The 144,179-nt window shown below is 41.6% G+C and overlaps 1 long non-coding RNA gene across 3 annotated transcripts; it reads right to left on the bottom strand.

Moving 5' to 3' along the window:
• Positions 1 to 26,755: 26,755 nt before the first annotated feature.
• On the bottom strand, positions 26,756 to 125,979 carry LOC118662196. 3 transcript variants are annotated; one of them, XR_004969618.1, is made up of 4 exons: positions 125,293 to 125,979; positions 121,478 to 121,752; positions 35,136 to 35,216; positions 26,756 to 26,937 (listed from the first exon to the last, which is right to left on the bottom strand). It is a non-coding gene; the product is annotated as an uncharacterized LOC118662196 (long non-coding RNA). The 3 variants fall into 3 exon arrangements; XR_004969619.1 differs by lacking the exons at positions 26,756 to 26,937; positions 35,136 to 35,216 and adding exons at positions 106,568 to 106,811; positions 107,924 to 108,041; XR_004969617.1 differs by lacking the exons at positions 26,756 to 26,937; positions 35,136 to 35,216 and adding an exon at positions 106,568 to 106,811.
• Between the last annotated feature and the right edge of the window lie 18,200 nt (positions 125,980 to 144,179).

Genomic DNA, 144,179 nt, shown 5'->3' with positions numbered 1-144,179 from the left:
TTGCCCCAATTAACTGCTTTATTTGTTTATAAATTCTTCCCTTTTCTGTTTTATGATGCAGTTGTGGTGTGTTTAATGGAACAACAAGATTAAGACTGGCAAGATGACTGCATGTTATGTTTCCAAAGCTAATAAGTGGTTTGAATCTAGAATGTTTGTGGCTCTTTCCAAAAATATTTGGTTTCTCTAAAAAGCAACAGCTGTTGCTTTTTATTCCTTTGGAGAATTTGCCTGCCTGATAATAGATGAAACAACAGGGACTTAGTAAAATATAAAAACTCATGAATGTTAAAACCCAGCAAGTTGGGTTTTAAATCTAAAAGTCATACTGGAATACCAAGAATCTCTTTTTAAAAATATTCCGGTTAAGTGGAATTTTTTGGCTTCTGTGAGCATAGGTATCAATACTAAAAATTCACTTTCCATTAATATTTCCATTGCATTTTGCAATTGGCAAAGCACAGATATGTTTAAAATTTGGATTTCACTATAATTCTGCTAAGCAGCTTAGAGACAATGATTTTTCCTTGTTACAAATGATACAAGTAAGACCCAGAAGAGATGAGGACTTGCCTGGAGTCAGGCGGCTCACCAGTGGGAAGAGCCAGGATTAGTATAGAATTTTGCAATGTCTAGCTCAGGGCTCTTTGTCATACCAAATTGTCTAATTATCAAATGGTACCATTATCAAGTAGATGATAGTTAGGCAATGTGATCTGGCCAAGATATCACTGCTCCTGCAGGATGCTGTTGCCATAGCTACAAACCCCAGTGGTGAAAGCATCAGATGGCCTAATTGTGGTCACATGCTAAAGACCCGGCTGTCAGGGGAGGAGTGTGTGGGACCAGAGGAGCCCTCTATGTCTGAGCTGCCCACAGAATGCAGGGCACTGTGCCCCACCAACACTACACCTAGGAAACGGTTCACTTCACACAGGAAATAATGTTGGATGCTGGACAGAGCAAAATGTGGTGATAACGCACCTGCTGGACAAGGCAAGTACAGGCCAAATTGAACCTGGCAAACCAAAGTGACAATAGAGATTTTACTTTACTTCATCCTGCCCTCCCTTTTCTTTCCTTTCTTTTTTTCTCTCTCCTCAAAATATCAACTAAAGCAGTGGTTCTCAACCTGTGGGTCGCGACCCCTTTGGCGGTCGAACAAACCTTTCACAGGGGTCGCCTAAGACCATCCTGCATATCAGATATTTACATTACGATTCATAACAGTAGCAACATTACAGTTATGAAGTAGCAATGAAAATAATTTTATGGTTGGGTCACACCATGAGGAACTGTATTTAAAGGGCCAGAAGGTTGAGAACCACTGAAAGGGTAAGGAAAGGAATCCACAGGAAGTAGTTTTTCATATTTAGTGAACCTAAGAGCCACTGGAACTTAATGAGCATTCAGACCCCAAGGTTCTGGCCCTGAGATTCTGATTTCTTAAATGTAAAAAGCAGGGGTGATCCCTTAAACTAAAACAGTTTGGATAGTTTCAAAATATCATTTAATAGTATTTTATTTTAAATAAAGGGATAGTAAAGTAACTATCTCACCAAAGTCTCTTTATATTACAGAATGTCTATTCGATTGTTTTTTAAAAATAAACACAGCAATATCAAGCTGGTGAATTAAAGGTTACCACCCATGATTCTCACGAGCTGCTAACATTGGGATGGGGCTCAGCAGCCTGAGTTTTTAACAGGCCTTCAGGTGACTGTGATGCAGGTGGTCCGCAGACTTCACCTTGAGAACCCCGCCTAACGAGTCAGAAGGTTCACAGGAAGCAAGTCTGCTTAGTTGACAGCCGGATGACTCACAATCCAGCTCTGCTTTGGCCCCTGCCTCTGTGCTCCAGTAAATGGGCTGAGCCTCCCCCCTCAGGTGCAGGTTTTGCCTCCGCTTGTTGCTTCTGAGTCTCGGTAGGGTGGCCACTCCAGGCGTCTGTAGCGTCAGCTGGGTGGGCCTCTGCCTTGGCTCCCAGTGGAGTCAGTGGTCACCTGTGTGCAGGGAGAGGGAGAGACTCAATGTGCTCCAGTGGGGAAAGAACTGGACTCAAAGTGAGGACGTTTAGTGCTTTGAGTTTTATGTGTGAACTCGGCCACTCCTTCACCACGGGAGGGGTTGAAGGATTGGTGATAAAAAGGAGGAAAAACAGAAAACCTGTGCTCCCAGCCTCCACTCCTGACTCACTTGATTCATGCTCTGCCTCCCAACATAATGCCTCTAAACCAGCGGTTCTCAACCTGTGGGTCGAGACCCCTTTGGCGGTCGAACGACCCTTTCACAGGGGTCGCCTAAGACCATCCTGCATATCAGATATTTACATTATGATTCATAACAGTAGCAACATTACAGTTATGAAGTAGCAACGAAAATAATTTTATGGTTGGGTCACAACACGAGGAACTGTATTTAAAGGGCCAGAAGGTTGAGAACCACTGCTCTAAATCCTTTTCTAGTTGTTCTGGCACGAGTTAGGAAGCAGTGGGCCAGGGTCCCTGTGCCCATCTCATGAGCTTCACTGCCATCTTGCAGTGTGACCTTGAAGGACTTACTTAACCTCTCTGGGTTGTTTCCTCATCCAGAAAAAGTAGTTGAAATAATAATCTCTACACTCCTCTCTAACACTCTAGATTACTTTAATATATTCAGGGCACTTTCTAAAGAACTTGCTAACTTTTCCATGAGAAACAAAATAAAAGGTCACTATTTAGAGCAAGTGCAATTTGTACTAGACATAAGAAGAATCTCCTAACAGTAAATAGACTAATGGGTTTGGTCTTTGTATTAGATTGCAAGGGCTGCCTTAACAAAGTACCACAGACCAGGTAGTTTAAAAAACAGAAAAATTTTTTTTCTTGTAATTCACATCTAGAAGTCTGAGATCAAAGTATTAGCAGTGTTGGTTTCTTCTGATGCCTTTCTCCCTGGCTTGTAGATGGCCGTCTTCTACTATATCTTCACAGGGTCTTCCCTCTCTGTGTGTCTGGGTCCTAATCTCCTTTTCCTATAAGAACACTACTCATATAAGATTAGGTCCCACTCCACTAACCTCATTTTAACTTAATTGCCTTTCTGAAGACTCTGTCTCCAAATACAGCCATCTTGTAGATACTGGGGTTAGGACTTCAGCCTATCAATTTTTGGGACACTATTCAGCTCATAACAGTCACAAGGCAGGAACCTTTAGGAGTATGGAGATCATCTGGTACCTCAGCTGGCGTGGGCAAAGAGGAGGATTAGATAGATTCTTGAAGACCTTGTCAATTCTAGGGATTTGTGAATTTGTGTAAAGATCCTCAAACACAACACCCCACCACCAGGAATGTGAATAAAGGAGGAGTGCAAAAAACAAGGCAGGAAAATCAAATAAAACAACAAATGATTGGTACTTCAGAGAGAGCAAAGATGGAAAAGATCTTCGAAGCATTTACATTTGGGGCAGTTTCATTGCATCATCAGGACAGACGTACTTTATCACACAGCCATTATTGTTTGATCTGTGCCTGTGGGTTAACTTTTAGAGAGAATAGGAGACTATTTCACATAAATTCCACTTTTGGCAAATGCAAAAACAGGATTCTGCTGAGGACAGGAAAAATTCATGATGCAATTCCACATATCCTCATGGGTGCCTTTTCATGGCTAAGAAGTGGGGGGAGAAAAATTCTTTTGCAACATCGCTATGAAAGAATACTTTACAGATTACTCTTTCTGATTGTTTGGACAGTAAAAGCAAGTAATGAGTCTCTCACCACATATCTCTGGTTTTTATTACCGCAATAACCTATCTGTCTCCTTAGGTACATTCTCAGCAGCATAGAGTGCTGGCAGGAGAATGAGTGCTTGGGTTCTGTGCTCAGGGCTTTATCCAGGCCATTCCTACCTATGGCTTGCCGGTTCACTGATGACCACCACCTTTGTTTTTCCATTGGAAGGAATTGTACATCCCCCTACTGGGGATCAAACCCAAAACCTGGGCATGTGCCCTGACTGGAGATCAAACCGTGATGTCCTGGTTCATGGGTTGATGCGCAACCACCGAGTCACACCAGCCGGGCACCAGTGCAAAGCTTGATGTCACTGTAGTTAGTCGTGACCTCTGATGTCAAACCTGTACACTGATATGTATTTATTTAAGCAAAACCTTGCCTGAGCCTCTGGGTCCCCTAAGACTTGTTCAGGGGTCTCTTGGTTCTTGTATCATCCAGTCAGTAATCTTCCATCAGAGTGATCATTGTATTTGCCTGTTTTCTCATCAATGGATACCCAACAACTGGTGGGCAAGGACTCTAACTTGTTTCTGTTGCATTCCCAGTGCCTAGTGAAAGGCCAGGAATGAGAGGGCACATTTGTTGAATTAATGAAAACTCTGTATAAAAGTTCCTATGCCAAGTTTTTCAAGCCCAACCTCTGAAATAAGTGGGTGGCCTGGTAGACATACTAGAGATAGAGTAGGAATCTGAAGACAATTTATTTTCCCAGAGTTTTAATATTGAATTAATTAAATTAGGGAAATCCAGAGAGTTGATTTTCTTTGTTTATTTGTTGTTTTTTTTTGTAAAACAATCAGGCAGACAAATTATATATAGTTGATAATTAAATTTCCAACACAATATTAAAACTTACCAATGGTGAACCAGCAATGCAATGTAATATCGCGAAAGCACTCTGATCTAGGAATTAGCATAATTGAGTTCTGATTAAGTAAAGAGCTATGTTATTTGGGGCAAATTATTTGCTATCTCTGAGATCCTGTCCTTATCTCTAAATGATTCTATTTGGCACTTAACATGGGGAATGGCCAAGGTCTTTTCAATGCTGAAATCCTGTTTCTGTGGCCTCCTGATTCTATGTGATATGACTCAATCTTTCCCAAAGTGTGTGCTGTGGAATGTGGGTCACTGGTGGGATGCAACATGACTTTAAGTGTACCTGAATGAACATTTTTAATTTTAATAATTTATTGAACTCACTGAATGGGCAGGACACCATAAGGTACAATCAGGAAATAGTACTGTTTTAATTCCCTATTGCCTTCCTACTTTGTCAGACCTCCATCCTGCTGCTGGGTGATATTCTAGACCAGTTTCATGCTCATGTATTAAAAATTCCAGTCAAATGATAATTCAAATTTCAATCTTTCATCCAATTCAGAGTTTTCACCCTCCACCATCTGGTCCTTGATCCAGAAGGAAAGCAGTAGAAAAGGGAACAATATTTTACTTTGCTCTCCTTGATGCATGGATTCCAATTCACAGTATTGCTTTTGGCTCTCCCAGAATCAAGGCCAGGGGGAAGAGGTGGATTAGAAGAAAACAGAAAGACTGGCTGTCTTGGAGCTGTTGTAAGCTTGTGGTCAGTGCCTTCCTATGACAGAGGCCCAAGCTGGCTCTCTCTGGGGGTGTTTTATAGCAGATGTTTCCACCACCCCACAAAAGACCACTGTGCAATGAGCTGATGGACTCTCTTTCTAACTTTTTATGACACCACCATTATTCCTATCTTTTGGCAGTTTATCCCCTTCTTCTGCTGGGGTGCAGCATCCTTTCAAGATGGTCTAACCCCACTACTTTCTGGGGCATCACCCCTGTGCTCACAGGAGCTCCCATACCTTGCTATGTTTGTCATATACAGCAGTGTAGTTGCTCCACGTGGCCCTCTCTCCATGTGCCGCTGTCCAGGGCAGCACCTGCCAACCTCTTGCCCTCTGACTTCTTCATTTCTCCAAACTCCAGGGAACACAATTTGGGGTCTCCTAAGAAGTCACTAATACTACTAATACTGTGGAGCTATCAAAGGCTTCCATCTGCCGAGGGAGTAAGAGGCCAGCCTCCGTGTCTCTATGTATCATTAATCTCTCTGAGTGGGTTTCTTGAGGCCTCCTTGCTTTATTTCAAGGTTGAGGTGGAAGAGCTCATAGGAAAGGCAGGAAGACACCATAGTACTCTCTACTTTAATGAGGTATCCTCCTCCTGAAGGGGTTTTAACTATTTATTTATTTATTATTGAATTTATTGAGGTGTAATTGATTAATAAAATTATATAGGTTTCAGATGTACAATTCTCTAATACATCATCTGTATATTGTAGTGCATGCTCACCACCCCAACTTCTCTTGCTCGTCTCAAAGGACCACCTATTGGCACCCTGCTTTAGATTACTGGGGTATGTCTCATCACCTTTATTAAAACTTTGAAACTTTAGCCAATATTCTGAAGTGGCCAAAAAAGTCCCCTTTCACATCATGTTATGTATGTATTTTATTGTATTTCAGAAATGATATAACTTACCAAGTGTATGATTTCATACATATTATTGTTTAGGATTAGAATGGATACAAAAAGTAGTAGGAACTTTAAAGAAAAAGAAAATGAATAATAAGATAAGTGACTCATGGATACAGCAAAAACCCTCATGGTGATATTCTTAGAATGTCATGTTAAGTGGGAGAATGTAAAGATGAAACAGCACATTCTTCTTCTTTCTGGCCCAACTGTGACCAAAACAATGCTTGTTCCGGACTAAACACCAAACTTTCACTCCATTGTAGCCAACCCAGTACAGGACATTTCCTTCATCAGCCTCAGTCAATCCCTCCAAGGTTCTCATTAAAAGTGAGACAATGCTCATTTCTAAGTTATATGAGACTAATGTGTTTCCTCTATCAGGGTGAGGAATTATTGTAAAATATAAAGGAAGTGCTAAGTAAGGCGGTCATACACAGAATTATAAAGACCTCCATAAATAACTGACCCGTAGTTAGCTAAAAATAAGAGATAGATAAAAGTACCTTTTAAGGTACTTAGTATAGGGAAAGCAACACATTGAAAACACCAAGAGAAGATTTAAAAACACGGATTTCCATGAAAAAGAGACTTTGTTAGTAAAAGAGCACTAAATAAGAATAAAAAATTCCAACTCTGCAACTTGCAGATAGTATGATCTTGGGTAAGTCCCTGAGCTCAGCTTTGTAGAAATAACCCTCAGAACTATACTGGAAATGCACAAGGATCCAGTGAGATAGTGCATGTGAAACAGAACATTCCACAGAGCCCAGCCCAGAGCTTCATCAGCTCAATAGATGCTAGTTATTCATTAAAAAAACCTTCATCGATGTGTAATATACATACATAAAATATAACAATTTTAAGGTATAAATTGATGTGTTTTGACAAACATATATAATCATATAACTGGCACCACAGTGGTGTTACAGAATACTTCCATCACCCCAAAGTGTTCCATTATGCTCCATTGCCATCAATTCCCTCCCATACCCCTGTCTTCATTGTTTGTAGAATTTTATATAAGTGGAATCATGCAGTCTGTAATCTTTTGTGTCTGGCTTCTTCCACTTGGCATAATACATTTAATACTTTTCCATGATATCGCATGTATCAGTTCTTTTTTATTGCTGACTAATATTTTATTATGTGGATACACAGGATTTTGTTTATTCATTGACCAGGTGGTGGACATTTGGCTTGTTTCAAATTTCTGGCTATTACAGAACAAAGTTACTATAATCATTTGAATATAAGTCTTTGCATGAATATGTTTCCATTTTTGTTGGATTAATACCTAGAAGTGGGTTAACTGGGTTGCATAGCAAGTCTGTGTTCAATTTGAAAGAAACTGCTTTCCAAAGTGGCTGTACCATTTTGCGTTCCCACTAGTTATGTATGAAGTTTTCAGTTGTTCCACATCCTCTGCAGCATTCATCCTCAGATGAATGATGTTCAATAGGCTTTCAAATGATTATTTGTCATTTGTACATTGTCTTCGGTAAAGAATCTTCTCAAATCTTTTGTCACTTTTTAAAAATGTCTTTTGCCTTATTACTGAGGCGTGTGAGTTATTTTATGTGTCTAGTAAATGCTTTTTATGGATATGTGTTTACAAATATTTCCTCCTGGTCTGTGGCTTGCCAAAGTGACTTTGAAGTACAAACTTTTTTTGTGCTTATCCCAAACAGGATGGGTTCCTTTCTGTATTGAGACTATTAATGCCATCAAGAAGGTATGAAAAGGTTATTTACTCAATAATGAGACTTTCTGGGCAAGCAGGTCCAGAATGGCCTGGGAGAGCAGGGAGAAGAGACTGGTTTTGTTTTTATTGTTAGGGGATGGGCTGTTGTAGGGTTCCTGTGCCTGAGAGCCGGGGCTTGCATGTGTTGAACTTCCTGTTGGCAACAAAGGTGGGAGCACCTGGGCTTTCTTATCAGCTACCCCAGATGTGGGGCAGAAGGAGGAGGGGGAGTGGTGGGGCTTGAAAGCTGTCGGCAGTCAAAATCAACATCAAAACAGAGACAGACGATTACAGTTTACATTTTTAGAAAGAGCAATTTATTATAGTTTTTCTTTTGTGGCTCATTTATTTTTGTGTGTTCTATTTAAGAAATATTTCCTTAACTCCAATATATACATTTTCCCTGTTTTCTCATAGAAGTTTTATAGTTTTAGATATTACATTTAAGTGTTTGATCGATTTTGAATACATTTTTGTAAGTGCTGTGAGGACCCAGGTCTCCCCCACCCCCCATATGATCATTTCTTCCAGAACCATTTACTAAAAAAGGCTATTTCTTCTAATGAATGACCTTGGCACCTTTGTTGAAAATCAATTGCCCATAGATCTGAGGGTATCCTGCTGGAGTCTGTATCCTTTTCTATTGATCTATATATATATATCTATATTTACTCTAATACCAAACCATGTTTAGTACTATAGTTTTACAGTTAGTCTTAAATCGGGCATCATAATTACTCCATATTTGTCCTTCTTTTCAGAATAATTTAACTTTCCAGATCTTCATTTGCCTTTTTATATACATTTAAAAATCAGTTTGTCAATTTTTACAAAAAAGCCTATTGGGATTTGATTGAAATTGCATTGAGTCAATAGATCAATTTGGGGAGAATTGACATCTTATTAATATTGAGTCTTCTGACAAATGAACACAGTTAATATCTCTACTTCTTTAGGTCCCTTTTTAATTTATCTCAGAGGTGTTTTGTAATTTTCAGTATACAGGCTACATTGTACTAATTTTCCCCCTAAGATTTTTATATTATCGATGCTATTGTAAATATTTCAGTTTCCAATTATGGAATTTTGTTTCCAGCCAAGATGGAGTAACGGGGACTGGATCTATCCTCTCTACTGAGGATATATAAATAAAAAGCTGAACAAAATACATACATAAAACAATGGTTTTCCAGTCATGGGATATCAGGCAATGGAAGACAGTGATATATGAGTGACTGGGAAAACAGGGTGAGCCCCGTGATTGCTCAGCTCATCACCTGGAGAGTGTTTCCCTGGCCACAGCAAAGAGGGCAGCGGCTCTGGTGGAGCCCAGCAGCTTCCCTGATGAAGGAGTTCGGAGTTCATGGAGGCCACAGTGGCTAAGTTTGCAGGTCAGAGTACTGGAGAGACTAGAACTGCAGAGAGAGGCTTCTAGAAACCTGCAGAGTCTTCAGCTGAGTATTGACTAGTGCGTGCTGGAGAGGAAACTACCAGAGGTCAGGGAAAGAATCACTCAGAAAAGTCTAGAGTGAATAATACCTAGAGCTCATGCAGTGCCAAGAATGGTTTTTGTTCCTACCAGTCAAAGTAGAAAATCCTCATGAAGTTCATGAGCTCGAGGCTGAACGCTGCTTCGGACCTACCTAACAAAGCTCAACAGCAAAACAAGTTGTTTCCATGTTTTCAAGTAATGTAAATGCATCTCAGGACTAAACTCAAGACTATATGGGAGTACAAAAATATTCGGGACTCAAAAACATCAAATTCACACTGTCTGGCATCCAATAAAAATGACCAGATATACAAAGAAACAGGAAAATGTGACCTGTAATTAGGAGAAAATTCATTCCATTGAAACTGACCCAGATGATAGGATTAGTGAACAAAGACATTAAAAGAATTCCTATAACTATTCCTATGTTCAAGAAACAAGAAAGATGAAAATGTGAAGTGTGACATAAATAATATTTTAAAAAGACCTAAACTGAACTTCTAATGATGAAAACTATGACGTCTGGGTAAAGAAATTTACTAGATGGACTTAATGGCAGATTGAACACTGAAAAACAACAACAACAAAATAAAAAATAGTAAACCTGAAGCAATAGAAACTACCCAAAATGAAACTCAGAGATTTAAAAAAATACTGAAAACATAGCATTGTTGAGCTAATAAGTCATAATCAGTCCTAATGTAGTAATATAGGTACTAAGTTCCTTGAAGGAGAGGAGGGGGAGGGGAGCATAAAAAGTACTTGAAGAAATAGTGGCTGAACAGATTTTCAAGTTTGAGGAAGATTATAAACCTACAGATTCAAGAAGCTGAAGACCTCTACCCCCCAAGCAACAACATGGATGAGCCCCAAAATAATTCTGAATGAAAGAAGCCAGGCCAAACAAGAACATAGTTTATGATTTCACATATGTAAAAATCTAGAAAAAGCAAACTAATTTATCGTGACAGAAAACAGATGGGGGTGGAGAAGGGGCATGGAGGGGTGAGAAGGAGGGATTAAAAGGGACAAAGACAACTTTTGAGGGTGATGAGTACGCTCATTTTCTTGACTGTGGAAATGGTTTCTTTAATGCATGTATGTGCATATACACTTTAAATACATGCAGTTTATTATATGTCAATTGTACCTCAACAAAACCAGATTTTTATTGCTAGTATTAGATAGACATACAATTGATTTTTATATATCAATCCTGTATCCTGCAACTTTGCTAAACTCCCTGGTTCTAATGATTTTTTTTTTATTGTTACTATTATAGTTTCTGGTGTGATTCAAATCAACAAGATTATCAAAGGTGATATTTAACGCCCGTGTCTGAGCTCTGCACACCGTCGAAGCACTCTGTGCGTTATTTTATTATCTGTAATAGAAATACCAGCCTTTTCATCCTCCTGGCTGCCTACGCAGAGGGGGTTTCTGTGTAGAAGAGTGAGACCTGCACAAACAGACGGGAGCAATCACGTGAGAACAGCAGTGCACACAGGACTCGAAACACCCCAGGGCTGGGTCGCCATCCTCTCTAACAATTGCAGGAAGCGACTCAGATCCCTTTTCCTTAGACTCGTGTGCCAGTTCCCGTGGTGGGGAAGCCCCTGCATCCTGTCTGCTCGGTATTTGATGCTTGGTGATAACAGCGCTGTGCTCTCCAAGAGCTGGGAACTGCGCAGAACAGAAGTATTTATGGATTCCCTGGAAATGCCTGCTGAAAGCACCCTGGAGCCTTGATGGAGAGCTTCCCCCACACAGGCATGCTCGCTGCTGCTCAGCTAGTGGGCTCTTGTCAATGCCAGCAGCACGGGGGCGGAGGTGGGGGTGTGGAGGGGGGTGGACACAGGAAGGGTTTTCTACAGAGCCCAGCTCACTTTCCTGGCTTGCTGTCCACAGCTTTCCATGACAGCCCCTATCCATCCCCTGGCCCTGCCACTGCAGTTCTCGGGTTCTACGGAACAGGAGTTAATGTTAGAATAACAGATTCTATTTATCCTGTCTGAGGAAATCATTAGCCAGTGTTGGTAAATTTACAGAGGATTCTGCCATCAACAGAGGATTATCCTAGAGAGCAAATAGGATGTGCTGAACTCCACACATTTATATTCCACTGTGTTTTTTTTTAGTGCTGGGAGCAAATATGACTGCATATGGACGTCACGTTTCTCTTTCATCCTCTCAGGCATTTGATGTACGCTCCAGTGTCTGCTCGCTCTAAGGATGGCAGTGGGACAAGTTAGGCTTCCACTATTCCTCAGGGGCCTTGGCCACATTCACACCCCTCCCGTTTCTACAGCTCTCATTCCCCCTCTCACGGAGCTCATCTTTGCTCCAAATGTCTTCTTTAGCAGCACAGGACTTCAGCAGTGGGTGAACTCATTTTCTCCACGTTCAGAAATTATTCAGACTTCAAGGATTTTGGAATTTAAAGGGGATTCTTGGTTTCTGCATCAGGTCACCCATAACACAGTGCAACTTCTGTTTTTAAGTGGGATGAAACCCTTAAGAAACTTACTGAAAGGGCTCAGAAGGTTTTGTGGACATCAAATAGTTTTTAAAGAACAATATTTTGATGGTTTAATTATAAGAAAATAGGAAACATGCAGATTAAATTGACCCTAAAACACACATGGTTTTAAAAATAAAGGGCAGGGAATTCTGGCAGAATACATTTTTTCCCCCTGAATCTAAAACACATGAACAAAACCTAAAGGCCTGGTGAATTCAGAGAAGAGCCCTGGACTCATGTGATCTGCCCTGTAGAATCCCCAGGAGACGACAGGCCCCTTCCCTGTGCTCTCACCAACCCCTGTACCTGGGAATCAGTTTGGCCCCTCAGTTTTCGCCTCTGAAAAGGATAAAAGCACTAATTCCCTCCTCTTGTCAAGGTTTTCTTTTTCCTCCAATTCTAAATAAAATTGTGTGCTTTTTGAATTCCTAACACACGCAAAGTTTTGTTTCCAAATAGATTATTTTCTTACCTGAAGGACTTTGATGACTTTTACTCTGTTTGGCTTCTTAATTGTCAGGGAGTTGAGAGCCACTCTGAACCGTGTAATTAATTGAGAAAGCCCAGTGTTTACATTCCTCTGACACTGTGGTTTTCAATCTGTTCTGGCCACAGACACTTTTCATCAAATATTCAGTGGCTTAAAGGGCACCTGTTCCGGAGGAGCCGGCAGGTGTCCCCTCTTCTCCTGAGGACCCTTCTTTTCACATGGCAGACTGTCGGGAGTTCCAGCTGATAAAAAACTTGCTCATGGTGTCTTGCTTTGGTGTGTTTGGGAACTTCCTTGTGTGTGTACTTGTTATTGCCTTTGAAAAATTGTTTGCAGGGGTCTTTGAGGCTTGTCATGAAGGCACATTCCTCTGGAGGGCTTTTGCTTCTGCCTGGCTGTGGGCATTACCAGTTCTCCACCACCCTCCATCAAGTGCAGAGTTTGAGGTTCTCTGGAACATCCAGGCAAAACAAATCCAAGTGCAAATCCACATGAGCATTGGCCTGGGGTGGTCATATCTCAGGGTTAGCTTTCTTTCTTTATCCCTCTGCACCCCCCTACCCCCCACTTTCCTTCCCTTCTCCACCTGTGGGTGTGGTGGAAGCTAGTTTACTTCTGGTTGACACCTACTCTGGGGGCCCATTTAATGTGGGAAGGTTTTCTTCTTAGACTCCCCCTTGGTATTGACCTTGAGCCTTGACATTCCCTTCTACTTGAGACCCACAAAAGTTAGCAAATGCCTTCTGGATGCTCAGGTCTAGTTTCCCTTAGATTTTGACTTGGTAGTTCCTTGCAGCCTTGTTAGGTTGTTGATACATTCACGAGGGTTTTATTTTTTTGCTAATATTTTATAGAATATTTTTAGTTGTTTTCTATAGGAAATGTGGTCTGAAAATACTTATTCCACCATTTCTGTAAATAGAATTTCTCTAGATGTAAAACTGAGGTGAGAGTTTCCAAGCATCTGATTGTCAACTAAATCATATCTCAAGGCAGCACTGCATTAAGTCAGAGCTTCAAAGGTCGAACAAGGAGACCAGTTTCCGCTTCCCCTATACAGGTTGGCAGTGTATGTTCCACCAATGTGCATTATTAAAATACTGTAGCAGAGATTTCATGAGTATCCTACTTATCTGAGCTCTATACCAGGTAATACTTATGATGGTATTATATATTATTTATATTCATACAATTATAAGGAATTTGGGATGTGGTCTATTTAAAAGGCTAAATATAATTGGCCTATCTTTTAGCTTGAGGAAAAAAGCAATAACTCTGAGTTGAGAAAAATAGTATCAAGTCTCCCAATACAGAATTTCCCCTTTTGCCTGCGTTGGTGTTAAACTGGTTTCCATGCTCTACCTCTGTCATCTGAACAAAGAGGGTCCAACCCAATGTCCAGTGATATGGGCTCAAGCTCAAAGCCAACCACTAAAGCTTCAGAGTCAAAGGGTATCCTTAATGCAGAAAGCAGGGAGCAGAATGTGGGCTTGTACGGGGCCTTCCTGGAAGCAAAGACCGTGCTTGCAGAGTGATGACTAATGGCCTCAAAGTCAGGAAAATTTGAGCAGAAAACGAATGCTCTTCTACACTGATATTCCGTTTCCGACAATGGGCTTCTCTATGACCCCTGTCTATGCCTGGGGCTTACAGACCAGTCACAGGGCCTGGCAAGCAAAGAAGTGCTTTGTAATAGGTGCGCAGTGGGATATGTATGAATGAGGAAGTAATGGGTGAATGAACAAACAACCAGAATGTCCTTCCAGGTTGGCGGTGTTCCTCCTGCTCTTTCGAGTGTGTTTGTCACCCTTTTGCTTTGTGAAGTGCTTCTTGACTTACTAGAAATAAATGATGCTTTATTCACAATTCATGTCCTATGGCACAGCCCACAGACTACCAACATTCAGGCTTCTCAAAGTGCGGCTCACAGACCACCTACATCCAGATTACCTGGGGTGTTAGACAAAACCGCTGATCCCAGGGCCCCATTTCTCAACTACTGAATCAGAATTTCTGGGAATGGGCTCAGGAAGCTGCACTTTTAACACAACCCCAGGTAATTCTATGGTATAAAGGGGTCGAGGAGCATTGTATTATGTGAACATTATCATCACATCAATAAACATTTGTTAAGCAACTCCCATGTTCCTTGCATATTTTAGTTTCTTCTCTGAAGATAATCTGTAGGAAGTCTGTAACCTATTTTCATCTATTGTATCAGGTTGTTTGATGCATTCTAGTGTTGAATGCATCTATTTGCCTTATCATCACAATCTTTATTAAAAATATCCATGCACATATTGTGCCATGATGACGTGTCTATAGAATGAGAAACACAGGCAGAAAGATTTCCTCTTAGATTCTAGACGGTTAAAACCTGAAATAGGGTAGCACCACTGAGGACACACAGTGCAGAACTTGAAGAGCTGGAGAGGAAGGGAGTTGTTTCTTTTAGTTTTCTATAGTTTGGAAATTCCTCCTATCTTGAAATAGTAATTTATTTAAGCAAGTTTGTCTTATCTCTGTCCAATATGGCTTCATGTAATAAAATGGAATTTCCTAATTAGCATTCCTTTCATAAATCGACATGGGATGAGTCCATAAGATTTGGCTTGACTAATTCTCTTTGTTCAGGAAAATCCCATGGCTGTAAAAGAAATTGGTTTCATTTTTGTTCTTAAGGAAAAAAGAATTTCTCGAAATAGGTCCATGTTCCTAAAAAGTAAGCTTGCATACAATTTTTTTTCCTGCCAAGTTCAGGAGCTTTCTAATGCAGGATAAACAGGGTCAGGTGGCACACTGAAGAGAGATTTAAATAGTTAACTGCGTTGCATGTGAGCAGAAAGCCTCCCCATTTCTACATAACATCCTGTGTAAAAGAAATGTGGACTGAAAGCACAATGACTTCGTGCAGTACATCCTTTGTTGCAGACAATAGGTAGGCAATTGATCAGTTGCTTTTTATAAGATGAGGCAAGTCTCAGCTGAATTTCAAACCTCATGTTAACAGCAATAAAAATATAAAGCAGTACTCATATGCAGACCCTGTCAGAGAACCGCATAGCAGCGGATTCACCGTTTCCTTCATAGAGGCCTTACCATAGACTGGAAATCAGCTGAACTTGTAGGTTTGAGTCCTCATTCATCATGTATGGTACTGGCCTGCCAAAGTGAACTGTGTTGCTGCACAAACACGAGGTCTCCAGGAAAACAGGGTTCTGACACGGGCACACCCAGGCTGAGCTGGGGAAGCACTTCAAGAGTGATTTGTCAAGGAAAAGATGCTGATTCAAAGAAAGGCTGCCAGGACCCTTGTGAAGAGGAGGATATAGAGACAGGAACCGTCCTGGGCACTTGAGGTTCTAGCACCCTTAGATGAGAAGCACTGCAGCTGCCCCACATAAAATATAATGTCCTTCAGTTTATCAAGGTGCATTGGTGAACCATTGCCTGGTGTCACCCAGAATCTAATACCCAGCTCTGAGGAATATGCTCAATTGTCCACAAAGAAGAAATATCTTTTTAAAAAATTTGGTTGATTCAGTGACCATTTAATAATTGCTCATTGCAATAATGACCAGATGTTCGATTTAGCTTCAGCTTTCCCAGAGGCAAATAGAAGAAAGGTTTATAATCATATCAAATGAAATCTCCAGACCAGTTTATGTGTACTGTACATTTTAAACAATGAAAGGGAAAATCCAAAGCATTTCTTTCAAGATTCAACTGTATGACTTTTATGCATGCATATGAGCAAAACCAATGGACACAGTCAGTAGGGGGGTGAGGGCTTGTGCTTGGGGGAGGGGGTAGCGAGGGAAAGGTAAATGGGGGGAAAAGGAGACTCATGTAATAATTTAAACAACAAAACATTTTAAAAAAGATTCAACTGTGAGATGGCAAAAGGGGTTAGGAATTGTATATTGCCCGGATGAGCACAGAATGTACACTCAAACCAACCAGGAGTCCATAGGAGATGTGTTCCATGGATTAGGACTATTCTCTCACTGGAAAACATCTGGTGGTTGGAAAGTTTAAACATAAAAAAGTCCACCCACCAGCTGGATTCAGCTGCCTGAGTAATCCTGCCAATTCATCTGCAAAACACACAATCTATCTCACTTTCAAAAAAGGGGGAAGAGGAGAATCCCTCAATGAAGTAAAACAAATCTCACCATAGATTCAAAAAGGCCAAATAGATCTTGACTTTTTCTCTCTCTTATCTTTTTCTGCTGGCCTGTCTTATGTAACCAGGCTGCCCCTGGTTTATGTCTTTGGTATTCTCTTTCATCTAGTGGAATTTGTGTTGTGTCTTAAGAGCTCTTCCGAACTGTAAGTAGCATATTAATTAATTATTGGGTTAGTGAAACAAATTGCACATCAGTGTATTTTATAATTATCCTCCAATTAGATTTGGTTTATTGAGTTAGAGAAGAAGGAGAATGGGATTTCTGGTTAGACTAGAGGGAGCAGCATGCAGGGTTATGTTTCAAATTGGGGAATGTTTTGAGCTTTCTTATTAAATGAAATTAAGCAGTATAAGTATGTGCAGCAGCTGGAAGACTATACAAGGAAGGTGTTGCCAAGAATCAGATGCCATGTTCTTTCTTTGCATGATTTCTCCAACTTTTGGAAAATCTGTAGCTCGTGCACAAGGGTAAAATCCTGTCTGGAGAAGATATGCTACAAGAGGAAAGAAAAGGAGTTGACATGTTATTGGCATGGGGTCAATAATGCAAGGGGTCAGGAATTTAGAGTATTTCAGATGGCAGAACACTTCTGGGCCTGGGGTATAAAGGAAGGGAAACAGAAATCACAATGGACATGATATTCAAGATGTCATATGCCACAGAGTTCCCATTCAAGAAAAGAAACATTCCTTGAACATTTGGAAGTATCTCAATCTCCAATTTCTCTTCTCTGTACTTACCATACGATCTTCTCTCCTCTCCCACTTCTCCTGATATATGTTTATATGTATACTCCTGAAATACTTACTTACTTTGGACCCTTTTTATTTATAAGTATTTCTTCCCTACACCAGGGACCCTTTCTCATACAAGGACCCTACAACCCCAGATAATACCCTATACAGGGCTTGCCAATGCCTTATACCATCTGGCCATTGGCTCCTGTCACATGCCACCCTCCCTGTGTTGCCTCCAGGAGCCTCTTCCTCTTTTCTTTGAATCACTTGTAATGCAGCTGAGGCATTTGCTCAGAGCATAGCTCTCTCCCTGCTGGATCCTCCTTCTCCCCTCCACCTTTCCAGATTTCACCTGTCTTCAAGGTTCAGACAAATGCAACCTCTTTCAGGAAGCCATTCCTGCTTTCTCTACCTCCACAGACCCTGGTGCTTCTTTCTGAACCATTAGCTTGGCAATTTACTGACTGCCATCATATACACCATTGTCTTATATTGTTACTAACAATTCAAGGCTCTACACTTAGTCTTTCCTACTTGACTGCTAGTCCCTTGAGCGGAAGGGGTTGGGTGCTGTAGGATAGTACCCACTCCGTAATTTGAGCTCAATAAATGATGAATTTGTAAACAACAACAAAAAAAGTTCTGAGAAATATTTTTTCTTTTTTTCTATTAATATTAGCTCTATTAAATTTACTTTGTGAGATGCTTAACTACAACACTAATAAGTTATTAGCATTTAATTGCCATTAAGGAGGATTTAAAACATATGGACTATTTCATTTGTTGGTGTAATACTTATATTTTCTCATAAAATGAATGGAATAATATTATCTTAAAGAAATTACATACTTTACCATTCTTAAATCCACCTTTCCCTGTTACCTTCTTGCTATCAGAGAATAACTGATAAAGTTGCCACGTGACATAATTAGGAAAGGGAGAGACAAGGATATCACATTGGCTTTATGGTGCCTTCCCCACAAAAAATGTCCCAGGTTTGACCCCTTTCCTTCAACTGATACTCATCCATTGTCTCTGCTCCCCGTTTACAGGTTAGGGCTGGGCAAGAGCCCAGTGTGCTGTTTCATTAAGTCACAGAGCGATTGGAACATGCAGAGCATATCTAGAGGAAGCTAAGTGGACCCAGCCAAACTGAAATGCATCTTGTTCACCAACCCATCCTCTCTTTTTCCCCCTTTCTCTGGATCAATCCCAGCTCTAATTAAAATGTAATATCCTCCTTATGCGATTCCTCGGAAAAGTTTGTGGAATGACCACATAATATAGAGCAGGTTTTCCAGATGTTCCCTGTCTTGGCGGCTATTCACATACACAGCATTCTCCTCCCTCCCGCACCCCCCAATTTCTCTTCTCTATACTTACCATATGACCTCCTCTTCCCTCCCACTCCTCTGCTATCCTCGATACACTGTGCATAACTTCCCGAGTCTTATTGTTATGCTTTCAGTGTATAAGAACCATTACTGAAGTGCAGCCGGCCAAGAAAAAAGTAATACTTGCCTCTGCAGAGCACTTTAATGCTATTTACAATGGAAAAAACAACTTTGAACTGCTTCCAAAATAACAGGCATTAAAATCACTTCTGTTTGCAGTTGAGATGGATTTTGCAATAACCTTTCCAAACCTGCTTCCACCGAATGTTTTTCAGTTTGTAGAGTGGCTTTTTCAATGAGAATTGAAAATGGTGCCCACATAAACACTTGACATATGCCTCAAAAGGTAATTTTCCAACACTCAGATAGTCATTGGTGAAATGAGGGTCTGCAGTCACAAGATCTCAGTGAAGATTGTACAAGCATGAAAATATGGTAAAATAATGTTCCAAACTATCTATATATATAAAGAGCCAGAGGCCATCACATTTGAAACAACCGAATGGACGACCAAACAGGCTGAGTGGGGCGACAAGGCCAGCAGGGGGGTTAATGAGGGACAACCAAATGACTGAACAGCTGCATGGGGCAACCAGACCAGTAGAGGAGGGCAGTGAGGGGCAACCAGGCTGGCAGGCGCCATAGTTGGTGGCAACCAGGCTGGCAGAGGGAGGGCAGTGAGGGGTGACCAGGCCAGCGAGGGGGCAGTTGGTGGCAACCAGGCTGGCAAAGGGGGCCGTGAGGGGCAACCAAGCCGGTGGGGGGGGGGGGCAGTTGGGAGCGACCAGGCCAGCAGGGGGGGCAGTTTGGGGTGACCAGGCCGGCAGAGGGGGGCTGTTGGGGGTGACCAGGCCAGCATGGGGGGCAGTAAGGGGCAACCATGCTGGCGGTGAGGGGCAGTTAGGGGCGACCAGGCCAGCAGGGGGGGCAGTTTGGGGTGACCAGGCCAGCAGAGGGGGGCTGTTGGGGGTGGTCAGGCTGGCATGGGGGACAGTAAGGGGCAACCATGCTAGTGGTGGGGAGCAGCTAGGGGCGACCAGGCTGGCAGGGGGGCAGTTAGGGGTGATCAGGTTGGCAGGTAGAGGCTATTAGGGGTGATCAGGCTGGCAGGGGGGCTAGTTAGGGGCAATCAGGCAGGCCGGTAGGTGAGCAGTTAGGAGCCAGTGGTCCTGAATTGTGAGAGGGAAGTCCGACTGCCCGTAGTTGGACATCACCTGAGGGGTCCCAGATTGGAGATGGTCCAGGCTGGGCTGAGGGGACCCCGCTCCCGTGCACGAATTTTGTGCACCAGGCCTCTAGTACATTAATAAAAGCAGCCTCTATGACATAGCCATCAGGTTTGGGCTATGTTTGATAACGTGAGCACTTAGCACAGTTCCCATGAGTTCAATTTTCCATGCCTCTCCACAAACACATTTTCCATAAACCTTATGCCCCTTCAGTCTTTTGATCTGGGTTCATTAAAATGGTATGAGGATTTCTCAGTGAAAGGTTGCAAAATGGCATTCTGTAAGCAAAACCCATGTTATTTAAAAAAAAATGTGGATAGTTTTACAAAATTCATGAATTAGTAGCTAATGTTTTACAGTTACAAGATTTCACTTGCAAATTTGAATCCCTGGCTTCTCTTGAGAGATTCTGTTGGTGTAGCATTGTCCTACTGGCGCCAGGTTAATGCCCTCCACAGGGTGCAGGAGCTGTCTGCTCGCTGGAACTTCTAGTTCCAGGCATTATTTTCCTCCAGCTACCTGGTGTTTGAGTTTAACATTCTGAGTCATAACTTTCATTTCAGGTATTTTACAGACAGAAAGTCAACCAAGAAAGACTATTTTTAAGCCATATCTTTTAGTTCATAATAATAAAAACCTCCCACTAAATTCTTCCTCTGGAGTATGTTTCTCATTTGTCCATATTCTTGACACTGGTTTCCCAAATAAACTGAGATCCATCATGCAGCATAACCTAGTGGTTAAGAGCAAGGACTTTGTAGTCATGTAGACTCAACTACTTTCTAGCTGTATGGTGTTAGATAAATTGCTCTAAGCTCTTTGTATCTCAGTTGCCTTACCTCTAAAATGGGAATATTCCATAATCCAGTTATTCTCAACTGTAGTGTGCATCAGAATCACCTGGAGGGCTTGATAAAACCTGGGTGGCTGGTCCTGTCTCCAGTGTTTTGGATTTAATAGGCTTGTGATTGGGCCTGATAACATGTAACTTTTTTAACAAGTTCCCAGGTAATTCTGCTATTCCAGGAACCACACCTTGAGAACAACTGCTTAACCCATTAGACGAAGATTAAATGTAGTAATTGTGTAAAGCACAGGGTTTAGTCAGCTAGTCATTTGATTGAAATAAAGTTATGTTTAATTTGTTAGCGGTTCAACATTTAGCTCTTTACAATACCTCATGAACAACTGAATTTTAATAAGTAGTATAGATTAATGGGGAGTCCAGATATAATTATACTATTTCCTTTTTGAAACCTACATATTTTCATACTGCAAAAGAGAAAATCCACACTTTAACCTTGGTTTGGTCTTAACCTGGATCAGTCTCTTGTTTTACTACTGTAAGGAAAGAAATCATAGATTTGACCAATGTATTAGGAGGAAAAGTGAGCAAAAAAGGATCAACTTAGATTGTCACGAATAAGTCACATTTTGTTTTCCTACTTCCCCCTCCAGGCTTGGTACATTCCCAGAATCTAAACCCATCAAGGGAGGAATAACCTTTGACCTTTATGGAACACAAAGCAATTGGTCCACTGGCCGAGTATCTGCTCCTTCCCCTTTCCCTGCAGTGCCTCAGTGATGATCAAAGAGAAGTGTGGCAGCCTGACATCAGACTCAGGAAGTGTGGGAGTGAGTTCTATGCGGACCTTAATCATTGGACAAGTATTTTCCTTCCTTCCGCCCTCACTCTCTCCCTCTTGCTCTCCCCTTTCTCTCTTTCTTTCCTATATTTGAACATTAAGTTTCATAGCAATATAGCATATGTTTTACAATACTGACAACTGACACCTATTTAAAAGGGACTCTGGAACTCAATCCAGCTTACCTGATTCTGAAAACACTGCCTCCTAGCCCTCCAGAAGTTTCTAATGCATGTGTCCTCTCCATGGCAAGCTGAGCGCCATGCAGTCTTTTATGAACAGTTCCAATAAACTCTTGCTCCAGAGACCATTGAGTCAAATATGGCTATGACTTAGAGTGACCTTTGAGGTAGAAGCTCTGATATTTAAATTTAATTCTGCACCACCATTCCGGGGGCTAAATCAGTGTGCAAAAAGGGATCTGTACCCAGTAAAACTACAAGTAAGGCTGAGAAAGACCACATGACTTCCTTTTCCACCTAAATCCTCCAAAATTGTCTCCAGATCTGTTTGACACTGTATCATTTGACATGACTTAGTCCATAAAACTTTACACATTTCTAATGGGCAACAGTAAGACCGGGAAGTGATTGTGGCATAAAATGGGAGAAAAAAACTCACCAGACCATCAAATATGGACATTGTTTTCTAGCCAAATGCTCTATTAATGATAAATCAGCAGCCCCACATTAACACCGATGTAATAAAATATCTACTCCATTGATAAGTTTCCATTATAGGCGGAATCTGAATGGCTCAATTACTCCACAAACCACTTCCAAATTCTGAATAATGTTTCATTTGTGATACATAAATAGAAGGCATTTTAGGAACATTTCAATAAATTTCATCTGGAGATTTTTCTTAAGTAGACCCAATTGGGTTGGAAGACTTTATAAAAACAGATTGATTTTTCCTGGTGCTGTTTACAGAGAGGCCAGGAAGGAAGCCGCAAGAAGCACTTTGCTGTTGACATTTTGAAGCTCTTATATCCTATAACTTATCTTACATGATCAGATGATGGAGAGTATTAAGAGAAGAATGTTGAGGAAATAAAACTAGAGAAACAGGATGTATTTGCCTAAAGAACCTGGGAGGGAGAGAAAGAATTCTTCTTTACATTGCACCATTCATCGCCCGCCCCCTTTTCTTCCTGCATAGGAGCCAAGTCAATGAACAGCTCTTTACAACACGTGGAAGCTTAGAATTACATTGCTTTAAAGTGTGAGAGATTCAGTAACCTGGCCTAACAGCCAGCCAGTATCTTTTTCAACTGGAGAAAAAGCAACCTGGTAGATCTCTTAAGTTCTCAACTAACTAACCGAAAAAGATCTTCCCTTGGCTATTCAGGCCTCTCCACAGAAAGAAAGAAATGCAGTCCAACAGTGACAGTGGAGGTAGTGGAAAAACACATCCAAATGGCTATTATAACCTAATTCGAGGAGATTTTTCCTGTATCCTGTAATGATATTTAAAGATGTGTTTTGGCTTATGGTGGAATCCAATACATGTAATGAATCACAGAAGAATAGAATTTATTATTCTTGGAATTGGGTTGAAGCATCTGTCCTATCCTCTACCCCCTTCATTTTGAGACATGCCCAGATCCTCTCTACACTCCCCACCCCAATATTACCTTAAAGCATCCTTCCACAGCAGCCATGTGTGATGAGTATTTGGTACACCTCCCACAGCATGGCATCTGAGTTTTGGGGTAACTTTCTAGACACAGTTCTGGACCTTCCTCATGAAGCAATAGCAACCTTGCAAGAGTTTTCCCAGAGAAAAAGAAATATGAATTGGACCTCACAATCAACCAGACATAAGCGTGAACAGACCTGTTGTCAAACCAAATCAACATTTCTACTTCTGTTCTGACAACTATAAATTCAGAAGTCATCACCACATAAAGTGCCTCATGTACAAATACTTGAACTCTGACTTCCTTTCAACAGCCTTTATGGTACTGCTTACCATATCAGTTTAATGTACCCCGGTGTTATAATGTCATAAGTGACAATCTCCACTACAATCGTAGCCATAGTTGCCAAGCCTATCTCCACAACACCTCTGTCACATAACAAACATGTGACCCTGATGGGTGCACCAGGAACCTCCCCTCAAAGCCCTCAGCTCCCTTAGGCCTTCCTCCTCTATTAGAATAAGGGAGCCTGCAACCCACCCCTGGAAAGTATAAACACGAAAATAATTAACCATCTCTTCTGTTCAGCTGTAAATTATATTTCCTATGAGGGCAAATGGAGGGGGGAAATAATAAAAACAAGGCCCAGAGACCCAAGTTCATTTGGAATGCTAGGAGTTCTTGGTGAAGATCATTAAAATGTGGTTTGAAATATTTTTGTTTTCTCATCAAGTCACTAGCCCTGTAATTGAGGTCATAAAAAATATCTCTGTTCAGTTGCAGTGGGTTTCTTGGGTTCCATCAAGTTATCAATTATTTACATCCCAATGAAATGAAAGGGAGCTGCAAAGCAAGGTCCTAAAATGCCACCAAGGAGTCTAGGGTGGCCTTGTCAACCTTGTGCCCACGAAAAGGGCCCGGTGCTCTGTTTGGAAAAGTTCATTTCCTCTTCTCTATGTGGGTTTGTTGCTCCTCCTCATAGTCTCATTGGGCTTTTTGTTTGTTCGTATCCTCCACAATTTGAACTCCTAAGGATGAGAGGAAAAACACCAATGCCTCCAGCTAACACAGGCTCTTCCTCTCTGGGTCTCTGGGCCTTTAACTGTTTCCTCCCTTATTCCCGTAGCAACCAGGGCATTTGTTCACTTACCAAAGTTCACACAGTCCAGATATGACAGAACATCTTGCTTGTGAATGGCAGGATTTCATTGGTAAGAGGAATCACCTTTTCCTTCTATTATTTCCTCCTGCTTTAAATTTCCCTGCCCAGACCTTCTTCCCCCTTCACGTAGCAGAGTAACTCTAGCAGGAGCAGGCTTCATACTATTATTACTTGTTTTCGGGGAAAACAGCAGAAAATACTTGGTGGTCAGTTTTAAGACCTGAACTTGGCCAGTGTTCCTTTAGTGATATATCGAGACGACTTGGTTAACATACAACCTTCACATATCTGGTAAAGAACTCTATGGGTATTGCTGGTAAAATCTGATATGCATCTCTTGCCAACTCGTTATTTTCAGGCTACTTTGGGTTGTACTTTTATAGGCCATATTGTAACAACTGGAGACAGTTGATGGAATCAGAGTTAATTCTAAACTCTAGAGTGCAATAAGCTTTAGCATTTCCATCATTCAGAGTGCGGATTCGCTTGTACACAAATCTGTTCCTAATCAGCCCATTTCTCTGATCCACAGAGCACACATGAGTTTGTTATAAATGAGGTGACAGGTGAATGCCTGGACCTTTTGGAGAGCTGCAGCAGACTGAGGAGGGCATACATATTATCGTTCCCCATCCAGTCAAAAGGAAGGTTTTGAGGACACAGGGGGACATGCTTGTTAGACAGGATTGCGGCCACAATTCTTTCCTAATGCTGGACTTGCATGTTCTATATTTACTGTTCCCTAGATATTTAAACATTTAAGTTGGCATGGGGGTGTGGGGAAATTCTGCCAAATCCGGATCCTGAAAACCTCAGCAGCTTGATTAACTTTGGAGCTTTGCAGTCACGTTTGCCAACAAGCATTATGCCATCCAGAATTTCACAACACACTGTAGTAATATAGATAACTAATATTCCTCTCTTCACTTCTTGAAAGAAAAAAAAAAAGAATATTGTTCAGAGCATAAGGGAATGTGCTCATTTAATGCAGCTATAAGGAAGGAAAGAGGGACATTTTTGTGAAGTGGTTAAAAGCAGCTTATACAATTAGTTGCCTGGGAGGAAGGGCCCAGCGGTCGTTGGGACTTCCGCTCAGTGGTCCAGTTTCCCGTGGGAAGGAGGGGCGGCCTGGCTGAGAGCTCTGCGTTTCCTGCCCAGAGGAAGCAGAAGGGATCCAGAAAAATAGGGAGAGAGGGACGGAGTAGGTAGAGGAAAGAAGCCCTCTCCAGCTTCCCCTTGATCCCAAACCAGGGGCCATACTTGACCGTTCTTTTAATAGAATGTGGTCCTGTCAAGGACAAATCAAGTGCAGCTTAAAAAAGCCTCTGCGCATGATCTCAAAGCTGAAAAAGAATAGGGGTTGCTCATTGGGAGAAACCACTCCAAATGTTCTGAACTGTGGGAAGAGAGGACATGCATTTATAAGGAAGAAAATGGGTGCAGGTAGACCAAGTTAACTTGTTTTATTCTTAGCTCTACGGGATCTTTATTTTCTATTACAGGTCATGATGAATGCTCGCATTTATGTCAAGCTTAATGTTTTTCAAAGAGTGTTCACACACATTGTGTCTGTTGTTCCTCAGGTTGGTGACCTGGCTGGTGTCCTGCTTCCCAGTTTAAGGCTCGGAGGGATAACTGAGTTCCTGGTGTCACGCAGTGCCAACTCAGAAAGAGCGCCCGGTCCCTTGGCTCCTGGTTATGGCTGCTCCAGAGCACAGCCTCGGTCTTCACAGCCTCCGCCATCCTCCCCGGCCCAGCAGGACTCAGTGCTGGTCCCTGTTCTCAGTGGCAACTTGGTAAACACTGATTGATGAATTAATTGGAACAGAGATAATGACTGCTCTCAAGTACCTACAACTGAAGTTGTTGTTTTCCTCGGGGATCTGCCCGGCCCAGATGTACCTGGGGTTGGCATTAGAAAAATAATGAACAATATCAGTGGATATTAGTGATTGAGGAAGCAGGCTCTGCTCTTGCTCTAGACACCACACTGAGATTCACACAATTAGAAGTTTATAGTCAACGGTGGGATGGTACAATCCATTAATCTTTCTCACAGTTACACGGTTCCATTTGGACCAGGCTCAGCTCTTATAAAATGCAGGCTCATTACACTGACTCAGACGGGAGCTGGCCGAACACATTCAAGGACAGTGCTACCGCGCAAGCATATTTGAAAAACTATTTTGGTTTCTTACCATGAAATGGAAGTTAGGCAAATTCGCCAGAGAGTCAGTCCTTGTCCTTTGCTTGCCTGGTGCTTTGCTCCTCTGTCCTGCTTGCCTTGACCACTCAGGCTGAGGGTTCAGATACAAAGAGCAGGAGAGCATCTGTAATCATCTGCTCAGAAAATGTGGCCGAGGGATTTCACCAACGTGGATTTGAGATGGGAAGGTCCTGTTTAGGATGTGGTGGATAGGCAGTCAGTGGAAATGTGGTTACTCTGAGGATTAATTGGGTAATTTAGCCCCTCAAGTACTCTTTGGAGTTTGAAATATCCAGATGGACATATTAAAGAAAAGAGAATACGGTCTTTAAATCTTTAGACTTAGAATAATGAGGAGAATGCTGTTCCACCTACATCTATTCTATTACCAAGAAGTACTTCTTGGTATTAAGGTCCTTTGAATATAATTTCATTCCTTACACCCAATTTTTTCAATGGAGAAGGTAATTCTGAGAAAGGTAAAATAACTGCCCCCAAAGTCACACAGCTGTGAAGTGAGCAGGTGAGAATAATAATGGAACCCAGGGACTTATTCTTACTAAAGGCCATACTTTGACATTGACCTTGGACTGCTAGGAGATGTCATGCTATAAGCTATTATTAATCATTTCTACCTGGAGATTCAGGGAGAGAAGGGGAATGAAGAGAGCAAAATGGGGAAGTTAGGAGATGGAAAGGACACACTTCACCTACTTTGCTGTTGGCCTAGTAATATTTGCTACTGGCCAGACTCTATGATACTATCCTGTAGTGGTTTCAACAGCTGTGGAGTTCTGATGCTGTGGTACTGGACTGTTCATTTAAAACCACTTTTAGGATCTTTTATATTCTCTTCTTGTGTTTCCATAAACCATAACCACTGTGATCAATATTTCCTATCAATATATCCTGATCATTGAGCACTGAGCCTGGTCTGGAAAGATTGTCCCTGGAATCCCTAACAGTGATGAACTCAGTTCTTCATAATCTGCATGCAGATTGTCCGAGGCCAGTTTTTATGGCCAGGCTGGTTTCTCCCCACCACACAAACCCTTCTGAGCCAGCAACTCTAATACTCTGTCACTGGGTGCCAAGGGAGGGCACATTAATTTTAATATTGGCTTTAGTCAAACCTCATTAGGAAGGTCAATATACCCCATTAAATAATATGTTTAAAACACTAAGTAAATAACCCTTAGATAATCCATAGTTTTGGATCATCAAGGCAGCTTTTTTTCTTCCAGCATCACAGCTAATTTAAGACTGCAGGGAAGGAGTTTTAAACACATTACTTTTGGCTTCAGCCCAACCTTGTTGCAATGTGATATTTAGAGCTCATGAATCAAGAGACAAGCATGTATGGCCAGGTGTGGTTTGACATAAAATTGTCTGCGAGACAATTGGTCTCTCTGTATGATAAATGGTCAAAAAACTCATTCACTTCTAACGTCTGTGCTTTAAAAGGTAAGGTAAATATACAGAAGGCTTCCTTTTCTTGGCATTTATCTTCTCAAGTGTGGAGGTCTGTTTGATTAATGTCTAGTCATTTAAGGAAAAAGATGTCTTCTTTAAAAAATGATTAGATCATGCTTCTGGGGAGTTTTTATGTCCAATTACTTAAACTTAAAAAAAAAAACTTAAAAAAATTTTTGTGTGTGTTATGTCTACTCCGAGAGACCCTCTTACTCCTGAGGAACTTAATGGATGGATGGCGCTGTTTCCTGATGTGGATTCTTCTTTAGCTGGAGTCTCCCTCCATCTGCTGGCAGTGATGGCTTTGAACTCTGACAGTGCCCGAGTACTGAGTACTTGTGGGTAAGGGTCTCATCTGTTGGGCACCCACATACCAATGTATTGTTCCTTCATATTTTCACTTTGAAAATTTGAAAGAAAAATGTTTGCTCTGATTTAGAAATCACATTCTACGTTGTTAGCTATCTATAACATCAAGTCTGTTGCTTTCCATTGTATTATTATCTAGTCTGGGTTTTGATTTTTGGTGTGTGTGTTGTTGTTATTTTCCCCTAGTGAACTAACAGTTTCAAACAGTATATAAATAGCCCAGTTCCATTTGCTTGTTCCCATCGTTCTTTAAAATCAAGATACCAGATAAAATAGCGTTTGATGGCTAGAGTCTATTATCAGCTTATGACACAAGCCTGGTCTTTGAAAAGGCATAAATCAGATAACACGGTTCCAGTGATGCTGCACTCTTTTGATTTTTTAAAGCCTCCTGTCAAGGCTGCCTTTACCTGCATCTTTTGATAATAAGAGAATTAGATCATTGGCGTCATCACAAGATGCATCTGGCAGCCGCTTTTCTTCATCATTATCATTACCAGGGGGTTGTGGTGTTGGATTTCTCTCAGTTCCATTTATTTTATGTCGTCTGCATGTTTCTGGATTCTCACAGCCTGTCGGTGTGCGTGCGTGTGGGTGCACGTGCGGGGTGTAAGGAGACAGAGAGATGGCCTGAGAGACAGAGAGAACTTGAAAAAAGTTGGCAAAGAGAACGGGCAGCAATGTGCTGAGGCTTCCTTCCTGCTCTAGTCCTATCTGGATTATGTGTCTAGTAAGCAGTCGACCAGGCCCAAGCAGCCGCTTCTGCCCTGACAGTTGTTAGCAGAGCACACTGTGCGTCTGTTGGCACTCTTCCTGGTTTTTCTATCCTCTCTCTGCCCATATAACCACCCTCTTTAAGAATCAGAGGTTCTGTGCAACATAGAAATATCTCACATTTCTCTCTCTCTCTCTCTCTCTCTCTCTCTCTCTCTCTCTCTCTCTCTCTCTCTCTCTCTTTAAAATCCTCACCTGAATATATTTTTTCAATTGATTTTTAGAGGGAGTGAAAGGGAGGGAGGAGGGGAAGAGAGAGAGAGAAAGAGAAAAATTGATGTACAGATGGACTGGTTGCCTCCTGCACACACTCTGGGGCCAGGGCTTGAAACAGCAACCAATGTACATGCCCTTGATCAGGAATCAAACCCACAACCCTGGGTCTGCAGGCTGATGCTCTACCTCTGAGAAAAACCAGCCAGGGCTCTCTATCTTTCAAGCATCACATTTTAGACTTAGCTGCACAAGAAGAAACACATTCTCTTTGTTTCCATCCAAAGCGATCAGTCCCTCTTCATCATGTCAAAGGTTCTGCTTTTGTTCAGAAAAGATGAGCAGCAGATCCTGCCCTCACAGAGTCAACAGTTTAGTGATTTTCTTGGTTTAAATGGAAGTCAGCCTAAGAGGGAAGTGACTAGTCAAAGAACACTGGGTGGTCAATGAGAAGGATGTGGACCGGACTCAGGAAAGGACTGTTGCAAGGGTCCAGGTGGTAGGGTGCAGAGAATAGGAACTACTTGATGTTCTCGTAGGAGTGAGTATATGGGTGCCAACCATTTGTCCCATTCATGCATCACTCCCCTCAGGATGCAGCGTGAGCATCTTTATGGCTTTTCTGGGTCATTTGTCACCTTGGCCAGGAGATTGCAGGACTCCTTGACTCATGCCCCACCAGAATGTGCACAGTGCAGGAGGGCTGTGTATGTAATGTCCTTTAGAAATGGCAGGGGGCTGCCATCAAAAGAAAGAGGCTGCCTAAACGATCTCCTTGTCATTTCCTACTGTGCTTGGGCCTAAATTTAATAGGACTAGTTGGTTATTTTTTTCACACAGGTGATAGATAAATGCCGAAGAAGATGCCAGGAGGAAATAGAATCTTGAAGGAAAGCAAAGGCACAGAGTCTCTCAATTCTTGGTGACTTCTTGATGTGACATGTCACATTAATTTAACTCCATTAAGTGTTGTTCACCTACTTTATAACTTTAGGCTTGATCCCTGTATAGGAAATATTATTTCAATTTTTAGAAATTTGCCTGCTGCCTTTGCTAGACCTAAAATCGATAGCTGTAGTGTGTTCTCAGGGGGAGTGCAGCGGTGGGGGAATTGGGTGCTGCTGCAAAATAGGTGGGTAGCGTGGGGCAACTCAATTTTTCTGAGACTCAGTTTTTCTCGTTTGTAAAATTAGCATAACAATGTCTATTTCTGGACTGATGTGAAGCTGAGAGGATTATAAATGAGAATATAAGTGAAGTCCCTTACATGTAGTAGATGCTCAGCAAATTGTAGATATGATTGTTGTGTTGTTATAGAAACCTCCTTGCTTTTCTTCCAGCATATCTCAATTATTATGCCCTTAAGCTCTTGTCAACTCCTGAACCTCCTCCATTCAGACAAAAGCAGCCTAAACAATGAGATAATTCATCATCTCAATAATAACTTGAAATAAATAAAAGAAGCTGGGAGTAGGACGACTGCAAATTAATAAATTCAGCAATTGATTGATGTCATCAAGGCCCCAGGCTCTTTCATTCTGCCGTTCTCAGCATGTTGGCTTTGTTCCGAGGTGTGTCCTTTCCTAGTTACAGCATTGCTGTTCCAGCACCAGCTATCACGTCCTCACACAGCAGTGTGTTTCTTTTTGTCAAAAAATAAGATTTTTCCAGAATCCCTGGGCCTGAGGAGACTTTTTCCTCCAGTTCCATTTGGGAGCTGCCCAAAAACTCTGAGATCTCCCCTTAGGATCGCAAAGTGATGTGGCTGTCCAAGACCTTACATCTTCCCTCTCTTCTGGGAAAATTGGGAGTGTGTCTGGTGGTAGTGCCTGCTTCTGGATGCACTGTCTCTTTCTCTCTCTTAACCTTAACAAGATCATATGCCTAGACCCGCACCAGTCTATGCACAGAGAATACAAGTTAATTGGTGTCTACTTCTGAAATTAGGGTTAGACAAACCACATGTCTAAGAATGAAGAAATCTCCTTTCTTGCAATAGGACACTATTTGGTGGGAGATGGGGAGGTTAGTGATTATGCCGAGGAGGCAGCAAACAAATGTCTACTCCACCCCTCCCCCCATAGCAATCCCTGAATGTAGAGAGCTTAGTAATTAAAGCTCAGTGTACTGCTCTCACCAACTGCCATAGTACATTTAAATGAAATCAACTACATGTATTCTGTGCCAACTTATGCCATGCCATGCGCTTGTTGTGGGGGAGCAATGAAAAAGAAAGGCAAACCCTGTCCTTAAAGCTCAGGCTAATATTATCTCATATAACTAAATGGTCTCTTGGTATTTTTCTTTCCACATGTTGTCCCCTGACCTATACTGTATGCATCATGAAGGCAAGAGCCTTGTCTGATTCAGGACATATTTGCCCAGATCCTTCCCTCTACCCCCACAGCACCTGGACCACACGCAGGGTTCACCCGGAAGATGGGTGGACTGTTTGATTAGTGGCATTGAATGACTCCCAACACAGAACACTGCCTGTCCTCTAGTTCTCCTTCCTTTTTTGGTTGGTTTTTGTATTGTGGTAGAGATTGCTAGTGGTCACCAATCTTTAGTTCCTCTTTCCTTCCTGAGCTCATAACTGAACTATTCTTCCTGTCACCCTGGTGCCCAAGTGAAACCACGAGAATGAGTTCTGGTGGGTGGAATGTGGGCAGAAGCTACACTGGCTGCCACCACGGCTAGCCATAAAGCCTTCTGTGAACCCTTCCAAGTTCTCCCCTTGCTGGACATGAGATCCTTTGACATCCTAGAAGATAGAAGATCCTCCTGGTGGAAGGGCCCCAGATACTCACTGCTTAGAAGAAGTGACCACAGAAAAGCTGCCTGGTCAGGGATACTCACACAACTCTGTGTGAATAAGCACCTGAGATTTGTTACACTATGAGCTTCATACACTGACATTTCTTTTTAAGAGAGCAAGTCTGGTTCTAGTAGTTTTCAAAAGCATCTTTTGATTTATAAGAAAAACTCTAAAAAAACTATGTGAGAAAAGAAAAACTCTAAGAAGTTGCTGTCTTTGAAAAGAAAATACACATGAGCAATGAGCAAAGCACTGATAACATCTTCAGGTATACCATCCAACATTCTGCAGGATGATCAAAGAGAATATACTCTTCCAGTAATGATTAGGACATTTGCATTACCCTCAATTTGGGGGAGAAATCATTATAAATGGTTCTGTTTGCACATTAGTGAAATCCCTTGATCCCACTGTGTGCTTGTCATCTAACTGCTCATTTGCAGGTATTCAACATTTCCAATAAGAGTATTCCATACCAGATTTTAAGTCATTACTGTTTTTATAATGGATTCGTAATTTCTTAATTGTCCTAATGTTCTTTCTTACCTATTCTTGTTAAAATCTGATTAAAATATGAATAATTTCAGCATCCCAAGCATTCTGGAAACAAAATAAAATCCAGGCTTAGGTTCAAATGAAAGCCAGAAGAGGAAGACAGAATGGACAGTTCTAGATTAACCTCAACTGAATCTGACTGGGCCTTGATGCATCCCCATGCCACTCCGAATGTGGTCATGTTAGAGCCAGTAGTGATCACTTAGTTATCAGCCCTCAGTTATTGATGAGGCACAGGGTTGCACAGTTCGATAGTGATGAAGGCAGGATTAGTTTGGGCCTAACAGTTTCCATTAAATGAGCTCTGAGAAATTAAACCTGTGTATGACAGTGAGCTGTCACTCTCTCCAGGACTGTCCCCCCTCTCAGGTTCCCTCCTCTGCCACTAACCTAGAGTCCTAGCACAAGGCACCCAAACACCGTGGCTTACTGTGAGGCTGATGCTCAGTGTACTATGGCATTTAGTGAGAGCAATACACTGAGCTCAGTAATTCTGCCCAACCAATGAGTCCAAACAAACCTTTTGACAATATACTTGTGAAAGTCTCTTTTTATCAGCATCCCCTCCATTTTCTGTTCCTCGGTTCATGAGCTGTTCTTCCTAAAAGTGTCTCTGGACAAAACAAGATGGAAAGAATTCTTCCATTCCCTGCCATCATTGAGATACTTCCCTCTTCCATGGGGCAACATTCTTCTATCAATTAGGAGAGCCACTCCCATCTAGTATACTTTTTTTTTTTTTTAAGACTTATGAACATCCCTTCCCCTCAGTTCAAGAATATCTAACTCCTGTCTCAGATGATCCGCTAACCAGCTATGTAACATTGAACTAAACTTCTCACCCTTAGGTTCCCATTTGTAAAATTAGGGGTTAATTTAGAATGCCATTATCACTTCTGGTGTGATTAATCACTCATTTCAACAATGTTTGAAAGCTACTGTGGAAATCCCTGGAAATAAAAAATAAATAAATAAGAAAGAAATATTTCCTGCCTCTGAGAAGCTCCCAATCTGGCTTAAAGTCCATGCTTCCTAGATGGGGTGAAGAAAATGGATGGGTAACCAGTTCCACTAGGAAACATTGGATCCAGGAACATCTATTGAATCTGTCTGTATTTTTAAGCTTCCTTTGGCACTTTTGTTCTTATAATTATTCTAGATCATGTTCTTGAGACTTGAATTACCTTTTCTTTAAACCCTCATTCAAGGATAGTTTATTGATGAGAGAGAGAGTGCGTGCACGAGAGAGAGAGAGAGAGAGAGAGAGAGAGAGAGAGAGAGAGAGAGAGAAAGAGAGAGAGAAACATTAATGTGAGAGGGAAACATCAATTGGTTGCTTTCCATCCACACCCTGATTGGGGATTGAACCCACAAACCTAGGCATATGCCCTAACTAGGAATCAAACCCACAACCTTTATGGTGTATGGGATGATGCTCCAACCAACTGAGCCACCCACTCAGGGCAAACATTTTTTTCTTTATCTTTCATCTATTTCTCATTCTCCTTTCCAGTTTTCTTCTCTGTAAACCATCAATATTTAAGAATTAAGTTTTAGATTCTCTACACAGGTTACCCTTTGATGCCCTTATCCTGGCCTCCAATCTTACCTACACAGAAATTGTTCTTAATTGCACAAGTGTATGTGTATTTACTATACTAAAGTTCCTCTTATATTTTTACTTTACCCAGTAGTTTTATTAATGTTGTCTTAAAATTGTACCCAATTGCCCTAGCCAATTTTGCTCAGTGGGTAGAACATTGGCCCTCAGACTGAAGAGTCCCAGATTTGATTCTGGTCAAGGGTGAGTACCTGGTTTGTAGTCTGGATCCCTGGGCTCCGTGGAGGTACATGAGGGAGGCAACCAATCAATGTGTCTCTCTCACATTGATGTTTCTCTTTCTGTCTCTCCTGCTCCCTTCCACTTTCTCTAAAATATCCTAAGGTGAGGATTAATAAAAAACAACAAAAATTTTTGCCCAATTGATCAAAGGAAAGTAGTTCCTTCTCTCTGCTTCTATTCCACTTTAAAATTCTAGATACTTGTCAATCATGTCATACAGAGGTCAGAGGAAGCTTGATGGAATGGTAGAGGCAACCCAGGGAAGCCTACCTATCCAAAGCTTCCTGAAAGCCCGTGCTTGGTCTGCTGATGTGGAACCTCTACAGTCCGTCTTGCTCACTCACCTCAGGCTGCTCTGATGCTCTGCAAATCCAAAGCATGTCCACCAGCTGGTCTCTATTGCTGTCTTTTCTTTTCTTCATTTGCTGTTGGCAGTGGATAAATCAGAGATTACCTGAGTCAATTTGGACTTCAGTTTCTTAATTATGTCATATCATCTTAGCCTGGAGATGGTTTTTCCCCAATATGACTGTTGTAATCTTTCATAGTAGCCTCTACCTCTGGCTGATTCTGGGTTTTGCACATGGACTCAGCAAGCAAAGAGTCCGGGTTCATCTGGGACACAGATGGGAGTTCGTCTAGGTCATCTACCAGAACAGACCCAGACTTTATATTCACTGGCCCAAGATGGTTCATATTCATTATTTTGGAGTGTATTAGTCAGGACTGTCTTGGTTATAAGAAACAGAAAACCTACCTCTAGGCTGACTTAAAGTTTTTAAAAAAAGAAATAGATGACATAACAATAAAAAAATCTGGGTGCATTTTAGATGTGGCTGGATCCTAGAGTTCAAATTTATTCGGACTCAGTCTCACTCTTACTTACTCTCCCATCTGTTGGCTTCACTCTTGGATGGATCTTATTCTTATGATGGCCCCCAGCAACTTCAGACATATCCTCTGGGTTCACATTCAACCCAGCAAAGAGCTTTTCGCTTGGTTATGATTGGTCCAAATGGAGTAATGTACCTATCCTCAAGCCAATCACTGAGGACAAGGGGAGGGGTGGTAAAAATTGGATTACATGTCTACTTTAGAAGTGGCAGTGTCCCCAGTGTCATTGTAGCCTGAGGTAAGGGGAGGGTGGTTTCCTCATAGGAAATTAAAGGTATGGCTACCAAAAAAAGGGAAAGGAGATTCCAGCAGGACAGAACACCAGAGGCCCACTGTATGGGGTCATTCCCTGATAACCTGTGTGCTTGACTCATCTCTTTTTATTTTTAAAAATTATAGTTTGAGGTCATAGTCTAATAAATTTCCTCTTGCTGTCATTTCCCATTGTGTCATTATCTCTGGTTCTAACTCTAAGACTTGATGCAATATAGGGTTCTTCATCTTTCTACTATTTCTGCCTATATTTTAAAAAATCAGAGATGGCATGTTACTTTCATTCTGTGAATCAATGGGGGAAAACCAGCACTGTGCAAGGTTTCATCTGTTTCTCCCATTGAGCATGTTTATAGCAATGACTTCAGAGTGTTTATTGGTTATGAACACAATATTGCATTGTAAATGAGGCAAAAGGTGTATTTGATGCCTTATTTTCATAAATTGTTTTCTTTTAAAAAAATCTTATTTCTTAATTTTAGAGAGAGAGGAGAGAAACATGGTTTGTTGCCCCACTTATTTACCAGCGAACATTCATCGGTTGATTCTTGAGTGTGCCCTGACCAGAGATCAAACTTGCAACCTTGGCTTATTGGGACGATGCTCTAAGGAACTGAGCTATCCGGCCAGGGCTCATAAATTGGTTTCTAACTTATCAATTAATTTATTTGGGTTCATCAAGAGACTTTTAACATTTAAGCCCTGCAGCGGGGAGCTGGGGAGGAACTAGCATCTCACATCATAAAATTAGCAAGTTTGATAAAATATGGAAAGCAAAAAATTCATCCCTGCTTGCAATTGTCTAAATAATCCCCAGATGTGCATGAGCTATTGCCAACTAAATTTGTTTATTTACTTGATTTATAAGATGGGCTCAATGCATAAGAAATCATAGCATACATACAATAAAGTATGTGCCTGCATTAATCTGTTGGCTCACAGTATCGTGTCTGCTTCTATACTTCAAAATTCCCTTAGCATATCTTGGATACTCAATGTATATTCATCAATAGTGACCCTTTCCTGTGATTTCACATAAGCAAACAAGCAAAAAGAGTAACAGAGATGGGGGAAACCCTATAGAAATATCTTCATAATTGTATTATTTTGGATTCTTCTCAAAAAGCCAAATAGAAGTGAATAGAGCTGCCACTGATTTCCTCTTAAGAGACATGATGTGCTCCTAAGACCTTATAATTTGGGAGGATTCTAGATACGGTTTCTAAGTATTACTCACTGGCCTTACTGTTTATTTAATCAAGGATTAGCTTTCCAGTTTCAGAGGTGGAACTTGTCACAGGTATTTCTTCCTCTTAATGAGTGAGCCTTTCCCTGGAGTCACCGACTCACAGGCACAATAAAGCACAAGCATGTTTGAACATCACCCGCTTCTCTCCCATGACACAGTGGAGGAAATGGAGAATGCATGTTCAAAGAGATATGTGAGGAGTTTTTCACCATCCAGGCAGGGCATCTTGATGAGTTACTCCAACTGCTTGGGTGTCCCCAAGGGAAGTAGGCCTTTCCTTTTACGGTCTAGGATGGAAGAGCACAGAGGCACGAGAGTAGCAACATAGGCAGTGAGTGCCCTGCTGCCTCCTGCCACCCCAGAGACAGCCACCAGTTCCTCTTTTACGGGGCTAGTCTTTAGGGGGCTAGGTTCCCTAGGCACAAAAATCTATCAAATCCTCTTATAAAAACAGGGCTAAAACCTGATCACTTGCATCCATTTCAAACAAAGCATGGTGCATTGCCATATTAAATTTAGGTTACATCAGTCAGTTTTATATTTAAGATATATGGGATTGGATGAATTTAGAAGATTATGTAACTAAAAGAAAATTTTCAGTATGAATGGCTTTTGCTTGGCAGTTTTGGGTTCTATAAAGGGAAATTTTTTGTTTATTTGTTTGTTTGTTTTGTTTTTTTCTTTAACCAAGGCAGTCTCTTAGAAGGGAGGAAACACTGTTATGAATGTTGTCCTCAACCCTGAGTTTTTCATTCGATTTGCTCAGCTGTAGCATTGAGATGGCCATACTTTCTTCTAGGTGTATTTAACCTCACAGGAATGCTCTGACAACCCATGAAACAACTTCCCAGGTCCCCTGATTTCATTGGCATGTCCCTAAAAAGCATCCAGAAATGAAACAATGTCTGCAAAGATATAGATTATACATATCCTCTCTTTGATTAAATGGGCAAGGGTAAAAATTTCCAAAATACAGGGGAGCAGACAAAAACAGCATCTTCTAACCTTTGGGGGATGTTTCTAGGCAACCAGCATCACATTATATAGAGATTATTAAATCTGTCCCATTATTATGCCTGGTGTACTCAAGGGGTTCAGAGTTCTCAAAACATTCCAAACATTTTACTAACAAGCTTCTCTTAGCCTTTTTAATAGGAATTGTAGACATTTTGGAAGCAGGGACATTGCTGGTGTAACTTCACTGAATATGGAAATCTTACACACTTTGGGCTTAACTAATAAGTTGGCATTGTGATAGAAATGCTGTTCTTCTGTTTCTCACATTCCTGGTCTCCAAATGTGTGTGTAATGCAATCTGGCGTTAGAATTCTCTTAGCTTATGGTTATACGCTAGGAACATCCCTTCCATGTGGATATTATTTCCTGCCAAGTAGCACAGGTTGTCACCACTACCACACTGACCAGGGGATTCCCCCAAGTGTTCTCTGCATCCCTACATTTAAGTGGCTGACATTTGTGCATTTTGGCTTTAAAATGATAAGAATTCCTACTGCAGGGTCTAGACCCCTTTTTGCTAAAATTTTGATTTCGCAAGATTTCTGTTGGGATGTCAGTCTTCTTCATCAGAGGAGGTCTGATGAGTCCAGAAATTCTTTGTATTTCATTGTTTTGGACTCGGATTAACTGCTCCCGGTGGGCCAGCTGTCCAGTGTCTGTAATAAGGAAATGCACATTCTCTGGAATACAGTCCATCATAATTGTCTGGACATTTTAAATCAGAGATTAACTGTCCCCACCCAGGGAGAATTTAAGCTGTGGAACAGAATGGCCTCTTGAGGTCTGTTCCAACTCTGTGTCTCCATGATCCTGATTTCTTCTCTGAAAAGCAGATCTTTATATTTTACCAGGTTCCATGCTTCTTTGGTTTTTCAGCTTTTGTATTTCAAGCATCTATTGATCATGCTGTACTTGCGATTCCTTTGTTCTTTACATCTTTATTGATGCAGAGCAGTGCCAGAAACTGCTTTTTAACAGTTATTCAATCCCTGATGCTCTTCATGTATCAGATTTGGGATTTAATTTCTTAGAGCTACTGGGCTGGCTACACAATTAATTGCTACTTATTAATAAGCCATTAGGCTCACTTGACCAACCATCAACAGCTGAAGAAAAGCACGCCTCCCCCGCCTTGGCCCCATCTCGTTCTCTTTTGATGTTGAAGCTGTTCTCCTGTGTAATGGGAGACTTGCTGGAGTGTTTGGGGGTCTCTGGCTCATTTAAAGTGACAGGAAATGTTATCTCCTGATAATAAACAGGTTTCTGTGCCCATCACTATGACCTTTACCCCTTCACCCATCAGAGGGATTCCAGGAGGCCACTGACACTTAACTCTGGGTAATCGCATAGCTATTAAGAAAGGAGGTGGTATGTTGTATTTGTGTGTAAGTGTAAATATCCGGACACTGGCAGCAGGAATCTGTGTTTAAGAGGAGGCACAGCATATGGGGAAGCTGGTGACTCTAGGAACAGAGAGATGTCAGTTTGAAATCCAGCTCCCCCACTTACTAGGTTTGCAAGACCTTGGATAAGTTATTTCTCCTCTCTACGCCTGTTTCTCCTTCTAAAAAAATGGGGACATAGTATACCAACCCATGGGGTCATAGGAAACCAACCCAGCTTGATTGCTTCGAGACTTAAACATTCCATAAGAATCAGCTATAATTGCTCTCTGTAGCCCACAGCTAGTTGACTTGTGTTCAGCAAGCGATCTGCATGGCTTAATGGGCAATAAATGGGCTTTAGAGTCACACAGACCTGGTACGATCCCCAACTGTGCCATTTCCTCTATGGTCTGACTCTCTGATCCTTATTTTCCCTTCTGAGTGCTGGTGTGAGGAATCAAATGAGGTAATGAGTTGTGCATGGAATGCAGCAAGCCCTCATATCCACGGGTTTCCTGATTAAAGACCATCAGGGCCCTTTAGACCTCCCTCTCACAAGAACAGGGAGCGAGGTTCAGCCCAGGCTGACTTACAGCCCCTGACAGTAACTGCAGGCCACATATGTGCTTCTCAAAGGTGAACGTCTTGCTCAGGCTATGATCTCTGCATCTGTTCTGTGTTAATGGTCCTAAAGCTGTCAGGAGTACAGTCCTCCTGGCCCCTCTCACTATAGGTCCACAATACTCTATCCAGATTCTTGGGGCCAGATGTGTTTCAGAATTCGGAAATTTCCATATTTCAAAAAGATAACTCAGTGCAGTCTGCATTATAGAGCCTGTCATCCCAGTGGGGTCTGGGCAGCACTCCGTAACCAAACACATTAATATTTCTGCAATGAAAGGTATGACTATGCACCTTGAAGTGAGATCATTGTGAATATTTTCATATCTTTTCAGATCAGGTTTTCCAACCAAATGGGTTCAGGTCGAGTCAGAATTAACTGCCAAATAAGCTAGGGAAAAACATTACATTTTCAGAACTTTTTCAATTGGGGGTTGTAGACCAGGGATTGTAGGCTTATTGATACCCTAGAGCTAGAACTGACCCCTGAGTCTTTGTTTCTGTCCCTCTGGTGTCTCAGCCTTTTCCAAGTACCCATTCTCCTTGGCTATAAATATCCTTTCTAGTCTGTGCCAAACTACAGAATTCTCACTTTTAAAACCTGTTTCTTGAGAACCTTCCTCTTGGTAGATACATTCCTTTCACTCAGTTAACTGGACCTGTCCTTTACTGGTGCTTCCCCCAAGTCTGAACTTGAATCTGTATTATGAATAAATTTATATTGCTTGCCTTGAATGAAAGAATGCTAGATGATTTTTTCCTTAATGTACACAATGCTTTTTCTTTTCCTCCCATGTTGGATGGTCTCCAGAACAGAGATCCTGTTATCTGATTCCTTATTCATTTGCTGCCCACAACTGGACATTTCTGTGGGTTGTATATATGCTGACAGAATGAGAACAAAAAGGGCCAGACATCAATCCCAACTGTTTTTATCACTCCCATGGCCATGGGCTGCACTCCTAACCTACATTCAACCTTCTTACAAAAGGATTGAGGGACAAAGTATGAACAAATCAGTGTCCACATCTATCTTCATTGCCATAAAAATGATTCAAACTCTTGTGTCATCAAAGATGAACATGATCCCTAAAAAAACAGTGAAAAGCCTACAACAGTGCCCCAAGTAAAGTTACTCTTGATGGTGATAGTGATCTTTATATAAAGACTATACTGTGAGGAGTTTTGACTACTACTAATAAATAATAATGACTGGTGAGGAGTACTTGGTGGCTCCATTTCTCACATGCTGGGCATTCCACAACTCTAATTTGGCTTCTCTCCTCATTGGCAGAGTTCTCCCCAGCATCACTGGTGACCTCCAAAAGGCTAAATTCAAGGGATATTTTTCTGCTTTAATTTAACTTAGACTCTCAGAAATATTTTATGCCATAAGCCATTCCTTCCTACTTGAAATATTTTCTTCCCATGGTTTCCATGATACTACACTCTCTTAGTTTTCTCCTTTGTCTTTTACCTTTTATATTTAGTCTCCTTTGTAGGCTCATCCTTCACTACTTGATCAAGAAATATTGGCATACACAAAACCCTCTTGCTTTTCCCCTCAGTAATCTTTCCCTAGGCAATCCTTCTTTTCTATACTCAGATGACTGACTAATTGATAGTTCCAGTCTAGATCCTGCTCCAATTCAAATCTGGTCTCTCTCTCTCTCTCTCTCTCTCTCTCTCTCTCTCTCTCTCTCTCACACACACACACACACACACACACACACTGGCATCATTATTTGTTATATTTTGCAAGTCAGACACCTAGGGATAGTTCCAGACTTCTCTTCCGCCCTCATCCCCCAATTATATGGCTTGCCTTGAGTGAAAGAATGCTTCCTTGATTTGTCTCTCTTTCTCTCTGACCACCAACTCCTGCTGGTTTCACCTCCTACACAGCTCTCCTATCCACCACATTTTTTCCTCTTCACTACCACAATGCTAATCCAAGCCTCCATCATCTATCTCTAAGAATTGAGGTTGAAGTCCAATTGCTATGGGGGGAGGAAAGAATGGAAATTGGAAGGAAACCAACAGCCTCCTTTGCAGTAACTGAAGGTCCATATCTGTTAGGATAAGTATAATAGTCAATAAAACAATACATTTCTCAAATTGCTTTTTACTGTTTAATACTAGACCATTTAGAAGAACAAGGAAGGGTCTCAACCTCTTCAAGACTTTTGGCAAGTGGTGGTGGCACCATGTTCGTGGGGGAGAGAAAGGGGTGGGGACTAAGCCACAATAGCAGCCCCTTATTCCTAGGGATCCTGGGAAAAATGCATACACTAGCTACCTTTCCCTGATTTCTTGAGTCATCTATTGGCTGAGATCAGAGGATTTTCTCAGCTCATTTGTGACCTTGCCCTTCAGTGTGTGTGTGTGTGTGGGGGGGGGGGGGGGTGAAGTTTGGATCAGTTCAGAAGCTCTCCTTTCCTGATACTCCCCTGACACCTGCCAGCAATGGATACTGCCCCTGGAAGATTTTCAGCAGGAGCCAACCTAAGTGTGCACTAACCTACACCCAAAAAATCAGACTGGATCTGAACTGGTCTCTGTGGGTTTCTCATTTATCCTCGTCATCTGCTGAATTTGATGCTCCTGATCCTTCCAAAGTCTCACCTCAGAGAATATTGTCAGGGTCAGTCTGAAGATCAGCCTCATAGACAGAAACAAGTGCAATAGCAATTCCAAACAGTAGCTCTCACCTCCCAATCCTGCTGCTTTGCTATTTTGCCAGTGTTTTCCCATTTCTGTAAGTGCCACATCTGAGTTATTCATGCCCAAGACCAGAGAGTCATCCTCAACACCATCTTCTCTCTAACCGCCTCCCTCCTCATTTATTAATTTACCAAGTCTTTTTGTTTGCAAAAGACTGGAGTCTTTTTACTTCTTCCTACTTTCACAGGCACCGCCTTTGTGAAGCTATCATATTCCTGTCCTCTGACCAGTCATAGCTTCATCGCTAGTCTTTCTGCATCATCCCTCCCCTCTCAATTTATTCTCTACAAAGAAACTCCAGTGATATTTTAAAAACATGAACTATATTGTGGTCCTTCTCCCTTTGCTTGCCATGTGTTCAATTTTTTACTTTCAGTTCTTTTAACATCAGCACCCTCTTGCCTGTCTTAGGGCCTTTACATACACATTTCTTCCATTCAGAACTCCTTGTCATCAGCTGGCTAATTTTTTGCTCATTTTAAAGCTTCAGATTAAGTGTCATTTCCTTGAGTTCCCAAGTTAAATTAAATTCCTCTCGTACTCTTTCAAGTTACCCTTTAACTTTTTTATTTCACTTGTTATAACTGATAACTATACACTTGCTTTTATGATTAATTATTTAATTTCTATCACCCCAGTACGACCTTAAGCTCCAAGAGGTAAAGTACCACATGTGAGCTGAACACCACTGTAGACTAGCACTCAGTAATATTTTTGACACAGAGTAGGAGCTCATATTAGTTAGTTCAGACTTCCATAACAAATTACCATACATTGGGTGGTTTAAACAACAGAAATTCACCTATCATAGTTCTGGAAGGTGGATGTTCCAGATCAAGGTCTGGCTCATCTGTTTTTGGTGAGGATCTCTTCCTGGCTTATAGAAGACGACCTTCTCACTGTGTCCTCACATGGCTTTTCCATGATGTATGGGTGGAGAGAAAGAGAGAGACAGACAGAGAGACAAATAGAACAAGAAAGAGGGAGAAAGGGAGCCCTTATAAGGCCACCAATTCTATCATATTAGGATCCTGTTATGAACTCATTTAATCTGAATTACCTCCTAAAAGCCCTGTCTCCAAACAGTCACATCCGGGATTAGGACCTCAATGAATTTTAGGGGGACACAATTCAGCCCATAGCAGAGTCCAACAATATTTGTTGACAATAATGAATATAAAATCCAATTGTTAATGAAAAATTACTTCTGATAGGTTGTCAATTGATTACTTAGTGTAGTTAGGATTTATAAATAGGAAAGAATTTATTTTTCTGAAGCTTTGCATTCAAATGCAATTACTTTAATAAGCATTTTGTATTTACTTGTTTGTTTTTCCTTTTTTATGTTTCCCAGGTTATAATGTGGAATTACTACCTGGATATGTATGTGGCAAAGTAAAAGAGAAAACATTTTCCAAAAATCTGTCAAAATTTAAGGGGGATTTTGAAATTAAGTTTTTTGGTCACTTGATTCTGGTTGAGTCATTGGCTTCCTAGGCAAATCATTGGCAGTGAAATAACCCTAATTCATTAGAAGTGCAACAGGAATAAGAAGTCTGACGGATGATCCCATGCACATGCTTACTGTCTGTCCTCAAAGTAGATAATAAGAAACTCCACAAAATCTTTGACTGTGCTCTGATACTCATTTTTATTTTCTAGAGTAAGCGGTTCCTCTTGTTTTATTTCCTGGGACTGCTTATCTTGGTTTTATTTTGTTTTTAGGGGGAGCTATCCACTAACAGTGGCTTCTTTCCAACTAAGAAAACTGGCCTCCTCACATCCATTAATGGCAAATTGCAATTCTATTGCTAGACTAGCAAGCTATCCATTAGACTCAGTCCTGCCAACAGGAATATTAAGGAGCACATGCATGTTTTTGTCTTTTCCCCTGAGCCAGTGCCCAAGAGACATTTTATGGAACTTCAATTATTTTGAATACAATTACACAAGTGGCTTGAACTTATTTGGAGAAAGTTTCGTTAGTGTGTGTATGTGTTATGGTCATGAAAAACCTCCTGGAAAAGATGTGTTTTCATATTAGACTATTCGGATGTCAATTTCTTATAAATTATAATGAAAGGCTGGTGTACGGTCTCATAGAGCTAGAGGACCTTAACTAGGCATTAGGTGGGAATATGAACGTAAGTTGATCCAAAGAGAGTCTCAAGGACTTGCTTCAGGTCTTGTTTGGAGCTGTTAACCACAAAAGGCATGACTACATAAAGAACAGAATAAACGAACAAACAAAACAGAAACACACTCATAGAACAAACTGATGGTTGCCATCTAATGGGTGAAAAAGGTAAAGGGATTAAGAAGTTCAGTTGGTAGTTAGGGAACAGTCACCGGGATGTAAAGCACAGCATAGGGAATACAGTCAATAATGCTGTAATAACTAGGTAAGGTGCCAGGTGGGTCCTTGAATTATCCGGGAAGGGGGAATCACTTGGTAAGTTATATAATTATCTAACCCCTGTGCTGTACACCTGAAACTAACATAATATTGAATATCAACTATAATTGAAAAAAGTATAAAAATATATATGCATTTCAAAAGGCATGACTGTCAAGGGCAGGAAACTCTCTCCGTGTGTCTGTGTTCCATCCTCTGCTGCAGCACTTCGCAAAATGTAGCAAGTGGAGAAATCCCACTGTGTAAACTTTTTCTCAGTCTCAGGGGTTAGTATCCTGACTTTGGTAGAGACATTTCAGAAGTCACATGATGGCAAAAGGTCAAATGAGAGACTGGGTGCTGATTTGGTGGCTGCCTTGCTGAGTGGCTGAGAGGCAGACTGCTATTTACAAGCTCTGTGACCTTGGGCAAGCTACTTGACCTTTCTCTGCCTCAGTTTCCTTATCTACCATGGGAATAATAACAGTCTCTGCTTCTTAGCATTTTTTTTCTGATTAAATGAGCTAATACCCAGAAAGTGCTGAGAATAATACCTAACACACGGTTAGCATTCCATGTTAATTGCTTACCTCTTATTTTCCTAATTTTTTTCCATTTATTAAATGATTACCCACTACCTTGCCTTCAGTGAATCTGGTTAAGAATAAACCACTAGCACTGCTCTGATAAATGTCTAAAGAGGAGGACAGAATAATTATTTCACTCATTTGTTTATAACATAAATGAGTCAGGAAATATTCTGAAGTATGAAAAGTTTGGAGTCGTGTGATTCAACTGCTCCCTCTGTTTTTTTAAAAAAATTCTCGTCTGGATGCTCATTAGGGGTTTCTTCCCCTCGTTTGGGCTCTCTCCAACCTCCCTTCCATCCCACATGCTTGGTTCTCTTAAACTTTTTTTTCCCTTAGGAAAGTGAAAGAATAACAGCTCCAGCTAGAGACGCTCGCTTGAAATAGCACTGGCACACAGCAGCTTCCTTTGCGGGGCTCTGCCCACACATCCTGGGAATGCCGCTGGGTCTCTGGGACACGCCCCTGACCCTGAGGCCTGGTGGCGGGCCAGGGGTTTTCTGAAAAAAGGATGATGCCCCTCCGGAGACCAGGCAGGCACCACCCCTCTTGCTATCGTTGGGGTCTGTGCCAAGTACAACACCAAGAAAATCTATTTGTCATTGTTTGGTTTCCCATGGGATTTTTAAAAGTTCCCATTTCTTATAGCCACGTCCAGAATTCAGTTGAACTTCACCTGAAAAGAAAAACCCCAAAACCAACGTATTCAAATTCCTGAGACTCTTCCGACTGGCTTTGTTTGTGGCCTCGTGGATGATGTTCCCGACGTGCTGCCATAACCCCTTCCTCAAGTCCCCTTCACACACACGCTGACCCTCCCTCTGCTCTGACATATAAATTATTCATCGCATTTCTTCAGCACCAGGCAGACATGGTTGAGCAATGCTTCCCTCTCTAGCATGAAGTAACTGATGTTTCTCTGCTTTACTGCTACATGGTTAGGGAATTATTAAATGGACTTGTGTTTAATAGTTAATTTTTGTTGGTTATTATGATTCCACAGTTAGCCATATACTCCCCATTTCCTAAGGTGGTTGTGATGGCTTGTGAGAACAGAAACTCTCCAAGAACTATCTCTTCATACTTCTCTATTCCCTCTCCACGTCATCCCTTTGAACGCAGAGGGCGAATGGCAGTAATGTGGGAATTTTATGTTTTTAAAAAATCTCACAACCCCCCAAATCCCCTAAGAGATTACTTTCAATTTCCCCTCCCCCTTCTTACTACCCGCGCCACCACCAACAGTGACACCTAGTGGGCAAATATAAATTAGTGCCTTCATTCTAGCATCCTTTTACAGAAAATAAAATGTTCTTTAGAAGCAGATAAAGACTGAGCTTTCTGTCTTTCTGTAAGTGCATAGAGGAATAGATTGTTCATAATTAAGAGCTAAAATATTTATTCTTGGATGAACAGATACATATTTAAAAAAACATATTGAAGCTTTTATTCTGTTTTCTTTATAGTTTTGTATACTGGTGCTTGATTTTCTTGCCTTAGGAATGGCCACTTTGATTGTATTATAAAAGTTGACAGCTACTCAGCAGGATTTTAAATGTCAGCACCCATAATGTATATCTGAAGGTAAAATATTTTTAAATAAGTGATATTATAAATCAATCATTTGCATAAATCTGTTTCAAACTCTTGAAAGTACATTTAATTGCAAAATAAGTTTTCTATTTTAATGATAATAATTTCCAGAAAGAGGTGAAAGACTTTCTCTTAAGAATTCTTTTCAATAAATGAGGAAATATAAAAACATCTACATTTTAAATGAATTTTTGTAGATTTCAAAAATATTGGAAAACCACAAATCATTTAAAAAAACTTATTTTAAAAAATTATAGATTTACAGGAAGTTATAAAAATAGTTCAGAGGGGTCCTGTGTACCTTCATCTAGCTTCTAACGGTAACATCTTACACAACTATAATACAATGTCAAAACCAGGAAATTAGCATTGGTACAATCCATGGAAATGATTTAGATTTCATCTGTGTTACTTGCACTCAGTTGTATATGTGTATAGTTCTATGAAGTTTTATCACATGTGTAGCTGCATGAACCACCACCACAATCAAGATGCAGAATTGTTTCATCACCACAAAAAATATCTTTTGCTCCCCCTTATAATATAAAATAAATGACTGAATCCAGATACCTTGTCTATATCAAGAAGAAGGCATATGTATATCATCATCATCATCATCATCATCATCATCACATGCATTTATTGAACTCTTTGCCTTTGTTGTGCTAATTGCTTTATATGAACTATTTCATTTAATTTTTGCAATAATCTTATGGGGTAAATATTATTTACATTTTTTAACAACTGCATTTATTTAAAAGTACAGCAAGGGTAAAATTAAAATAAAGAAAAATGATGATTCATCTATCTTTTTCTCTTAATTGCAGTTGACATTCAATATTATATTAGCTTCAGGTGTACAGCATAGTGGTTAGACATTTATATAACATATGAAGTGATCCCCTCAATAAGCCTAGTACTCATCTGGCACCATACATATTTACATAGTTATTACAATACTAGAGGCCCGTTGCATGAAGAGATTCGTGCAATAGGCCTTCCCTTCTCCTGGCTGCTGGCACCAGTTTTCCTCTGGCACCCGGGACCCAGGCCTTCGCTGCTCTGGCCAGAGCCTTCGGTCTTTGCTCTGCCACTTTGCGCCTACATATGCGAATTAACCGCCATCTTTGTTGGGTTAATTTGCATACTCTCCTGATTGGCTCCTGGTGAGCGTAGTGGAGGGATGGTCAATTTACATGTTTGTCTATTATTAGGTAAGATTATTGACTATATTTTCTATGCTGTACTTTACATCCCCATGACTATTTTGTAACTGCCAAATTTGTACTTCATAATCACTTCACATTTTTTACCCAGCCCCTCAAGCTCCTTCTCATCTGGTAATCATCAATTTGTTCTCTATATCTATGAGTCTGTTTCTGTTTTGTTTGTTTATTTAATTCTTTATATTCCACATATAAGTGAAATCATATGGTATTTGTCTTTCTCTGTCTGACTTATTTCACTTAATGTAATACCATCTAGGTTGATACATGTTGTGACAAATGGTAAGATTTTATTCTTTTTTTATGGTTGAGTAATATTCCATTTTATATATGTACCACCTCTTCTTTATCTAATTGTGTATTGATGGACACTTAGGTTGCTTCCATATTTGGGCTATTGGAAATAATGCTTCAATGAACATAGGGATACATATATCTTTTTGAATTAGTGTTTTAGATAAATACTCAGAAGTGGAATTGCTTGGTTATAAGGTAGTTCTACTTTAATTTTTTGAGGAACCTTCATACTGTTTTCTATAGTGGCTGCACCAATTTGCAATCCCACCAACAGTGCATGAGGGTTCTCTTTTCTCCACATTCTTGCTAACACTGTTTGTTGACTTATTGGTGATAGCCATTCTGACAGGTGTGAGGTAAAAATGCATATTAAAGTTCATTGTGGCTTTAATTTGCATTTATCTTTTTAAAAAATATATTTTTATTGATTTCAGAGAGGAAGGGAGAGGGAAAGAGAGATAGAAACATCAATGAGAGAGGATCATTGATTGGCTGCCTCCTGCACACCCCCTACTGGGGACAGAGCCTGCAACCTGGGCATGTGCCCTTGACCAGAATCAAACCCAGGACCCTTCAGTCTACAGGCTGATGCTCTATCCACTGAGCAAAACTGGCTAGGGCTAATTTGCATTTATATGATGATTAGTGACGTTGACCATCTTTTCATATGTCTATTTGCCAACTGTATGTCTTCTTTAGGAGAAATGTTTGTTTAGGTCCTCTGCCCATTTTTTTAAAGGAATTTTTTTTTTGGTTTCAAGTTGTAGGAGTTCTTTATATATTTTGGATATTAACCCTTTATCAGATGTATCATTGACAAATACTTCTCCCATTCGGTAGGTTGTTCACCTGATGTCTTGTCTTCTAAGACATCAGGTAAAGTTTGCTCAAAGTCCAGTTTTAAATTTGACACAGATTCAATTTAATAAATATTGGGTGTTGATCTAGTCTAGATAATGAAAGAATATAGGTGCTGAAAAAGTGCATTGCTTAGCACCAGCTGTCAGTTTCCCAAGTTGGGTCTTCTCTTGAGACTCTCCAATTGACAAGGCTCTCTAGAGCCTCAAAGACAGCTGGTTCCTCATCAAATCTGCTGGCACTTTGATCTTGGACATCCCAGTCTCCAATACTGTGAGAAATAAATGTTTGTTGTTTAAGCCACTTAGTCAGTGGTATTTTGTTATAGCAGCTGAAATGAACTAAGACAATGGCCAAGGTCCTTTTCAGTTCTTTCTGTATAAAGTAAACTAGAGGCCCGGTGCACAAAAATTCATGCACTTGGGGGGGGGGGGGCGGGTGGAAGGTCCCTCAGCCCGGCCTGCACCCTCTCGCAGTCCAGGACCGCTTGGGGGATGTCCACCTCTGCGGGGGATCGGGCCTAAGCCAGCAGTCAGACATTCCTCTGGCAACCCAGGAGCCCTCAGGGGATGTCCGACTGACAGCTTAGGCCCGCTCCCTGGGGATAGCTGCAGTTGGACATCCTTAGTGCTGCCAAAGAGGTGAGAGAGGCTCCCGCCACCGCTGCTGAGCTTGCAGCTGTCAGCCCGGCTTGTGGCTGAGCAGAGCTTCCCCTCTGGGAGCACACTGACCACCAGGGGGCAGCTCCTGCATTGAGTGTATGCCCCCTGGTGGTCAGTGCTTGTCATAGCGACCAGTCATTCCTGGTCATTCTGCCGTTAGGGTCAATTTGCAAATTACCCTTTTATTATATAGGATATTAAAGGGGTTTCTTGATAGTACAGGTGTCTAATTATTGGGTAGGTAATAAAAGTTAATTGGAAATGCTTCATATGACTTAAAATAGATTTCCACCTCCAAATGGATGCTTTAGAAGCTATGGATTCTTATAAATATGCTAGTTAGGGTCTTTACTCAGACTTGCCTCAGGAAATCACTTTCAATCTTGAAAATTTAATGATATTTATTTGTTAATAAACAATGTGAAAATGTATGGTACATTCTAATACAACATTGATGGTGAGAAGAAATATCATTTGTGAGGAAATGGTGATGTTGAATTCCTGATTTAAACTTGTCTTTTTCAGCTACGTGATCCTCGGCAAGTCCCTTGACCTGCATGAGTCACATTCCTTTTCAGCAGTTAGCTGTCTAAACACTGCAAATTTCTTAGTTATCTTTCAGGAAATTCACTAGATAAAGTTGAAAATAGAGGGAATGCTTTGTAGTCTAGGATAAGTAAGATACTAACTCAAATGCTGTATAAGTTAGAAAAACATGACACAGATATAATTTATTATTCATGCAAAAGAAAAATAACATTTAATGACCTTGAAATGAATATTTCTATCCACCAAAACTTAGCATTTACTTTTAAGTATGAGTACTGGTAGTACCCTACTTTTGGACATAATACATTTCTAAAACCACGCATGAAATTTAAGTGTGTAAAGAAAGCACAGACTCCACATTTTAAGGGAAAGGATTGTCACTTCCAGAGGGTTAACAGTCTTAGTTGATTTAGTCATTTAGTCAATCAACCTATTTTTATTGAGCATATACTATGTGCCAGACACTGTTCTAGGTACTAGGGAAATAACAGGGAACAAAACATGTAAAACAACTCTGCCTTCATGGTCTTACATTATGCAGGGATGAATGAGGAAGACAGAAATATGTAAAGTATTAAAGCAGGGTGTTTAATGCATTGGAAGGTAATTCCTGGGAGAAATCAGCATTGGAGGAGAAAGTGTGTGCGTGTGTTTGTGGAAGGTACAAACTAACATAGAGTAGCCCAGGAAGGCCTCTGTGAAAAGAACTTGTGCGTGAGTCTTACAAGCAAAGGTGGCTGATGGATTCCAGTCACCTAATATGCAACTTCATTTCCATATCAAGAAAGTTTCAGGCCCTGGCTGAGTAGCTCAGTTGGCTAGAGTATTGCCCTGATATGCCAAGGTTGTGGGTGTGATTCCCATTCAGGGAACATATAAGAATCAACCAATGAATGCATAAATAAGTGGGACATCAAAGTGGTGTCTCTCTCTCTCTCTCTTTCTCTCTCTCTCTCAAAAACTCAATAAATCAAAATATAAAAGAAAGTTTCATACTAAGAAAGTCCCTAGAACTGGACTCAGAAAGGAGATGATACTAAACTTAAGTATTCTGTCTCATATCATGCAGAAGCTAGAGCCAAGGGAGGCTGCTGAAATGCGTTTCTCTTGTGGGCAGGCAGCGCTGGTGGACACTTCAGACTAAGTGATCCAAAAGGACTTATATTAGTTAGCAAATTTTTTTGCAGCTTTGGGGGGGGATTTAATATTTCCTAACTCATCAATTACTTATTCTTAGCCAGCCAGTTAGCTTGCTTGCTTGTTTGCTCAGACACTCACCATCCTCAATCAATCGCCCCCTAGCTTTCTACCTGGCCAGGCAGAGGGCCTGGGTGCTCCTGTTGCTCCCATCAGCCATTTCTTCTCAAGTTCCGTAGGTGTTGGCTTCCCAAGTCTGAATGACAATGACCCATTGATGTAAAGAGGGCAAAATATTAGAGCTCTTGGTCACTTTCTTGTCTTCTTCCCATATTGCAGAGTCAAATAATAATGTCTTTGTCTTTGCAATGCAAGACATAAAATTATTTTAAAAAGGTGTTGAAAGTTCAGCTGGTAGGAACCATAACCACAGTACTGAACGGTTAGCTCCAGGTGTAACTTTTTAGAAATATGAGACCTACGTGTCTGCCCTCACCATCTGGGAACCTAGCCGGCGGCACAGAATTATTTGGCCCCTAAATTTTCTCCCCTATTTATTGTCAGAGCCAGGACGAGCATTCTGCAAAGGCAATCTGTTCTTTAGCATGCAGGAAATACATCTTCCTAACCTCCTTCCTGAGGCCACTCCTTCCATTCCCTAATGACATAATATTAAAAAAAAAAATGTCCCTGGAGAGAAAAAAAAATAGCTTAAAATTATACGTAGGTATAAATGACTGCTCTAAAATAAGAGCAGGTTGTGCTGGGAAGAAAGGTTAGATGATGGCTAGGAAGGAAGAAGCTCAGAAGAGGGTGGCTGGGGGTGGGGTGGGGCATAAGAAGCAGTGGTGATTGGAGAAGAGAATCACCTCCTTCAGTGTTTGCCCCAGGCTAGCTCTGTTTATGCAAGACCAGAAGGGACTGGAATTAGAGGGAGAGACACATTTTGGAAGGAAATGTTCAGGAGTGGGGAGCAACTTTAGCTCTGCTTCTTTCCCCGAAAGCCTCCTGGAGGCTGCAAACCCTTCAGGGCACCTCAGCACCCCACAGAGGGTGGAGGCCAGGCTGGATGTGTCTCCATCGGAAGCCCTGAAGTGAGCTGGGCAGGGACCAAGCCCCGCTTTTCAGCTCGGCCACTGAATAATCAGCTCAAGTTTGCCTGCTGAAGGGACCAGGGTGGGCTGAGCAGGGCCTTACCCAGGCACCCGAGGCCCTGAGGTCCTGTGCAAGGAGGGATCAGAGAGATGGTAAGGAGCTAGGAAGAGTGTGCCCAGGAGGATAATCTAGGAGAACCCAGTCAGGGTGAGATGGAGTCAATGTTGTTGTTGGGACAACTGAGAGAATGTCAAGGTCAAAGTGTGAGGCTGAAAACAGAGTGCAGTGAGGCGAGGAAGAGTCTGTGGTAAGACTTCACAACTAAAGGACAAGAATCTCTCCTGGGTCCACAGGCGGGCATGGCACAGTTCACATCCCCTCCAACATCTGGGCATCTGTAGAAATGTAGCTCGGAGAACATCAACGACCTGCTATATTGACTGGAACGCTATTGTGACTATGTTATAGGAACACTACCCATCCACTGGGGAGAGTATATTTCTTCCAGCTGGAGAGGAATGCCCTTTTCTCCCAACTTCCCTACCTGCATTTTTTAATCTGGAGGTTTTTTGTTTTTTTTTCTATGATGCTACCTCAAGGCACAATGTCAGTTAGCTGCACTTTATTACCAGCCAGTGCTGGCTAACAGACCATGAACCACTGATAGCTAATATCCTTAGTTACACCTCACCCCGACTGCATAAAGGAGCCGAATTGCTAAATTTGTTTTTCTAAAGGACATTGATTAAAAGAGTTGACAAAGCCACTTGAATGTGAAATTTCCAACTGTCTAACATGAAAAGCTTTCTCGATCTTCATGTCTGAGGCTGGGGAGAAGGTTTATTTTCCTACTGTGTGTAAATAATGGATTTCGCCTTTTCTGGGAATCCATCATCAAAGAGTATGTTGAATACTCGAGCAATGGCAGTCTAAATTGTCCCGCAGTGACACTAACAAGCTGGAACTAATTCAGAAATGTGCACGGAGCATGATGAGGATAACTTGGTGTGTGAGGAGGAGCAGCACGCCTCACCTGCCTCCCTCATAGCTCATCTCAGGACAGATAGGGGTAGGCCCAGGCTGCCCAGAAATAGAGAAGCTGCCTATAAATTACATGCAGCTTTGTGTTTTCTTTTCCTTTCTTTTTTTTTTTTAAAAGGCTCTTTGTCAGATAGAGACTGTCAAAGCTCAAATACTTTTTACTCATTTTCTTGCTAAGAGCTGCAGCATAACCAGTAGCAACCGCCAGTAATTAATCATAGGGCTGGAGATGGGAGCACACATTCAAAGACATTTTCAACCCACTGAAACACGTCATGGGTTTAGAATTCCGCCATCAAGCAGGATCTCTGGTATGAGGTTTTACTTTCTTTCTGATTTTGATGTACCTACTGAGTGTGGCCGAAGGCAGCCCTTGGAAACTCATCAGGGTTGAAGGGATTCCTCTGGAGGGATTCTGGGCAGGCAAGCATCTCTGGAGCACACTGGAGACTCACAGCAAGAAGGGCAGAGGCAAGCATGTGACACTGGGCAAAATATTAGGTGAGTATTTTGTAGTGCTCTTTTGTTGCAATGAGCAGAGACTCTCAAATTACAGGAGTGATTTATTGTAAGGATGCTTGTGGAACACCATTGGAACTAGAAAATGCTCAGGGCCAGAGATAGTTCTAGAAACCACCTCTGCCCTCTGTTGCTCCCAGCAGCCACTGGGATGCCCTCTATTTGTTTATCTGCTTACTCTTGTCATCTGCTCCATTCTACCTTCTCTGCAGACTGGCTTCTATTGCTTACTCATAATTTTCCCTTCCTTATAACTTTAGCTTGTACATGTTCCCTCTTGTTCCACCCTCTCCTTAATCCAACCTTTTAAAACTTCAGCTCTTATTACTAACTGACTCATTCTCTTGGCATTTTCATAGTTCATAGCCCCAGGAGAGCAAATTTAACTGATTCAGATGTTAGTGCCGGGCGTGGCCCCATCCTTGGTTGCTGGCCATCCCTATGCATGCCCTGCCGTAGGGTTAGGTGTTCACCTGGGCTCTAATCAGCTGGGACCAGGTGAAGTAGCATTACATCGCTTAACACAAGCTCCTCCAGATCTGTCCCTTCAGCTGGGGCTGTGACTGGGCAGGCACAGTGATTGACATCTGAGCTCGCATTCCTATTCCATAATTAATACGATCTCTCAGAGCAGCCCATGCTCTTTCACACGCCAGCCCACATAGCGACCGAAAGTCAGTTCTACTTCTAAACAGTCTCTAATCTGTTCAGGTTTTCCCACCCTCACTGCCACTACCCTTGTCCAGATCATAATTCCCCCACCCCGTTTCTTCCTGACCGGTCTCTGTGAACATTGCAGGGCTCCCATCTTGCATGCATATTTCTACCATTCAGATCCGATTACACTCTCCCCTGCTTATCGCATTCAATGGCTCCTACTGTTAAAATGGTAAAGACTAAGTCCTTGATGTGCTTTAGAAGATTTAAAGGTTTCTATGACTTGATTTCTGCCTTCCTCCTCCCACCATATTGTCTCTCACCATATCCCTCCTTTGCTCTCTATGTTCTAGCTTATTCAACTCCCGCTTCTCACCCATTCTGCCATGTTTGCAATTATATCCCAGCCCCTGGCCACACAGCAGGTGCTCTGTAAACATTTCTTGTTGACGTGTTTTGAATCCCAGAACTCCAAGAATTTGTCATTTCTGTGTGGGAATTAACATGGAAGGTAAATAAAAGAGAGTTGGAAAAAAGAAGGGAGGAAGAGAGTGAAGTGAAATGGAGAAGAACATGGTAAAATGGTTTCGAAAAACTCATGGAGTATAGATGATTCCCGAAGGAAGAAAAAAGATCTATGGATTTTGATTACTGAGAGAATGAGCAGCCCCCAGAGGGCGAGGCGAGATCAAAGGATGTTGCTGAGGAATCCACCTCAAGGATATCCAGCCATTAACAACAAGCAGGATTTAGGCGCTGGATTAATTTCTTTAGCAGAGAGAAGTTCAACTCCTTTCTAAAGCCCTTGGAATAGCTGTGGTACTTTGGATGGGATATGAACCTGGACACCTGTTTCCCAGGGTTCCTGGGACAGTCTGCATTCCAAGGCACAGCCTACAACTCCCTCTGTGTTCCCAGCATCCGGAGCTCTCATGTGCTTCCTGAGAAAGGTTCACAGAGGCTGTGGAATAGTTTACTTGCCCTTTAAAAAACCTGGACTAAGATCCCCTCCTTGTGTCCATGGGAGCTCGGAGGAAAGAGGAGAGCTGGACAACCTCACTCCTGTGAAGGGTCACACTGGCCCCTCCCCAACATTAGTCTCCTCTAAAAGGGTCCTAAAGGCAAGCTGCCACAATTATTTATCCTCTGGGCAGATATTACATTTTCATAGTAGCTGCCGGAAGCATGGAAGTGAAACCACTCCCCAAATGCTTTAGTGTGAGAGCCTAAATTCTTGAGGTGGCAACATAGACTGGAAGCTAAAAGGAGATTGTCCATCTCATGGGATTTAGCCAGTGGACTATGGGGCAGGGAAGGGAGATGGCAAACAGCTAGTCAGTAACGTGGCATCAGAAACTAGTTCTCTTTAGGCACACAGATTGGCCACAACCTCTCATGGAATCTTTTTCCTGCTAAGAGCTGCTGGTAACCAGAGAAGAAGCCAGTCTTCTTCTTCAGGAAGGAGAGGGGGCCACCGTCAGCAGGCACTGTAAGAACCTGAGGACTCATCTGGTCTGATTGGGGTTAAGGGGAGGGGGGTGTCACAGCAGGAAGACATTGTGCTCCTGGAAGATCACAGGGGAGTCATGGTCTGAATTAGAAAGGCTTGTAGATCACACCCCTACAACCATGTCCCTCCTAACATCCCTCCAAATGTCCTGTTACCCATGGGACTTGGACCAAGCAATGTGGGTGGGAAGTGGCCCTTGTCCTCACATGCAGAGGGGTGGGTGTCCCTGTCAGCAAAGCAGGATCTTAGCTATATCTTTGCTAGATAGTTCAGTCTGAAGAAATGTGGGCTTCTCACCTCCTGGCCCTGCACCCTGAGACTGATATAAGTAAATATTCACTGCATCATTTATGTATTTCCCTCCATCTTTCTCCCTCACCGAAAAGCAAGCAAACAAATAAAACCAAGACAAACACTTAAAAAGCCTCAAAAACAAAACAAACAAACAGAAAACCCACCCAACAAACAAAAGCTAGATTATCTTGGTCCAGGCACTTAAGTTCTCTGAGCCTGATTTTTCAGCTGCAAAATTAGGGGATTGGACTTGTTGAAAAGCTCCCTCTACTCCTAAAGTCTATGACATTTCACACAAAATAGAAGCCACAAGAAAGAGGGGAAACACATTATTTTCCCTGATGGGCCACCAAGTAAGAAGAATAATAAGTATTTGGGTAGAGGGTTCGCAACAAGCCTGCCTTACAGACTTAAGATGCTGAATTCAATGGTGGCCTCCCCAAGGTCACAGCCTCCTTCCTGTTGGTATCCTCTCACTCAGTGCCTGGTACCTCATAATGCTATGCTTAGCGTGGCTCCCTGACAGAGGCTGACTTGATTTTTAACAGACTTTGTCTTTCTCCAAGGTGGATGCTAGACCTGTCCTAAGGCCCAAGTGGGCAGAGCACAGGCTGCTGTGGAGAATTGCATGTGCTCTTTTCTCATCATCACTGTTTGGACCAACGTGTGAGGGGAGGTAGATTTATGAAGAGCTGCTCTCGCTTCAGCTGCCTGGCTTCCTCGCTCAAGCCAGGCCGCCCTGGGATGTTGATTTTTGTGCTTTTGCCCATTGTTTCCCTGCTCCCGATTTCTAATTTCTTTTTCTTTTTTTTTTCAGAGGCTGACGCAGTTATTTCCACCCTGAGTGCTTGGCCCCACTCTCCAGCTCTGAGCTCCGTAACCCATGGCAACAAGAGAAGGGAAGCAGGTGATCACTCACCACACACACATATTCTCCGCCCCCCCTCCCTGGCTCTGGCAGTTCGGGGCACACAAAGAGAGGAGTCCCAACTGGCTGCAATGCCAATTAGAGACACAGGCCTCATGGCTGGTGCTGAACCTCATGGCTTCCGGGTCACCATGCAGCAGCTGCTGGGCGCAGCGCGGCCTCTCCTACTTGCTCCAGCTCCTCGTATTTCTCCAGGGCAGCAAAGTAAAATCTGATCTTGCACACACAGTTAAAAATGCCTTCACAATAGTCCATTCCCTGCTAGCCCAGCCTTGAACACTATTTCATATCACCAGGAAACTGGCAGAATTGTGCCTATTAGTAATCAGTAAGCTTACATGCATTTAAAGGAAGAAAAAATTTCTTCCCACATAATTTTCTACATGGAAATCATAATTAAGTCACTTAACACCTCCTAAGTTCTCATTCCGTGTCCCCTTCTTGCATTTATGACTTCTAGGAAGCTTCAACCCCATTCAACAGTATTTTGTTTCTTGCCAAATTTCCTAGTGGATTTGACCCACAAATTGAAAGAGTCAAGTGATTGACCTGTGCTCAAGTGGTAATAATCCTCTTTCTGTTCTGGGGCTAGAAATACATATTGGATTCTTATCTGACATGGTCAGGACTAGTAGTTGTAGGTTAATAAAAAGTTGTTTAAAGTGAGGCATCATGAAAAGAGATACATACAAGCCCATATAACATGTTATTTTCACTTAAAAATAAGTGTGTATTTATCTCCCACTCTTTGATGTAGGGCCAAGGTCGGATGCTTGGAGTTCTTGTATAATCTGTATCCATAATGCATCATCTACAACTGTTGTTTTAGTTTCTTAGTGTTGTAAGAATTTAAAGACACTAGCAATGCAATCTGAGCCCAGAATCTGTCTAGATTTTTATGGTTCCCCCAGCAGTTTATAACAGTCTCATTCCAAAGAAGGCAAAATCATTTGCCTATTCTTTCCAAATAATTTAACTTAGTTTTCAAGGGAAAACTTTATTTCCTTTTGTATTCATATTGTCTTAATTTACATATTATTCAATAAAGTTATGAATTACAAAAACAAAAGCAACGGGCAAAAACAGGTTTTGGAATACACCCAAGTGCTCTTGAAAGGTTGGACATCCAACTGATGGAGCAGAGGTGTGTAGGCACTCAGGAGAGTGGTACCCAGCATCACAGGGCAACTGTGAGCTCAGAGCCATGCCAGCACGTGACAGTTGAATGTGATTACTGATAGTAGAAACATGGAACTAGGCAAACCCTCTCCCTGAGCTCCTCTGTACACATGCTCCAGAACCTGTGCATTCATCCCTAAAATCAACATTGAACTTTAGATCTCCACTTGCCCCATTTGCTCCTCAAATTCAGCATGTCCCAAACCAACCCTTCCTCTTCTTTTAAGACAGAAGAACTCACTTTTTTCTAGTAGAAGAACTCACTTTTGCTAGTAGAAGAACTCACTTTTCAAAAGAAAATTTAAACCAGGTGGAAGCCAGGAGGGATCCCAGGAGCCCAAACTTCTTTAACCTCCTGCCTCTACCCCAGAAGATCCCAAGGCGCTTCTGAGAATCTTTAGAGTTCTTCAGAGCAATTAGCCAACCTCCGGAATAGGGTATGGGAGTTAGAGCTGAGTTCAAATCCTCCTGTTCCACATGCCATCTGTGGGCAGGTTGGTTATTATCTGAGTCTCAGTTTCCTCAGAAGTAAAGTGAGAAGTAAAATGGTAAACAGAAGATAAAGTTGTACAAGAAAAGCACTTGATAAGCTGAACTTCTCAGCAGTCTCCAAATTAGTTCCTTGCCGGGAGCCGGTCCATCCTTGCTGTTTCAAAGGACCTGGCATATATGGCATACTGTTCTTAATATGTTTGCTCACCTTCTTGGCACTATGTGTTTTAACCAAGGTCTCTGAGAAAGGTTATTTCCCCAGGTAGGGATTTTCCCCTGAAGTTAGGGAGGGAATAAAACCTCTTAACTAGTGCCAGGTGGGTAATTAATCACTTTAACTACGAACAATCATGCTTAAGCTACATAATCTTTACTCCCTGGAATGGAGATAAGAAACGCCCTAACCTTTGTAATAGAGATTGATAGGATTGAATCAACTGGTATAAATACAGTTGTAACAAGACAGAGAGACAGAACTTAGGACACAGAACTTAGAATACGGAACCAAGAGAGACAGAACCTAGGCACAGAACCTACACAGAACGTTCTCTAGAGACAGAAGAACTTCGCTGGAGAGAACATGGCAAAAGATCCTGGACAGAAACTGGCCTCAGAACCTAGAGACAGAACCTAGCGAGAGAACATGGCAAAAGATCCTGGACTGAACCTGACTACAGAGTTTGGCAAGAGAACCTGACTAGAACCTGGTGACTGAACTTGGCTGGAGAACCTGGACAGAACCTGGCTGGAGAACCTAGCAAGAGAACATGGACACAGAACCTGGCTGGAGATCCTAAGCAGAACTTCTTCGCCGACTCCATCCACACCTTTGGGGACCCCTGGACCCGCTGGGGTTGGACCCCGGCAGTTCCTTTAACAAAATGGTACCCAGTTTCCAAGTTCTGAAAATTCAGTTGCCACTGGGCCTTCCTCTCTTTTAAACCACCACCCTCCCACCAACATCATTCAGTCATTTGGGAAGTTCTGCATTTTCTTGCCCTTTAACATTTAATTCTCACTTTTGTTTCTGTTTCATTCCCATGTTACTACTTTAGTTCATATCTCCACTTCTCCCTAACTCGCTGCTAATCCGTACCTGCAAATTTAACCTACACGTTGATGACCAATGACCTTCTTGAGTCACTGAACTGATTGGGAAAATCATGCTGAAAGCCTCTCAATGGTGCTCAGTGGTCTACCAAATAAAGTCCATATGGCTGAACTTGGCATTCAAAGTGCTCTAAACTTATAGACTCTTTCCACCCAGACTTTCCCCACCAATATTCCTTGTTCAGCCCAAGTGACTGCTCTCTGTCCTCTGAATACAAGAATGTCGTTCTTCACAAAATCTATGCCTCTGCCCTGCCATCTTCTTCACCTTGAATGCAACTCCTCCACACCTCTGGCTTGTAAGTCCTACCAACATTTCAAGCTGAAGGGACACTCTTTTTCTAGTGTTTCATCTTATCATCTATGCTGCACCCTCCCCTGACCTTATCCCCAAAAGTTTGTGCCAATCCCTCTGTATTGTTGTTTATACATTTACTAGAGATGCAGTGCACCAATTCATGCATGGGTGGGGTACAGCCAGCCTGGCCCCAATTGGGGCTGACCGGGGCCAGGCCTGTCCGGAGGAGGAGACGGCAGGAGGTTGGCCCGCCAGCCCACCCCAATTGGGGTTTGATCAGGGCCAGGCCGGTTGTGGGGAGGGGCCAAGGGCGATTGGCCGGCAGGTCCTGCCCCCGATTGGCCCCAGAGGCAGGGCCGGCTGGCGGGTGGAGGGCTGCGGGGGTGGAGGGCTGCGGGGGTGGTTGGATGGCTGGCCCCACCCCCCATTGGGGTGGGGGGGTTCTATCAGGGGTGGGGCTGGCCAGGGGGGAAGGACCACAGGGGGATTTGATGGCTGCCCTGCCCTCTATTGGGATGAGGGGTGCTATCAGGGGCAGGGCCAGCCAGGGAGAGGGGCTGCAGGCCAATCGGGGTGGGGCAGGCTGACTGGGGGCAGTGCCAGCCTGGGGGAAGGGCCAAGGGGGGGGGGTGGACTGCTGCCCCACCCTCAATCAGGGTGGGAGAGTCAAATCAGGGGTAGGGCGGGCTGGGGGGAGGGGCCATAGGAGGTTGGCCAGCTGGCCCCACCCCTCCATCATACCAGTTTGCTGGCTGCAGTGGGCCTCATAGCCACTGGTTGTTCTGGTCGTTATGGCGTTCCAGTCACTGGCTTTTTATATATATAGATTAGTCTCCATTTATGAGACTGACTCAGAACCTTGCCATGGTCAGCTACAGAAAATGTATCATGGATGCATACTTGTTGATAGATAAAAATCCCAATGTAACAGATTAGATCCCAAAGAGGAAAAACAAAAGTAGATACCAAGCCTTACTGTGTGCTATTGATCTCCTTGATGGCCTTGCAAGAGAGGGCATTACTACCCTTGAAGTCTCCATTTCCTCCCAGGAGGTTGCACATACAAGCAAGGATGGAGATTAATCCAAAAGGAAACAAGCTTTTCCTTGACTCTATGTTTTATTGTTACAAGCTTCTTACTGTTTTTATAAAGAAAATAAAATTTCTGTAAATTACTACATTTCCAAGGAAACAAAGGAAAACCAGATGTTCTTCCAAGTGCCTCTTGCTGCCATTTTATTTTGTGTCTACCAATCTTGCAGCGGGGTATCATTGGCCATGATTTCCTGAACACTTGAATTATAGGAATTTCCTATAATTATAGAAAATGATGACCACAATAACAATTTCTGATTTGTCCACATCAAAATTCTTTCCTCTTTTCACTACAGTGAATCTAAAATGTCATACAGTATCATTCCCTGTTATAATCATGAAAAACATAGGACATTACGATGAATAGTAGAAGAAGAAATCACTTGGGATTACACATCGGGGAAATCCAAACCTCCCTTATCCTTTTTATTAAGCTGGACAGACTGACTAGCAGAGGTATGTAGCATTAGGCTCTGACTGCATCAGGAAGCCACCATTAGCAAACAAACATCTGTTAGCTTCCCTCTGCGGCCCCTGCCAGCTGTAGCTGAGGCACAGTAAATTACTCTGCTAATTCTATTGGCTCACTCCTGCATTTCTCTAATGCAGAATATTGATTTGTGTTGGGGAACCTGGGCTTGCACAGATTCTAAAGGTGCAAGTGCACCAACTCCAATCTTTTTAACACCAGAAAAACCTGTGGTAGGGGAACTGTTGCTGAAGTTGAAAGATTCCCAGTGGCAAGGATTGGAAAGAAAGAGCTAAGATTGCAAACAATGCATCAGTTTATTGAAAGAGTTCCCTTGAATGGTGAAACAGTGAGAATCATATAGGAGAAGAAAGACCACCTTTTTAGTCACTTATGAAGGTTGGGTGATTTTAACTTATTTTAAGGATGATGGGAATGAGCTGGGGGATGTAATGTGGAAATAGAATCCATCTTCAACTGATTATTTGATGTGGAAATTCTACTCAAAAGGAAAATTAAAAAGTCTCTATAACACGCCCATTCTTAAGCTGTTCCTGATTTTCAGAAGCACCAGGATGTATTGGCTAAGTCAGATTCTGAAATTTCTTCCTACTCAGTGGTATGCCTTTGATAGGCTGAACTTGTTTCCTCATCCCTAAGTTGCAGTGAGAGCTCCCATTATAATACATGGAAATCACATGCGACAGCCTCAAGTTCGCTGTGAGATTCACTCCCAGGGCTCTATGTTCTTCAGCCAGAAAGCTTATAGGCAGTGAATGCACTCTGCAGGCTTATTTGAGAAAAGCAAAGTGGGTGTTTGAGTCAAGGACTCCACTAAGAAGAACCCACCCACTGCTGCCTTCCAGAGTTTGCTAAGCACATACTTCACTGGCTGGATGGGGTGTGAAAATGCTTAGCCTGAAGGAAATTAACCCAAATATGTAAGGTCAATGGGGATAATACCATCAGGCCTCAGGAGTTATCAAATTGCTCATGAAGTGTGAGAGGCATGACATAAGCTCCCCACCCATCCCATTTCCCAATTTAATAACTATTAAATTTCAAAGAATTATTCTCCGTGTCTTCCTGGTTATTTTAAATTCTATTGTCCATGGCAGAGTGAGGTGTGGAAACAAGATTCGGGATATTTTTCAAAGATGAAGCTGACATTGATTCAAAGCAGATGTTCTGGTGGGATGCCCTCACCTATAACAGCTGGCTTGTGTTAGGTGTGGCTTTTCTGGAAGGTGACCAGAAGCCCAGAACACTTAACATCATGGGCATCTTAGAAGGGTCAGTAAATCCCAGAAAAGGGTTCTTCCTTTCTGAGTTCTAAACTATCAACTTTAAAATAAGCACATGGGGAACCACCCTTTCGTGTGGGAGCAAAGCCCTGTGTAAGGCACTTCACACGGGTTACTCATCTAATTCACACAGGGCTCCCAGGGCAGACACCACTGTGGCCATTATCTAGGTGAGGACGCTGCAGGGCAGATGAAAGCATGTAACTTGATAACGTGCCTACGGTTCACAGCCAGCCAAGCGGAGAACTGAGATGGAACCCGTACATGTGCATTTGACTTCAAAAATATCCTAAATTGCCTACATTACACCATATATTACAATACACAAGTCACATGATGCCTACAATTCAACCAATTTTGACCTACAAAATGGCAGTTTCATATGTCTAGACCAAATGCTTCAGTTGGCCCACAGCATATATTTCATTTGACCTATAGACTTGAGCTAAACTTTTTGTATTGATGCCATAAAATTATCCAAAAAGATATGCAAATAAGCATGATTGTATTAGAAGACTTTAGTTCAATTCCTACCTTTTTTTTTCCTTTTGCTGCAAAATACCATAGGAACCTGACTGATCCAACTTCAATGATTCATACATTACTTGATATTTTTCTAATAATTTTGAAATTAATCTTAGTATTTTTAATCAGCATTTTTGTATTCTAACCAACTTATAATTGTGTTTCCCTCTTGTTGGCTGCTGACCTTCACACATCTTGCCATTATGACTTTTACATGACTTCTCAGTTCTTTCCACGCTCAGTTCAGCAATATTGCCAGAGTTATTATTGCTTTTTATACCTTTCTAATAGGAGTATAATTTAAAAATGCATAAATTATATGAAATTGTATTGAATTCTCTGGGATCTAGAAAATATTCTCAAGGAGGACAAAACCAGCAAAATTATATGTTTGCTAAGCACTTTAATTGACATTTTACTAGAAAAACCCCTGGTGATAGCATAAAAAGGTATATTTTACATTTACACGTCTTTGAAAGTAAAAACAATTTGCATAGTAATATTTATTATCTACCATTTATTATCCATTTTCATATTAATATTTATGATCAAATTTATGGTCAATGTGTGGATTTTATAAGCCTTTCTCCCTTCTTCCCCCACAGCTCTATATCTTTATCAATCAGTATGATTAGATGGTCTTCTTTTGAGGAATTTCACTGTTCCTCTGCCCCCACCTCTTCTCCTTCAATTCTTCATAAAACTTTTGCCCATTTTGAAAGACACATTTTATCAATTTCCAGTGATTGAGACATTAATAAGGTGAACTCAGGTATCTTTTCCCCAGCCCACTTAAGGAGAATGTTGGTGAAATAACATTTCTCACTTGCTTACACTTTTTGCTTTGGAGAGAACTTTCACTGTCCTGAACATGTGATGTGAATATTTGCGTGTAGAGTGCCTATGTCACTGTGGGTGACTTTTTCACTTCAAAAATAGTGTGGGTATTCAGCAATGTCTGGGTTCGACTGTCCGTATTTCCTATTTGGAGGTAATTATCCAGTTTGGAGGTCTTTCCTCATTTCCAGACTTTGAACCTGCTCATATGAACATCCTATGTTATATTTTTCTTGTTAATAACAATGGGACTTAGCACTCTTCCCTGATCTTAGCTACGATACTTGGAAACCAATCTTGCTCTGACAAATGCGAACATTTTCCTGTACTGACAAAGGACTAAAGAATGTGTTAGTGGCATACCAACCACGTTGTCAGGAATGCTTTCGGTTAGGAGCTGTAAATTTCTAAGAAACCTGGCAAAGCTGAGATGTTTTCAGGTGGTCTTCCTTAAGATCACTCAGGTTTGAATTTTAGAAAGAATTCCCTAGAGACAACTTTTTTTTTTTAAAGAACATCTCACAAATAATGGAGAGGTAGCCAGAGAACTTTCAAAATCACCACCTCTGTTGCACTTTTCACATCCTGTCTTTGTCTTTCTGCCTCAGCAGCCGCCTCTCTGGTTCCAAGGCGCGTTCCTGCGCGCTCATTGCAGGATGCCACAGCCATTTCCTTGGTTTGTGTGGATGTTTTTATTCGGTGGTGGACAATGTGCACACTGGTTGGTGAAGGGTTAATACTCAGCTGTGCTGTTAATGTGCCCTTAGTCACAATCTGTTTCCTTTGAAGCAAGGGCGCAGTGTTTCAAAAGACAATCACTATAATTCTGCGCAGATTTTTCCTGATTAATGAATAGGAATTTTTCAATTGAACCTTTAAATGAGTCAGAACAGTATAAGGAATGGATATAATCTTAATTTTTTTAATTGAAAGTTATTACAAATTTGAAAAATTTAGACATTGTATATACATCTGATTTATTGTCATATGTGTTTCTTGAGTCATAAAGCTGTTGTAAAAGTTATATAATGCTTGCAAAAAAAAAAATAGTGTGGCCTCTATGTGAAGCTAAATGAAATAAAACACTAAGTTTGTGATACATTAAATCACAAACATAAATATGTGCTTTATGGCCCACCGTTATTTCTAAGTGTGCATATTTTAAAATAGAAGCATTTACCCAACACGTCGATTAGCAATTTCCAAGTTCCAAAACGGCCGATTGCATTTAAGATGAAAAAGATTAAAATGCCTAAATAGATAAAGTTAATAGTTCATCTTCCTAAATGCTTTTATATGTTTTAAATCTGATCGTTCTTTCCAGCCCTGTAGAATCAAGGAGCTACTTGGATGTGAATTGCTGTTTTCCATACATGCTTTCACTGGCACTGATTCTGGCAGCATCTCAGACGCGCAGAGAAGTGTTCTGCATCTGAACGAAGGCCTCGTGGCCCCACACTGGGTGTGCAGGTTCTTGGAGCAAGGGAATTGCTTTTTACTATCATATCACAAATAGACAACCTTAATTTTAGCTAAAAATTATCCCAGTTCCTAATGTTCCATCTCCCAATGATATTATTCCTCCCCTGCATAAAAATCGGTCAGGGAGAACATGCAAGATTATGTTGACTCTAGAGTGCCATTCCCCAGGGAGCCCTTATTTGTTTGTCCATGTAGCATCTCTGTCTCCATAGGTAGAGCAGAATTTTTAAATGCCTCTAGTCCTTGAGGACACACTGCCCATTGGCAGGTCAAAAGTTCATGTGATGCCATATGTCCTAATAATTTTTATCTCCATCTAAAACAATACGGGACTGTCAGATAAAATCCTGCATGCAAACACATGATGGAATGCAGGGGGAGCCTCTGCTTGAGCCTTTTCTTTTTGTCCGACAAGCTAATGCAATAAGGCCAATAATAAAAGGTTGTGTGCTAGGCCTAAAGCCTGTGACAGATAAAAAAGAAATGTTGGAAACCAATGAAGCTTTTGCACAATTAGATTTTTTGAGGCCGTGCTGTAAGGATTGCCCAGAGCCTGTTCAGGCCTGATTGATGGTAAAATCATAACTACATCATATTAGCTGCAGAGTTCACTGACAGGTTACTACAGATTAATATTGCCACTGCTGTTCACTTACCATCAGACCAGGGGAAATATGAATTGAGCTGTTCTTCTAACAAACCCTGCATATTAAAAGGTAAGGTGTCCTACTGAACAATCTCCCCTGCCACTGAGGAGAGACACAAACAATGTCTATTTGAGAGATATGCAGATGCGGTGCAGCATGCTAATTAGTTCTGCTAGGAGAGCCCATCACATCCGCGGGCTAACGATCCTTCTCGCGAGCTTGTTCCTCCAGAGCTCTTGGCTGCAGGACTGCAAACGACGCCCTAAAATGTGGAACTGCAAACCTTGGTGATTTAAATGCAGGCTGCCAGGCAAATTGCAGTGACATAAATTTGTCCCATGTGTTTTGCATCATGTGAATATGAAGCCGGGAAGCCATGGAGCCGAGTGTTGTTCGCACTGGGCTCAGGAGACTCGGTGGGCTCTGTTCAGGGATGTTATCTGTGGCAAAGTGGCGTCCCCGGTCTTTTGCTTTGCTTTGAAAATGTTAAAATGCAAGAAATAAACATGTGGTGATAATAATCATGACATCTTAAAATGAAAGCATTTCAGCCTTTACCACTCCAAGCCTGGGGTAAGAAGTCAACTGTGAAACAAAAGCAGGGCTCTCTATACCAGTGATGGCGAACTTATGACACGCATGTCAGAGGTGACACGCGAACTCATTTTTTTGGTTGATTTTTCTTTGTTAAATGGCATTTAAATATACAAAATAAATATCAAAAATATGTCTTTGTTTTCCTATGGTTGCAAATATCAAAAATTTCTATATGTGGCACAGCACCAGAGTTAAGTGAGGGTTTTTCAAAATGCTGACACGCCGAGCTCAAAAGGTTCGCCATCACTGGCCTACACAGTGTGTGAAATGACTGGGGGAGGTCCGGTTTGGGGGTGTCAGTAAGGGACCACTGAGACTTTCACATCCTGCTGGGTGCGAACAAGAGCCCCAGCCTGGAATCAGGCAGGTGGCCTGTGCCTTGGCCGCTTGCTCAAGGTATGTGTTTCCTCATGAGTTGGAATGTTGCAGCTCTATCATGAGGGCTTTGAACTAGGTGACCTTCAAGGTCCCTTTCAGCTCCATTATCCCATTCTGCAGGCCCCGAGTCTTCTATCTTAGGTTTCTTCACATGTGGCCCTTGGACTTGGCATCAGCCTTCCTGAATAGCTTGTTAAAGTTGCTGAGTCTGGACCTCACCCCGTGTGGTTTGGATGCACACTGAAATTTAAGAACCACTGTCATGAGGTATGGCAGTGACTTGGATAAAATCGCTATAGATCTTCCCATTGTTTTGTAGAGAATATGCAAAGAGCCGGAGAGTCAGCCAGAGCCAGGAGAAGGTAATAGTATCTTTTTACTTTTAAAGAGAAAATGGTGACCTTGACAACCATATACATTAAGCTTCATCAACAACATTAATGGACAGATGACAGACTGGGGGAAGATATATGAAATGCTTAAAACTGAAAAAGTAGTGACCTAGAATACGCAAAGAACCCCTGAAACTTGATCAGAAAAGACATGAAACTACATAAAAAAATGTACAAAGAGTGTGAAGAGGAAATTCACCGTAAAGGAAACTCAAATGATGAACTGGTGTCAGAAGGGTGCTCAAGTTCACTGTGATCAGAACAACATAGACCACTTCAGACACATCAGAATGTCAAAATTAGAGAGCTGGATGCCCCTTTTCACTTCCCAAATGTTCCTCCTAAGAAAGGTGATAAATTATATAGTCACCCTACTTCTGCAAGCCCACCTCTGAACACATGCCCCAGAGGAATTTTCACAAATGGACTGTTTTAGCATTGTTTGTGGTAACTGGATTGGGAATTAACATTGGTGCCCTTCACTGGGACAGTGGATAAATCAGCTAGGTGGTCACATTCTATGGAACACTATGCAGCAAATGGAGGGTGTATTTTAGATGTCTATGCATGTGCAATATGGATTCATTTTAAAAAAACAAAATTATAGGTGAAAAGCTAAGAATGAATGAAATTTAAGGCATAATGCCATTGTCCAAGTTTGCAAAACAAATTAAAATTTGTTAAATACAAACAACAAGAGATATGCAAAGATATATGCACATATCAAAAACATTAGAATGCCTATGTGGGTGGTGAGAGGAATGGCGATGAGGATTCAGAGGTGAGGAGGAGTCTGCAGGAATGATGAGATGGTGTGCTATGAAGTGAGGTGTAGTATTATTACAGACCTCTGCCCTTGAGGTCAAAATGAAGGATAAAAGAGTGACTATAATTTTAATTTCTGTCTCTGGGAATGTAATGGAAATATTTTTCTTCAAATCAAGTGTGAACATTAGCAGAAAGCAGAAGTTCAAAGATAGGTTGAGTCTGTTTTGTGTAACCCATTTACCAGTAACATGGAAACTTTGCCCCAGGTAATTCCACTATCTAATAACCTCCTGACTGATTATAGAATGTCTGGCATTTTTACCAACGAGTGACTCCAGTTTCACAGCAAGGAGTATAACAACTGGTATTTGCAAGATACATACTTGTAACTCTCTCTTACAACTTTCAATGGCTCCCTATTTTCAATAAGTCCAAACTCCTGAGCTTGGCAGTAAAGACTCTCTACAATCTAACATCAAACTACCTCTCCCATTTTATCTCCTAATTTCTCTACATTGATCCTTCACTTTCCCCAAACAGTCCTTCTGCCGCTGTCATTGCTTACACCATATATTCTGTCTGGCATGGCCTTCTATTCCTCTTTTTGTCTAAGTCTTATCCACTTTCAAGACTAGTTTGACATGCCTTTCTTTCCTACTTCAGAGCCACCTGACCTTGACTTTCTCCTTCATGCAGCTGTAATAGTGCATGCTACTTAGAATCATTAGTATTTTTTCATACATGTGCTTTCTCTGCAGGGACTATTTATATACTCTCAACTATCTTACAAATAGTCCTGAGCCTTTTATAAAGCATTAGCAAAGAAGGGATTTATTGATACTCTGCTTGGATAACTAAGGAGGATACAACAATTCCTAAGATATCACCCTTGATTTAGAAGAAGCTATAGTCCAGTGGGGAGGTTTGCTAATCATCAAAGAGAACTAGAAAGAGAATGATGTTAGGAAGCATGTCAGGGGGTGACTGGGTTTGGGGAGAGTGAGGCATGGAGGCTAGGTATGAATGCTAGAAGCCTCCCATTTCAGATTGGACTTCAACCTTTTATGTATACGGCTTCAATCCAGGCCTGGCATATTAGGTCAGGGCTCAGGAGAGTTAGACATATAGACATTCTTTAGGAAGGTCTGCTAGTCATGGAGAAATAATTTCCCCACTACAAAGACAACACTTCTCTTTCCTATGTGTATATTGTGGGAGTGAAATAATTACGTCATGAATCTGAACTTCGCAGAGGAAAATGTTAACTGATAACTGAAAACGGGGATGGATTTCCTTAGCTAATTCAGGACCACAGCCCTGATCCTCATGGAGGGCAAATTTGTCATGGGGTTGTGTTGCTATAGTAGAGGGAAAGACATTGAGTAATAGAGTACCCACCAAAGAATGGACTCACTAATAAAGACATTTAACGATCTCATATATAAAGTTATTTGGGATAGGGGGTCCCACAAATGATTCAGGGACTGAATCATATTAGTGAGAACCCAGGTTCTTCCTCCATTTCTATTTGCCATTCTCAGCATGTTCTCTCTTCACCTCTGACTTATTAGCTCTTGGACATGAGATGGCCACCATCCTTCTAGACTTTGCACCTTGGCAAAGCTGTGCTCTAAGGCAGGGTGGTAAGGAAGCTTCTCTCTAAGAACAGCCTGTTGGTCAGGGAAGGATATATTTTTCTAGAAGATTTTCATCTTGTCAGCCAAGACTGAGTCAACTGGCCATGACTAGCCACAAAGAGGTATTGAGTGGTTTTTGCACTATACAGCAGGCAGGCTTTGCTAATATGGAAGAAAGGGGAGGGGATTGGTGGGAAAGTAGGACTTTAGGACAGTAGTGTTTTCCACATGCCACAGATGTATTGGGTATCCAAGAAACTTTGAACCTTTTCTGCAACTACATGCCTCTACCTTATGGAATAAATTCATGTTCATGTGAAACAGGCTATTATGGCTGTCGGACCTGGAGTGAAGCCTCTTTTCTTTGCTGAATGGTGGAAAACTGTTCTTTCTTTTAATTCATACATTCATTCATTTGTCCAACTAATTTTTCATCATATGTTTATTGAGTATCCAGGAGATGTTCTTAATTTTTTTTTATGCCACAAATTCCTTCAGTAGTCAGATGAAACCTATAGACCTAGGGATGCCTTCTCAGAATAATGCTTTTTAACTCTTTCAAAAAATTACACAGAATTACAAGGGAAACCAATTACATTGAAATACAGTTGACCTTTGGACACTGTGGCCAGATCCTATGCTGGTGCTAGGCTATGAAATAACAGGAATTTAAGGGTGAACATTGTCGTCAAGGAGCTTAGAGTCTAGAGGAGGAGACAGTAAAGCAAAGGGCAATTGAAAGCTCAGATAAGAGAAGCGTAGGGTACTAGGGGAGCACACATGAGGGGACCCAGCCAATGTGGGATGGAGCTGGAGGAAAAGAGAAAGGTTCCTAGGTATCAAAGGAGAGAGTCAAAGGAGTTGCCTAGGAAAGAGATAGTGGGAAGATAATTCTAGTGAGAAAGAAAAGTGAAGAGACATAGATGAGAGAGTGCATTGAGGGTTTAGATAACAATTATAAATTCAGCATTTCTGGAACATAGAGGTCAAAGGGATAGACAGTTCTGGGGAGCTAAGCAGAGATGAGCTCATGACAGAACACTCCTGAAAGAGTCTGAGGCTGTGCTGAAATCCACTCTGAATAAGTTTATTATATGAGGCAGTTTTGACAGCTAAAGACATGTGACCAGACTCTATGACCTCACTTGGTTTTCTTCAGTGCTCAACAGGGTGCTGCATTAATGATGGTTAAATCAAAGGACCTCTAGCCCTTTGAGTTTCTAAGTTCTCATCTGGCATGTTACATTTTGTGAGGACTCCCAGTAAGCTCCTAAAGAAAGTCTTCTACCATTCTCATCCCCCTCCAACACCAGGTTCCTGGCAAACCTAGTTGCTCCACCCTTCCATATGGGGCCGAAAAAAGTCAAAATCTTGGCTACATCTGTGGTGAATAAGACCTACCAGTGTAAATGAGGCTGGTATTGTGAGGCCCCACCTGGGACCAAGTAGAAGACTAAGTGTGGGCACTTGCCCCCACCCAAGGCCACCACACAGTCATCTGGGCTCTCACCTCACACTGTCACCCAGGCACCACAGCGCCATTCACTGGCTGCTTCCTTGGACCAACCCTTGATTATCATTTTTTTTAAAAGAACAAAAAAAACAAAACAAAACAAAGGTACTTGAGCCATGTTCTAGATTTCTAGGATTTTCTTGGTGTTCTCTACCAACAATCCCCACCAATACAATAATGTGGCTTGCAGTGTACCTTACACATCATTATACAACCAACCGTCTACCAATATTCACAGTATGAAATAAGGACCATAGAGCATCAGATAGGAAGCAGGGGAACTGGATATTCCCTGAGAAGAGGTAGTGACCAGTCGGGTGTTACAGTTGGAAGGGAGCTCAGAATGTAACTAGTACAACCCTTTCTCCTCACTGAGGCCCATCTCTAAGATGAATGGTTGGGAATATAACTTTGAAAGTCCTGGCTAAGCATAAATGCTGTAGTTTTTTAGATCATAACTAACTTTTACCCTATATATGAGTCTAATTCGCAATAAAAACAGAGCCTTCTCATTTATTTCTCAAAGGGATTGACATATAGCTGAAATTTACACATTGACCCCCTTTTTGTTATATGGACACTATTTTTTATGGTTACCCCATGCTTCATGAGTCAATTTGTCACACAAATTTCAGATGATGTGAGTGAATTAGTCACATTTCGTAGTAAAGGCATATTAACTTTTCATTTCCATGCAAGTTAAAATATTTCCTAGAGTTTATATTTGCATTAAAAAATCTAGTGAACACGCACTTGCCTCTGTTTTGGAGTATGCTTGAAAATTTTGCACGGTGAGCAATGTGTTGCAGAGAAATTAACTGGACTGCTAAAATCACATAACCTGCCAGTCTCTGTTCCAGGAGGTAAGAAATGGCATTCGCAGTAATAGGAAGATCCTGATGTCAGTAGCCTCCTGATTTAGTTCCATGGGAGCCTCAGCTCATCAGTTAACTTCACAGTGTCTGATCCTTCATTATTTAAATGAGAGATAACCTATCTGACAACCAGAGAGAGAAGAACCAAGTTTGCCAAGCACTTAAGATATCTACAGGGTGATTTGAAGAGAAAAGGATAATAATCCACTTGGATTTTTTCTTTAATGACATGGTGGATTGTTCGGATGACATAATTTATAGGCTCCTTTCTTTGTCCACAAAAGGCTTTCAGGACCTGGTACCGTGATTCCCTGGTACTAATACTAATTTTTAGCACGGATCAGGCCCTGACCATGACCTAGATTTTGAACACAAGATCAAGTGAGGCCAGATTAGACCCCAAAAGTTCTCTTGCTTCATTTTTCTTCTGATAAATGCCACAGCACATAAACATTTACAAAGAAAAACATGAAGAAATTGTCTTTAAAGCAAAACAACATTTTGAAAGCTTTTTCCAAGAATTATTGGAGATGGACACTGAACGTGAGCAAGGTGAGCTGTTCTTTTGTAGGAGAGTTTACAAAATATCTGTGGAAAAGTATCTCTACCTACCTATCTTTATCACTATATATGAATATGTATACATATATAGATATATAGATTACAAAAGAAGGGATCTTAGAGAGAAAGTCAGGTATATAAATACAAAAATATTAAAGACATTAAGTAAAACAGTGCAAAAATTCCAGAGGTTTCTAACTAAGTTTTGACTGTAGAATTTGCCTTTGTCTGGAGCAAGAAGCCCAGCTATTTTACCATAGGGGTCTTCTGCCTTCTAGCAACACAGCAGACAATGGGTGCCTTAAACAACACGTCTATCTTGAAGGGCCATATCTTTGGGTTGTCTATGATTTTCATAAGACATTTTCTGGAGTTATCAATTCATGTTTCACCACATTTATTTATTTTATTGTTTGTTTGTTCAAAATTTTGACCTAACATTAAATTCTTATGTTTTTTTTATTTCTTGATGCATTAAATTTAATTGGAGCACAAGACTTCCATTTTGAGGTTTTGGTATTTCAAAAAATATCATTGGTCTTTAAACCAAAAGATTTGATGGAATATTAAATTTGATGAATATTAGCAAGCGTCTGTGTTTGTTAGCTTTTATAGGCCACATTAAAGCACTCACTAATGAAGTCACACCGCATTGCTTTGGGTAGGCCCTACAAGGTTAACGACTTGAGGCAGGCTGGTGTTCTTCTGAGAGTGGCATGTGTGGAGCTTAGTTCACTTTGAAATTGGAATACAAAACAGAGATTTTATTTTCTATCTCAAAGACCAGGAATTTCGTGGTCCTCTTTCTCTTTTCCTGTTTTTTTTCTTCAACCCTCACCCCCAAATCTTGGTCACTCCGGTGCACATGGTTTGAGGACGTGGCTTGTTAGCTGCAGGATGACTCCGGAGGGGCCGTGTCATCACAGGAGAATGTCGCCCTCCTTCTGGCTGCTCCTGCAGTGACCTTCAGGCAGAAAGAAGCTGACTCGATTCTGAATCATCCACTTTGGAACAGGAGTTGTTATTCAAGAAGTATATTGTGAACTTTTTTTACTTTCTTTCCCTGGGAGGTCCTGTTTTGGAAGATGAGGCATAGACATATTTGCAATGTGCAAACAAGAATAACTTACATATGAACCTCTTGAAACATCATTTATCCAGAGGACACCAGCTATGTATTTGTTGACTGACAATAACCACCAGATTCAAGGGTCAGGGACCCACCTCTCCTGTTCGGTGGCTAGGAGCACCTGGAGTAATTATTACGTTTGATTGTTTACCCCACAGAATTTTTGAGTAAAACTTTTACTTTACACTGTCAGAAGCAGCATCAGATTAAACCAAATTGAAATCGTGTGGCTGCTTTTTAAAAACTTCCAAATTATGCAGTTCCTTAATATTAAGAAAAAGCCTTATAGCCACTCCAGGAAAATTCATGAAATCTGTGTCTTTCTCAGAAGTAACTATTTCTCGCCCAAACCGGTTTGGCCCAGTGGATAGAGCGTCGGCCTGCGGACTGAAAGGTCCCAGGTTCGATTCCGGTCAAGGGCATGTACCTGGATTGCGGGCACATCCCCGGTAGGAGATGTGCAGGAGGCAGCTGATCGATGTTTCTAACTCTGTATCTCTCTCCCTTCCTCTCTGTAAAAAATCAATAAAATATATCTAAAAAAAAAGAAGTAACTATTTCTCGACAAAGTCATGTATGAGGGTAAATTTTTCTTTGGGGGGGGGGGGAGAAGACTTGTACACTGTCTTTATTCTACTGGGAATTGTTGGTAAACTTAGTGACTTGGATTAGTTTTGTGTGGGAGACCATTCAAAGCATTTCCATGGGGTTGCTGCGCTGACCTGTAGTGCTTTAACCATTTCCTGAGCAACTGGAACCTGCTCGAGTGGATGGATGATAATTCCCGTGTTAGTCATTGTAGAAAGAAAAATAATAGTTCTTATAAAAGAGGCCACCAAGGGCTATATGGCTGCAATTGTTTTCAGGCTGAAACAACTTTGTATCTGTTTATTATTGTCAGTATCTTGTTATATTGTTCTTTTAGAATCAATAAAAGCTAAACTCCCTCCATGGTTTTACTACTGAACTCTGCAGGAAGGATGTGTAGTACTGGAAGTCAAGAATGCCAAAACAGGGAAGAAGGCAGAACTAATGATGAGTCAAAGCTAAATCCACTTTATTGAACAATCTTCTTCTGAGAGGAAGTTGCTTCATTAATGTAAAACATATGAAAAGATTCATGGTTTTTATTTTCATGTGTGAGGTAATATCTTTCTTTAGAGAAAGGAACAAACAAACAGCACAGCTATTTTTCTTTTGATTAAGAAAGGTTACTTTATCAGAAATTTCATACTCTCAACTTTCCCACACTTCTTGCAAGATCCTAACTGCCAGTCATTGCCAATGCAAGAGTCAATTTATCCTACTTAATAGGATAAAATAGTGTTTATATTTAATGAAAAGGTAATTTTATTAAAACTAGGTTTTTGTGTTTGTTTTTAGATTTTTGAATTGATTTTTTGAGAGAGAGAGAGAAAGAGAGAGAGAGAGGGAGAGAGAGAGAGAGAGAGAGAGAGGAAGGGAGAGGGAAAGAGAGAAACATTGATGTGAGAGTGAGGCATCGATTGGCTGCCTCCTCTACTCCCATTACTGGGAATAGAGCCCAAAACCAGGGCATGTGCCCTGACTGGGAGTCAAACCAGCAGCCTTTTGGTGCACAGGACGATGACCAATGAACTGAGTCATGCCAGGCAGGGCAAAAATAGTTTAGCCAAGCATAATTGTTTGCATTTTCCTCTCCATTTCACATCACCCATTCACATCTATTTAAGGCACGAGCGCAGTAGATACTATCCAAGTATCTAATGCATTGCAATGAATGATATACACAGAAGTAATTTTCATCAGCTTTAGGGTCTCAGGCTGAACCCATAGCCCAGATGAATCTGTGGTGTGCTGGTACATATTTAACAACCAGCTTCTGGGTTGTAGAAGGAGGAAGAAATTTGCTAGTATCCAATGGCTCATTTGAAGGTACCAGACTTGAGTTGGGAAGAGATATCCATAATTGACTCTCACCAGCCAGTTACCAGCTGGCTTTAGCACATAACTGTAGACCCTTCTAAGTTATATATAGTGATTCTGTGATTATTTAACAGATTGGAAAAGGAGAGCTTCATTGGTTTATTATTTTTACCCAAAAGCTAGAAAAAACAATTGTATCTCAGGACCCAAGGTATCAATATGTGCTGACCTTATCCAAGCAGTGCTAAAACCCCCACACATGCATGTACCTTTTCCCAGGAGCTCTTGGTTAAAGCCACTCTTTTTAACAGGCTGTTGTAGGAAAAGAAATCTCTACATGCGGAAAGACAGAATGGTGGATTATAATGAGTGATCTAGCTCTGGAATTTTAAAATGTTCATTTGTTAAGGTATAGTCTTATTATTGCAATCTGAGTCTCTGTAGAATGAGGCAGCTTTGGAAAAACCACTCATAGGGTCAATAAAAATGGGACGCTACTGAAATCGCTCAATCTTTCATAATGAAACAGGGAAAGTAGGGTCCATCATATAGGGTACATTAAAGAAAATTATATAGAGTAAGATTTGGCATTTGCAGCTGTTTAAGAGGAGTGCTTGCAGTATGAGCAGCCCAGTTTTGAAGATAATGAATTTATGTATGCCTTGCAGGAAGTCAAATGTGTGACCACTTGGACCAGAATGTGTTAAGTAACATATTGCTATTTCTCCATTTCTTCCCTATCTTAGGTCACATCTAAATATGAAGGTCACCCAGAGGTTACCCAGGCAATCCTAGGCCACCTTGGGTGTGTAGCTGTGCCGAGCTTGACCTTGAAGGACAGATGGCATCAGAGGGAATCTTTTATATATTGCACTGGCCAAGGCTCAGCTTCTGTAATTTCTGTCTGCAGATGACAAAAGGCTTTCATTGTGAGCTGCTTTCTGATGCGTGCTTAAAACCAAGTTGAACACATTAAAAGGGAAAAGAGGCAGAAATCTACTCATTGTGTTCTGTGAAGAATTAAATAAAGATTTTATGAGAGTAGATGAAAAGGGAAGTAGATTTTTTAAAATCTTTATGGCTTCCCCGCAAAATTGGATTTAATATTTATTTCAGGTTAATTATAATTCTCCACTCATTCCAACACACATTTACATATGTCCCATATTATAGCTCCTTTAAAAAATAGACATTTAAAATAAAATGGTTCACACAAATTATAGTTTAGCTGAGTTTGATCACTCTTTCTGCTTTGAATATGGTTCTTGCAAGCACAAATCTTCCCTTAGTAAAATTTACTTTCACTTGGATATGGTATTTTTTTCATTGCTTCTCCTCCAATTTTTTTCTTCCTTTTTCAACTAGAATACTTTCTCAGACATCCTTCTCTATAATGTTACTGAGATTCTTTGAAGTATTATCTGATTTCAAAACTAAGTCTTAACCATCTCTCTTTAGAGACTTAAAATAATTCTTTACTTCTCTAATTTAGTATTTTAGTCTACCATGTGCCCAATTCAGGCCTCTTGACCCAGCATATTCCTGAAAAGTACAAGACAACATTTTTGAGATTTCAGCTGATCTGCTTACATAGAAGGAAGCTATGTGCTTGAAAGGAAAAGAAATTAATAGCTCACATTTATTGAGAGGGTTTAATGTCCCAGACATTGTTCTAGGTGCTTCATGTACATTCCTCACTTAATCTTCACAATAACCTGGAAGAACTAGGTCATACTATTATTATCATGCCATTTTCCAGATGAGAATAAAGCACAAAGAAGTCCTGAAACTGTGGTAGGTCATAGGCCACATTTGTGGAGCAGAGTTCTGATTTAGGCAGTGTGGTAGAGAGCTCACCTTTCATGCTCATGCCCTATATGCCATACTTCACAGAGTGGTCTTACAATTTGTTTTGAAAGTTTCATTCAAGACTGTGTATGGGTGGAAGAACACTGAACTAAGGGCCAGAAGATGGGCTCTTACTTAGATTTTGTCACAGTCAGTTGTGCAAACTTGGACAAGTCAGCTTTTCTGGAAGAAGCTAGACAGAAATCCATTACATTAAGTCCTTTTATAAGCAGCTTAATTATTTTAAATATATACTACAACTCTCAGTGGGAGGCCATTTAAGCAGAGCCATTAAGACCAACATTGAATAGAGTTTCTGGGGTCAGATTGTGTGGTTGACAGAGCTCCACGCAGGACTTCCTGGATTGAGTCCCTTCTCTGCCTTTTTCCAGATGTGAGTTGGTAGCAAGATTGTCAGCCTGCCAGAGCTTCCATTTCCTCATCTATAAAATGCAGATAATAAAAGATGTTCACACCAGAGGGTTAATAAGGGTAGATAAACAGTGCATTTAAAGCATTTAGTGCAGCAATGCATATGCTTCTCTCGATGACCCAATGACGTTATTATTGTGCCCATGATATGGGTGAATAAGCTGAGGCCTAGAAAAGTTAAATAACTTGTCCAAGGATTATTTACCTTGTAAGTGGTAGAATCAGGATTCTAAGCCAGGCAGATGGGTATCTTACCAAAGCACCATCTTTCTTCCAGGACTAAGAGGGTACTGGATGTTATCTATTACCTTAGCTAACAGTCTCTTTCTCACCATTTCCTCCTCCTCCCCACAGTTCAGCAGTCAAAGGGTTAAATGGGTATCTGCAAAAGATTTTCAGGATCCTGTCCCAACACTAGACCAAAGGTCATTCTTATTGGTTAGGGCCTGCCTCTGTTCTGGTTGGTCAGTGCTACACACACACACACACACACACACACACACACACACACCATTGGTTTCCTTTTTTTGGGAGACAAAGAGGGTAAGCCCAAATGCCCTCCTCCTAAATTTCAATTCCCACAGGCGTAGTCAGCATCCACCATCCCAGACCCATTCCGCTTGCCACATGCCCAAGCAGAAAAACTTGTTTTAGTAAGAGCTCATTTCCAATTAACATACAATATCGAGAATTAAAGTTTCACCAAGTAATTACTGGTAGGAATGGCCTTAGGAGGCATTGAACTTTGCTTAAGTCATATGTGGAGTGACTAAGAAAATTAAAGGCTGTACCCAGGAAAACAGAACCTGGGCAGACAGGAAGAGGAAGTGTCTGTAGAACACATGTTGGAGCACAAGAAAATTAGTACCCAGTTTCCACTGTATGTTACATGTGCATTTATTAAAGGCTTCAAATTCTCTAACTTTCGAACTACTGTGCACCATTTAGAGAAGAATGCAAAGCTATTTGTGACTTGTAGTGGGTGAATCAATTGATCAGAGAATGCTTTATCTTCTTAATTGATAATGAGGATATCGAATTTTCAGAATAGTAGGATTCCTGTATTTTGATACTTACCTGCTTTCTGAAAGCTCCCAAAGGCGCCTTTTCTTACTACTTGATTCTAACAGACCTTTGTCTACTTGGGTTCCCCTTTGTGGAAGAACACTGGCTAGAAAATTGCCAGTGGGCATCTCTATGTGGACACCCTCTGCTGGAACCCTTTTTAGTTTTCAGGTTTCAGAGTGATGCTGATCTGAGGCGGGGCTACTGACAAGGAGGCTCTTTTATAAAATGCTACGGATTCCTAGTTTTCCCCACGCTGTCTCTTTGCCACTCACCATCCATCCCTGGGGCAAGAACTGGGGAGCTGAACCATTTCTTTGTGAGGTGCAACCATTTCTTTGTGTTTCCACAGAGGAGCAACCCCAGGTTTCCCCCCATGACCCGTATAATTTATTTCTAACTGAAGCGCTCTCCTTAACTCGCCCTTATCTTGTCTTTCAGGAATCCTGCTCTTCTCTTTGTGCTGAGTGTGCTGGGGCCGGTGGGCAGGGGGCTGGGAGGGATGGGAATGAGGGGCATCACCCAGAAAGGGCCATCTGAGCATTTGTCCTTGGTGATGAGCTAAAGATTCCCATCTTGACTGAAGTTTTCTGCTTTTTGAAACCTCATCTTTACTCTTGTGTTGCTTGGTAAAGACAGCAAAATAATATGGGTTGGTAAATAAATGTTACTGCATGCTGCACGTACAGAAGCAGTTTTTTTCTGCAATTGATGGTATAGGAAAATGGGCAATAATAGTATTTAATTTGCACCAGTAGGTGAGAGCCCCGGATCCTTCATTACGAGGCTCAATCTGATTTTTGTTTGTGACCGGCATGAACGCTGACCTCTGCCCTTTGAATGATCTTTCCGTCTCCCAGAAAGTTCATGAAAAGGTCATGGAGCTGCACTGACTTCCTCTGTGTGTGCATGGACGTGTCTTTGCTATTGATCTGGGGAAAGACCTTGCTTTGTCCATTCAGTGGTTTTCTTCACTTTATTTTTAATGGAAACCTGGTCAGTAATTATGGAATTTTTCCACCGGAATTCACACCTGAGTAAGTGCAGAAAGCTACCCTCTTTGCATGCTGGTTTTTTAGTCTGTGTTTTACCTTGGCCATAACTCCCAATTAAATGCATTTCTTGAACCCTTTAACAAAGCAAACTGTGGCACTTACTGGTTACAAGTTCAAAGCAGGAGAGAGAAAGGGGAAAAATGGCTTAATGGCTGGAAATAAAAACACCAGTGAATTTTTCTTATGGATTCCTTCATGTCAAATTCATATCATGAGTGACTGAGTTTTCCCTTTAGATCATCTTGGCATGATCGAGGAGCAAAAATAAAAATGATTTCTAGTATATTCTTGAAGTGATTCCTTTTTTTGATGCTGCCTGTCAACGTAAAAGGGGTTATGAATCTCCAGAAAGCTGCTCTGGTGCCGCCATCAGCAGTGTAGGCACCGGCTTTCCAATCAGACTGCAGTCACCGGTACAGTTGGAGGGCTTTAAATCTCCACCAGAGAACTACTGCCATTTACGAACAACAAGGATTGTACTGAAATGGTGAAAAATGCACTTGCGTCATATTTAGAATGATTGCGGACGAGGGATATAACAATACTTTTCAAGACTGTAAGCAGTACGTATATTCATCTCTCCTGCTATTTATCTTGTAGATATACAGCGCGGGAAGTTCTCAGCTGCTCGCTGTTAGGTTAGCATCGGGAAGGAAAGATCCCGGGCCTGTCACTGCCGTATATCACTGCAGCTTGCCCTTTGATTACACTGGGGCACCTCCAGTCGTTAATAACAGGGAAAGCTCTTTGTCTGGCAAATGCATCCTGTATAGTCCTTCCTTAACACCTAGGCATCTTGGTGCCGGAGCAAAGGTAAATTAAAGATGAAGCTTGTTTATTTTATAGCCACACTTGTAAATAGAGGTGGCCTTTCCAGAGCCATTCAAGAAAATGTATTTTTTTTCTTGTTCTATGAACTGGAGATGTTTTCATATTTTTTGCATTTGCTCAAGGGAACCCAGTCATTATGTCTCACTCAAGCAAACTATATGAGCACAATGGAATCATGATTTTAACTCCATCACTGTCTTACTCATTTGGGTACCAGAGGGTTACAAAACAAGCCATCACCCAAGACAATTACTGTACAGACTTTAAAACTCAGTATGTCCATGAAGATTTCTTAAAATGCATAACGTGAATGGAATTTACAAAGTAGAATGCTTTCTGATGTGAAAAAAAATAACATGGTCAGAGTTGATGCTCCCTGAAAGTGCAGCTTTCAAAGGTTGACGTCAGTAACCAGTATTCTAGGCAGTGGTGCTTTCCCACGAAAAGTCACCCAAAGTTGGCCAGGTGCTAGGGAGCTTGATTCACTTTAAACTGACTAAAAATGGATTTATAAATACCACCTTCCTATGTGAAACATTGCAGGTTTTTAAAGGTGAGTATAATAAGCATGCTCTGTCCATTTCATCTCATTTCACTTCTATTGTCGGTAGAATCAATTAGGACTCTTCACTTCTTGCCTGGACTATGACAATAGCCTGTTCTGTTGTTTTCTTGTCTCTAGTCCAGCTTCCCTTAATTTAGAGTTTTTCGTAACACATTAGTGGGTGGTGAAATCAATTTAGGGTTCCCCATATGTTTTTTTAAAAAAGAAAAAAGAGAACAGAATGGAATATTGCACAGAGTAAGGACAAGTATCTTTGCCTGGAACACTCTTCTTCAGGGTGTGTGTGTGTGTGTGTGTGTGTGTGTGTGTGTGTGTGTACGCATAGCCTTACTCTCATTGGTTCCAGATGTACTTCTTCTGTAAGTCCTCATCAAAAAATGTTAAAACCTCTTCTCTAATCCATGTTTCCCAAAATAAAAGATGCTTCTAAGCAATTTGGGCTTTGAACATCAGCTCAGGTGGTGAGAAAGGTACTGCCTTTTCTGGTCTTTATACAGTCTATCTAACTGGGAAAAGAAGGATGTCTCAGGTTGGGGCCAGTGTCCTTAACACCCACCTGACACTTGCTAACCTCTTTTTGTTGTTGTTTTTAACAAAATTAGAATAGTCCTCAGGCTCAACACTTTCAATTTAAAAAGTGGATCAACTTTTATAATATTGTTCTGTTAATATTGCTTCCATTGTGTTCATTTTGAAAGCAAATGGCATTGACTTTCCATTTACGTTTGTGATAAAAGTTTATCTATATACTATATACTTGGGCGGGGGGGTCCCTCAGCCCAGCCTGTGCCCTCTTGCAGTCTGGGACCCCTCGGGGGATGACCACCTGCTGGCTTAGGCCTGATCCCCGGGGGATTGGGCCCAAGCTGGCAATCAGACATCCCTTTAGCAGCCCTCTGGGGATGTCCACTTGCCAGCGGGGAGCAGACCTAAGCTGCAGTCGGACATCCTTAGCGCTGCTGAGGAGGCAGGCGAGGCTCCCACCACCACCGCTGTACTGGCAGCCATCAGCCTGGCTTATGGCTGAGCAGAGCTCCCCCATGTGGGAGTGCCCTGACCACCAGAGGGCAGCTCCTGCATTGAGCATCTGCCCCCTAGTGGTCAGTGTGTACCAGTGTGACCAGTCATTCCAAGTCTTTCTGCTGTTAGGGTCAGCTTGCATATTACCCTTTTACTAGATAAGATAGAGGCCTGGTGCACAGGTGGTGGCTGGCTGGTTTGCCCTGAAGAGTGTCCCGGATCAGGGTGGGAGTCCTGCTTGGGTGCCTGGCCAGCCTGGGTGAGGAGCTGATGGCTGTTTGCATCTAGTCACACCCCCTTCAGGGTGGGGGTCCCCACTGGGGTGCCTGGCCGGTCTGGATGAGGGGCTGAGGGCCGTTTTTAGGCTGACCTGCGACTGAAGCTCCCAGCCTCTCCTTTTTTTCTTTTATTCTGGGATTTATTTACCTTCTATAATTGAAATTCTGTTTCCTTCACTGGCGCTCCCAGCTCTGAGGCCGTGGCTGGCTGAAAGCAGGTATCTGGGATTTGTTTAGCTTCTATAATTGAAACTCTGTTGCTTTTGGAGCTGTTGCTTTTGGAGCTCAGAGCCAGGCTGTGGCAGGCGGGGAACCTTGGCTTCCTCCATCACTGGAGCAAGCAAACCTCCTGCTCACTTCAGCTGCGTGGCTGCCGGCCGCCATCTTGGTTGGCAGTTAATTTGCATATCTCGCTGATTAGCCAATGGGAAGCAGAGCAGAGGTACGGTTAATTACCCTTTTTGTCTTTTATTAGATAGTATATAAAAGGTTAATATGCAAAGTGTCCCCTTGGGAGTTTGACCAGGAGACCAGGAGTTTGATTGCTCACTATGACATGCACTGACCACTGTGGGGCAGCGTGGAATGAAGGAAGGCCCTAGCCGGCAGCCGGAAGGCCCTGATCAGCCTTGATCGCCGACCAGGCCTAGGAACCTTACGAATTTCATGCACCAGGCATCTAGTTTTTAAATAATTTAAAGACAAAGAAAATTTAAATATTTAAAAAATATTAAGGAATTTAGAGTACAGGAGGTGCATGGTTAGGACAAACAAGTGATTGGCATATGCAAATTACTAAAGTTTTTACTGAAGGTGGGACAACACTATTAATCAATTTTTTAAACCACTGCCAGAATAATCTTTCTAAAATACAAATCAAATTCCATCGTTGCCTTTATGTAAAATCCGTCTGTGCACAGGATCTGACACCTGCCTCCTTTTCAGCTTGTCCAAGGGTTCAAGGTCAACAGTTGTACAGAGGAGGGATTAGGATCCAAAGCCAAGGCTGTTTGCCCCCGAGCGTGCCTCCAGCCAAGAAACTGCTTTCCAAGGATGAATCGATTGCCTTTCTACTCTCAAGGAAGAGTGGCATGGGCATCGAGAACCTGCTTCCCTTGGCTCTGCTCCGTCAGTCTCAGCTGCACCAGTGTCTGGTGAGAACAGTCTGCTTCTTGCCCATCACAGCTCTGCCTCCCAGGCTTCCCTGGCACTCTGCCTTCCTAGCTCCCAGCCCTAAGTAGTTCCCCAAATTTGATTGTGCCCCACATGTCTGATCACAGGCTCTGTCTTAACTGCCTGGTTCATGAAAGCAGCATCATGTCCTGGCTAGGAGCAGACTCTGCTGCCAGACTGTGTGCCTGTGAAACTCAGCTGGTTGACTTCAGACAAGTTACCTAACCTCTCTGTCTCTTCTAGAATAACTGTTATGTTAAAAGTGTCTAGAATTATGCCTGGCACATAGTGAACATGATGGGTGCTTATTAAATTAAGTGCCAACCCTCTGGATCATTTTGCTCAGCTGAGTCCCATTAATTCCTCACTTCTTTTAGATGCCCAGAGGGGCTGTCATCCACCCAAATATCTTTGTCAGAACACTGACTGTCTTCTGATATATTACAATTTTTTTTTCATGCTTAAACAGTCCCTGTTTTGGGCCTGGTACTATGCTAAGTGCAACGGGACCAGAACAGGTAAATGATGCAGACTTTGTCCTCAAGGAGCTTAAGGTTGGTCAAAAAGAAACACAAGATACACAGCATCCTCTCTGCCCTGTGGCATGCTGGGAGTCCTCAGTGAAGGGAAAACAAGTTTGGGCATGTGGGATGGAGTAGGCACTGAGAGGGCCATGGGAGGTTACAGGCTGGCCCTTTCCTGGGAGAAGTCAGCATTTTAATCTGCCCAATGCTAGAGGCATGGAAAACTCAGATATGATCTGAGCAGGGTCACTGTCCACTGGTCTGAACTAAAGAGGGGGGTTCAGGTAAGATGCTTCAGGGTGCATCACAGAGATCTGCTGAGGTCAGGAAAAGGCCAATGTTCACCCAGCATCCCTCCTGCTTATTGGTTAGCGTGATGGTTCATTTTATGTGTCAACTTGACAGGGCCACATGATGCCCAGATAGCTGGTTAAACATTATTTCTGAATGTGTCTGTGAAGGTGTTTTCAGAAGATATTAGCATTTGATTCATAAACGGAGTAAAGCAGATTCCCCTCCTTAATGTGGATGGGCCTCATCCAACCTGTTGAGGAACTGAATAGATAAAAAAAAAGGGGGGGGCTGTGCAGAGGGAGAATTCATTCTCTCTGCCTGACTGTTGAATTGGGTCATCAGCCTTCTGCCTTCAGACATGGACTTACCCCATTGGCCTCCTTTAGATTCAGGCCTTTAGATTCAGACAAGAACTTACACCAGCAGTTCTGGTTCTCAGGCCTTTGGGTTCAAACCAGAACCCTATCATTGGCTTTCCTGAGTTTCCAGCTTACAGAAGGCAGATTGTGGGACTTCATAATTGCGAGTCAATTCCTTATCATAAAATCTCTTTTAATATGCATTTATCTGTCTCCTATTGGTCCTGTTTCTCTGGGGAACCCTGACCAATACAGTTAGTGCTCTGCCTGCTTGGTGCCCCTGCTGTAGTGAAGACAGTGGCAGGAATTAGGAAGAGGTTGAGGTTCAATCAGCATCAACCCTGGGCTGTGATCCTTGCAAAATCCCTGAGGAGAAACCAATACCAAAGCAGAAGGCCAATCAGAGGACCAGCCACAAACAATGGGATTTGAGTGAAGAGGCTGAATCTCTCACTCTGAGTCCTAACAAGATTTGGCCTGCCAACTGTTTCAGGGTCACACTCTTATTTCTCTCCATATATGAAGAAGACCTGGTTCTTAATTATCCTCAGTGTGGTCAAGCTAGGAAGCACAGAGCAAGTAAGGGCCTTCGTGGTTCTAGCAAGGAGAAGCAATGTGCTCCCAAATAGGATGCATGTTAGAATTCCAGATGAGGGCAATATAAGCTTTCCAAACCCAAAGTCTACATGTTTTAACAGAGACTCTTCACTGGGGCTGATGAGAGAGAGAGAAAGAGAGAGAGAGAGAGAGAGAGAGAGAGAGAGAGAGAGAGAGAGAGAGCTAGGCCTTGTAAGATGTAAGTATTGGTATGATTTCAAACCTAAGTCCTGTGGATGGAAAGAAGGAAGCAAAGACAGAGGTGAGGAAATACAAGGTGAGAGTGAAACATATTTAGGAGAATTTAAGTTCAGAAACTGGGGGAAATGGGCAGTAAAATTGGCTCTGTCTCTAGAATAATCATATTAATGGTCTCCCTCTGGAGGCAGTGTTGAGCTGTTCCTAATCTCTAAGAAAATTCATTGCTTAAGTATCTCCTTTCACCACCGACCTGCTGGTGAGTCAATAGCTGAGACGAGGGGTATAAATGGTCCCCAGTAGGGAGAAGGTGGTGCATTAGTGGTGGGCAGAAGAGTGACATACGCCTATTAGACCTGGTGAGGGAGAATTCTACTTTGAAAGGCCATTACCCCACCACCCCTCTATGACAATCAGTTAATCCCTGCTCTCAAGAGCAGCAACCACTAGATTCTAGAGCTCTATATTAGTCAAGCACGGGGGTTGCATTGCGATGATGCCTGAGATCCCTATGGGCTCAGCATCTAGGACTCTTTTCAAAGCTTGCTCATGCTGATAACATCATCTTCTAGTACTTAAATGAGTTAGAAATAGTTTGGCTTAAGAACAGCAATTACTACTTTTTCCATTTCACCATAGAATATTAGTATTAGCTACCATGGGAATGAATTATAAATCATTGCAATAACTGTGTATTGCATACTTACTATGAAGGCAAAGTGCCAGAGAGCATGAGATATAAATGAGTATGGCACTGCAGTCCCTTACCTCAAGGAACTCATAACCTAGTGAGAGTAATACTTAAACACACAAGTAGGGAAGGCAATGTCATGAAATAGTTGAGAGGGTGGACTCTAGAAGGTGGCCTACTGGTAAATGTTTAACAATTGGTAATTTGGAACAAAATGAGGGCTGCACTGGTTTATAGCTCATGCTTATTTCCACATTTCAGTTTGACTGGACTATAGGTTATGTTTATAAGAACAGGGAGATTACCTGCTTAAGAATTAGGCTGGGCCATGTCCTGGGGGGCCTGGAATGTCAGAAAAAGAACAGACTTAACCTTAAGGGGCAGTAAGGAGCCACTGGCTCTTTAGACACAGAAGAGTGACATACAACCTGGGGTTCCTAACAAAACTCTAAAGTAAGGTGTCAGGAATGTTCACATGAAGTGAGGTGATTACTGCAAATCACCATCGGGGAACACATGCTTATTCTATCACTGAAAACGAATGTTGACCAGCTCCAGCCAAGTGTGGCACACACGAAAGAACATTCATGCTGGCTCTCGGGTGCCATTTCACGTTCAGTTCTCCACCTGGAAACACAGTTGGGCCAATGGAAGTCTCCAAATGGTATGTCCTCTGTAGTCTTGAACTCACATCCATGCAATCTCATACCTGTTCATACCTGGCAGATGCTATAGAGATATATGATCTCGCTGAGTGGGGTCTGCAGTTCACAGACTCACGGATACAAAATAAATTGCTGACCTTTAGAAGTGACTTGCAAATAGAACTTCCTCAAATATTATAGAGTAGGAGAAGAGCATTACTTTCTACAGAGCTGAATGAGGGGACAATTGCTCAGGCAGTATTAGTTCCAGAATGTCACCTCTTTAGAAAAACACTTCATTTCAAAATGGTTCATTTGCTCTGGATCTAATTTCTATTATTTCAAGCTTTGATTTGTAAACAATATTCAAAGAGCCACATTTTAACAGTTTACAAATTGCCCCAAATCACACTATTTTAAAGTAGCTATAACATTTGTGCATTGCTTAGCAGTTTAGAAAGTACACTCACATATATTGTCTCATTTCAAACTCACAGCAGCCCTGTGAGATGGAAATTATAGACGGGGTTTTAAAGTTGGAAGGGACTTGTGAGATCAAGTTAAAGAGCCTCATTCTTTATTAATTTATTCAACAAATATTTGTTATGTGTGTATTTGACAGAAACTATGCCAGAACTACCCATGGTGAATAAGAGGGAGGAGGTTCCTGTTCTCAGGAAATTTACATTCTCAATGGGAGGCAGGCAATAAACAAATAAATAAATTATCAAGATAATTGAAGCTTGTGGTATGTGCTCTGAAGGGAATGAAAAGGGTTCTGTGTTACAGAGGGCTTGCGTGGAAAATTGTACTTTAGATGTCAGTGTTAGGAGGTGACATTTGAACTGATGCTCGAACAAGAAGGAGGCAGTCACTGAAGACCTTGGGGCAGAGCATTCCAGACAGAGAACCGCAAGTGCAAAGGCCAGCCTTGCGCTGGACGAACTCATGGAAACAAAGGGGGCCAGTGTAGTAGCTCCAAGTGAGCAAAGGGGGGAGCGGAGGAAGAGGAAGCAGGAGACATCGACAAGGACCAAATCCTAAGGATTTTGGATTTCATCCCAAGCCACTGAAGGATTTTAGGCAGTGGAGCGATATGTAGCTGCTGGGGCTAGAGTAGACTTGCAGAGGTAACAGGAATGTAGGCAGTGAGACCAGTTAAGAAACTGGAGCCCAGACAGAGAAAAATACAACCTAGTTGGTGGCAAAATCAGTTCCAGAACCCAGGCTTTCTGTTTCAAGGGCCAGAGTTCTTGTCACTTTGCAAAGAAGGGAATGTTCTTGGAACTTTTGTTACTGTTTATACAGGAATATCTGGAAAGTTTACCATCTTCCAAGTCTTCAGACAAAATATTATGGAGAGCCATTCATTGTGTGCATGTTAGAAAAATTGAGAGCCGTCGCTAAGTCTTTGCGTAGCCTATAATGCACTTCAACAAGCACATACTGCAAAGTCACCAGATTCACGGGTGTGGTGAGAGGCCTGCTGTCTACCTAATCTCCATTCTTTTCCTTCCTCCTTGCTCACAGACCCCTTAGTTTGTTCATAAAGGCATGGTGTCCAGACAACCCCTTTGTTTTCTAGTCTCCTTTGTGACGAAGAATAATCTAATTTTGACCGAGTAGAATTTTGCTGATTTCTGGGAGAGTGTTCTTTTCAAGATAAAGATTCCACTTCTTCTTACATCTCTGTCATTTTCTCCTTCTTATGTGAAACCACGAGGATGAAGCCACAGGTTAAGATGGCAGAGCAAGAACCTGGAAGGAGCCTAGTCCTTCATGATTTAAAAGCTGCTGCCCCAGCTGTGCATCTATTACTCATGAACTTTATGCCATGTGAGAAAATACTGGTTATGCCACTGTCTTTGTATTTTTCTAAATGCAACTGAACACATCTGAACTAATCCACTGGCCTGGAAGGAGATAGAGATAAGTTAATATACAGTGTGTACAGTCCAATGTAAACAGCTCATGAAAATATGAGATGGGACATTAACTAAGTGCTAGAGTCAGGCAAAGTAAGAATTGAGGATTTTCCTAAACAAAGGAGGTATTTTTCTAAATGAAGAAATATAGTACTTTTTTTTTCAGGAGGAACTAAGCCACCAGCTTTTACAATAAAATTTCCCACCCAGGTGGACTCAAAAATCACAAAGACCTGGGACCATGGGCACTTAAATTACACAGAGAGGGAACTCTGGAGGGGGTCGGATTAACCTGCAGCCAATCAGCTGCAAATTAACTTGAAGAGGTGTCCAGGCAAGCTTCAGCCTCCTTTGCAGGTTGTGAATCTCTCTAAGGTTACATCGAGAGTCAGCTCAAGGGGCTCTTGGTCCCTTTTTTAGGTTCACAGCACATCTTCCTTCCAGGTTTCTCACACCCAAGATGGCGGTGGGTCTCTGAAGGCCATGCATTCTCAATCTGGACATCCCCATGGCCAACCAGAGTGGATGTAAATGAGCGCTTTCTGGGTTCTTTCATGACTACCTGAAAATGTGGTCTGGCCCTATTGAAGTCTTTTGACAACTTATTCAAAGGCACTTTATGAGTCAAGGAGCAAAGAATGTATTCATGTCCTCATTTTCCCACATCAGAGTTGCTCTTAGAATATGCATTTTCTCTCTTAGACATACACACACACTGACATTATACTAAAAACTTGAGGGAAAAGTCTATTTGTAATGATTACTATGTCATTTCAAGGCCCAGTACAACATAAGTACTGTGTGCTACTCCATAAATATTCATTGTATATCTGACTCATGGACTCGGATGGAATTCTCCCACCTTCTATTGAAAAAACACACACACAGGATACCAGGTTATTGAGTTTATAGAGACAAGAGGTCCCCGGGCTCTTCATCCCCATAGAAGTGCTCCAAATGCATGACCACTGAATACTGTCCAGAAGTTCAAGTCTAACCCTGGTCTAAATTGAGAAATCCAAATGGTCTTTACCCATAAAAAAAAAAAAACACATGGAAAAGCATTTTCACATTCTAGGGTTCTTGTTCTTGTGTTAACCCCCTATCAGTCCATCCTTGTAGCCTATATTTCTTGTGTTCTGATTTCAGCTTTTCTGAAATTCTTTTGGCTTTCAGAGTATCAGGAAATAAAGCATTAGGAAGGTTACAAAAAAACCCTACCTAGAGTCATGCTGATGCAACCCCGTGGCCAGGCTGGTATTCTAAGAGGCCAGGCGTGGAGGTGGCTCGGCTGCTTTCCGAGGTGTTAGATGCTGAGTGATAGGGGCACCTTTATATGTTCCAGTCATGACAATATCCCTTCTTAAGCGACTTACACTTTGGTATTAAAAACATTCTTTGTATGAGACGTGAAACCTCACGTTTGGGGAATATAGTCACCGAGGTAATTTATTTTGCTTTAAAAAATGCGCTTTAATATATTTCTTGACATTTCTTGGCTTTTTGTTCAAATGGTGTTGCAGAACACTGGTGTTATGGTTATTATGGCTCTGGGGTGGGGACTTGCAATGGTTTTCACGCTGGGGCGGGGGGAGAGGAAGAAGAGACCGGTGAGTTTTGTCGGGCGGCAGGGATATATACTTTTCACAGATGCACGGCATCTCAAAAGTTTGGTTTCCCATCACCATTTATATTCCTGAGGAATAGACGTGTCTCCCGCTCCGCAGCAGTGTTTCGTGACATTTGGATTTACAACGTTCAAGTTGAAGTCTCTAGCCCTTTGCAGTCTGTCAAAAACAGCTTCTTTGTCCATTTATTTTTGTCTTCCACACCCAGTCTGAATATCTTTTGTGAATTTATCCTTGACAACCCTCGTATTTCAGGAGCCGGCTTCGGTTTCACAATCTACCTTGCTTGCTCTGTTACATTAGTTGAAACAACAAATTTAATCCATGATGTCAATAGTAAATTATAGCCGAGAAGTAATATATGTCTGACATCACAAAGGTCAAGGCCAGGCTAAAAATGCTGCAAATTCTGGAGCCATTGTGTTTGAGCAAGTGGTGGGCTCTCCCTAAACACTAACATTATGAAAATCAGATTAGCACTAAAAGCTGCATTTGGCTAATCTTATTTTTTTGGATATCTGTTCTTTTTTTTCAGATGGAAATTTCCTAAAAGCAGAAAGCTCTTCTACTCTGGACCGCGCTGTGAATTTTGCTCCCATGGACATTGGCTGTGTAATTATATTTTATATTTGGTGGTGGATAAATAATTAAAATGAGAATTACTTTCCTGAAAAGATTCATTTAGAGCACACGTTTTCTATTACCATAGCTCTTGAATGGGGGAGGGGACATCGCCTCCTACCTACCTAAACTACCTTGCCATTAAGGTATCTAAATTACCTCGGTGAATTCTGAGCACAGAAGTGGTTGATGAATTGCTTTTGCATAAATGCACTTTCCCTTTGCTAGAATCTAATTTTATGAAACACACTCGTGTGTGTGTGTGTGTGTGAGCGCTTGCGCACACACACATACACACTCACCAAGAGACACACATATACCCAAGCAACCACCAAACCCTCTCAAGAAGAAAAATTGAAGGCTGGAATTTTCTCTATATAATGAAGTTTTTTTAAAACGTTGCCAGTAATATAAGCATCTCTGAGGAAAGCCCAAACGGTTTCATCTCCTGTAAGGAAGAGCAGTTCATGAATCACTGTTTCCATGCAAAAGTGTTTCATTCCTTTAACTGGTGCTATCAATTGCACCGGCTGATTTTTTTTAAAGTATCAAAATTTGGTTCTGGCTTAAACTCATTTATTATAAGTGGGGGGGGGGGGGGGTGGGAATCTTCTGCAGAGTGAACCAGAAAGCCGCTCGTTCTGTGGATGAAAGAGTCTGAGAATGCCATCCTTTCGTGGTTATAACGTGTTTGAAGGGTTTGATTGGTCATGGGCAGCCCTAGCGACTGGGGAGGCTTCGTAAGCAGCTGACAGCCCTCGCTTGGCTCAGATGTATTTTCATTTGTTAATTGGGAGCATTTATTTTAGTTCTCACATGTTCTGGCTGCGTGTGTTAGATGTAGGGAAGATGGCAGTATTTGAGCCCAAGATGATGTGGCGGAATAATGTGATATTAATACTATCTCCCGGCAGAGTCGTTTGCTGTTCTTATCAGTAAGGATGGAGGAAGCATCTCCAGCTCCCACTGTGCCCAGTGATATACCCAGTGCTCCATAGGGCGGTTTTTCTGTTGGAGTGGAGAAACGGCTTCAAGAGGACAAACAGGCTGGGCAAAAAGGAAGTGGCCTCCTGTGGGGTCTGAAGATGCCCAGCCTCTCCCTATTCAGGTCTCCATTTTGCCTGCCTCCAATACTTCATGGAATAATGAGTTTGTCCATGGGCCAGAGGGGAGTGAGTATGGAGGAATCCCACATTTCTAGTCTAGCTTCTCTGTCTCACTTGCGATTGCTTACCACCAGCAAGTTGGAAAAAACCTATCCTTTAAACTGACTTTGGCTGTATAAATGCCAAGGTCAAGTTCATGTAGCACTTCCAAGAAAGAGACTTCTGTATATGAATATAGGAATAATGAATAGGTATATATTTATTTCCAGGGTTTCTTTAATTTATTAGTTGATGCCCATCAATACGCCCCAGAGAATATGAAAGATACAATGCCTGCCTGCAAGAACCTTAAAACTGAAAATCATAACAAAAATCCATAGCCCTCTAAGTAGTCTCTGGGCATTTAATGCCTCTCTAGGTCACACTGCTACAAGGGAGGAACGGGACATGGGGACCAGGTTGTGTCACTCATCACAGGCTTAGTTGCAGGGTCTCACCGTGGCACTGATGTACCACAGCATCACCAGCATGGACTTACACTGACTTGGCCGTCAATGTGAGATTGCTGCTGTGGGTTATGGATCTTGCCTTACATCATCAACCGGTGATTGTGATGTTTGTCCTCATAATCAAATAGCAAACTGGTTTCCTTTCTCTATTTTTTTGTTACAAAATAAGATAACCTACAAACCAGGTTTTGATCATTTCTGACAGCATTTAGGTTTTTTGCTTTACTTTAATCCAAGTTACTGTTGGTTCCTTAGTGAATGAATAAGTGAATTGTAGATCTGCCCACCTAATGGACTTCCCTTTCACGCTGATAGTGACTAGAACTTTGGAAAAATTTGCCCTATTAGTTTGGTTTTAAAGACATGGAATCTTGGCCTTCTGGCAATGTGGCTGCTTCTTCAGCTAAGTGTTGGCAATAAATAACAGTTGTTGAGTGTGTTTCATATCCCAGGCACTGTGCTTGGAACTTTGTTTGCTGGATCCCAGCTGGTACTCACAATAGCCCTTTGAGTAGGGATTCCCCAACTCCCTCCCCTGCCCCCCACACGCCACCCTCATTTTACAAAAGACTGGGACTTAGCCAGGCAAGGTCACCTTTCACAGCTACATGTACCATAGGTTGGTTGTTAGCTTATGGGCTAATTTCCTTTGGGTCAGGTGCCCATCCCTGCTCCAAAATTCCATTATGGATCTAAACCTGACTGCCTCCAAAAGCCACAGGCCCAACCACCACCCGATCCTGCCTCGTTCTGGTTTCACATCACAAAGGCCTCTTGTCTAAATTATTCCTCCTGCTACTTCTCTCAGTCCTAGAGTGACAACTGCACTTTCATCAGAATTTAGAAACCAGGGGCTTCCTGGGATCGCCTCTTCACCCCAAGCCAGCCTGTCCCTGCTGCTCTTGGCAGGAGAACTGGGAACATGACGGATGATGGTCGACTGCTCTGGGAATAAACAAACTCTTCATTATTCCATTAGCTATTTTCCATTTCCTGCTAAGCTTAACAATTTATTAGCTCTATTTTAGGTTAATGTATGGCTGTATTCTTTGACATATTTACTTTATATTCTCCACATGATGACATGTTTAGGTGTTCAGATCCTCCGTGTGGTGTTCTGAAGACAGAATTAGATGAGTTTGAGAGGATGAGTCTCCTGGCACTGGTGAGACCATCCCTAATTCCTCTCTATGGAGCACCTTTTCTCCAGAGGGCTGAGAAGATGAACTCATGGCCACTGTGAACCAAGCAGAGTTGAAATGCAATGCTGCATAAAGACACATTTCCACTTGCTTCTCAGTTATCCTATGCTGAAGGCAAACCTACACTAGATGAGACCCCAGAGCCCCAATTTCCAGCATCTACTAGGGAGAGGTTTGTGAAAACCAGAAAAGGCATGTGGTGGCTTTTGTCTGGCTCTTCTGACTATGAAGAAGGACTCTCACTCTTTAACAGAAAAGGCATCATTTCAATATTGGAATTGGGAGGGGAACGCTGAGTCCCAAGGGACTCAGGGCACTGTAGGGCCATTTCTTCTGACTTTTTCTCTCTTTCTCTGTGTCTGCCACATGAAAGAGATGCGGTCTTGACCTCCTGCTATCTGTCCTTGGTGACCTCACTGCTCTCTCCACATGGATTGGCTTCTTTCTTTCCTATGCTCGAGGGATTAGAGAATGGGGGCGGGGGGGGGGGGCAGGGAGTGGGCGGCAGGAAGCCAAATATAGCCTGAAGATGTGCTTTATTTGATCAGCTCAGTGTTTAGACTGAATTTTGAATTTAAATGTCTTTTGGCAAAGTCTGTATTATTACCATAACAGAGGTCTGGTGCACGAAATTCGTGCACTGGGGGGGCGGGTCCCTCAGTCCAGGAGCCCCACAATCCATCACTCCAAAGAGGTAGGCCCCATCAACTCAGCCAGGGCTCTGTGATGGATGGACCCCCTCAGAGGGAGGCCCTGCCCACCCATGGCAGTGCCACTGCAGGGTAGTCTGGGCCTCCCTCTTTGGGGCAATCATGGAGCCTCCCAATTGATTGGTGACCCCACCGGCGAGTAGTCTGGACCTCCCTCTGCAGGGTGATCATGGGGTGATGGCCAGGCCCCCAACCAATTGTATCGCACCCACCTTGGCTGGCCTGACAGCAGTGAGTATCATAGTGTGGTTGTTCGGAAGGTCATCCGGACGGTCGTTCTGCTGTTCGGTTGTTCAGTCGATTTGCATATTATGCTTTTATTATTATAGATGGTTGCTATTTTTCACATTTACTTTATTCAGATGATAATATTTGAGTTTGTGACCATTGTACTCTATATATTTTCTGTACTTCTTTGTACTTATTCATAACTTTTAATTTTAACTTTAGTTTTCTACGACTCCTCATGTCCTCAATCCCCATTTAAATAATGGGCTCTGTAATTTTTTTTTTTTTAGATTGACCCTCATTTGATCTGTTTATCTCCATTTACATTCTTGAGAAAGAACCTTCTTATACCATATCATAAACAGGACAGTCCAAGGTATGTCTACTGACATGCTTATTTTAAGTGGGAAAGTGCTTTGTAACTTGTACAATGGAGTACAAATTTAAGGTGTCCATTATTATTATCATCATATGTGTATGTTGGGGTCATACAGATAGATCTAACTATCAAAAAATTATCTCCTGGCACACATAATGATTTATTGCTTTGGAGTTTACCGAAAGACCTTAGCTAAGAAATATAGCAGTTAAGCTTTGAACCAATTTTTTTTAACAGATGTGAGCATACCCATGGGTGTTCTCTAAGTGTCTATGGTGGGAAATTTTCAGATTCAAACAAATGGCTCAGATTCTTGGTTGGGTGATATAGTCTGTAGTTATAGTCAAGGCACCCTAGAGAGACTTAGGCAGGAAGAGGTCATTTAGGAGTACCTGGAAAACAGTTTTATTCTTGGATAATATGAAGCCATCAGTGTTGAAAACTGTTTTGTGACCTTTACTTATGTTTACCAATTTAACCTTTTCCTCATCTTTGTTAGACTCACTAACTCTAATAACATGGCGATTTACCTGTTTCACCCTGCTCCAACCTCTCCTGCCCATACAGGTGCCAATCCTATATAATAAAAGAGAAACATGCAAATTAACTGTCCCTCTGCTATGCTCAAGCCACGCCCACAAGCCATGCCCACAAGCCAATCAGGAGCGAGTATGCAAATTAACCCAACTAAGATGGCAGCAGCCACAGAGCTGGAGTGAGCAGGAGGCTCGGGTTGCCCCCGGTGATGGAGGAACCCAAGCTTCCTGCCTGCCCTGGCCAGCCCTCAGCTCTGCTCAAGGCTACAAAGTTTCAATTATACAAGATAAATGAATCCCAGATACCTGCTTCCAGCCTGCCGTGGCCTCCACTCAAGGAGGGGCTAGGAGCCTGAGTTTCCAGGGGCAACCTAGGCTTCCAGTCATACCTGGCCTCCACTCAAGGCTACAAAGTTTCAATTATAGAAGAAAATAAATCCCAGAAAAAAAAGAAAAGAAAAAAAGGAGAGGCTGGGAGCTTGGGTTGCCGGTGGGCATGGCCAGCCTGAAAATAGCCATCAGCCCCTCACCCAGGCTGGCCAGGAACCCCAGCGGGACCCCAACTCTGATCCGGGACACCCTCAGGGCAAACCAGCCGGCCACCACTCGTGCACCAGGCCTTTATCCCATATAATAAAAGGGTAATATGCAAGTTGACCCTAAAAGCAGAACAACTGGGAATGACTGGTCACTATGACACACACTGACCATCAGGGGGCAGATGCTCAATGCAGGAGCTGCCCCCTGGTGGTCAGTGCGCTCCCACAGGGGGAGCTCTGCTCAGCCACAAGCCAGGCTGATGGCTGCCAGCACAGCAGCACTAAGGGTGTCTGACTGCAGCTTAGGCCTGCTCCCCTCTGGCAAGTGGACATCCCCCAAGGGCTCCTGGGCTGCCAGAGGGATGTCTGGCTGCCAGCTTAAGCCTAATCCCCCAGGGAGCCGGCCTAAGCCAGCAGGTGGACATCCCCCGAGGGGTCTCAGACTGCAAGAGGGCACAAGCTGGGCTGAGGGACCCCTCCCCCCCCTCCGCCTCCCCTGCCGAGAGCACAAATTTTTGTGCACCGGAACTAGTTAAAAATAAAACACAGAAGACAAAATAAGAGGAAGAAAATGCTCTTTCATTTTCTGCAAGCTTTGGACACTTAGGCTGGTTGTCTCTCTCTCTCAGTGTCTCCCTTTACAAAGAGATAAAGACAACCATTATCAGAGAAGCTAAACTACTAGATTGAAAGATTTTATAAATATTTAGACTCAACTAATAAAGAAGCAAGTGCTTATAAAGAACATAGTCTCAGAGATCTCATAACTAGAACTAATTAAGTTTGGTAATTAACTTTGGAAAGAACCCAAAAGCAAAGAAAACAATTAGACAAATGATCTCTCAGTCTAGAAGATGCAATATTTTGAAAGCCTATGGCTCAGCTAAATGTCTCTTAAACTTTCTGCTAGAAACACTGGAAACCATACAGGCTAGATCCCTTCTCCTGTCTGCTTTGGTTCACTTCATAGGCATGTCATGAAGATAAAAGAGATCACAGATGTGAAAACACATTAAGCATTTAGAAAGAGAAATGCTATGTATCTCCAAGGTATTATTAGCATTATCCCCATTATCTGTTCTAGCAGGCCTTTTTCTTCAAGGATGAAAAAGTGCCCAGCCACTGTGGTTTGGTAGCTGAGCAATGACCTATGAACCAGGAGGTCATGATTCCATTCCTGGACAGGGCACAGGTCCAGATTTTGGGCTCAATCCCCAGTAGGGGGAGTGCAGGAGGCAGCTGATCAATGATTCTCATCTTGATGTTTCTATCTCTCTCCCTGCCTCTCTGAAATCAATAAAAATACATATTTTTTAAATAGGATGCTGTAGCATATGACCCATTGGCAAAAAGTCCAATAAGTAAGAACAAACAATAAAAACAAGGCAAACAAAGCAAACAGCAGATCCCTGAGTCAACCCGGGGTTTCCCAGCCAAACATCCTTTGATGGTTGGGGGCTCTGCCCTTGTGTAGGCTGCAGAGGTCTGAGCATGGAGCTGAAAAGGAGCATTGCAAAGGGACCAGACCAAATCACTGTGTTCAAGAAGTTGTGTGTATATGTGTGTAGGGGAGAGGGTGTCAATCAAACTGTTTGGTACCCACAAAATGATTCCAAGATCCTTAACATGAGAAGGACTGAGTCTCTGTGGATGCTGAGAATTGTAAGGTGATACTGCCAACTGATCTGCTGCAAGTCTTCTGATGGTAATAATGCCTTTGTGCCAATTTTCCTCCTTCCCTCCCTCCTTGCCTTCCTTCCCTTTTTCTCTGTATCTCCTCTCCTCTCTCCTTTCTTTTTATCATATCACATTCCTGTCTTAAGCTGAATTTGTCATCTATTAAGATCTAATTTTAACATGATTTGCTGCCAGGCTGATGTCTTTATCTGGTTCAGTAGACTGCTTATGTCCCCTCAAAACGTTTATGTTGAAACCTAATCCTCAGCATGATGCTACTTGTAGGTGGGGTCTTTGGAAGGTGATTAGGTCTTGAAGATGGAGCCCTCATGAATGGGATATGTGTCCTTATGAAAAAGACCTCAGAGAGCTCCCTCATTCCTTCCATCCTGTGAGGTTACAGTGAGAAGACAGTGGTCTGTGAACTAAGAAGCCAGCTCTCCCTAGACACTCAATCTGTTGGTGTCTTGATCATGGACTTCCTAGCTTTGAGAAATAAATGCTTGAATGCTTGTTGTTTAAACGCCCCCCCCGCCCCATTATGTGGAATTTTTGTTTAGCAGCTCAAACTAAGACACTCCTTGAAAGTAGAGTCTGAGCCAAGAACTTGTGTGGAGGGGGTGTCTTTGAAGGTGATTCCAGGGATCAGAGGTGAGAACCAGGGAGCATGAAACAGAAAGGGAGGAAAAGCCAATCAAAACTGCTTATGAAGTTGGTTCTGGCAGCAGGTAACTGGGGCTGAATCTTACCAGGACCATCTGAAGCTATCATATGCTTATCAGAACTGCTTACAATGAAAAGCATTGACAAGGATACGTATTGCATTTGCCCATCAGCTCTCATCCCCACTTGGTTAGGGGTTTCCCCACCTGCTATTGCAAGAAACCTGAGCAGGCTTCTCCCAGTGTGATTCCTAAGAATCTCAGAACTGGAAGGTGAGCTCTTTGAAAGAGGTGCTGGTAGCAGAAGTGGCCCATAGAGCCTCTAGGCACTTATGTTGCTGCAGTGGCTGGTATCAGAGATAAGGCCAGCAGGATATGAGGTGGTCCCAAGGGACTCTGACATGCCAGGTCTTCCTTAGCCTGCTTTTGTGTAATTGACTTACATTAATCTAATAGAGGAATTGACATTTATTCCTTTTAGATTTCATAGTATTGATTTTTTGCCCAGCTATTTTGCCTAGAGCATATTTTAAATACTCTGCTTCCTTTACTAACTGTGCCAATCCAAGCCAGTTTGGGCTGGCTGGTTAGGTGGCTCGGAATTTTGGATGTGAAGTCAGCTGGCCTGGAATCAAATCCCAGCTCCATTACCAAATAGCAGTATGAACTCAGGAGGTGAGTCTTACATGGTGAGCAGCAGGACCATGTTAAAATGTGACATTTAAAAGTTGTCAGCTGTAACCCAAAAGTATGTAGGGCAGAATCCTTGTCTTTCATAAAAAGTTAACTTAAATTTAACTATAAATTTACAGAATATTTGGAACTGGTTTGTAATGAAGAATTGAAAAATTTTGCAAGTAGAGTATCACCTGCTTTATTTTGGAAATGTTAAAAATAAATATCCTGTCTTGTCCTCATTCCCATGAATACATCTCTGCAAGACTGGTTTTTCTATTTTATGTATTAAAACATAGAAAGTTTTAACATACATTTCCCCCTGTGAGTAGTATTGCTATCCATCTATCCTAGATGTATAAGTAAACAAGTGAGAAGCAAACTCATTCATAACATTAAAATTAAACACTGATGTACAAATTGTTCATTAAAAGTGCAAATATAGATATTTAATAAGGAAATTTATTCCACTTAAAATTGTATGTTATGATTACAGAATTATAAAAATTATGAGTATAACAGCAATTTTCTCTATTATTCACTTCCACAGATATTTTCAATAAACAATGTGTATAGTTTTTAAAAATTCAATTTCTTTTCCTATGTTGTTTGTTTTGATATCTATTAAAATGTAACTTAATGTTATTAAATCTAATATAATAATATATTATTCAATTTAATATTTAAAAATCTAATGTCTATTAATTCAAGGGCAAGGGACAGGCCTTGAGGGTGGTCAGAAGGCCAGGGCTGGAGGGGTTTTCTGAGTGGAAGTGACCAGGTAGGAGCAGTGGGACGCAGTGTGTGTCTGGGAAGGACTAGTGAGAAAGTGGGTGAAGGCAAAACTGGAGGTACGCAAGCAGGTGCAGAAGGGAGTGTAGGGAGAGGTGTTGAAAAAAAAAGAGGGGTTTCTATTTTGTATGTCTCTGTTGTATTATTTTTTACTGGTAATTTATTTTTACTGGTTTTACAAAAGCTACCAACCTCTTGAACATTTTATAAAATTTGATCTTTCATAATAGATAGTTTGAGAAACACTGCTCTATGCTACTCACATAATTTACCAACCCATCAAAAAAAGGAGACGAATAGCTCCTGTGAATCTGACTAATACAACCCTTGTAAGATTTTATCACTTATAAAATAACTGCAATTATAGCACACAAGATAGTGTAAGACTGAATTATTGCGTATGAACTGGCTTTGAAGATAGGTTAAAAAATAATCGCCAGTTTTCACATTCACAGCAATTTCCAGCAATCTCATCCACATGGAGAATGTTAGAAGTAGAATGAATCACCGAAAACACCGTCTTTCAAATGATGATTCCTGGACCATAGTAAGCACCCACCCCCAGGGCGGGTGAGGAGAAGCGGACGTGGGGGAGGCAGTGCGGGAGCACATGCAGAGCGCCACTCTGGGTCAGCGTAACTTTTTGTTATTTTTCTTGCTGGCCCTCTACATGGGCAATGTGGCCTGGCAGCTCTAAAATTGGAATAAAGATGTAATTCATTAGCAAACATTTAGTAATCCTGGAGTGTATCCTGGCACATAATTTTTTTAAAAAAGAAAAATAAAAGGATATATGAAATACTTTCATTCAAAAAATCTTTCCTGAAATATAATTCATATATCATAAAGTTTACCATTTAAAATGTATACTTTAATAGTTTTTAGTGCAGTCACAGAGTTGTGCAACCATCACTGCAATCTAAGTTTAGAATGTTTTACGTTCTCTTTTTATATAAATACTGATCATGCATGTATACATATTTACATATATGTTTATAAAGTAAATCTATGGTTCCATTCGAGGACTAAAAGGGCCTATCTATAAGAGCTTGGTGGGCAAACTTTTTGACTCGAGGGCCACAATGGGTTCTTAAACTGGACCGGAGGGCCGGAACAAAAGCATGGATGGAGTGTTTGTGTGAACTAATATAAATTCAAAGTAAACATCATTCCATAAAAGGGTACGGTCTTTTTTTTTTTTAGTTTTAGTCATTTCAAACTGGCCGGATCTGGCCTGCGGGCCATACTTTGCCCACGGCTGGTAGCCTCTTGCCTCTTTTTTTTAAAAAATATATTTTTTATTGATTAAGATATTACATATGTGGCTGAAACCGGTTTGGCTCAGTGGATAGAGCGTCGGCCTGCGGACTGAAAGGTCCCAGGTTCGATTCCGGTCAAGGGCATGTACCTGGGTTGCGGGCACATCCCCGGTGGGAGATGTGCAAGAGGCAGCTGATTGATGTTTCTCTCTCATCGATGTTTCTAACTCTCTACCTCTCTCCCTTCCTCTCTGTAAAAAATCAATAAAATATATTAAACAAAATAAAAATTAATAAAAACATTTTTAAAAAAAGATATTACATATGTGTCCTTATCCCCACATTACCCCCTATCCCCCCCCCGTCCCCCCCCCCTTCCCCGCTCATGCCCTCACCCCCCCATTGTCCGCGTCCATTGGTTAGGCCTATATGCTTGCATATAAGTCCTTTGGTTGATCTTTCCCCCTTACCCCCACCCTCCCCTACTTTCCCTCCAAGGCCCGACAGTCCAATCAATGCCTCTCCGTCTCTGGATCAGTCCTTGTTCATCAGTTTATGTTGTTCATTATATTCCACAAATGAGTGAGATCATGTGGTATTTATCCGCTCTCCAGTTCCATCCATGCTGTGGCAAATGGTAAGAGTTCCTTTTATTATTCCAGAGAGGAGCTGAATGAGCGGCCCAGGGCGGAGCGCCTCAGGTCTCCCATGGAGGCTGACTTGGGTAGCATGCGCCTCCCTCGCCCTCATCCCCATCCTGACTGTGAGTGATATTGGGGGCCTCGGGCAGGTTTGGGTCACAGCTGTGCTGAGCAGCCCGAATCAGTGGTGCCCATGGATTTTCAGTGACTCTACTCTGGTTAAATCTACCAACACATTTTGGAGGTGGCTACAGAACATCAGATAATGATCTGACTTCCCACTAACTGGAGTAGGTTCAAACTGGACATCTACAGGGGAGAAGATCCATACGTCTCTCCTCTTCTTTTCCTATATTTCAAACCTTTATTATCTCCTTGACCTGCTTCCTGCTTCCAAACATGGTTTGTTCCTCTGGTCCCCCCTCTTCGCAATACCCATCCTTTTATTGGACTTAGGAAGTCTGATTGCTATTTAGAAAGGACATCTGGGATAACTGTATCTGAACTGTTATGTTAGTGGCTAGACATTCAGCCAACTAAGTGTTTTTCTGAAATGCAAATAACACATTCCTCTCCACGTGACCACTCCAGAGGGTCCCAGCCACAAGCAGAGCCCATGGAGAACCCTTCCCAGATTACAGCTAACCTGTTCATCTGGGAAAATAAAATGTTGTTTTATTGGAAAACCCAAATGACTTAAAAATAAATATAGAGGAAATATTGCTCCCTCATGGAAGCTTGACTGTGAAAGGCAAACACCATAAAAACATGGTCTCTGTTTCAGGTGTTCTGGAAACAAGCTCACTTTTAGGGTTTGGGAAGCTGCTCCAAGCTGGGGCCGAACTAAGAGATAAACCTTGTGTTTGCAAAATTATGTAGCACCTTCCTCCTTTTCTCAAACAATCTTTTCCGCCTTGTAGAAATGTTGAGGCTATGTTGTTGGTTCGGATAAACAGTTACCCAGAGGATTCACCATGTGTTAAAATATTGCGAAATTTGTAAACATTAGGAAAAAGGCACACTGGTTTACCTTTTCACTGGCTGCAAGGGAATGGATAGTGACAAAAAAATTGTCTGTGTAAAGACTTTTAATTACACGAAATCACAACCTAATCAGAGCTCTTCAATATTTCCTGAGCATGCACCATGTGCCTCACTGAGCTGGGAGCAGCACGGGCCTTGCGCTCACAGGGTGTCCATCCCAGAGTGGGGACAATTAACGAGCAACTGTAATAAAGCCTGAGCGTGCTCCGCTGGTGAGAACATGGCTCTCGGGTTGTTCATGGCAGGGGTGCTGCCACCGGAAGTAGCATCCCCGTGGCAAGTGACAATCACAGGCTTCCTAGGGGTAGAATGGTCTTAACGTCCCTAACTTAATACTTGGATGGGCAAAAACCAATACAGAATACAACCTACTCCTTTGTTCCACTCAAGTTAGAAGCGGTTCCCACACCTAGGAAACCGCCCAAATAGAAACACTTGCCTCAAAAGGAGTTTTTCAACAATAAAAGCTATCAATGGCATATTTTCTGAACAGGAGCAAACTGGCACCCTTTTTCATTTTTTTCTAAGGTGCTGGCATCTATTTCTGCTCTGTTTGCTAAGGTTTTTATTAAAAAAAAAATACAACAACTTCTCTCTGATTAAAACATACTGCCTTTTGTGAGTGATGAATTCAGACAAGTAAAGTATCTCTGTCTTTATTTTCCATCATAGTTGGTCATAAATCCTGCAACCCAGAAGTGATAATGTGCCTTGGCTTCATGTAATTGTGCTGGCTGGAGCTCTGGATGCTCATGTCTCCAGTTTTATTGTGCTGGGACGACAGACAACTCTTCCAAGTTGCTGATGGAGATATTGGCGGTGGCCCAGCTCTCTAGGGTGATGATATTTGGATTGCCTTCTCTAAGGGATTGCTTTCCTCTAGCCAGTGATTTCTCCCATGGCTCTGTGTCCATCCTTTCAAAGATCATAAAGAATGGAGAAATATTTCCCTTCCTTACCACCTAAAAGGGGGAAGTGGGCATGTTGAGGTTCAAAGCTTAAAAGAAAATGAGTAATCTTAAATGCAGACACATTAATTCAATCACCCACCCCTCCCTTTCCTCCCTCCCTTCCTTCCTTCCTTCCTTCCTTCCTTCCTTCCTTCCTTCCTTCCTTCCTTCCTTCCTTCCTTCCTTCCTTCCTTCCTTCCTCCTTCCTCTCTCCCTCCTTCATTCCCTCCCTCCCACATGCATTTATTGAATACTTTATATGCCCTGCACTATACTGGGTGTCATGAAAGTCCTAAAGAGGTTTCATGTTTTGACAAGGAAAAGACAACTATAATGGGGAATTTGGGGAAGAGGATCAGCACTGGCAGTGTGTGTTAGAGTAGCATTAGCTGCTACAACAATAAACTTCAAAAAATTGGCTTAAAACAATAAAAGTTTATTTCTCACTCAGATAACAGCCCAAAGCAGATGTTCCTTATCTGTGGGACAAAAGATTCCAGTTTCTGTCTTGAGGCTCAGCCTTGTTTTAGGTCTTTGTAATCATTTCCAGTGCTCAGAGAGAGTAGGATAGACTCCATCCACTTCTTAGAAACCCTCCTCCTACTCATTTTCCATTGATGGAAACTTGTCACATGACCTCAGCTGAAGGCAAAGGGGAGCTGCATTCCCACAGTATGGGAGGAAACAAAAAAGTTTAGTGGACAGTTAATCATAAGGAGAATATGAATGAGTTCGCTTTCTGTTTTGAACAATTACTCTTTAAGTGGTGGGACATCATCTAAGGAAAAGTCTGGTGAGCATACTTCTTAAGCTAGAAGTAGGACAAGAAGATTTGCGTATCTAAAGGCTGAGTTTCAAATAGGTCCAACCTCCTATTTCAAAAATAAGAAAAAGTAGTATCATTTATGCCCCTCCCTTAGGAAGAAGGGGAAGGTTGCACTTGCAAATCCCCCATGACAGTGTAATTTGGTTCATATTCTTTTTTTACCCCCGCCCTCCCCTCTTTTTTCCTTGAAGGGATCATAAAAATTAAGTCTAAAACAAATGCAGTTCTTCAGAGAGCAGGTTTGGCTGCCCTTTGTGATACCTAATTTACAAAGCTCCCTGTAATGGGCGTCGTCTTTCAGTCAGGGAAATGAGCCACTGCCTTTGGGAGGCAGGTTGCTAGCTTTCTTGCCTGAATCCCTCCATTCTTCTCCCAGCCTCAGTGAGCACAGTTTCTTTCCTTCCTAATGTAGTGGGGGATAAAATGAAAGGAAATTTGCCTTGATTCTGCAGTGAAACTTTCCACTGTGACGCACTTTGAAATACAAACTAATTAATAAACAGCTCTCTTCAAAAGCCATGAGGACTGCTGGCCTCATTGTTCACAGCTGAGAAGGCTGCCATTAAGACAGTTGGCCCCAGGCTGTGCACCTTCTGCGTGTTGGGAGAACTTTGAGGCACCAGCCTTGCCTGCTCTCAGATCGGCATGTGGCCTCTCTCGGGAATAATCCGTTTTTATACGGGTTGTAGCTAACAGTGACTTCCTCAAGGACTCCACAGTGCCCCTGGCACTGGCTGTGCAATTAGTAATGTTCTTGTCACAAAGTGCGAGTGACCCACTAAAGAGAAGAGAGGAAAAGTGACGGACTGGTTGGCCCCGGGTAACCTTTTGGGATTGAAGAAATCTTTTGCAATCATCAGCACTGTGCTAAACTGAGAATCAGAAAGATGAGAAGGATTTGTTTATATCTTCATGGTGATAAGACCTTGGGGCCAAAGTTCTTACCTGCCATTGCATAGAGGGGGAAATTGAGACCCAGCGAGATTGCTGCCTTCCCAAAGGCGAATCATCGGCAGGACTTTCATCCTGTCTTGGCTCACAGTGAAAATACTCCACATACAAACTGTGACGAGTCCAATAAGAAAAAAAATGAGCACAGGTGGCATTATGTGTGAAGGTTTGCCTTGACCGCATCTTTTGTAAGGGAATAATTGGCCCTGAATTGTATCACGTCTGCGTAATCACAAACTGGCCCTGTGGTAGTGCAATCTATAAGCAACCTGTGAGGCCCCAAATGCTTTGGTCGTACCCACAATTTACACAGTCCTCTTTCAGAGGAAACAAAGACATTATGTTGTAGCTAATGCAATTCTAAATAATAGTATAGCATAGCAAAAAGCTCAGCTAGTACTAAACATTATGTTCTCAATACAAATTAAACAAACAAACAAACAAACAATCAAAAAATTAAAACCGTCTTCTTTCAAAGACTCTATCATAGTTTGGTTATGAGGTATAGGGCCTGTCATTATAAACTGTTGGCTGTCAAATACAAGAGAAATACTTAGGATATAACCTAAATCCTGGTAGAACCTTTGTTTTTGCCTTCGTAAAGAAAGTAAATACTACTTTAATACCGTATTTTTCTGTGTATAAGATGCTATTTTTTTCTAAAATCGTTAGACTGAAAACCGATCCATGTCTTATATACAGAAGGAGGGAGCCACACGGGTGCAATAGCTGCCCATGCCTTGTCCAACAGGCTTTCTCCAGTCACCTGCCTTATTATTACTTATGTCAGCTGATGCCGTATTGGAGATGGGGAGTGTGAGGATGCAACAGGGCGTTCTGAGCCCATAAAGATGTTAAAAAATAAAAAGATAAATACCCATAAGCAATTGTCTTACTCTGCAAAATTCAAACTGAATGTAATCAGCTATGCAAAAGAGCATGGAAATAGAGCTGCAGAGAGACAATTTGGACCTCCTCCCACTGAGTGTGTATGATCAGACAGTGGAGAAAACAGGAAGAACAACCCCTAAGATGCCAAAGAAGAAGAAGGCCTTAAGAGGAAAACCAGCAAAATGGGAAAACTTGGAGCAGAGGCTTCAGACTTGGATTGTGGAGCAGCACCAGAGTGGCTTATGTGTGTCAACCAAGCTGATTCAATGTCAGGCAAGAATGTTTGCAAGCGAAATGAACATTGTTGATTTTACAGGAAAGGAAAAATGGTGCTTCAATTTCATGGGGAGAGAAGGGTTGGCCATGAGAACACGAACAAAGTTAGCTCAGAAAATGCCACCAGTTTATGAGGATGATCTCACATATATAGGCAGTGACTCATAAGACAGCAGTGATACAATAGAAGTTGAAGAAATTGATATGTCTGGAACTAATAGTGATGAAGAAGAGAGCAGTGATGCAACTGAGGCTGAATAAAGTGATATGCTGCATAATATCATAGTGCTGGTATGATATTACTGCGGGAATTACTAAATAAAAATGTGTTCTGTTTTATGTTTAAAATATTGATTTCTTAATTTTGGGTTGGAAAAGTGAGGGGCATCTTATACATGGGGGTGTCTTATACATGGAAAAATACAGTAAGTGATGGAATGAATAGTCATGAATAAACCCAGCCAGAGTGCTCTGGGTTCATTTTCATTTGTGAGCACAGTGAGATTTGATGCCATAAAACGGCACTGTTCACCTTGAGAGGCATGGACCACATGTGGCTACTACAAATTGAAATGTGTTCTAAGTGTAAAGCACATGCTGGATTTTGAAATCTTAATGTGAAAATGAGATTTTACAATATCTCATTTTTTATGTTGATTACATGTTGAAATGCTAATATTCTGGATATACTGGTTAAATACAGCATATTATTAAAGTTTAAGTTCACCTGTATTTACTTTTATAATGTGGTTACTGGAAAATTTAAAATTCCATATGCGGATCACAACTTTATATTTGAAAGTGTTTTTATAGAATTCTAGCCTTTTAAGAGTCTCCTAACTATGAAAGCTTATTCAACCTCTGAGTCCCCCAGACCACCAAAGCCTCCACTGGTAGCAACAGCTTCCTTCAGAATCCACAGGAAGCATCAGTGTTCAAGCAAAAGAGTGTTTCCCAGCTTCTGAATGTGCCTTTATAATTTTATTTGAATATTAGAACAGATCTGAAAGGAAATAATTTTTTATATCTTTCCCCCCGGGCTAACTCCCACATGTCCTTCCAGATTCATTCCACATCACTGCCTCTTGAAAGCCCTTTCTCCCTCCCCACTCTCTAGTGGAATGGAGATGCGTCAGGTGCTCCTCTTCTGTGCTACCACAGCCAAACTGTCATCGCTGGCTTGTTTCTTACCCCATTTCTAGAAATTCCTTAAGGTCAGAGACTGTCCTTCATTTTAATAGTTCCAGTACCTAGCACAGTGTCTGGAAACATTACACCAATATTTAAGGAATAGTTGTTTAATTGAAGGATGAATGAATAAAAATAATTCATTAGTTGACATTGTTATTTCAGAATTATTAGAAACAGGAGCTTAATTTAAGTTTGAATCTTTCCAGAGAAATAAAGTGTTATGTCTGCCCCTTGGTTACCTCACAGCATTCCTTGGTCAACTCTCTTTGGGTAAATGTGACTCTGCACCCCATAACCACAGCAAGTCTGGCAGCACCTGTGCTGCCTGAGAGCTTGGTGGATGCTGAGCAGCATTATTTAAGTTTTCATTCAAAACCTCCTGTAGGGGGACTTCTGTGCACCTGAGGTGCCTGTTCAAGAAGATCAACAAATGGCCGAAGACAGATATTTCAGCCAGAGGAAAGACTTATTACCTTACCATCAGTTTAATGAAAACAGAGGTGAAATACCAACCTGCACTAGATAAACAGCACACCAAGCCATCCATCACACTCAGCCACACTGAGCAGAACACCCTAACTGGTTTCATCTGACTTTCCTGCTTCACTCAGATGAGTACTCACAGCATCAGAGAGCTGGGACCTTTTCCCACCACTTTCTGTCAGAACAAAGACCTGCCCAGGAATTCCTTAGGCCATTCCCTCACACAGCCTAAATTCCCTTAGCCACAGACAGCAATAGCTTCTGAGGAATCCACTTCTTGCCTGTGTGCTACTCAGCACCTCCAATAGCAACTCTTTCTCGGGACCAACCAATTGATAACTGGCATATCCATTCATTCACTATAAGCCTGCCCACTATAGAACAGGCACTGAGTACAGAGATGCAAGGTCCCATCTTTTAGGAGCTCACAGTCTAGGAAAAAAGATAGAAATCTTGAATATAGACATTACTTTGCTTTTTACACGTATCTGTCATTCTTCCTTAACAATATCATGTGAGTAGAGAAAGTATTATTAGACTCACTTTTAAGAAGAGGAAGCTGTGGAGAGTGGAGAGTGCATTAAACGGGTAAATGGGGTCAAAGGGCACAAATTCCCAGATATAAAATAAATAAGTCATGGGGATGTCATGTACATCATGGTGATTATAGTTAATAATACTGTAGTGAATATTCAAAAGTTGCTAAGAGAGTAGGTCTTAAATGTTCTCATCACAAGAATAAAATTATAACTGTGTGGTGATGGATGTTAACTAGACTTATTGTACTAACCATTTATATATATATATATATATGTATATATATATATATATCTCAAAACATGTTGTACATCTGAAACTAATATAATTTATATGTCAATTATATTGCATAAAATAGAGGAAGCTATGACTTAGATATGTGGAATTACTCATAGGTAGAAGAAAACTAGAACTTTGAATTTTTTTTGAATGTGTCACTAGACTTCAGTATACCAACTCCAGCTCTATGGTTCCCCTTCCACTATGTGAGACTTTTTTGATTGTTTTCAGATTTCCTCTTTTCTTCCGAAAATTTAAAAATCATCTTTCAGAAAATATAATCCATTGTGGCCTTCATTGGCTGGTAATGATATTGACATCATGGACTCACAACCATGGAGTAAAATTCTTAAAGCAGGGACTATATTTACATCCCCTAGGTTTTGCAAGGTGAGTACCACTTATGAGGGACTGCTGTGAATGCTTGACAGTATCTTTGCAGTGTGAATGAAAGAAAGCAACATTATTTCGTTAACAATGGCCTTTTGAGGAACATGTTCAAAGAGCTTTAGCACATTGTAAAATTGTGTTGCTATCTATTGATCTCTGAAATAAGGAATCATAGTAGAAACAAAATTTAATATTAAATATATTTGTGGAATGTTTATGATTTTATGGGTATAGAACATATGGTATCTCATTTAATACTTACAGCAATCCCACAATATTTTAGTAAGCCCAATTATACAAATGAGGAAATAGAGGCATAAAGCCTAGCCTAAAATATACATTTAGTAAGTGGCAAAACTATTACTTGGGCCTATGTCTTTTAAGGATATTCTGAGATGGTCATTTCTACTTAACTCACAATAAATCCTATGTATCAAAAGCCTAATATACTAAGTATCCGGTCGACCAGTTAGCCATTTAACCAATCAAAACGTAATATGCTAATGATAATGCTTAGGCCACTCAACCACTTGCTATGACATGCACTGACCACCAGGGGGCAGATGCTCCAACTGGTAGGTTAGCTTGCTGCTGGGGTCCTGCCGATCAGGACTGAGTGAGACCGGCCAGACACACCCTGGGGCCCTCCTGCAGTCCCTCCCTGACTGGTTAACCTCCTGCATCTCTCCCCAGCCCCATGCACCAGTGGGGTCCCTCAGCCTGGCCCGCTCCCTCTTGCAATCCGGGACCCCTTGGGGGATGTTGGAGAGCCGGTTTCAGCCCGATCCTTCAGGCCAGGCTGAGGGACGCCACTGGTACATGAATTTGTGCACCAGGCCTTTAGTAGAAAAATAAATGAAAATGTTTACTATCCATAGTGGATGACATCCCTTTCCAGAGGCAGAATACCTTTTCTACTAACCACAGCAATGCTTTCCTGGTATTCCTTTATCTGAGAAGCTGGGCCATTATTCAGATATCTGCAAAGGGAGAGTGAATAGTAGTGAAGGACGTTCTATGCAGATCATGGTAAGGACAGATAACAGTTCAAGAGACGTGTGCACACACACACAACAGGCATACACACATCTCTGATGACTGCACCAATTCTCCTCTTTGCCCCATCAACATCTCTCTGTATTGGCAGTTCTAGACAAATCACAAAACTCAGCCTCTCTGATCACTTATTTTGTGTCCTGTACACCTCATCTGAAGGCACATTATTTCTTTAGCTTGGGCCATGCTCTGTTCCCAGAGTAAATATATTTGCAAATCAGCTCCTTCATAGTCTAATAAGTGTGACTTTTATAAAACAAACTGAGGGTGGTGATAAAGTTTCATGGTTTAAAAACACATGTTTGAGAGCAATGCAAATGTGAACAAAGAGCAATGGGCACATTGGCCATCAAAAACAGTCCCAAACTAACTGGAGACGCATTTTGCAGGCCTGTGGTCCTAAGGTCACTGTCCTCTGAAATCACATTTCCCAAAGGGTAATGAAACATTTTGTCTCCTCAAATATGCATTTTATTTAAGTAGCTTATTGCTTAGAGGTCAACTACTTGTCCTTTTTCCAAGCTTGTGAGAAACACCTCACTATCACCTCCAAGTACCATCTGTCTTATTTATTTATTTCCGTTGCTTATAACACTTACATTCAATAGATGAATAAGCTTTTAAGCAGTAAGTTCATTTTACCAGAACCGTGTCTAACTGTATTAGCATCTCACCCACTATGGCTGTTCCATAAATGTCAGATGATAAGAAGAACTGGGATTTGGGACTTTTTTTCTGTGGTTGTGAATCTTGGAAGTAGTCCAGCTGTTGAGTCAAAGACAAACTTCACCTGTGCTGGTTCAGATCCATCATGTGTATGAAGTGGAAAGATAAGGTTACACCCAGTGAGGTGCTGAAACATGGGAAATCGAACCAACCCCAGGGCCACGTTAATTAAAGCGGAGCTCCGCCAAGCAGGGCTTATCAACAAGGCACCTAAGACTCCCCAAATGGGCATAGTTCAAGATCAAACCCAGCCAGCCCTTACCCATGGCTGAGAGGCACCAGGGGCCCCGTTTGAAGCACAACCTGAACTTTGCTGGCACTGGCCCAAATGTCTCCAATGGACTTTGATCATGTAGCTCTAAGTGCCATAGGATTTCAGACCAAACTGAAGCTCAAGTGCCTCCACAAACAATGACAAAAGGTGGAGATCAGAGAAAAGCAAGGGCAGCCCCAACCTTCAATCACATGCCCAGGACATAACATTATGCTGAGAAGCAGCCATGCCTCACAGAGTGTGCTTTGAGCCTCAGGTCAGAACAGAGGCATCGCTCTCTCCCTCACAGATATTCTGTCTTTTCACCTATGATGAAATTTCGTATAATGAAGTTCCTGTGCATCCACAGCTTTGTGCATATCTATTTATTTCCCTAGTGAATGTGTACTCTCTATGCCATATCACGTGCTACGGCAGCCACCTGGTCTTGATGCTGGACAAATATGGAGATGGTTTTTCTTTGTTATGTGGAGCTAACATGAATCCCTAGGCTTGGAAAGCTGTTCACATGACCAGAGTTTGCCTGTTTTGAAAAATACAGGGTGTATATCTAGTCCTTATTTCTTGTGTACCTTTTCCGCTCACGGGGTCTGGACAGCTGGCAGCCAGTGTTGAGAGAAGGAAAGCTGGTGTGTGCTGTGTGCTGACGAAGCACAGGGTCAGGGAGCCTGTCAGTGGTGCCGAGTGACCGTCTGAGCCGTTAGGCTGTGCAGATGTCCTGAACAGAGGGGTCTGTGTGGCCCCTCTGTATGAACTTTGGAGTCTGCAGCTATGGGGAGGTATTTCAAAAAAGGGATTCCTTCCGTTTGCATCCTCTTCCTGGCATGTCTGAAACTCTTTCTGTGTGCATGGAATAACTGTGTATTTCATTAATTATGGTGCTGTTACCTGGTGAAATACTTGAATTGTTAATTATACCAGCAGCAGGCAAAGAATAAGGTCTCTGAAGAACTGAATCAAAACAACAAAACCACAACAACGTTCCTGTGGTTATTGTTAGATCATGCCCTGCCCTACCTTTCTCTATGATGGTGGGTTTAAAACAAAATTCTTCGGTAACTGAGGTTGCCTGCGTTCATGTCTTTCACCTCCACCCAAGATTCTCCTGCGAAGGCATGAACTGGGGTCATGTGCTCATTGCTTCGCACATGGCCCTTTAGCATTTTGCACAAGACCCCCTGGGGGTGGGATGTGCTTGATTGTGTTGGTATCTTTTTATTCAACAGCTTATGATAACTGAGCTTTGTTCCATGTTAATTCACTAGCATTGTTTTAAGTCATCAACATTGTCATTTAAAATAGTTTTAAAGAAAAAAGGACACAGTCTCGTCTCTTTGGGTCTCCCAGTCTTTCACCAAAGTGCACATATTAAATAATAATCAGCGACAGCCCTACACCCGCTTATTGATGTGCATGATTGATGTTTGTCCCTCACTGCCTTCCTCATGCTTTGACCTCAGGTCCCCCCTCTCTGCCTTGCTGCCTGCACTCTATCCCACTGACCTCAGCATGCTCCCGGGACACACCAGTCTGGGCCTGTGCACCTGCTATTTCTTCAGTGCACCTGCTCTTCCCCGGGATCTGCATGGCCCCTCCCCCTGCACATGCACACACATCCCGCCAACCCCATACCAAACACTTTCTGTCTTCCTTCCAGGCTTTTTTTTCCCTCCTAAGCATTTATTGTTAGGCTATAAATATATACATACCATATATTTTATTTTCAGCTTGTTTTAGAGCTTGTCTCTCCAAGCAGAATGTAAGGTCAGAGAACTTTTGCTTGTTTTGCTCTCTGTTGCATTAGGGCCTGGCACATGGTGTTTAATAGGAAATGAATGGAATGAATGAATGAAGCCAGGCTTTGTGCTGGCCACTCATGATTAAGCCAATGGTTTCTCACTGCAAAAGTTTCTAGTCTCCTGGGAAAGACAAATATAAAGTAGGCAATTAAAGCAAAATATGCTTATTGCAGGGAGCTGTGAGAGCGAATGGCAGAGGAGCCTAACCTGGTCTCCCTGCGGAAATGATGTTTCAACTGGATTCTGAGCTTATGTGAAGGGCCGGAGACAAGGGAGAATGTAGTGAGTTCCAGGCAGCTGGAGCTGGGTTGTGAGAAGTGAAAAGGACCCAGAGGTGCAATGAAGCAGATAGTGGTGGTGGGGTACCCTGACAACCTTGCGAGTAATCTACAGGAGATTTAGCAAGGGGTGGGAGTTGGGGGAGGGGGACAAACAGGGGAAACCGTCATGATCCTGAACAGCATTTTAAGCAGATTTGAGAGAAGCAAGATGAAAAGCTAAAATGAAGTAGACCTCAATGTGGGGAGACTGTCAAATCTGTCCCTGTGAGAACGGGCTGACTCTGAACAAGCAGAACTAGTCATCACAGAGAATGCAAATGAAACCATTTCTCGGGATCCTCGCAGTTCTAGGAACATACCGAGACCCTTCCTGCCTCGCATTTCCACCCACTATGTTCCCTTTACTGGAAATGCTCTCATCCATCCACAGCCGCCCACCTTCCACACACAGTCGGCCCACCTCTTCTGGAGAACCTTCCTCAGAAGTTCTTTCTGTCCTCCCTGCTCCATCCTTCCTTTGATCTTCTAAAGCACCAACGTACACAGCACACAGTTTAGCTCTTAATGGTCTACTTTCCTGAGTAAACTAACATCTTATTCCCCCAAGCAGAATGTCCTCTTTTTGCAAACAAGGACTCTGCATCCTACCCACCCTCTCCCCACCTACCTAGAGAAAGGAGCAGAATATACTAGGCTCTTCCAAAATGTACCAATTGATTTAGGCCCAGATGATTGAATATACTACACTGATATTTTGCAATCTTAGAATGACTCTTTAAAGAGCCTTACTTTATAAATGAGAGCATCTAGGCATATGTAGGTCGACAGAGAAAACCAGGGGGGAATAACTATGCTTTAGAGTTACTATCTGGCTATAATTTATTTGAATAAACTAAAAAAAAAGAAAAGAAAAAAGAAAAAAATGGAAAGCCCTGTAAGATGGCGATCATTTGTAAAGAATAAAGGCAGAATATCCCAAATTTAAAGGCAAATATAAAATATAGCCCCAAATTAGGCAATTGCCACAAGAATAGCCAGCAGATCCTGAAAACTAAAATTCAATGACATTTGGCCAATGGTATAAACAACTCCAAACCTTAGTATAGTCAGTATTGCTACTTAAAGTAATGAAGTAAAATATGCAGAAATAGCCCTATTTTTAGAGTACAGTGTATTTCTTTCTGTTGTTGTTACTGAGAATAATATGAACAGATTAATAAATGATTGCTTCATTCATGTTTTCTTCCAGTGCCTTTTCATCAATTCTCAAGGACCAGTGAATGGATCAACACAAAATAGCGTGGTGTCTCTTGACTTCAGTTAAAAAATCTCAGTATAGTGCAATAAACTATCTTTTGTGAAGATTTGGTGATATTTTACTGAGGTCTTATTGGGAGAAACAACCATGAATGGGCTTACCATTGCTGATCTCAATCAAGCAGTTTGTCAGACTGTTACAACATGGTCATACATAAGAGTGATCACAGCTTCTCTGTTGCCTTTCCTATGCAGCAATTAGCCCAAGATTGTTTTATCAGTTACAACATGACAGGATGCCAGTCACACAGCTCCAGTTACAGGTATGTCAGCATTTCTATTCTCGGCTCTTATATTCAAGAGCTTATAAAACTAATCATGGAATGAATCTTGGCATATTAAAGCAATTTCCCAGAAGAATTTTTTATTAGAAAAATTCCAGCCGAAACCGGTTTGGCTCAGTGGATAGAGCGTCGGCCTGCAGACTGAAAGGTCCCAGGTTCGATTCCGGTCAAGGGCATGTACCTGGGTTGCAGGCACATCCCCAGTAGGGGGTGTGCGGGAGGCAGCTGATCGATGTTTCTCTCTAATTGATGTTTCTAGCTCTCTATCTCTCTCCCTTCCTCTCTGTGAAAAATCAATAAAATATTTAAAAAAAAAAAAAAAAATTCCATATGCTTTGCCATTCTTATGCTACCATAGGCCCCTAAAATCAATTAGCAAATCCTCTTCCCTTATTTGTTTTTCTTCCATCTCTGAGGAAATTGTGTACTTCAAGGCCTTTGGGTCAGTTTTTAGCCTGACTTGTCTAATAAAGGTTATCATTTGGAGTAAAAAGAATGAAGTCCTTTTGTACTATACAAAAATATTTTCTGTCGGGTTGCTATGGGAGGAAGGAAGGTTGGCTAACACTGAAAGCTCAAGTTTGAGTTCTGAGTGTAAATGAGATGCTCATATTACAACATGCATTTGGATGCCCTCTCTCTTTTTGAAAGATCTTTAAAGTTTTAGGTAATGAACAACTGTGAGATCAAAGATTTAATCTGTTTCCGCCTTTAAACTCCAGTAATAATTTACTGGCAGATGCTTTATGAATATTAGGCCATTTAATATTTACCCTAACTCTACAAAGAGGCATTACTGCCTTAGCTTCATAAATGTTATACATGAGGAAACCAAGGCTCAGACCAGTTAAGTAACTTGCCAGAGGTCACACAGTGAAGTGGGAACAAAACCCCAGGCCCATGGGCAGAGGTTAAATTTTTGGGTATTCTCTATAATCATAACAGAGGTTAAGCCATGCTAAAAAGTACCAGTACTTACGTGAAACAAACTACTGCCAGTTAAGTACTGTAAACTCTAAAGGGCTTACTTCTGCTAACATACAGTAAGTGTTTGAATGGCAACTGCTAGGACTCCACAGGGCTGGGCTTAAATAAAAAAAATGCAAGCAGCCCCTCTATTTAGCATGCCCATGCTTGCCCACATCATGGAAATTTTGGCAATTTCTTTAGTTATCTTCAATGCATTCAAAAAGTTTACCATGAGAGTTAACTGACTGTGAGGGCTAGCAGGCAGCATTGACTCAAAGCTAGACGCGCTCTTCTTCTCAAAGGACCCTATCTGGGACCTGGCCGAAGCTGGGCTAAGGGGTGGTGGGTTACCTCATGTAAGAATTCCATATTCCTGTTACCTAACTTGTCCTCAAATAGTTGCTAGTTACTAAAGTTTCATTTTCATCAGATCTACTCCAATATTTAGTAATCAAAGTCCAGTGTTTCACATTTTTAAAAATCACTTTTCTTTTTTTAAACTTTAATTTGAGGAGAAAGGAAAAAACTTTTTATGACTTTAATTGGAGGAGAAAGGAAGGAAAAAACACAAGAGGAAGAAAAGGGAAAAGGAGGGAGAAGAAGCAAGATGTAATATGTGTTAAAAAAAAAAAGGGGGAGGGGATCTCAGATGCTCAGATACCCCAAATCTGTTACCATCTTTTGTCTTTTTTATATTGTATCTTTTTTTTTTTAATCCTCTCACGAGGATATACTTGGGTTTTTTACTGATTTTTTTTTTCTGAGAGAGACATTGATCAGGTGCCCCTCATAAGTGCCCTGACCAGGAATTGAACCCGAGATGACACTCCAGCCAACTGAGCCACCCAGCCAGGGCTATGGTGTATCTATTTTTATCACAAACCCAACAGGCAAAGACCAAGTCAGCTTCACTATTCGACATGGAGCCTGCTGCAATATTGATGATATATTGATCATGATTATAAGTTTCCCTGCTATCATTATATGAATGTTATTTTATAAACTTTAATAAGTTGCTTGAGCATTTAAGATGAATGGTTTAAAAGTCTAAATTCATATTTATGCCAAATATGTGGGACATATTTTTCATAATTGTTCTTGTCTCTTGGGTCAGTAGTACAGTTTATAATCATCATAAAATTTCATTCTTAATTCTTTTTAATTTATCATAAGGAAAATATGGATGCTTATTACCCAATTAAAATATTCCTGATGCTTTAAAGGTAGACATGGGGATTTTGGAGTTTCACTGAAGACAATTAAAAAAAAGAAAGAGCAGCTGCGTAAGTTCAAAGCGTTTTGAGTGCTCTGAGTTTGCGGAGAGACTCGGCTGTTCAGTACTATTTCCAACTGCCTTGTTCTCATGTCATCTGTGATACAATCAAGGAAAAACTGGACCATTTCCCCCATGTGAAAGGTGCAGGAATATCTGACTCGAGATAGAATTTTCATTTGGTAACCATGGAATCCATGCTGATACTTTCACAGACTTGGCTTATAGTTGCCAAGAGCAGGGATGAAGGAGATCACCAGAAACCTAAACTAAATGCATGAACCTGAGTTCTCTCTCCTTGGCTGGACACAGCACCACTTGCTTTGTGAACAGCACAAGAGGTGTGCCGTTTGGATGGAAGCTTGGAAGGTGATATGTTTTTCTTGATGATCTCCATGCTACTATCTAGGAAGCAGCCCCGGAGGGCAGACTCTGTCACAATGGCTACAATTTCTTCCAGAGAAATTATGGAGCAAAGTGTCTAATATCCACAGAAAGAAAATGCCATGTCATTGTAATTGCATTCTAATTCATTATGAAAGAATCACATACGTACAGAATTTAGCCCCATGCCCTTCCTTTGGCATCCTCAATTTCTCTCTACTTTATTTTCTATTTATTCATGATCTTATTTGATCATGACCTTAAACCAGAACTGAGTTGAAATCTTTTTTCATTTCCTCCCCCTCACTTCTCAGAATGTTTTAATTTCATAAACACACGAGTCCAGTTCTCTGAAAGGACCCTCCTCCCCCAACTCATAAGCTTCTAAATGTTTCCTTAATACTAAGGTGAAAATGCTCTTGGGGAGGGCTGCTGTGAAGATGCCTTCTTTATGCCCAGGCTTTCAATTAGTGAACCTCTTTGAAAGAGAATGAGTCTTGGCAGTAATCAGTTGGTGGATGTGTTAAAGGCTAAAACACAAATAGCTTTAAGTTGTAGGGTGGGTTAGTGTTGACAAAGAGGTTTGGCACATGTTGGGTTATTTGGCAAAAATAAATACACTTACAGTTCCTAGAAATATTTCACAGTTGTCTCCTAACATATTGTTCATTTGTGAATGACATTTTCTTATTAAAGAGGCAAAATTTCACTAGAAATGTTTACCTGTAGGATCCACATCATAAAAAGTGATGAAACAGTCTGCACTCTTAAGTAAGAATAACACACATTTTTTAAAGCACATTGGAATGTGGGCCATCACCTCCATGGGCCTCACCCACTCTGGCACATTTGACACCGGCTGTTATGTTTTTGTTTAATATTGTTTAAAGTATTACAAATAGTAGTACATATGTCTCCCTTTCCCCCCATGGACCACCCCCCCCCCCCAGCCTCCCCTAACACCCAGCACATGCCCTCCTCCTGCCCCTCCCAGTGTCTTGTGTCCATTGGTTATGCTTATATGCATACAAGTCCTTATGTTTTGCGCTAGCACGAGGCTCTCCTGCCTGAGCACTACTTCCTCCGGTTCTCAGAAGCTATGAGTTTTGATATATGACTCCTCATTATGACGGCTTACCTCCTATGGCTTCACCCAGGTGAGTGCATGGCTCCGGGCTCTTCTTGCAGGCTCTGACCTAGAGGAACGGAGCCGGGAATACGGGGTCTGCAGGCACCGACTTGTAAGGAAAGCCTCCCAGCTGCAGGTAGCACTGCCTCCAGTGAGCTCGGAAACTCGAGCCAGGAAACATGGAGTCACAGTCTTTCAAAGTAGAAGCGGAGCCCCAACTTCAGCGAGGCCATCCAAACAGGTGGCAAACTGCTGCACTTCAAAGGCAGGAAATCCCTTCAAACCTTAAATTGTATGGACACAAAACGACCTACATTCAGGAAAACAGGGAGCCAGTAATTGAACGTCATGTTTGTTCCAGTTTAATGAAGCGTGTTTGGTGGATATTAACTGATCCTAAAGATTCCTACTCAAAGTGGAGGCAGCCTTTTCCACCAGAAACCCACGTTTTCAAGATCTTACTTTAAAAAGTCACTGAGTTGACATCATAGTGCAGTTGCCATGCCTCTCTCTGAGGCCAGTTTTCACCCTTAAAAAGTAGCCTGGCTTAAAATTACAGTTACTCAGAGCGCTTAAAAAACTCCATGGAAATAGTTTAATGTCCTCCTGAAATCAAAACTGAGGGCAGGCGTCCACCTACAGTGCAGCCTTGGGAAGTGAACAGATGGACTGCTTTAGGTTCCAAAGGGAGCTTCCCAGTGTCAAGGCACAGGGCTCCCCAATAGTGCTTCCCGGCTCAGAATGCAAAGCCCAGATGGATTTCTCGCCAATCCTCGAACGCGCTTTGGGCCATAGCTGTAGCAGTTTGAACCATGTGAGTACAAGTACTAAATTCTTGCCCAATTATCTCAGAATAAAAGGAGGGCTGGGGGTAGGGGAGGGCTGAAGGGGGCAGAGATATGGTGTGTGCCATTTTCTCGCTGTAGGGCCTCTTTAGCATTCAAAAGAATTACTGTAACATGGGTAAGGGGAAGGAAATGGGTGGGTGAAAGTCAAACCCATCTTTGAACACAAAAGTTGTCCTTCCCTGTTAACATTTCAAAAAGCAAAAATCCAAAAAGGTAGAGATTGGAAAATTCCTGGGGAACCAAAAAGCTTAACCTACATTCCATAGTTTTATCAACTGAAGCCTCTCTGAGCAAGGAGGTCAAAGTTAACTCTGCTGCCCGCTCACGAAGCAAGGCAACTTGTTTGGTATGAATAGCTATAAACTGTTTGCAAGTTTCCTAAATCAGGCACTCGGGATGAATTATGAATGGAATTAGCCAGCTTGACTTGGAATTTCCTCACTTTTACTGGTCTTTAAACAAGATTTTTATACATTCATATGTAATCAATGGGACCAACACATGAAATGGCTCTTAACATAAAACACTCTGTTTTAGAGTGATTTTGCAGTTAAGGAAACTTAAATATGAACTTCTAATGTGGAAAAGGTAGTTTTTAACATACTGCTTTAAAACTGACTGGAAAACTGATGAGCTGGCCACAAGATTTCTGTCAGAAAGTGAAATTAAGTTTATATTTTAAAATATAATTTTAAATGCTTGCTTCTTTCATGAAGCCAATCTGCTTCTCATATCCTTATTCTCAGTCACCTTAAAAATACATAAATTTGGTATCTGGTTATTGAGTTTTTAAGTTGCAGGGCAGAATAATTTAGATATTCATAACTACAGAGAGCACAAGGAAAACCTTCCTTAGTGCAAAACTACCTCTAAAATTACCATTCAAACGAGTGAACGCTGCAAGCACACCTCCGGATTTAATTTTGGCTATTAGCTATTTCACATTTTAATATATATTCTTCCATATAAAACTTGCACTGTCTTAAAATTTCCCTTACACTGGCATGTCCAAATAAATTGATTTCAATAGAAGTTTATTGATCGCAATAAAAATTATGCAATCAGGATCAACGCCAAATTTTGGAGAGAAGAATGAACTTGGATTCTTTTTTACTCCAACAAGGTACATGTTCAAATTTATCCCATGAAAATATAAAAGAAGATTAAAATAAAACATTTCTCAACTGCTTATGCCGAAGGTAAAACACAACCAATTCCAATAATGCTTTGCTCATATAGCTAATGTAACAAAATATTTGGGAGATTTAACTTTTAAAAGAAAGGTTCTAATTAAAGTACACATAAAAATTTCAAAGTGTGAAAAGCAGTTGAAAAAAATACTTTTCAGTCACTTAGAATAAATTACTTGCACATTTTAATGGTCTTGTAGATTTCATTCAGTAGTAAAATGTTTTTACAAACTTCTTGCCTTTCAAGTACCTCAAACATATAAAGGGTTGAGAATATTATTTTTTCTTTATAACACATTCAAAAGTATCTACCATCTTGACAGACTTTTATTATGGTAATAATTTTCTAGTATTTCTACAGAATATAAAATAGTTTCTGATTTTGTTTAAGAGAGAGAATAGTGTGGGATAACCCCTTTAAAACATGTTTTTGTATTCATTTAAAATGTATTAATTCCCAAGTTTCTTTACAAAAACCTTTGTTATTATAACAGTATATAGACTGCATTTATAGGTTTGGAAATCCTCTTCCCTCCACTAAACTCCTTGAATAAGGTTGCACTAATCTTGGGTAAAATTTTTTAAATTACTTACAGCAATCATATATCTACCTAAAGAGAGTTAAAAATTCTAGTCATGGTGTTATTTTGAATAGTTAGGAAAATATTTTTTCTGAAAGACAGATGAACTTCAATATGAAATGTAAACACAGAACAAAATAATACAAGTATAAAGATTTCTCTTAAACTTCATAAATCGATGAAGAAATGTTCATCATAAAATTTTAAATAAAAAACTTTTGAGAAAAAACCCATGTAGGCAAACCTTTGCTTCTGTAATCTCATAAACATGCTTGCCCTTCATTTTCAAAGGCAACACTGGCCCACAACACTCCCAACAGCCATCTGCAGGGAATGGCTCAAAAATGAGTTACCATGGGCAAGTAATCTGTACCTTCCCCCAGGCAGGCACACTGAGTTGAAAAGGACTTTTATTATTTAGATACATTCCTTTTAATTCTGTTTTTATTAGCTTTCAAAGCCTGTGATAGGAAATGTCAGAGCACATTTAAATTGACTTGATTTTTTGATTTTGATGTTCCAGGCCAGGCTTTTTTCAAATTCAGTACTTTGCAAGTGACACCAAAGTACACTTGTTAAAGTACACTTTGTCCCCCCAGATAACATTACCAAAAAAATCTAAATGATGAGGCTATAATTCCCACTGTAAATTAATTATATTTATTTTAGGCTACAAGTGCCAAGTGAACATTGCTTATCAAAGTATTCTTGGGTGCTCCATTTGCCTTGAACATTACCTTGCACATAAAATCCAAATGCTCTTGCCATCTGGAAAATTAAAAATACAAGGCATCCTAGCCTCGTCGTAACCTGTGGGAGCCTCTAGGAAGCCGGAGGATCTTGGGTGGTAACTTTAACTTACCTCTTCTGGGCTTCAGCAACAGGTCTACTTAAAAATACTTCCTTTCTAGTAAAAGGTAGCTAATTCTTAAATGCAGCTTAAAACCTTAGACATCCCCGAGGAGAAATGAAACCACAGAATGTGTCACTGCCCATTTACTTCCTATTTCACTAACTCCTAATTAATTCACTGTTAATATCGACTCCCCCGAAGGTAGCGTTTGCATCATTTTGGAACTGCAAACAAGACGTGGCCTGTTGATGATCGTAGCTAAAAAGCACCCATCTTTCACTGGGCGCTGCAACCGACATCCTTCTCTCTAGGAGACAAATACTTTTCAGAGCTCGCACCCCTCTTTACAAACCTGCGGGGGGAGGGGGAGGCAAGACTGTGGTGGGAGCTGCTTCCCTTCAGCAAAGCGAGGCGGGCTGCAAAGGCGCGGCTACGTGTTCCAGCAATTTCCTGCCCATTCCAGGTTCCACTCGGAGCAGCGTGGGGAGGAAGTCCAACTTCTTTTCCAGGCGGAGCCTCCACGTTGGCCTTGTGGGGCGCCCCGGCCGTGGGTGCGGACTGGGGAAGAGGAGGGGCGCGATCGGGGTGCCCGTCCGGTCCGTGCGCCTCGGTTTACGCCCCAGGCCGGCGGCCCAGCGCGGCCGGGAGGGTGACGGAGTGGGGTCCCGGGAGCAGCGGGGCCCAGGGAACTCCCGACACGAGGCGGAGCAGGGAGAACTCGCTCCCAGAGCCGCGGGCTCCGACGCGGGGTTGCACTTGAACCCTCGGCGAGGCCGGCGACCCGCGTTCTGAGCGCCCCCGCGCTCCTCCGGGCGGAGCTGGACTTGGGTCTCGCGCGCTCCTGGGCCTCGCTCGGCGGAGCGGCCCGGCCGGGGCGCTGGGCGGGGGGACCCCCACTCCATCCTCCGGGTTCGCGCCGACGGGGGCAGCGCATCCCTCCCCGGCACTCCGAGTCTCCGAAAGCGGAGACCCAGGGCCGCCTGCGGCAAAGCTCGACTTACACTTCATTTTCCGATTGGAAAAAAACGTTGCAGGAGAGGAGGGGAAAAAAAGAAAAAGAACTGTAAATATGATTGGGGGGGTGGTGGGGGGCGAGGACAGGCGTGAGCGCGGCGCCCCGGCGGGGATTCCCGGTCTCGCAGCGCACCCTAGCGGACGCCCTCCCCGCGCCGCTCCGCCGCGCTCGCGCCGCTCCCCGGTGCATCCCAACCTGCAATATATCATTCCTGCCCAAGTATTGACAATCGGTGTGTGCGACTCCAGTACCCCGGACCTCTTGTCTGTAACCAGCACATTTATTCCCATTTAGGGAGAAAAATCCGAATTAAATCCCCGTGACCCGGGTTGGGTTACAGTGTCATTTCCCCTGGATCCTCTTTTAAATCCACTCCACACTGCTTCTCTGTCTATTACATGCTAATTTAATTTTACTGGGGACGATATTTTCAGCATTCGCTGAGGACAGTAAATTTTGTAGTTTATGTTATTTCACTTTTTATGACTTTTTAACACTTAATAAAATTTTATTAGAGCACTTTTGTGTTTACAAGGCCACAAAACTCTTGGCAGGTTGTCAGAAGTCCTTTTTATTATGATCCTACTGATATACTGCGAGTAATGAAATAATCATGTCCAGAAATGTATCAAAGGCCAGAGGGATTATCCCACTTAATAGCTCCACAGATGCGCCCAGAAGAATGCGGACACGCGGCGGGACGCGCTGAGAGGCGCGGGAGGAAGGAGCCAGCCCCGCTCCTTTCTTTACCATCTCGGTTGCTTTCTTAAAAGGACACATGCAGGGTCACGTGACTTTCCGCGGTCTCAATAAAAGAAAAATTATTCCATTGCAAAATGTGCTTTTCTTTTTATTCTCCTTGTGTGGGCGTTTAAGACTGTGCTAGTGGCAGTAGGGCTGGCCCAGCATATCCGTGTCAGTCACTTTCTTCTCATTTCTAAGTGTACTTTTGCGGCATTTCAGCGGCGGATGGTGACATTGGTGTTGATCAGTGCGGTTCTCCAGCCCACACTGAGCGAAGGCACTGGGAGGGGACCAGGAAGGCAGGAGGTGTTTTAAGATCCTTCCCCTCCTTCCAAACAACACCTTTTGCTCTTGCTTCCCCCGCCCCCGCCCCCCCTCTTGCACCCCCAACAGAACAGGGGAATAGTGACGGATTCTGCTTTCTGCCTCGTGCCAAAAGAACCACCAAGTGCTGCTTTTACTTATTATTTTCCTGTAACATTTGCTATGAGGACTGAGTTTTTGCAGCAGTTTTTTTTAAGAACCCTTTCCTTTTCTTCTAAATATATATGTGATCATTGAACACACTGGTGCTTTAAGTTCATTCTTGCTGCAAAAGAAGGCCATTGTACTTCCTGACCTCGAAAGCAAGGTGGGTGGCTTTGTTTCATCGTTAAATTTCTGTCTCCAGCATCATGTTTCTCTTTCTCTGTTACTTCCTAAATAGTGTGCCAAAGTGATCAAAGAGACGAGGAATGAAATCATAAATGGAGTGAATTTGAAATCACTGCTGCTCCATCCAGGGCACGTGTTCTTCTAAACGCTGGCTTTGAGGGGTTTTGGCAATGTTTTTCAGAGTGTGTGTGTGTGTGTGTGTGTGTGTGTGTGTGTGTGTGTGTTTCATGTTCCAACACATCACATTCAGATTTTGCAGTCTGTCATTGTTTAAAACAACCCCTGGGAAGCGTGCTCCTCTCCCTGGACTGCCTCCATCACACACATGTGTGTGCTCTCCCGTTCGGCTGTACATAAGGCTGCTCATGAGGGCTCTTTGATTTCAACTTCAAGGGAGCGATTTTGTTCTTTGTATGTCATTTGCTTACCATGGATAAGACTTAGTGCCTGGTCTAATAGTCCACTGTGTGTGCAGGATGGAGGTCCTAAAAAGAGCATATGAAGGATAGTGTTCATCTCTTTAGAAAAATATACGTCCTGAGACTATGTGGGCAGCCATTTTTCTCTTTTTACAGTGTTTTCCATTGCAGATCTGAGGCAAATTTTCTTTCTTTTTCAAATGATGTCTCTAACATAGCTGAAAACTTGGAAAGAAAGTGACATTAGAATCTGAGTAAACATCCTTCCTACAAGCTGGTTGTTATTGATGGTTCATATTCTCTGTTTTGTTTTTGTTTTTGTTTTTGTTTTTGTTTTTTGCACAAGAGACACAGGGCTGGACAGAGGAGAGGTTCAGGTTTGGCCCTCCAAATTTCAGAGCATTTTACAGATGGGAATTTATTCCCAAGTGTGAAACCAAGAGGAGCATATTAATTTTAGTTCTACTATAAATTGACAGCTTAATTTTAGAACAAATTCGTGTTTAGGACAATGTAGATAATACTTCAAAGGCTGTACTAGCCTTCAAGTTAGAAGTCTTGTTTTATTAGGTTATGAAGTAAACCTCCCCTGAGGTAAATGTTTTTAATACATCAATGTATTTTGTAATTGTCATTTAAAAGAGCAAGATTGCCTTAAATATGATAACCGATGACACACAGCTTGGAGGACCTACCTAGTGTCCATGAGGATTTTACAGTCCCTTCTGAAGTGTTCAGTGCTGAAAGGAAAGGAAAGAGTGAAGCCCCAATCATACATATATGGAAAAGAGGATTAAACAAACCAAGGCAGAGACATGAAATGGTCTCATATGACCAAGAACTGTCGGAAAGCAGTAAGGCGTAGGATTCTGAGCACAGATCCTAGAGCCACCTTGCTTGGTTCCGATCCAGTTCTGCTACATATTACCTGTGTGGCTGTGAACAAGTTATTTAACTCTGTGCTTCGTTTTTTCATCTGTAAAATGGGCCTAATACTAGTACTTCCCTCCCAGTTTTGTTGAAGGATTAAAAGACTTAGTTTATATAAAATGCTTAAAACAGACCCCCTCATGCTACTTAAAACAGGCCCTAGAAGACTGTCATGTCCATCACCTAGCACAGGTCTGGCACATAGTAGATGCCAATAAATATTTGCTGGATGAGTGTTGAATATTATTTCATCGACTGCCCTTGTTGTTCAGATGTGAACCATGGGGCAGTGTGTCAGCCTCAGATTTGGATTTGGCTCAGAATGGAGACAGCACTCCAGGAAAAAGTTGTGTCCAACTGCTCTTTTATTTTTCTATGCATTTCTATGCTGTCTCTCAGTTAGCAATTGCATTATAAAGTTTTTGAGGAAAGAGAGAGTTCAAATTTGGGGGAGGGGGATTCATCATACTCACCATAGTGCTTTGTACTGAAGTAACAGTTAACTGATAAAATAATCTAGTACATCAACACATATCAGAGCACTCTATGCTATCATCTATTATTCCGTGAACAGTAGTTGCAGGCGCTATGCTAAATTATTTGATATGTTGTTTCACTTTATTATCACACCGACCTTCTTACAGGTGGTTATCACAATCCTTATTTTACAGAGAATATGAGGCTCAGTGAAGTCAAGAGACTTTCCCAAGGTCACATGGACAATAAATGACAGATCTGGAAATTTATCCAGTTCTATGGGAATGTAAAACCTGTGCAGTTTCTCAACCACTATGCTATACTGTCTGCCAATCTGTTTGGCTTTATAGAGCCCCGAATCAATTTGGTCATTACAATTATTGTATAAAATGGATGATAATGGAAGTGATTAAGGCCATGGTCGACACCTATTATTTCTGAGTCATCTGTGTCTGTGCAATGATTTGAATGCTGGCCTCAGGGAAGTGGGACACGGGCCTGCCTCTCAGGCCTTGACTATCCTCAGCCTATTCCACAGCTACAGTAGATATTTGAAAAGGGCAAGAAGAGAAATCAAGGTTAATTTTTCCCCTTTTGGATAAATAAGATTAAGCTGAATTTTTTTAAGGACCTGAACTAATATTAAAACAAGTGAGCAAAGTTGCATGGAGAAAAAGACTAAGAAATCAGAACTCAGACAAGTGGGTAGCAGAGCAGTTTTTTTCCTTTCCACAAAAAAGTTCTTCATGGATTTTAACAATATTCATTCGCTATGACAGTCCATGGGTGTCCTGGTCATTTCAGGGAACCAAGAACAACCTGAGACAATAAGAAAAGCCTTGATCCATGTACAAGGTCACTTAATGAGCAAGCAAAGGGTAGTGAGGAGTACTCCGCTGTAATCACGTGATTAACTCTGCACCCTCGAAACGGCATATACAGAACCTCAAAAGAGGACATCAAAGAGCCCATATTCTGGGAAATATTCAACACCCCCTTAGTGAAAATCCATGCAAGTGGCTGATAAAAAGACAAAAGCCAATAGCAGCTACCGGTAAACCCTATACTTTTCTTGGTTTAGGGAGACTCCATCACCAAAACAGAAATACTCTTTGACTTGTGACTTTGTGACTATAAGAGCTGGGAGAAGTGGAGGGAGGAGAGGAGGAATTGAGGGATGTTTTCAAGCGACTCAGGACTCCACAGAGACCAAGCTCACTGTATGAACAGAGAGGCAGAGACCTCTCCAAGCCCAAGTTTGCTGCTGAGGAGTCAAGGGCAAGACGGGGCACAGTCGTTTCGCTGGAGACGAGCTCTGGTTTGACCAGCCTTCTGAGCATGTGATTGAGGGCACTTACTTCACCTTTCTCTCCAACTTTTCCTTTTTGAAAGAGGAAAGTCCTCAGAACGTTAACTCCCATTTATAGGGTTTTTGGAATTAAAGCTATATTTAGAGTTGGTTTCGAGCTCTGCATATGAAGTCTGAATAAGTTTTTTAAATAGATGAGTAACTTATTGTGTCTTGATGAATATTTGATGAGAACAAAAGAAAACTAAAAGAGCAACATTAGCTACTAAATTTAATCCCAGTAAAAATAAAAATGAAGCACTACGTAAAATAGAACTGAGGTTGGAAAACTCTAGAAAGAACACTGAGAGAACCGTTGCTCAAGCCATAGCTCAGCAGACATAATCTTAAGCCATCAAAAATTTTTTAAGGACCTGAGTCATTTTCTTTAAATTTGATTTGCCTTTCTTTCTATATCTGTGAATTTACCAAGTTAATGTTTATTGCTATAACAGGTTTTGAATGATAGTGCATCTTTAAAAAAAATATATCTGAGTACTCATTGATTATTTGATGGAAAATATATGCTTTTTTTCCTTCTTATGTATCTTTCAAACCAATTGCTTCCATATAAATAAAATCTTGGAAAAAATGTATTTACCTTTCTAATGCTAAGAGCAAACATTCTGTTTCATGAACGTTATTTGCGATTGCTGGAAGCATGCAATGAATGAAATGGCTCTCAGATCTAATCCAGTAAGCTAGCCTGCAGGTCAGACCTTATTCCTAAAGCTTCAGAATCTGGAATGAATGCAGTGAACAACAAGGCCAAAATGCAAAACCTGAGTGAGGCAACAAAGCAAGGAGCAGGGGCTGGAGCCGGAGGACAGGAAGCCACTGGAAACTGGTTGCTAGGAGACACTTGTCTTTCACTGGCGGCAGGAAGATGTCCTTGAGCGTGGCTTCCCCTGTGGATGGCTTTGGACAAGCGGTGAATCAGTCTGTCCTCGCTAGTGCTGCCCTCCCAGCAGGGTCACCCAGCCCACAGTACAGGTGACAGGAGGGGCGATGATGGGTTCTGTTCCCTCAGAATGTTTCTCCACAGACCCGGGCTTTCTGATGCACGCTCCTGAAATCAATAAGCATTTCATATGTCCACTCTGGGTGTGGAAAACATAGCCTCCCATGCAGTGCTTCTACCAGTGAGAATTTTACAAATAAAATGACACACTAAATTACATGAAACAGCCTACATGTGCTGTAGGGGAGAAGAGAAATCGGACAAGTGGTTAATAGGAATTAAGAGATGTCATTGAACAGAGGGGACTGGAGCTGGGAGGACTTGCCCAGGGAAGGATGATTCTGGCAGGAGAGTACCAGGTCCGCCGCCGAGAGCTCTGGGAGCCCCCTTGAGGGCAGTGAATTTATCTTTCTTGCTCACAGAAGCATCCCCAGCACCTAGGACAGTGCTCGGCGGAGAGCACTTGCTCAGTGTTCAAGGGCTGAACGGATGCAGGAGAATGAAGGTTCTAGAACATGAGTGTGGGAGCCTGCAGGTCACTGTTCGTGTTCTAGGGAAAAGCCCATTGAAGGAATGTTAAATAAAGAAGGCTAGTCTTCTTGTGTCAGAGTGTCTATTTCAGGCAGTGGTGAGAATGAGGTTGGCCAGGTAAGAGCAGATCCAATATGAAGGCTCACAAACACTAAGCAGAAAATGACTTAAAAATGAGGATGATACTGTGAAATTCTGAGCCTGGCAGAGATGGAAGTTGTATGGTTTACAAATGCTCTTTCAAATGCATTACCTCTTAAATATGTGCAGTTTATTATACAGCAATTATGACTCAATAAAGATAATGACAATACGTGACCTCATTCCATGTTCAGTATTTGGGGAAATGCACCTCATCGTTATTGCAGTTTGCAGATGAAGAAACCGAGGCCCGAGTTCACAAGTTTCAGATGATAAGCATAACTTCTAGGTCTTCTGCCTCCACATCCCTCACTTGCTCCTTTCTGAAAGCAGCCCTCTGCTGAGGAGCTGGGAGGAGGCTGGCCTGTGCTGGGAGAGGCCGCTGGGAGGCTCTTTGTGATGGCGATGGGATTGGAGAGCAGTGTTCTCTCTCTCTCCTTCTCCCTGTGCTCCCTAGCTTTGCCTTCCATCTCCATCATTCTTTTTCCTGCCAGCATCTCAGCCCCCTGATGGCCATTCCTGCTAAACATCATGTGTGTGGGCTCCTTGACTGCCACCGTTGCTATGGGGGCAGCTTTGGGGACTAGTGTACTGTCTAGGAGAGGAAAGGGCAATACCTAGCCCCAAGTCTTATTAAGATTCAGTTGCCGTATAACATTGCATAAGTTTAAAGTCTACAACATAATGATCTGATATATGTACATGTTGCAAAATGATCACCACAGTAAGAACAGTTAACATTCACCATCTCACTATTTTTTCCTTTTGGTGAGAACTTTTAAGATCTAGTCTCTTAGCAACTTTCAAATATATAACACAGTATTGTTAACTATAGTCATCCCCGAAACTTACAACTGCAGGGGTGTACCTTTGGGCCATCTTCACCTCATTCTTCCACCTGCCAACCCTGCCTCTGGCAACCACAGCTCTGACATCTGTTTTTATGAGTTTGATGTGTTTAGATTCTACAAACTCGTGAGATCATACAGTATTTGTCTTTCTCTGTCTGACTTCTTTCACTTAGCATAATGCCCTCAAGAGCAAAACCTTTTGGATCTGAAATATTACATTGGCAGCACCTCTTGGAGAGGCCCGATGTAAAAGAGAACAACAAAAAAAAATGATGTCTAGAGCCCATAAAATATTGCTAACAGTTGAGCCACATATGTGAATGTTACATTTAAATATACATTTAAAAGATCATTGTCATATTTTGAAACCAGACCTGGTTTCAAAAATATTCAACCATGCAGATGTGTGAGTAAAATCACTTCGATTTTGGCTTGACTACACATGGCCTCAAATATAAGCAACTAGCCCATATGAGAGAGACAGTATAGTCCCAGGGGTTTGGAGGCAGATGACCAAAGTTGGACTCCACGTTCCACCACTTACTCGATGTTACTTAACCTCTTCGAGCCTCCGTTTCTTCATCTCTGAAATGGGTATGAGTCCTATTGAACAGGCTGTGGAGATTAAATTTAAAAAATGAATGAGGAATTGAGCAGCCTTACAGGGAGTGATCCCCAAGTGAATGGCAGCCACCACCACCATCAGCAGCTCATCATCTTCACAGCTGCATTACCAAAAATACTCGGTCCAGCCCAGCCAGTGTGGCTTAGTGGTTGAGCATCCACCTGTGAACCAGAAGGTCATGCACAGTTCAATTTCTGGTCAGGACCCATGCCTGGATTGTGGGCTCGATCCCCCAGTAGGGGGTGTGCAGGAGGCAGCCAATTGATGACTCTCATCATTGATGTTCTATCTTTTCCTCTCCCTTCATCTCTGAAATCAATAAAAACATATTTTAAAAATACTTGGTCCAGCCCATGGCACTGGGGAAAAACAGCCTTGATTTCTTTAGCTTTTGGACTCTCCTATGGCTGAAGATTATACTCTAATGCAATGTTTTTTCCCCTTAATAGCTCCTTTGGCAGCTCTTTTTTCCCCCGACCAACTTGCTCATCAACAACTGATATGGAAGAGTTTCACCAACTGATTTGGAGCTATTTACCAACTGATATGGAAGAGTTTCTTAGTAAATGTTTGTTGAGTGAAGGTTTGTTGAGTGAAGGTATGAAATAAAGAAACCACATCTAAAGGAAGTTTCTTTTCTCCCATTGATTCTGATGAGGATATTTCCTGGGAAGGGTGGTGGTGGTTGGAACGTGGTGGTGATGAGCAGGAGTGATATGCCACAGGTGTATCTGTGGGGTCAGGCACGAGCCTATCACCCCAAATCATTCCAAATTTCCTTTTCATTATACTGCAAAGTAACCAGCCTGGAAAGGAAATTACAGTTAACTAGTTCTCTTATGGCAAACATTCAGGTTGGCAGGATTTTTACCTTCCCTTTCACCTCACCAATGGCCTGGCTAACCTGACCCATTGTTTCCAACCAACCAGCTTTACGTGACACTTGTGTGACAGAGCCCCAGCTCAATGCTCCGCTGGTCCCCAAGGCGGTCAGACAACTGCTCTGGAAAGAGTAGGAGTGACATCTCCAGTCCCTCCCTGGAGTCTTACTGGTTCTAATAGTTCTTTCGCTGTGGGACCCCAGTGTGCATCATGAATACAGACAAGGTGTAGGCTGTTAGTATTAAGCAGTTGAATACATGGCAAATGGGAATCGGATTGAAAACACAGCAAGAAGATCAAGAAGCCTGCCAGAGTGGAAGGTAGTCTGGGCCAGCTCCACATACCTTCCTGGGGGGCATTATACCAGTAACTGGAAATGAGATCGCTTCTTAATAACAGAATCAGACATATACATCCCCTTTTAGTATTTTAGTTATACTTTGAAGGTAAAAAATTTTTTAAGTATTAGGCCTATATTTTTCTTTATTAACAGAACCATTTCTTCAGATTCTACCAAGAATGTTAGTGCTAACAGTAACCCTGAACAGGTTCTAAGATCCTGGGACCCTCTCTGACCTCTAGCCGCTCCATCCTTGAAACCCAGATTGCCATGGCAGCACCTGCTTCCGGGCCTGGGCTGAGGCCAGTCACTGCCACTGGATTTGTCTTCAGCCATCTCATCTGGAGACCTGGATCCATCTTTCTTTGAATGAGTTCAGCTCCAGGGTCGTAATCCTAATGGAATATCAGATCTGTGTCAGAGAAACACTTTTTGAACATTATTTTTTCACCCATCCACCTCTTCAACAAGTGTCTTCACGTACTGTCTATGTTCCCAATGTTAGGTGCCTTGTCTGTATGCTTGACTACTGAGTCTCAGGAACAGCCTCTGTCAGGCATAGGGTAACCACTGACGGAATGCTTGCTCCATAAATGAATGAACAGTTTTCAAATGCTCACTGTACATCGAAACTGGGGGGTATCGATATGACAAAACACGGTTCCTGCATTCTTGGTGTTCACAGTTCTTCTTCAGGATGTTTTTGTAGCCCGCCAGAAAAATAGATTTCAAGGCTGCTAATGCTCTTTTTATATTCAGTTGACTAGCTGTTTCAATAATTGACTATGTAATACACTAAAGCAGATGCAAAGTTCCCTTCAGAGACAAATGAGGGGTAAGAAACAGCTTCACTCCAGGCAGATTCTCATCATTTCTTCCTAAAGTGCACAGCACCTCCAGTCACTAATGGTCGTAGGAGACTTTGGGGACACTAATCTTAATGACTGCACCATTTCCTACCGGTCTTGTTAGTTCCTAAAACCATCTGTAAGAAGTTATTGTATTTGGCTTTCTTGAGCCATATTTTTTAAGCAAGACATTTAATTAGTGCTTGTTAAGATGCTGCGAGTGCTTCGGCCACTTCTCTCGCCCCTGCTGTTTCCTCTTGGTCAGCGTATTTTCTGGAAGCCTTGTTTCCGGGAAAGGGCACAAGATGCTTCTCTGTTTGAGAACTGCTGTGTAGCCGCATGAAGAAGTCCCTGATGGAGGTCCAGACGCTGGCGGGCTGGCTGTGCAGAGGGGCCTCCTGCTCAGAGCAGGGACTCTGAGAGGCCTCTGGTTTTGATATTTTTGTTAAGAAAGCTGAGTCCTCAAAATGGGTTTGGGACCGATGACTACAAGAGTGTGCACCAGAGCCCCAGGGAAGAATGTCACAAAACAAAAATGAATGGGAAATAGTAAATCCAAACCCCTTTGTAAAAACTTCATAAAAAGGAATTTGCTAGAAAATACATCATTTTTAGTTACTCTAAAAGACAGTATGAAAACTGCAGAATAGTCCATGGCACTGAAAATCCACTGATACTCTCTAAAAGAATACATATAATATTGATTATTGTTCTATTATTTTTGCAAATATTTAATACCGTAAAGTTAATTAAACATTCAAACCATTTATAAAATAAGACAATTTTACTTAATATTTCCCCCAGAATCCTTTATCCATACTTGAATTAGAATGGCTTGATATTTGTATAGTTTATGATTCATAAATGCATGTCAAATGGAGTTATGAAAAATATTTCAAAACAATACGACAAAGAATCTGTGAAAATGAAGAAATATGTATATATGTATCTAAATGGGTTAAGAAATGTTACATTTAGAAATGTTACATTTAGAAATGTTACATAGTCTATTAAGAGAATTTACACATATTTCCCCAACCCCAAACCATATATTTAAGGACCAAACTGTTTCATGCTGGTTATTGCTTAAGTTATAATTAAAACAAACTCCCTTTCTCTCTGAATTTTAATGTGCTCCTTTAAGGTAATCCTTAATTGAGGGGGAAGTCCGATCAATGTAACATACACTTAACCAAATTATTAAATCTCCATATTCCACATGTAGTTTCTATTGGAATCCCTTTTGCTCCAGTAATCTAAACATTTAAACATATTAAAGACTTCAGTGAAGAATTGGCATTTGGCACTGGGTGTAAAAACATTTCCTGCTGGGCCCTCAACCACTAACAAGCTTTTTGTTTGGGAAAGGGGGTAGTGGGTGGGAGGGAGAAGAAGGGGGAGCCATTGGCAACTCTTGACATCTGAAATCTTGATCAGTCACAGGAACCTTTTCGGTTTGTGTTGATGATGGTGGTGGTGTTGTTTATCTGTCTATCATTCACTGGGACTCGCTGTTTCGAAGCAGAGGTCTCAAGACACTCTGCAGTCTTGTTGGGTGTTAGAGCGGCCAGGCCAGGCGTCTGGCTGTCAGTTATAATCGCATCCCTGCCCCTGAAGTTGTTGGATACTCCTGATTCCCTTTGAACAGACTGCTGTGATACTCCAGTTTCAGGCCATTGATGTGAGAACCAGTCAATCCTGGCTTTAGTCTGGTTGGAAACGAGATTTATGAAACGGAGAGGGGTATCCATTTTGCTGGAAGGGCGGCTGTTGCATCGGCATTGGGTTTAATGATACAGCAGCTTCCTCTGCAGCCTGTACCGCTCACTCTTTGAACACGGAGAGAAATAGTGCATCAGAAAATTATTTTCATGGTGTTGCCATGTTTACTGTTTCCTGTTGTCTTTGCCTGCAAGTGTTTTAACAAAAATTAGGGTTGAGCATAAAAACATTTGAGCCAGGGGATGAAAGGAGCTATTACGATGTTTCCTTTCCAGGTTAATGTGATCGCCTTTGATTTAAGCACTATAGACTGAGGACAGGATATGACACCAATTAAAAACACGAAGCTTAATTTTTGGACTAAACAATCACATACTCCTTCTTCTGATATCTGCTTGAAGGTTACTGACATGACATTTATTTCTCAACCACAATCCTAAATTTATTGGATTGGCTTTATTTAAGGTACATGGGGGCAACTACGATTAGTGCATGTAAAAGCCTGGCAATGTCTCCAAAATTGTAAAGCAGCTATTAAAAAGAGAACATATTCTCCCCCATGACTCTCAGCACAAGGTCAAGAATGCAGGCAAACTCACTCCAAGCCCCAGACCTACTCATTTTGGTTGCAGGCAGATTTTAAGATCTAAATTTCAAAACAAATTAATCAATTTTATCTCATAAAGTACAATAGGAAAAAATTGAACTAATAGTTGTAAAATTAAATTAAATTTGCACTAGAGTTTTAGTATTTATTGCAAAGTAACTGTAACTGTCACAAAAATAATACATTATGAATCGTTTACAACTACAATAATGTAATGTACTGTATTTGGGTAGCAATATCTTTAAATTATAAAATCGAATATTAGTGTTTAATTTTAATGCAAAGAAATACTTAAAGTGAAGGCATGCAAACATAATGAGCCGGGTCAACCTCCCCTTCTTTTCACTTGGACACCTTGTTTAACTCTAGCTAATGATCCTATGAAAAAAGTATTAGTGGTTCCAGCTCAGCCCCTGGTGGTCTATGTCCCATATTGCATAACCTGCTGGTGGGTCCTCCAGGGCTATTTCTCATTTGCAGACAGTAGCCTTTTATAATTCTGCCGGGGGTGCGGGGGGAGGGGTATGCTGCTTTAACCTATTTATTATGCACTTGAAAATAGTGAAAATGTTTATAGAAAGAAGTCAAATTAAATTCTGTAAGGCCTTTTAATGCATTCAAATGTTCAAATTTAGACCTATAACTCTATACCAAGTGTTCAAATAGAGTCATTATGTTTTTAAAAAAATAGTCACTCATGACTTCTACTCCATGTGGAAAATTACCAAACACTGCAGTTTCTTTAACCACGAAAATTCTCATTTCCCATGTGCAGTTGGTTAGCTTCTCACTATATCCCCCAAGGAGTCTGAGTCTGAACCACTGCAGAAAAATGAGAATTTCCACACTTACACGGAGCCAAGGCATTGTTTTCAATGATTAAAAATAAGAGCAGAAATGTAAGAGGAGGAGACAATGGGTCATGTATTTTTTTTCTCTTATTAAAAAAAAAATGAGAGTGTGGGGTTCCAGGTGAGGGTCAACTGTAGGCTTGCTTTTAATTTTTACAGGACATGTTTTTTGAAAGAAGAAGAAAAAATAAAAATACCAAGTCTCTTAAATTTCCTAACTCTAAGCTGCACGCAGTGAGTGCTAAAATGAAAGGGGTCACCAAGGCCAAAGTCGTCACACGGCTTTTGTGAGCCCTGAGAAGCAGTTTTCAGGATCTGTGCTTTTTATTTCATTTGCTGTCCCTCTCAACTTGAGTGTTCACGTTTGACCAGTGTTTTCCTTTCTTTTAGTTAAATGTATACAGTCAATTCTTTCATCAGCATTACACACACACACACACACACACACACACACAGGTTCACTATATTTAAAGAAAGTGAACATCTTTAGCCTCTTGGTAGAAATAGTTTAAACAGCAGCTCGATATTTGGATCAGAAAGTAAAATGATTTCAAAGGCAGCTCTCATGGGCACAATGTGTTAACTGTTTTCCATGGCACCATCTCATTGTGTGCGAGCGAAACAGCAAAATGGTGGTTGCAGCATTTTGTTGTATGAGGGCTCCTTCACTCAGGATCACAGAACCGGTTTGTACACCAATAGAAAAGCCAGATTTCTTAGGCCCAGGGACTGGTTAAATAAAGCATACACACAAATCTTCCCCCACTCACTGCTTTGCAGATGCTGAAGCAAATTTTTAGACATATAACCCAAAGAGAGCAAATCCCAGTTAAAATTTAAAATGCAACAGAAATGATATTTCAGTCAGATATGTAACTCCAAGGTGTTGGTAAATGCATATGTTATTAATAGACCCTCCAACGTCACAGTTAGTAATCTACCTTGAGAAAAGATCCAAGACAGAGTTAGCATAGAGAATGTGAATGTTTTACTTGTGAATAAATGATCTTTCCAGATCAAGATTGAGGTCATTGGCAAGCTACTTTAGGTGAGCTCATTCCACAGTTATTTGCACATGCAAATCGGGGTTCTGATTTTTTCTTATGCTGCTGCCTTTTTTTCATGAGAAGATCTTTGATTAATTTCTTAAAATAAGAATATTAAAATAATTAAATAATGTAATGAACTTTGCTAATAGTATTCATTTTTTATTAGCTACTAAATAGATCCAAAGGTAAGATAGATTTTGACTTACCCTTAGCTGGATCTCAAATCAAAGAAAGAAGAACTTGACAAAGAGCAGAATTTGGCATTGCCTTTATTACTTACGGCTGAATTACCACTCTTTTGTCTGAAGGAAAACATTTTCTTCTCAACGAGGTGTATGTTTTTAAGACTAGAAAACTGGAGCTCACGGCATATAGTATTTTTTTTTTCTTTTTGAGTGCAGTTGCCAAACATTTGAGATTATAAAAATGATGGCGCTGCATAAAATAGACCTGCAGCAACACTGTTTATGGCACACACAACAATATTATTTTCTGCTGTTTGGTGTGCAGAAGTTGTAAATAGGAAAATGTGTAAGCTATTAAATCTGGTAGCAATAGGACTCTTAAAGCAAGGTTTATTATACCAGTGCCTGAAAAAGCTTTACTATTTTTATCGGTGGATGTAAAATGTTTGTGTTTGCAACAGTATTTTAGCACTGGAGCTATTTATCCCATCGCATCTTTGAGAAAGAGAAAATGGACAGATGTCCATAATCAAAGGGCTCCACCTGGTGGTGAGGAGAGGGTATGAAATGTTGGTGAAGAGAGCTAATGCAGCTAAGGGAAACAGATGGAAAGGCAGCAGTGTGGGTATGCGTGTGTTTCTTGTAATGAATACATTTGAAGGAAAGAGAATAACACAATACCCCAAATTTGGACATCAATGTTGAAATCGCTCCTCCCAATACATTTACAAATTATTTTATTCCTAATACATTCATGGGATCGGACATTAACATGTGACCCTGCCAGATATTAAGCACAACAGAAGGCAAACAATCCATGTCATCTGGTCATTTCACTTTTAGCTGGAATACCATCTAGTAGACACATTTAAACAAAGAGAGCATTCGCTCCAACCCTGGGCATTCTTTGGGTGGTGTTGTGGCTCACCTCACTAGGAAGGACTGGAAAGAATGCGGGGCAGAACTTAACTGGGGGAGAGAAGAAATAGTTTCAAATCCATGACTAAGAAAATTCCTCATTTTTAGTTGGCATTTGTGGCTGAAATGTTGAGGAATTTGAATCTTCCACCTTTTCAAACTCTAAAATTAGGCCAGGAATCAAATATATCAAATGCTATGCAAAATGTAAAATAGGCATGCTGTTTATGACTCTCCACGTAAGGTGGAAATTAGATCTTCAGCCTCCAATAAAACTGCATTTCTGTAATAAAACTGCTGCACCTTGACTCTAGACAACATTGAATCCCAAATTAAACACCCCATTTACTGCACTGTAACAAGCAAAAGGGTTTGCTACACTGAACAATATTACAGATAGAAGAGGGTATTATATTTTTTGCTTTCCCATCTATGTAGAGTCCAAAACAGGCGCATTCCCCACCCCTGCGTTCTTGGAACATAAAATATTCCAATGAGGGAAAATTTTAAGGTTTGTCTTTCATCGCTAACATTTATATTTCTTCCTTAAATATATAAATCCGCACAGGTGGCTAGGTCTAAAAAAGTCCAGCAAGTAGGATATTTACTATGAAATGTCTCACTGCATTTCATGGATAACTCAGTCCTATAAGCAGAAACAGCTGGTATGCTAAAGGCTTGCTACATTTCTTCATGCACTGTATGTAGCGTAGATGCTTTTGCCTATGACATATATGCACAGTTCACTCCACATCGATGTCTGCAGCACATATATACTGCTACATAATGTGTGAAGGTTTTAAACTTAGGATCTGTTAATACATGTTATGGATTTATCTCACCCCATGCTGACTGAGGGGCATTAGGCTGGATATGATTTTAAGCAGTCTAATATGGTAGTTGGATATTTCTCCCACCATGCTATGGCCCAGCCAACACTGACTTCTGGCATTTGTGAAGGAGCTTTATTAGAAATTAAAACCCACAGAGGGTGAAGAATAGTGAGCGATGAATACTAATGTTGCTTAGTCTTCTCAACTAAGGTGCAGACCAGGAAGACAGGGCTTGGTGCCTCTCTGTCTCTGCCCTGCCAGCCACCCTCTAGTGGACCCCAGGGGAAGTTCCCTGTCCTGGCGGCTTCCCGCTGTAATTCATTTAATAAATATGCTTCCCTCCCCCCTCTCCCAGGAGAGGGTGGACATTATTAACCTTCAAGCACGAAACAGTGAGATGAATGTTAATCACGAAGGGATTTCTAATCAAGTTTAATGGTGTAGGACAAAGAGAAGTTGTGTTAGCAGTTTCAATCCTGCTCAAAATGCTATTGTTATGTTTGGTATGATAGGTGAGGATACTGTGAAAATGGCAACAGCTTTAGTGTTTCAATTTGGAAGTTGGTGCCTGTAATTTTGAGGCAAGTATGGAAGAAAGGGAGAGAGTCCTTGGTATAAATGACTTGTCTAGAAGTAAATTTCTTCTGAGATGTTGGAGAGTTGAGGCTTGATGTCCATTCAGTTCAAGAAAAGAGAACTGTCTGCTGTGAAGAAATCTCTTAGTGTTAGAAGCCATGTGGAGAAGTTTTTGACCTGCAAACAACACGTGTCTACACTGATTGTGGTGCTGAGTACGGAGCTTTGCAGCACTTTCTCTCTTTTATGTTTCCCGCTATGGTTTGTTGCCATTTTGCTAACATGTCAAGGTAATTTTTTAAAGCAGGTATTTCACTCTGACTTAGAAAACATATTAAGAGCACTTAGGAGTCTTAGATGAGAACCGAGAGAATCCCCACTTTTGTGTCCCTCACCTTCCGTCTCTCTCTTTGACTCGCGAGTCATTACCCATCCTCTCAGGTAAGTGTAGAACACCCTACTGTCCCTAGCTTCAGTGTTCCCACTCATGTGCTCTGCTGTCTCTTCTGGTCCCAGGCTTTCTGAGTTGGAGTTCTTGAAGAGCAGATATGCACATGGAAGTAGAGGATATTGGATGCTATATGAACAATGTCCCCCATGTATATTTTTACTTGACTTGGATTATCCTAAATTCTACAGCTCAAGCCTAAACTATAGTGCTCTCCTGATGTCACCTACCAATGAACTGGAAAGTATTTTGCTGCCATTCAGTTTACTGGTTGAATATGGGTCTTGAAAAGTTTTCTTGTGTTTCAATAGTTTACATATTTAGTTTAAGTTTAGACAACATCTAAGTGATGAATGCAAATGGTTGAAAGGTAACGGTAAGGATATGCACCGATGTGGATATGGGCCATTTTAACTGTACTGTCTCAGCTTCCATATGTTGAGGCTTTTTTTCTTAATAGACTCATTAAAAAAATGATTCAAGGTAGGGGAGATAAAAAGGATTCCCGAGTGTTAACATGAGATGTGAAATCAGTGACCAACATTATTTTCCCATCAATAAGATAATTATACTAATTAGTCCAGGCCTCACACCTGTGTGGAACCCTTATCCCTATTTTACAGATGAAGTGACTGAGACACCAAAGGTTAATTGCTTGCCCAAAGCCATACAACAACTCCATCAGTAGGACGATTTAACTCTCCCACTCTTGCTTCCATGGTGATGGAGCAATTACGCCTCTCTTCAAAGGAGAAAGTATTGCTTGTATCAAAGGAGACTGGTGTTGATGAGCAATGGAACAAAGATGTCACATGTTATTTGTTTTGAACTTGTAGACTCTTTCTCATATTAGCAGTCTTTTACTATGTCTTCTAAGTTGGAACTACTTTAGGGTCATCGAGCCCTACAAATATACTTTTAGCAAAATCAGTGATCACCGTGCAAACAAGGAGACGGTAATTGGAAGTGGGACAGATCCCAACATATCCTTCATTTTGTAAATTCAGTGAGGTACTTAATTCTTTTCATTTTCTTTCTCAGAAGAATGTGTGTTTTTCCCTACCCAAATGTTTCAGTGAACAATGCAGCTGTGCAGCAAGAGGCAGGTTTACATGCATATATTCAAGAACAATGTGAAGTATTTATCCCTTGGGATAAAAAAAAAAAATAACAACAAAACACCCAGCAATAACAAACTTGAAAACAGATGGTTCTGATACAGTCTGATAAGAATGTAAACAGGAAAATATCTTTGTTGACTTATTTCTTAGTAATCAGTAATAA

This window comes from Myotis myotis, unplaced genomic scaffold, assembly GCF_014108235.1.
Source record: "Myotis myotis isolate mMyoMyo1 unplaced genomic scaffold, mMyoMyo1.p scaffold_m19_p_8, whole genome shotgun sequence".
NCBI classification, from domain to species: Eukaryota; Metazoa; Chordata; class Mammalia; order Chiroptera; family Vespertilionidae; genus Myotis; species Myotis myotis.
Note: the sequence above shows the minus strand (reverse complement) of the source record. Positions and strands in the feature narration are given on the sequence as shown.